Source organism: Suncus etruscus, chromosome 12 (assembly GCF_024139225.1).
Source record: "Suncus etruscus isolate mSunEtr1 chromosome 12, mSunEtr1.pri.cur, whole genome shotgun sequence".
NCBI lineage: Eukaryota > Metazoa > Chordata > Mammalia > Eulipotyphla > Soricidae > Suncus > Suncus etruscus.
Genome location: NC_064859.1, coordinates 54,741,358 through 54,885,536, shown reverse-complemented (window position 1 = coordinate 54,885,536; position 144,179 = coordinate 54,741,358). Strand labels below are relative to the sequence as shown.

Here is a 144,179-nt window from a genome sequence, read left to right as displayed (position 1 = left end):
CATTTTAACCATGAGAGCTGAAGACGAGTATAGAATATTTGAGGAAGAAATCCATACCTCCAAAACAGATCTGGACTGGTGGTTAGAAATAGCACCAGCAGCATGGGCCGAGACTGCTGGACTAGGGCTGGCAAAACTACAGGCACCAGTAGTGGTGGAATTAAAGGCAACCGCAACCCCTGTAAGAATCAGGCAATACCCCATGAGTCAAGAAGCAAAGCAGGGAATAACTCCCCACATCAGAAAGCTCTATAAGCAAGGAATTCTGGTAAAATGCCAGTCCCAATGGAATACTCCACTCCTCCCTGTCAAGAAACCTAGCTCCGGGGACTATAGACCAGTACAGGACTTGAGGGCAGTTAATGCCCGGGTGGAAGACATTCACCCTACGGTGCCCAACCCCTACAATCTGCTTAGTACCCTCAGTCCAGACAGAATTTGGTACACTGTGTTGGATTTGAAAGACGCCTTCTTCTGCTTACCCTTGCACCCAGCTAGCCAGCCGTTGTTTGCTTTCGAGTGGACAGACACGGAGGCCGGCATCTCAGGCCAGCTGACATGGACACGACTCCCGCAAGGATTTAAAAACTCCCCCACCATTTTTGATGAAGCTTTGCATCAGGACCTAAGTGCTTTTCGCGAACAACACCCACAGGTAACTCTGTTAGAGTATGTCGATGACCTGCTGATCGCTGCCGAAACCGAGGGCAGTTGCAGGCAAGCCACTCTAGATTTGCTACAAGAGCTAGCCCAGCTGGGATACCGGGCCTCTGCCAAGAAGGCCCAATTATGCAGACAGGAGGTAACGTTCCTAGGATATACCCTACGTGATGGCAAACGATGGCTGACGGAGGCTCGGAAAAAAGTAGTTGCCCAAATCCCGCCACCAACAACACGGCGACAGCTGCGTGAGTTCCTGGGAACAGCAGGGTTTTGCCGTTTATGGATTCCGGGTTTTGCCAACCTGGCAGCACCTCTATACCATCTCACAAAGGGAGATGCAGCATTTGAATGGACTCCTGATTGCCAACAAGCCTTCGATGCAATCAAGACGGCCCTGCTGTCCGCCCCAGCGCTGGCTCTACCTGATGTGAGTAAGCCATTCACTTTATTTCTGGAAGAAAGAGGCGGGGTGGCCAGAGGCGTCTTAACCCAAACACTCGGGCCGTGGAAAAGACCGGTTGCCTACTTATCAAAGAAATTGGACACAGTAGCCAGTGGCTGGCCCAAGTGCCTTAGGGCAATTGCAGCCGCGGCCCTTTTGGTAAAAGATGCTGACAAGATCTCCCTTGGGCAAAAGCTAACTATAGTAGCCCCACATGCACTGGAAAGCATCATCCGCCAGCCTCCGGACCGGTGGCTCTCAAACGCAAGAATTACACACTATCAAAGTATTCTGCTAGACAAAGACAGAATTCATATCGGAGTACCCGCCACCTTAAACCCGGCCACTCTGCTGCCTGAAGAAGAAGCAGAGCCGGTACTGCACAAATGCCAAGACATACTGGCTGAGGAAAGCAGTACCAGAAAAGATCTCCAGGACCAGCCGTTAAAGCAGTCAGATGTGATATGGTTTACAGACGGGAGCAGTTTTGTAAAAGGAGGAGAAAGAAGAGCCGGAGCAGCAGTAGTAAGCAATCATAAAGTGGTTTGGGCCCAACGGCTGCCAGATGGAACTTCTGCTCAGCGGGCAGAACTAATTGCATTAACAAAAGCTTTAAAATTAGCAAAGGGGAAGAAAGCCACCATCTACACAGATAGTCGGTATGCTTTTGGAACCGCCCACGTCCATGGCATAATTTATCAAAGACGAGGGCTGCTGACTTCAGCGGGAAAGGACATTAAAAATAAAAAGGAAATACTGGAATTATTATCTGCCCTTCAACTCCCCAAAGAACTGGCCATCGTTCACTGCCCCGGACATCAAAAAGGAAATGGAGCAGTAGCAGCAGGGAACCGAAAAGCAGATGCAGAGGCAAAGGCTGCAGCTGAGGGACTACTGCCCTGCCCCGTCGCAGGACCAAGGCCACTTCAGGAGGAGGCATTAGTATGGGTCAGAGAAGACATCCCTATACCTCCACTCAAGCCGGAGTGGAAAACTACAAAAATTGCTGAACTAGATCCGGAAGAAATAGAAGAGCCTGACCCAGAGGCAAGAAGGTTGTTGCCACTCAAGGAAGTACCTAGACAAGAGAAAACTTCAAGAATTCAAGAGTACCTAAAAACACTCCATCGCCTCACCCACCTAGGGCCCAGGAAAATGTTAGAAATTGCAAGAGACTGGCTGGGGGACACGCGCCCCGAGGAAATAAAAAGACTTGCAGAACAAGTTGTTAAGTTGTGCCAGCCATGTCAGCTGGTAAATGCCTACCCTGGAAGAATCCAAATGGGAAAACGATTAAGAGGAACACGACCTGGACAGCACTGGGAGATTGACTTCACCGAGATCAAGCCCACCAAATATGGACTGAAATACCTATTAGTTTTTGTGGACACTTTTTCCGGCTGGGTAGAAGCCTACCCCTGTAAAAATGAAACTGCGCAAATGGTATCTAAGAAAATTCTAGATGATATTTTCCCCAGGTTCGGACTTCCCCAGGTAATCGGGTCCGATAACGGACCTGCTTTCGTGGCCCAGGTAAGTCAGGGATTGGCCAGGGCTCTGGGAATCAATTGGAAGCTACATTGTGCCTATCATCCCCACAGCTCAGGACAGGTAGAGCGTATGAATAGAACTATTAAGGAGACTTTAACTAAATTATCTCTAGAGACTGGCGTAAGTGACTGGATTTCCCTCCTCCCTTCAGCCCTTTTCCGGGCTCGAAACACCCCTCTCCCCTCCCAGTGTAGTTTAACCCCTTTTGAAATCCTATATGGGGCTCCTCCCCCAGTAAAAGTTATAACTGATACTTATGAACCTTCTCTTGCTTCCTCTTCCCCCTTGGCTGCCCGACTGGCTGCTGTCACCACGCTGCAAAAGTGCATCTGGAAAAATCTTCAGCAGGCATACGAGCCCGGGGACCTGACAGTACCACACAACTACAAGCCAGGAGACTCAGTCCTCGTGCGGCGACATCGTGCTCTAACACTAGAACCCAGGTGGAAGGGACCGTATGTTGTCCTCCTCACGACCCCTACTGCAGTTAAGGTAGACGGTATTGCGGCGTGGATACACGCCTCACATTTAAAGCCAGCACCAATAGAATTTAATCAGAATGAGTGGGCAGTGGAGCGAGCAGAAAACCCGCTCAAAATCCGGCTTAAACGCCAGCAAACTGCTCCTCCTGCCTCAACTCCTGTGGTTACTTCTAATGCCCCCAGTCTTAGGGGGGTTTGATCGGCCAGTGGAACACCAAAAGCTGCTAAGGACTCTCTACGGTAACCCCTGTGACTGCCCCGGAGGTCATCAGTTCAAACCTGAGTACCGAGCTACACAGGCAGTCGACTGTGGCACTAAAACGGCCTATCTCCAGCTCAAGCCAACAGCTTCCACAGGTGAAATCAAGGCTCAGTGGGTATGTAAGCAAAAACCCCAACCCCTTCCCCCGGACACGAAAGGAACCTGCCCCCCAGGATGTGTAGAGCTAACTCAGGTACACTCACGGTGCTATAAAACCTATCAGCAGTGCGTTAAAAATGGCCAACTCTACCTGGTGGCGAAACTAACTGATACCTACAAGGGGAGCACTGGAGGTGAATGGGGTCCTGAAACTTTTAAAACTCCATACGGGGCAGCACATTGTCTAGCAAATATTGGAGATGTGGTCTGCTGGCCTCTAAAGGCCCCTTTACATATATCAGATGGGGGAGGGCCCACAGATCAAGAAAAAGAAAAGGAAGCCATAGAATGGGCCGAAAAGGAAGTTTATAACCTAATGCCAAACTGGCCCAAGCACCCCTCCCTTCAAGCTAGGGTGCTAAATGAGGATCTGGATTCAAATATACACGAGATTCTAAAGTACACTCACAAGCTCTTAAATCAAACCAACCCAAGCTTAGCGGCTGACTGCTGGCTATGCATGAAAATGAGTAACGATTGGCCATTAGCAATACCTGTGCCTAAACCAAATATAAGTAGCTTTTCAAACTGCACCTATACCAAGCCCTTTAAGGTAATCCCTCAGGAATTTGACTCCTCCACTTGCTATGTTAGAAATTACTCACTAACCATAGATTTAGGGCAAGTACCAACAACAAGGTGCTCTAACATCTCCGAAGTCTCGTTGGACTTGGGATGCCTCCCCCCAGGACAGGTCTGGGTCTGTGGAGGAAATTTGGCTTATCCAGTGTTACCCAGAAATAGCACAGGCATTTGTGCACCTGCCTTCCTGCTACCCAACATTGATGTTCTCCCAGGAACTGAACCAGTCCCTCTTCCCAGCATAGACCTCCTGGGAGGACACCGAACTCGAACTCGTAGGGCTGTAGTATTACTACCCCTGCTGGCTGCGTTAGGTGTGGTCGGAGGATTAGGAATGGGAGCTGCAGGGTTAGGAGTTTCATTGGACCGGTATAATAAGTTATCTGATCGACTGGCCTCAGACATCCGGCAGGTTTACAAGTCTATCCAGGACCTACAAGACCAGCATGACTCACTCGCCCGGGTGGTCCTGCAAAATCGGAGGGGACTGGACTTAATCCTAGCCGAGAAAGGAGGATTGTGTGTAGCTTTACAAGAAGAATGTTGCTTTTATGTTAATAAATCCGGAATAGTACGAGACAGAATAAAGAAACACCAGGAAGAATTAGCAAAGCGAAGGGAGGAACTCTATGATCAACCGTTATGGTCTCTATGGGGAGGAATCCTCCCCTACCTCCTGCCTCTACTTGGTCCACTGCTAAGTGTACTCTTAATAGTTGCAGTAGGACCCTGTATCGTAAACAGAGTTGTAACTTTTATCCGCACTCAAGTGGGGGAAGTTAAGCTAATGGTGCTAAGACAGCAATATCAGGAAGTACCCACAAAACTCTGAGTAACCACTTGCTGCACCTTGAACTTAACCCCTGAAACCAACTCCGCCCCACCTCAGCAGGAAGTAGTTACAGAAGAGACGTCTGCCCAAAATCCCTTCAATGTTCTTGGCTAGCAGTGGTTACTTCGGTTACTTCTGTGTTAATTCTAAGAATAGAATTATTAACAAGAAGGAGTGGGAAATGAAAGAAGTGAAAAACATATTTTCCCCTACACATTCCTGATGGGAGTTGTCTGTCTCTTTCTCATGCAATGCAATGTTCCCCCCTCAACCTCCCCTCTGTGTTAACTACCTGCTTGTCTTTTATCTACTGAGTTACAGGTGCTGATCCATTTGCTGGCTCCCCATGGTTTTACAGACCCTGCATTAATTGTGCTGAAGACATCTTGGAGACTTAATGTCTGGATCCCGCTCACTTGGAGACTTGAAGTCTGGACCCTACTCACACCTACCCCCAAAACCTCCGGATTCCCCCATATCAAAGCCCATTCCTGTTTCCTCTGTAAAAATAACACAGCCCACCTGAAAACTGTATAAAAACCCCTTGATTTCAGACTTTGGGGTTCGCAACCTCTGCTCTGCTCTGAGCACGTTTCGAACCTCTGATCGATCAGATTAAACTTGGAACTTGCCTGCAATTTGCTGAGCACGTGCCTTTTTCACTATTCTGTGCTGGGCAACTGGGGGGTCGGGTCGTCCGGATTTTTCACCAACAACAACAAAAAAAATACAGTGTTCAGACAAGTACTAGTAACAACAGTTTCAAACTACAAACAATCCAAGGTCCATCTATGGGTGAAAAAATAGAGAACATGTGCCAAATCACACCCTTCAGCAATAAAACAGGAGAGAATCACTAACATACCTCAAAACATAGAGATAAAGCCTCAAAAACACTATTCTAAATCAATGAAAGAAACCAGATGCAAAAGGTTACATATGGTATGATTTCATTTCTATTATATGTGCAGAAAAGACACATTTAGAGACAGAAGAAGCGAAGTGGTTGCTTTGGTTGAGTAGAATTTATCTGCCAATAGGCCCGATGATACTTTTTTGAGTAATAAAAATGTTCTAAAAGTAGATAGCGTGACAATCATATAACTTCACACATCTGTTAAAACATATTGAATAATACACTTGGAATAAGTGACTTTAGAAATGTATCAATTATGCTTCAATAAAGCTATTTAAATACTTAAAATGGGGCCAAAAAATAGCATGGAGGTAGCACATTTGCCTTGCATGCAGAAGGACGGTGGTTTGAATCCCAACATCTCATATGGTTCCCTGAGCCTGTCAGAAGCAAGTCCTGAGCGTAGAGCTAGGAATAACCCCTGAGCACTGCCCAAAAACCAAAAAATAAATAAATAAATACTTAAAATACAAAATATAAGACCTATAATCTAATGCAGCTCAATTGGTTCTAATTTGCTCTGAAATCTAAGTCAGCTGACAAAATCTTAGAATTCAGAATGATTGTGTGAAGTTAATTGATAGCTCCCTCAAGAAAGTTGATCTTTATGTATTAATGATATTTCATGTAACAAGCAACAATACAATGTGTCTATTCATAGCAGTTGACTCTTTGCTTTCTTGAGGACAAGCTGTGGCCCTCTGCAGGGTGTCTGACTGCTTGGTGCAAGTAGTAATTAATTCAAAGCTCAGCTCCTACACCAAAAGGAAGCAGAGGGCAAAGAAAGCCAAACAGATGTTCCCAAAAGAAGTTTGATTTTTTTTCTAAGCAAGTCTCCTAATTTTCACTAATGCATACATGTGACATGGGTTGGAAAATACTTCCTGTGACGAACAGTCATGAAACCATTAACCAAAACTAGAACAAAAATCTTCGATTTGTATGCATGAACCATTGAAATGTACAAACATAAATATCAACTTATGCACTCCATCAAATTGGTCATCATGACTAAGTGGGAAAGGTGGTTGTTGGGGCTGGTGTTTTGGTTTGTTGGAGGGTTCACACCTAGTAGTGCTTGTTCTTTGGGGGACTAGCTGGTGGAAGAGATCAAACTTAGGTTTCCAGCCCATTGAGCTTTCTCCCAGATCTAGGGTAGGGATCATTTTAAAAAAGAAATATGGGTTGGGTGTGAAGAAGAGATGGATTTGCTTTATCCAATGCCAATACTTCTTTTAGAACACTAGTAAATTGACACTGTGATGGAGGAGCACACTCTAGTTAGTTACATCAATCTCTTCATTTGAAATAGTTTGTGAGAAAAATATGTTGGTCTTGTTCCTATGTTATGAAAAATCAACTAGTAATTAAACATTAAGGGTGATTGCAGAGTATACACACCTATATCTCTCAGACTTCTAAAAAGACATTTATTTTTAAACTGTTATGCTTATCATTAAAAAAAAACACTTAATATGTTCTAATCTCTTGACATGGTTCTTCTTATTTGCTTTCTACCACCAGTTCCATTTTTGTTATATATAGCACTTTATCAAGTTCAAAATTTGGGCTCAGGTTTCACAGCTAGAAAATGGGTCCAAAGTTCTTTATACTACCCATCTCATATCTAACCATTCTCTTTCACGTGTGCACGCTTACACGCAACCTTTCTGCTGTCTTTCATAATCTCTCCTCCCTGAACTCCCATTTCACTCTGCTCCCATCCAGGCAGCGGACCTTGAATCTCCTTTTGTTCTCTCTGGAAAACAGACCCACCCCTACTTGGGCAGCTCACTGTCTTGCAACCTCAGCCTGCTGAGAGCACCAGTCAGAGCACCTTCCTGTGCAGAGAAAGACCTGGGTGAGTGCTTGTCAGCCCAATTTCTTCACAGGTGTCTTAGGGGGCTTCTGAAAGCAGCAATGGCATCAAGGCACCAACCAGATCTACTTCAGGCATAAAGCTCCTTGCTTCCAGTTCTCACACTGCTGTGATCTGCTTCCTTCTGGCTAGCGGGGTCACCCTGTTTGGAAGCTTCCCAAACTCTCCACTACAGAAGCACCAAAGACAGTTTTCTCCTGAACTTAAGCATAAACAGCCTAAGCCCAGGCCCCCTCCCCATTTTTCAAGCGCCTTAACACAGTCTCTTTTTGTCATTAAGAAGAGCACAAAAGAACCCCTTCTACTCCACCGATAGCCAAAGACCAGTTGGCATCCTTTAAAAGATACTAACAGCCCCAATTCCAATTTTTCTGTCTTGGATGAAAGTGCTGCCAACTCTGGGGACAGAGGAAGCAGCTGCCACAGGAAGGAGGCCTGCAGGAGGCTCCGAGCCCACTGGATCTGCCTCTCAGCGGGACTTCTGTGTGGCCCAGCCCAGCCGCAGGCAGCCCAGGCTTCACAGTTCAGGCCCAGGCTTGGTCTCATCAGTACACGGGCAAAAAACAGGTTCTTTGTTGGGTAGTTAACACACCCAGATGTGCTCAAGACTCACTCCTGGCTCTGAGTTCAAGGCTCACTTCTGGAGGGCTTCAGGGACCATATGGGGTGCTGGGGATCGAACCTAGTTGGGCACATGTAAGGCAAACGCTCTTCCTCCTTTTCTGTTTTCTAGATATGGAAGTGGTCTAGGGCCACCCAGACAATGCAACTGACTGTGACTGCAGTTTGCATGCTGGAGCCTCTCTTTCTGCCTCTCTGCATCTTAGCGTCTCCTGAGTATAGCCTGCATCTGTGTACATGAGTGTACATGTGCATGCTGCTGTGTGTCCTGGTGCATGCCTTTGAGTGTATACATACCATGCATATCTGCATTTGCATATATATTGTGTATGTATGCAAGCATAAGCCCGTGTCTCCAAACCATGAAACAAACAGAAAGTGGTAGAAACGTTGGCTTTTCTGATCATGTTGATGGGAGAGTTTGTACTCTGATGCTTAAACAAAAACAAAAAGCAGTTATTCCACTACTAGTTATTTCATTTATTTGAAATGAAAACAAAAGGGTGGTTATATAGCCACCAAGTCAGTCTTGGACAGACTCACTCTCTGGCTAGATTCAGCACCCTTTTATCTGTGCTTTGGAAGACAACTAGATAGGCAGGAAGTGACATCATTTCCTGTCATGGTTGTAGGACCTGCTGGTCTATGTAGTTTGCTGATCACATGTGTGTGGATGTCTCCTCTGGTCTCTTCCCTGTGTTCAAATAGGGTTTCAGCAGATTTATCTTCAAGTTATAATTATCTCTACTTCTCAAAACTCCAGATAACAGTGCTAACTTGTGGAGCTAGATACTGTGGACCTGGGCACCTCTGAGTGAACACTTTCCCTGTTTCCAGCTGCTCATGTCTTGTTCCAAGGATGTCTAAGTGGGATAAGCAGCAGCCACACTGGACAGTTCTCAGTGGCCACAAAATCCATTAAGGTCACTTTCCTGGACAATATTGAAAACTGTGTCAGAGTCCAGGAGACTTTTGTGTCGGAGTCCAGATCAGCTTTTGTGTTCTAGAGGTGGGGAGGGGATAGCAGACAGACTGTACTCTTTTTTAAACCAGATTAGGCAGAGGTGCACAATACTACTGTTTCTTCCACTTACACTCAGAAAGGCCCACAGGGCTGTCCACCTCCACAGGGGTGGGTGTCATATCTCGGAGACATGTAATTAGGGGAGTAAATGCTACTGTGAATGAAGATTATATTTAGAGTGCCCCTTTACAAGTGGAGAATTCAGGCAAAAGGATTTGTGGAAGATTATCTGCCTTTGCCCTTGGCCTTTTCCAAGAAACGGCTCAGAAAGTCCTTATAAAGTAGTACCCTCCCACACAGGGCTTACTTTATCCAAGAAGACCAGCCCTAATGAACAGGCCTTACTCAGTTCCTCCATTTTGCTGATTAATTTGATACGTATATAATTCTAAATGCCTGTCCATGTGTCATCCAATCTCACCTAAAAATAGCTCCTGAAACCCATACCTGTTAGTGTGTGGTTAGTTTCCTGGCACCACAGAGGATGGTCCTGCACCCCCAACACTACTGGGACCTAGCAGCTTCCTCTCTAGGCCCAGGCATTGAACTGTCATAACTTGTTGGCTGAGTGTTGCCAAGTGTGGTCCCTGGGTTCCCAAACACTGCTTGGAAGATCTCCTCATAAGGGAAAAATGTTGAACTCTATCTGTTTCAAAGTGATATCATTTCCTTAGGAAGGACTTCAAGTCACATAAAGTTTATGTTAAGTATCTTGAGTGGTTTCTCTTGCTCATATCTGCAGTTTGGTTTTTAGATCTAGCCAGGGTTCCTTCCAGGGCTAAAAAGTGTTTATTCCCCGTCAAGGGCTACATGGCTCTACCTTGCTACTCAAATAATCATACATATCTCCCAAACACCTCTAGGAATGGCCCAAGGGGTCAAGCAAAAGCTATTCATGGATCAGAACTGAAGTCTTACTAGAACTGCTTGATTTCAGGACCAGAGAGATAGAATAGGACATGTAGTTTGCATATGTTTAACCTGGGTTTGATCCCCAGTATCCTATATGGTCCCCCAAGACCACCAGGAGAAATTCCTGACCATAGATCTAGGAGTAACCCCTGAGTATAGTTATGGTTTTCCCCAAACCAAAATATAAATAAATAAAAAGAAACGTTCTGTCTTAGGTCTCACTGCAGCCTATAGAATCATAATGTGCATTTTAGCAAGATATTTAGATATCACAGTATAAGAAAATTGTCCAAGTACAGACATATTTCAGGAGATCCTTCAGATAATGTCACCGAAGAACCAGGTTACTATGGAGCTAGGTGCTCCTTGGAAGGCCTAGATCCTTGGGCCTGACCCTTGGCCAAGAGAAATGGATGCCAAGTGGAAGAAAATGATAGCCTGCACCATCTTAGAGAGCTGCCTAGATGAAGGGTGGCAAGAGCAGAATAAAGGTTCATTGAGTAAGAGATACTGGAATTCCAGCTCTGCCCCAATGAGCTATAAGACAGGGAAAGTTGTTAAATGCTCCAAGTTCTATGCTTCTTTATCGTCAAACTGAAGCAAATGCTGCATACTCACATGCATGTAGGAGCATCATGCACACAGATGCACAAACACACACAGAGTGACTGAAATGCTACCTGGCAGGGGTACATATTAATACTATATTAAATATGTAAGCCAGAGTCTGAGAACACATATAAAAGAGGCCTTATTGCAAATGCAGAAACCTGCTGGCTAATTCATGGGATTCATTACTGGATAGCACATAGTTTGCAAACAACACTAGAAGAAATCTACTGGAGAGGAAGCTTTCAGATCAATCCTCAGGTTTCGAAGCAACCATACTCACCAGGAGCAAAAAGGCTCCCCACGGCACTCACTGATGGGCAGCTTCCAATTGGGCCTCATGGCCATCCATCCTCTACCCTCTTCCACTCAAGTTGGGTCCACAGCCCGAACTATCTTATACTATGCCTCATTGGTGGGGCCTAGGATATACTCAGAGTCTTGCTTACTAAATAGGAAGCCTGGGAGGTGTACAGAGGTGACAGAATAGGAAACCCTCTAGAAGGGACTAGAAATGACCACGAGGGACACCACAGGGCATTGCAATATTTAAGTACACCTCCAATATAATAATCTGATTTTAGGGTCATGGGGGCTGGGCTGAGGAGCCATCAGGAGGGTGGGAACATAAATGGTGAAATGTGTGCAGAAGCTCAAAGCAGCCGAAACTTCAGGGAGAGCTGCTGGCAGGGTCCCCTGTGGTGACATTTCAAAAGCTGGTCTTCTGCTGTGTCCCAGCCTGCTCACTTATGCTTCAGCAACCAGCCTGAAGCCTACATTCTGTCTGGGTACCCCAAACCCCTCCAATGCCTCCTTTGGCCTGGTTTCCTCACACCAAGCTCCCAGGTCAGGATGATTATTTGTGAATTAGGATCTGAAGGGTGTGGCACCAAGGCCTCTGTCTGAACTCCTGCAGAATATTGCAGTAGTGAGACTCTGAGCCAGGTGCATGTGCAGCTGTGAGGCCAGCCAAAGGAATTGGGAGAGAGATTGGCACAGTAAAGCACCAGCCAAATGGCCATTCTGTTCTCACACCAACTTGCAGCACTGCTCTGAGGTATGACCCAACCTCCCCAGAAGACACTGCAAGCAGGAGGAAGCTGAGCTACAATGGCAGATCATGGGAAGACTTAAAGATAAGATTCTTTGCATGCTACAAATTTTCATTTCTGCATCCTCACTCCTTCACAGGCCCTTGACCTCATACCTTCTTACAGTTTTTTCATTTGTCTTAGAGACCACAGAGGCTTTGTTCTGTATGATACGGACTGAGCAGTGCCTGTTCTCCTTAAAGCAGATTGATGTAGGGATTAACAGGATTATTAGAAGGTCCATTAGACCAACCAACAGAAGTTCATATATAAAAAGATCCTTTTTGTAGTTTTGGCAATGCCTACAAACTAGAACTGGTAGAAAAATTAAGAAATAAATATATACAGTACTCGCTTTAGCAGCACATATACTAAAATTGGAGCGATACAGAGATTAGCATGGACTCTGTGCAAGGATGATATGCAAATTTGTGAAGAGTTCCATATTAAAAAAAGAATTAAAGGGGCCGGGCGGTGGCGCTAAAGGTAAGGTGCCTGACTTGCCTGCGCTAGCCTTGGACGGACCGCGGTTCGATCCCCCGGTGTCCCATATGGTCCCCCAAGCCAGGAGCAACTTCTGAGCACATAACCAGGAGTAACCCCCTGAGCATTACCGGGTGTGGCCCAAAAATCAAAAAAAGAATTAAATATTTATAAGTAAATGTAAGTAAATATTTATAAGTAAATAAAACAAAAAAGCAAAATTCTGTGTTGTGGATGGGAGAAGATGAAAAGTTTCTTTGTTCAATTTGGATTTCTGCTACTATATGAAGTTTCTTTGTAGAGCACAGAAAAAGAAAGATTTCTCGATCTATATGGATAGTTTATTAATCACTGTAATATAAAGGCATAAAAAATGGTCCTAAATTTGTCATCTGCTGTTCAGTGACTGGAAGCCATGTCAGGTATGAAGGAGTTGGGCCTGCAAAGTTACAAATCTGAGTTGATCAAGCTTCAGACTCTGATTTGTCATCCATGTAAGTTCTTCATTTTGCTGGGTTCCATGTGGTTGGGGAAGATATGCTCCACCAAAAAAAGAAGGTCATGTGGGCTCTCAACTTAAACTAACTTCATAGATTCATAATAGGCCCTTTGATATCCTCTGCTACTCACTTTTTCCTAAACAGTGGTTTCTGTTGCATTTAACAAAATGCCAACCCTCAGGAAGTCAGTTATCCCTTTGCCAAGATCAGCCATTTATAGCACTTTGCAAATCAGCCAATTACAGCACTTTGCTCATCCTCAAATCCACAAAGTATTCATTTTGAATATTAGTGATTTTTCAAGGATTTGTAGTGTCCAGTAGTGAAAGTAAGCAAACAGTAAAAGCAGACAAGTGAAGAAATTCTTCCTTGTCTAACCTTCTCATTGCCTGTGTAGGTTGTAGGCCATCTAGTGGACCTGAGCGGAAGAAAGCCTGGTGTAGAAGAGGTTTTTTTCCTAGGAGGTCAGGCTGGACTCCTGAAGACATATCCTGCCTGCATCTGGGTTCTTCACAGAAGGAGTTGTGACATGACCCGGCTCCCATCACTCCTATGTACTGTCATCTCATGTTTATTGACCAAAGGATGAGCTGCTCTCTCCCTGTCTAGAATGTGCAGATCAGAAGAGGGAATAAAGCTTGTTTTTGTCATAGTAAACTACACAGATTTCGGGACTCCAAAGATAGGAATTTTAGCAGTCACACATACACAGAATATCGTGATTCTCACCATGGGAGATGTCAGCATTAGAAGCTTTGATTCATTCATTAAATATTACTGGTCTTTCCAGTGCATAAAAAAAAATCCTTCTCAAGCCACAAAGAGCCTCAGCTTAGGTCTGTGTTGTAAAGAAGAGAGAACCTACAGATTTAACAACAAGCTGGTGGTAAGGCTTCAGGACTATGAGGTTATCTATAATAGAGAATCAGAGAAGAAATCTCTGTGGAGGTGTATGATTTTTCTTTGCAGGCTTATTTTGGCTTTCTTTAAATAGAAATGCAAATACTTATAGAAACTAAACACAAACTAGCAAGAAACCAAAACCAGGATCCTTTCACTCCTCTATTCATGTTCATTCTCAAGTAATCCCTGTTCCAAATTTGCTTTGAAGAATTCTAGGAAATAGAATTCAAACAGGCTGGAGGGGGTGAACAGATTTGCTCTGGGTAAGAAGGTAGGACTTTTTGGATCAGAAAATGTTAACTCCAGATGTACGTTTAGCCCCCACCTCATTGTGATATGTTCATTTTCTAACAGTCTCAGTTCCTGTAAGTTCCTCAGAGCATTCATAATTTGGGGTAAAAGAGAAAGAAGAGAAAGGGGGGAAATCACTAAATTCATTCCAGATACCTGGATTTCTTCAAATTCCTCAAATTTCTTTTCTTCTTCTTTAATTTGACCATGAAGTGAACCATAAGCCTTGACCTCAGGAACAATTGAGTCCAAGACCTTTGTCTTTCAGAACTTTCAGGCTTTCTTCCAAGCCCTTGAGCAAGTCCCTCTTCTGCTCCCACTGCCTGAGAAAAAGGCTTCCTTCATGATCTTCATGATGTGCCTGAGGAGGTTGCTTCACAGCACGTACCCTGCTCCCTGACTAGTTCTAGCAGCTTTGCTCTCCGAATACCTGCCTGCACCTGTTTCTGTGCTCATTTTCTAAATGGTGACTCTTACCTCTTTCACAGCCCTTCACAGTCTGTACTGTGATTAATAAAGTAATTAATACAGACTATTAATTATTTAGTTATGTGCCATCCAAATCTCCATTAGATTTGTCCATTCACTGTGACAGTGCCTAGAAACTCAGCTGTTTGTACAATGAGTGGAAGAAAGATGACCAATGTCCCACACGAAAGCTTCCCTCAAGGGACTGGCTGTGGGGTCAGTGTCCATCTCCCCTTTGCCAGGTGATGAAATATAAGTCATCTTCCTCCATACAACAAATATAAGTTAGACTTCAATGGTGCGGATGCCGTCTTCCTCATTCTGGAGGAAAGAAAGAACCTCTGGAAAAAGACAGCTGTATGCATTGCAACATACTACCTGCCCCTTTCCCTACCATCTGTTTCCTGTCACCAGAGAAGGCCAGCCAGCATATGACAGAATTACCACAGTCAGATCTTTCAGATGGTATCACTCTCACTCAGGACTTCTGGATTCTGTAAAGGCCAGTTATGAACAGTTTCAGAATTCATATAGACCTCCAGGCCACTAAGTTTTTTTTTTCCTTGTTTCCTTTCCTGGATTCTTATTTCTTATTTCTCTTTCCTAGATTCCTCAGTCCCTTTAGTCTTACTCAGCTCCTTACATGTGCCTCAGATCCACTGTGTTAAGGTTATTCAGGCAGTGCTAGGTGCTGCTAAGGGTGACAACCACCCAAATATGTTTCTGCCCATGATCTATGTTCACAAATGGTTATTGGGGAATCTGTGCTCCTGTCAGTCTCTCAGGGGACCCAGGTTGGTGCAAGTTCATCTCCACACACAATCTCATGATCACTATGTAGAAGGCAACAGAACAAGTTTCATACAATTCCAAGCTCCTGATCATATTTCATTCCCAAAGGAGCCACATGGCTTTGTGGTATTTCAGCATGTGTGGGAGGACTGTAACTGGCTCTGGAAACTTCCCTCTCCTCTCAGTAGCTGTGCAATGGGACCTATTTGTCAGTGTTACAGCTCAGTCAGGGCCTTGCTCCTTCTCCACCCACAGGTATGGGGCAGAAACTTCCCTAGCTAAGGAAAAGGCCTTCCTGTCATAGGAAGGACCTGATAATTATTAATTGGAGACCCAAGCTGTATTCTTATAAAGTAGAGTTCCCAGAACAACTCCAAACACCTTCTCAGCTTGTAGCTTTTATGTTTCTCAAACATTTGCTGAGCCCAACTTACATGCCAAGGACTCTGGAAGGTGCTGGAGTTGCACCTATCACCAGACACCACCACCGCTGAAAGGAAACTAATCAGACAAGCAGGCCCCAAGACTGCTCTTGCCTTGAAAATCAGTTATGAAATGGTCTGATAATCACCCAAGAGAGCCATGGGAAGCCAGATGCAGGGAATAACCTCACTCCGGGAGAGAGGCCAACCAGAGGGAAGCTCCTAGGTCCCTAAGTACATGGTTATGTCCCTAAGCAAGACAAGCAATAGAAAAGAGCTGCTTTGAATCAACTAAGGCACATGTAAGGTTGCTAATTAAGGATTCAAGATGTAGCCTCTTCACTCACAAGTGTGGGAAATGGGGCCATTCCTACATATCTGCAGTGAAGCTTCTGTGGGGTCAGGAGGTAGCAGGCAGAGTTCTTGCTACTGAGTCCAGAGTGCAGATTCCATAGCAACTGCCTCAGCTGCATGCTCAGAGGTACATCCTGTGGGCGGCAGGTCTGGGCACTGTCCAGGATAGGATGTCCAGAGAGATAAGTGTTAACACCCTCCTTCTGCCTCAAAGCGTTTTTCAGGAATGATCACGGAATATGATGGACAATAAGAATGGCTCCAAATTAGTAAAATTCTCCTCTATCAACTTTTTCATAATTCTAAGAGTAAAACAAAAAATATGTTTGCATACATAAACCTAGCACCAAAAATAAAAGTAGAAAGGAGGGGGCCTGGAGAGATAGCACGGCGGCGTTTGCCTTGCAAGCAGCCGATCCAGGACCAAAGGTGGTTGGTTCGAATCCTGGTGTCCCATATGGTCCCCGGTGCCTGCCAGGAGCTATTTCTGAGCAGACAGCCAGGAGTAACCCCTGAGCACTGCCGGGTGTGGCCCAAAAACCAAAAAAAAAAAAAAAAAAGTAGAAAGGAGGGGCCGGAGAGATAGTGTGGAAGTAAGGCATTTGCCTTTCATGCAGAAGGTCATCAGCCCGAATCTGAATCTGGCTTCCCATATGGTCCCCCGTGCCTGGCAGGAGCAATTTCTGAGCATGGAGCCAGGAGTTTCCCCTGAGCACTGCTGGGTGTGACTCAAAAAACACACACAGAGAGAAAAAAAGCAAAACAAAAAGTAGAAAGAAATTGGTGATTTTGAATGACATACATGGATGCATTTTTTTGAAGGAGGGTTACATTTGATAATGCTCAAGGCTAACTCTCAATTCTCTGATCACTTCTGGTGAGTTCAGGTGACCATATAGGGTGTAAAGGATTGAACTCAGGACTGCCAAATGCAAGGCAAGCTCCTTACTCACTGTACTATCTCTCCAACCCTGAATACATAATTTAGGACCATGAACTTTTGAAATCTGGGCATAGAGTCAGAGATGTAGGAAATAAAGATTTGAAATAGGAGAGACTGGATCTGGCACGTGTCACTCAGAATTTTTTGTATGAAAGACCTACAAGATGTTTCCATATGGAGCACATTGTTTTTTTGAAAGGGGACTTACTATCTGGCACATAATAAGTTAGAGGCAGGGACAGAGCTGAGTTGTGGACTTGGAAAGAGCATGTCATGTGAAGCAAATCTGTTTGCGATTGTGGGAAAGGGTTTCTCTCAGGAGCATGAGATCCTGTTGAGGCAGACCATAGATGGGGGCCCTTGCCAGTGAGATTCTTGAGAAGAAACAGAAACAAAATATGATCTAAAGAAGTTGCTCTGTCATCTGCCCTAAAATTGTCCAAAGGCCTGAAGCTGGACTATAAGTGGAGACAAACTGAAGCCTACTTGAGACTGGTCTGGACTCCTCAGGAGAGGAGAAACTTCAGCAGGAACCCAAGGGCTGGGCAAGAACACAAGAACATTCAAAACCACCAATTTCTTTCTACTTTTTATTTTGCCTTTTTTTGGTGTATGTGGTTTTTGGGTCACACCCAGCAGTGCTCAGGGGAAACTCCTGGCTCCATGCTCAGAAATTGCTCCTGGCAGGCACGGGGGACCATATGGGAAGCCAGATTCGAACTGATGACCCTTCTGCATGAAAGGCAAAAGAAGTTCAAAGCTACTCCCTGTGATAACAATGCAACCCTTATATGTGCAAAGAACTCAAGGACATGGAATTTAAAGGACATTCTTCACAAGAGCCACTACTCAGGGCACTACTTCCAAAGAAGCCATGTTCTTTCTTAATGAACCTCTCCCTCTTCTCTATCTCCCTCTCTCTCTTCCCCTCTCTCACTTTCTCTCTCATTTCTTTTCTTTTTTTTATTGAAACCATTGTGATTTAAGAAGTTCTTCATAGTTGGATTTCAGGCATACAGTGACGTGAATCAGGGTCAGAATGGAAATAACCACTAGTGTTGACCTCCTTTTACCAGTGTTCCCAGCATGCATCCTATACATCAAACTTTGCTCTGTAACCTGCCAGTTTAGCAGGTCCATTTTAAGTTTAGAGTGTTATAGTTTGGGTCTCTTAATTCTTTTGTTGTTGACTTTGGCTTGGATATGTAGTTCTGTCCTTTTTTTTCTTTCTTTCTTTCTTTTTTTTTTTTTTTTTTTTTTGGATTTTGGGTCACACCCAGTGATGCTCAGGGGTTACTCTTAGCTATGCACTCAGAAATTGCTCCTGGCTTGGGGGACCATATGTGATGCTGAGGATTGAACCGAGGCCCATCCTGGGTCAGCAGCATGCAAGGCAAATGAACTACTGTTGCGCCATTGCTCCAGCTCAACTTCTGCCCTTTTTCATTTTCACCAATGCACCAGAGACCACTTAGCTCCTGGTCCTTGTTCTTTTTTTATTTTTTCCTTTTTTAATTTTATAGAAAAATTCAGAAATGGGCCCGGAGAGATAGCACAGTAGCATTTGCCTTGCAAGCAGCCGATCCAGGACCAAAGGTGGTTGGTTCGAATTCCGGTGTCCCATATGGTCCTCCGTGCTTGCCAGGAGCTATTTCTGAGCAGACAGCCAGAGTAACCCCTGAGCACTGCCGGGTGTGGCCCAAAAACAAACAAACAAAAAAAAAGAAAAATTCAGAAATATGAAGTAAAAAAAAAGTGATTCATGTCCCAGGGTTCTATGAAAAAGGTGAGAGCCCCTATCTAAAAGATAAAAAAAAAAGCGGGGGAGGTGGCAGGGTTTTTTTTGTTTTTTTTTGTTTTGTTTTGTTTTGTTTTGTTTTTGTGTGTGCAAACATTGGGGAAAATAGAAAGAAAAAACCATTGGCCTAAAAACAGGGTTTTTCTACCCATGAAACATCATTCCATAGACCAACTACAGGTTCTGGACATACTAAGTTGTCTAACCCCAAAGTCTTTCATCATGGTCCCAGAAAAGTTCTTCTCAATCTTGGTTGTCAAAGTCAGGTTTCTGTAATTAAAGATTTTGGTTTCTGCATAAATTCTATGTGTAAGCCAGGGTGTCATGGCACATTTTCTGGTTTCATCTCAGCATTAGGCAGAGAGGGAGAGAAACGCATTCAGAAATCAAGTTGATGCTGTTTTCAAGTCATCAGGTGTCATATGAACCCACCCTGGAGCAGGTCAGTGCCAGGGCAGCATTAGGGTCTCATATGATAGAAGTTTAATTCCTGATGCTGTTGCAGAAAACTGTGCTGTGATTATATCCCATCATGTTCCAATGATGGGATATAAGGTTTGGGGGTGAATGGTCGTTGTCTGATCAATTGAGGCCTAAGTCTACTCACTATGACAAATGTTACACGGCAGTATAAAATTTAGAAATTCCTATCCCTATTAGATAAGAATTTTTTCTATACATAAGATTTCCCTATTTTAATGTGCCTATGGATAAAGGAGAAATGCCACATGATACTAGTGGTGCATATGTAGTAAAAATAACAAGCTAAACAATCCCTATAAGCTGGTTCTAATCTGAACCCAGGTCCAAAGAGAAGTTTATTTACTAGAATTTCTCACTAAGCAAATCCAAAATAGGGATGGGCAAAACTATATCTACATAAGGAAATACATAATAAGGATTATACTATTAGGGAATTGCATCCAAGACATTTCCAAAGGAAATATATTTATTTATTTATTCCCTTTAAGTCTTTTGAAATAGTGTGGGGGGGGAGAGATAAAATCCGGAGCACAGTTTCAGCCTGCAATGTGATATTGTAGAATTTAAAAAATGGTTTACAGAAGTCTTTGATTAGGTAATGTCCTCGAACTGAGAGTCTCTCAAAAGCCAAATCTGGTAGTGAACAACAGTCCACAATGAAGGGAGGTGGGAGAAAAGGGGCCACAGAGAGCAAATACTTAGCAGAGGTGGTGGCAGCTTTTCCTGAGCTGAGACAAGGTGGGCTAGGAGGCTGTCCTTTCACTTTGAGAGCTGACTGTTAGCTTCTTGGGGTGGGGAAAATATTACGGTTCCAGAGGAGTTAAAAACCGAGGTATTAAGGGTTAAATAGGGAGAAATAACATATCAGGGGTGAGATGGTGAAAGAATAGAAAAGAAAATGTAAATTGGTAAGCAGGAAGGGGTTAATGGAAGGATTATATATCACAGGGGGAAGGACTTTATATAACATAGACAATCATTATGTACAATACAGATGGACATTAGACAAACATAGAGGTGTCCACCATACATCTACTCTCACATACACACATATACAGACATTAAAGATATATTCATAGGTTGCAATTGAAAAACTGACCCAGATGTAATGTGTTAGGGCACTTAAAATATATCAAACCAGTAATTCAGATGGAAAAGTTTTTCAATTCCTAGGCAAATTATCATTAGTGATAAACTTTGCTGAAGAAAGGATTCCTATGTTAAATTGTCATAGAACATTCTTAAAGCAAACATAATTTTCAAGTCTAGAATATAAAGCAATATAATAATGAACACTCTAAAAGGATTCAACAACATAAAGTATCATCTAACAGATTTTGAGCATCCAGGCAAACCGAAAACATGGGAATTATGATATAAGAGTAAACTACCTTGAATTGAAAATAAATTGCAAAAACAGACTCGATGAATGAACACCATACAAGAGTCTATAGCATGTAATTCCATATTCCAAAAATACTATTCCAGTGGTATCTGCAATGGTTATTAGAGACAGACGAACAGGCTGGCCTCATTTATTTTCTAAATAAAACTATTTTACTTCATTCTTTCAGAAATCCCTATCTGCAGGGGTAGATAATGGTAGATAATATTGGGAGTCAGGACAGATCTTTCTGATCTCCACCCTTTGGCTACAGCATCACGAAATGCAATGATGGAGACCAGTGCCTTTGCCTTATCAATCAGTGTATCTCAGGTTCAGCTTGGTGGCTGTGTGTGGGGTTAAGGGATGTTAATGTGTGTCCTATTGATGTTCTTGGTAGATGATGTCAATGGTAACTCCCTGAAAGACACAGACAAGCAGGTGGGTAGGGCACTCTCTCCAGCTACTACCTCTTTCTTTTCCTTCTTCCACCTACTCCACTATTGTGAGGAGAGGCTGCTGACACTTGGTAAGTGACCAGATTCTACTTGTATGTGAGTTTGTGAGGAGAGAGTGTGTGTTGATATGTGACAATGTGACTGAGAGGATGTGTGTGAATGTGTAAGAGCATGTGTGAGTGGGTGTGAGAAAATGGATGTAGGAGAGTATGTGGAAATAAGTGTGGTAGAGTGTGAGTGTGTTCAGGAGTGTGTGTGGATATGTAAGTATGCATATGTATAGACGTGTGTGAAAGAATTAGAGCATGTGTGAAAAGTGTGTGTTTGAGTTGATTATGCATATGCATGAGAGTGCAAGAGAGAGTGTATATGTTTGAGAGAGAGAGGTTTGTGAGTTTGTACAAGTGTATGTGTTGGAGCAGGAATGCAATGGCTGAGTAGACATCAAAAGATGGGAAGCTAAAGAAAAGGATCCTTAGGGTTTAGAATAACTTCTACACAAATTTGCAAATGCAAACTTAGATTAAGATGAAAAGGAATGGGGCCAGAGAGATAGCATGGAGGTAGGCATTTGCCTTTCAAGCTGAAGGTCTGTGGTTCGGCATCCCATGTGGTCCCCTGAGCCTGCCAGGAGCGACTTCTGAGCATAGAGCCAGGAGTAACCCCTGAACACGGGCCAGGTGTGACCCAAAAACAAAAAAAAAAAAAAATGAAAAGGAGCATATCAAAGATACCCTGACAAAGAGGAAGAGGTGGGGTACTTAGGCAGGCTTAGAAAGTGCTAGATGTCCAGACATTTATATCCTCTCAGAAAATCATGAATGATGATATACTGGGCCAGAAGCCAGGACAATTGAGTGGTTTATGGAGTTTAGATGTCTCTATAAGGTGTTGGCTTATCCTGAGATGACTGGTGATAGATACTGATGTAGGATGCTCACAGCTGCACAGCACTGCCACATCCTGCCCCTTCTCACCCCATTCACCTAAGATAATGTTTTGTGGGACTCACAAAACTCACCCTTATCAGGTCTCCTAGTATGCTGTTCTCAGTCCCCACAACCATGTTGGTATTTGAACCCCAGCCCTTCACAGGCTGGTCATACACTGCTATCCCTTCAACAGGGAGAGATGCTTTCCAAGAATCAACCAAAAAAAAATTAGGACAGGCATAATTGTTCAAAAATAAAGAAATAAAAGACTTTTGGGGCAGAAAGAGGATAAAGTTAAGACTCTTGTCTTGCATGTGGCTGATGCCAGTTCAATTCCCAGCACTGTCTGATAGCCCAAGTAGGAAAAACCACTAGGAAAACCCCTTGAGCATGAAATATTTCTTAAGGTCTTGAGAGTGGCCAGTGCTTTGGCTCAATGATGGCACACAAGAGTTTGTGTGAGAGCCTGAGTTTGGTCCCTGATGCTAAATATGAGGTAAGAAAAGAAATTTAAGAATACTGAATTTTGGGGCCGGGAAGGTGGCGCTAGAGGTAAGGTGTCTGCCTTACAAGCGCTAGCCAAGGAACGGACCGCGGTTCGATCCCCCGGTGTCCCATATGGTCCCCCCAACCCAGGGGCGATTTCTGAGCACATAGCCAGGAGTAACCCCTGAGCGTCAAACGGGTGTGGCCAAAAAACCAAAAAAAAAAAAAAAAGAATACTGAATTTTGAGGTGGGAGAGATAGCATGAAGGTTGCCTTGCACGTTGCCTTGCACGCAAAAGGATGGTGGTTCGAATCCTAGCATCCCATATGGTCCCCTGAGTCTGCCAGGAGTGATTACCGAGCATAGAGCCAGGAGTAACCCCTGAGTGCTGCCAGGTGTGACACAAAAACCAAAAAAGAAAAAAAAAAAAAAAGAATACTGAATTTTGACGATGGATAAAAAAAACCTCACCTTTCTGAGGATTAAGAGGTTGGAGCTCCCCGGTACCGTTTGGATTCCAGCAGCACAGGAGATGCAACTCTCACCCTAACAAAATTTATCTTTGTAATAAACTAACAATATGGTTGATACAACTTATGGCTTAGAAGACAAGAATTTTAATTTTTAAAAGTTTGTGGTTTACAGCCAAGAGGAAAAGGAGGGGATCCCTGATCAACTATGCTGGCTCATGGACACCAAGGCTGAGGCTGCCACACAGCTGTGCACCTTATCACCCTGCAGCATTTCCCCATTCCTCATCATGTGCCAGGTGCTATTAAGCAGGGGGAACCATGGTAAGTATGATGCTGTCTGCAGACTCAGTGGTGACCCAGACAGGAAGAGAAGCAGAGCATGGCCATAGAGGAGAAAGCCTCATTATTTGTTATTTGCTTATTCAAGCCTCATGAAATGCTGACAATGGACCACGTATATTGTGGGCAGCCAGGCCTGATTTTTGGCCTTTTCAGTTTCTTTTTCTTTATTTCCAAAAGAAAGAACTGCCCTTTTCCACCCAGTTTCCAGACTTTCGTGCTGCAGAATATGAAGAAAGGGCAGTGTGGCAGGGCAGGGGGATCAAAAAAGGAGAGGTTCCTAGGCTGGGTCCAGGCTCATTCATGTGAGGGCCACTCTGAGTGATGATAGAATCTCTCACAACCCCAGACAGAAGAAGCTAAGGGACCCTAAATTTACTCCAAAAGTTGAGCTGGTAGGGAAGATAGAGAAAGATGAGAAAGGAGTTTCAAAATAGCCTATTGAGGATATTGAGAGGTCTATGGTGAGAAGTTGGCATAGAAGGCTGAAGATGGAAAAGGAAGAAAAGAAGGAAGAAAGGGAGGGAGGGAGGGAGGGAGGAAAGAAGGGAGGAAGGAAGGAAGGAAGGAAGGAAGGAAGGAAGGAAGGAAGGAAGGAGAGAAGCAAGGAAGAAAGGAAGGAAGAGGAGGGAGGGAGGGAGGGAGAGAGAAAGAAAGAAAAGAAAGGAAGATAGAAAGAAAAGGAAGGAAGGAAGGAAGGAAGGAAGGAAGGAAGGAAGGAAGGAAGAAAGGAAGGAAGGAAGGAAGGAAGGAAGGAAGGAAGGAAGGAAGGAAGGAAGGAAGGAAGGAAGGAAGGAAGGAAGAAAGGAAGGAAGGAAGGAAGAAGTCACAGTAGCTTATAAATTTGCAGAGGATGATTCAAGACTGGGGATATTAAGTTGAATTTTGTAGGTAGTTTCTAACAGCTGTCTTTAAATCCCATGAGTTCTGGACTAGAGGAGAGTCATCATAAAACCATTGCAATAGAATCTACAAGGATTAAGAACAGCAGTAAGAAGACAGCAGCTAGACTAATTTCAGCCATAGAAAATGCATAACATGGATGACTGGCCTTCCTGTATTTAACTTCAGTTCAAAAAAATCATTGTGAGCATTCCTTTGTGCTGGAGAAGTGTACAGTTCATGCATACTTAGGAGATGTGATCAGCTCAACCGCAGAAAAGGGATCTTCCTTTCAGAAGCACATGGAGGGAAATTATGAGCTGTCTCATTTTTACCAGGGATGGAAAAGCTCGTTGGAAAAAAAAAATCATCAGTCCCCATTTGAATAGAAAGCACAGAATAAGCAGTATTTCTAACTTGAATATAAGGACAGGTGAAGTCAGACTACCCAGACTAGCAAGAATGAGAGTAAGGTCTTGGCTCCCTGACATTAGCTATATCTCTGAAATTTATTTCTTTTAAAACACATGGTTCTTGAGATAGGAAAACATATGACAATGTATTTTCTATTTTCAGTAGTTGTTAGATTTGCTTTGAGCCTTTCCTTTCTTTTTTTTTATACCACAATTGCATTCCATCTCACACTCTTTTCAACTGCAGATTGTTAATCTCCTGTATCTGAAATTATTCTTGGCTCGGATTTGCATATCTCATGGTCCTCCTTTGTTTTCACATCCCCTGCTGCGAGGGACCCAGATCATTTCTGGTCACAGCTGCTGACCTGTGGCTGTAAGAGATCTCCTGGAAAATCGCCGTGAAGTTGCTGGAATTATCCTTTTAAAATTTTTATTGCATTTCATGACATAGAATACTTGAGCTTTGTTCTTGTAGCGAGATCTCAATTTCTGGCATTTCCCCAACCATGCTGTATTATCAAAGAGCTTCATGCATTTTTAAATAAAACGATCCTCCTTTCCAGAGTCTTTCATTTCTTTTTCCAGGGACTTGCTAAAGATCAATTACTCGTCTACATGCAAGCACACAAATGCAGGATGTAACTGATTATTGCTTCTATTACACACTACACACTTGTAGACTTTAATTTCTCATTAAAGTAATTCTTGGAAATTATTGAATCTTTCTCTGTTACATAAGGTGATTTTTAGCAAGTTATTATGCAACTGTTTTTTCCTTACAACCTCAAATTTGTTAGTGTTTAAGAATTATCCAGTAGGTAAGATTGTAACATTAAACTTTCCTATGGAAAAAAGTGTATTTTTAAATATCAGTAGCAAATATGTATTTATTATCTTGCTTGATATAAGCTAAAATTGCATTTTAAAGGATTATTGTATATAAAACATAAGAAGGACAAGTCAGGAGAAAACATTTGCAAAATATCTAACAGAAAATAGTTCAAAATTATAATCCTAAAAAAATCTTTTGCAGGGGCTGGAGTGGTGGCACAGATTGGTAAGGCGTGTATTCCCGGTGTTCCATATGGTCCCCCAAGCCAGGAGCAATTTCTGAGCACATAGCCAGGAGTAACCCCTGAACATCACTGAGTGTGGTACAACCCCCCCCCTAAAAAGAGAAAGTCTTTTGCTAATCAGTAAGAGAAAACAAAAGCACAGTAATGTGTAGAAAAAACAATCAATTTAAGGAATTCGTGAAACACGAAAAAATTTAACATTACCAACAATCAAAAAATTAAAATAGAAAAAAATTACTAACCTTTGTTTTGGGTGGAGGAAGTTTTGGGCCACACCCAGCAGTGCTCAGGGCTTATTCCTGAATGTGTGCTCAGAGATGACTCTAGGCAGGGTTAAGGGGACCATTTGTAGTTCCAGGGATAAAGTCGGGTCAGTACCTGCTATACTATCCAGTTTGCAACTTTATATTATTTTGGTTTGGAAGCCACACCTAATGGTGCTCAGTATTTACTAGTGGCTCTGTGCTCAAGAATCATTCATGGCAGGGCTTGGGGGCCTTATGTGATGTCAGGAATAAAATAGGTTGGCCACTTGCAAGGCAAGTACCATATTATTTGTATTATTGTCCTAGAGACACCCTTCCCACTTCTTTGTGGATTTTTTTTTTTTTTTGCTTAAAAAACAAAATCACTAGCTGGAGAGAGAGTACAGGGGTAAGGTGTTTGTTTGCTTTTCATCAAGCTAACCTTGCTTTAGTCTCTAACACCATATGAACTAGTACATAACATCATGTTTAAGAAAATACACTAAAAAAATAGAAACATCACTTGCATCAAGACTATAACTTTACTCATTACTCTGTTATTTAGAATGAAGGGAGGAGGGGCATAAAGTTTTATGCTTGTTCAACCACAAACATATATTGTCTTATTATAAAGAAAAGGTGGGGCAGAGCAGTGGTGCAAGCAGTAGGGCATTTGTCTTGCATGCACTAACCTAGGATAGACCATGGCTCGATCCCCCCAGCATTCCATATGGTCCCCCAAGCCAGGGGTAATTTCTGAACTCATAGCCAGGAGTAACCCATGAATGTCACTGGATATGGCTCAAAAACCAAAAAATAAAATACATTAAATTTAAAAAAAAAAAAAAAAGGAAGGCTGTTATGGAAAAAAAAATTGGTGATTGAGATTTTCCCCTAAAGGAATAAAATACTCTTTGCTGATAGACCATAGAGAAAAAGTGATTTGACATGCCTTAGGGATTCTGAGGTGACAGAGCCCAGGGAGCATCTGTCAAAGTGTGAAAAGGGAAAAGTCAACACAGTGTCAACAGCTGAGCAAGTGCTATGCAAGCAGCTTCAGTGGCACCTTGGTCATAGCTGACAGAACCCTTTGCAACAGAGACATGAATTATTCAAGTGAGGATGGCCCTTGTGAAGTAAATTCAAGCATCAGTTGGAAAAATATTAGTTTCTCAAATTTGGTATTTCCCACAGCACCATGTTTAATTTAAATCTATGACTAAGTTAATGAGTGACTACTTAATAATTTATTGTTTTATTGTGATTTGTAAAAATTTATATTTAGCTTTAAAGAAGCAATAAAGTAGTTCCCAGGCAAGGAAAGGGGTTTGTGAACAATCTTAGAGAAATTTCTTGTTTGCAGTTCAAGACCAGCTATTTCTCTAACACATACTATGTCACCACGTGTATTGTTGCTTGCCCATTTCTGCCTTTCTGTTGAGTACAAGCAAAATAAATCCCCCAAAACTATGCAGAAATTGAGATTATGATGTAAGGATGACGGCATTTCCTTATAGTGTTATTCTGGGATTTTGTGCGTGTTCGATTCTCTAGGGACTATGTCATTGTTTGCATTACTAATCATTTTTGATAATGGCTTGGACTCTTATTAGTAGGCTTTTGGGGTTAGAGAGATAGCACAGCGGTAGGGCGTTTGCCTTGCAAGCAGCTGATCTAGGATGGACGGTGGTTCGAATTCCGGCATCCCATATGGTTCCCCGTGCCTGCCAGGAGCGATTTTTGAGGGCAGAGCCAGGAGTAACTCCTGGGCACTGCTTGTGTGACCCCCCCTCCCCCAAAAGTAGGCTTTTGTCCCTTAGACTTGTAAAGTCTGATTTTTGGCAAAAGTGACCATTTTTCTACTCTGTTAACACGGTCACCAATCTTGCCCCTAACTCAGAGTGTTCTGGTTCAACCGTGGACCCCTTCCATAGTGCATACACCCTTCCTATCTCCACCCCTTTCCCAGCCTCAAATAGATGCCTTAACCCTAGAAATACTACTGTGAGAATGAGGCCAGGTGTGTTTTGATGCAGTCTCACTGGAGTGACTCATCTCAACAGGAGACTGAGCCTCAGGAACAGATGGAGGGAAACACAAGGGAAGACCATTGACCAGCCAGTGAACCAGAACTAGGAGACACCACAGAACCAGCACCTTGCACCTTGACCTCTAGTTCTCAGGTGGTGAGAAAATGGTTTTCTGCTGTATGAGTCCCAAATCTGTGGCTCCTAGTTCCAGTAACTCTAATAAATGAACCTATGTATCAAAGCCATTACAACATTCATTTCCCAACAGACTAAACACACTCTTCAATTATTTGAAGCTTTATTCTTCTGTTGAAGGTCTCATTGACGTATTAACTAAACCTGCTCTATTTGTATAAAAGTTTTTTTTATAAATGTTTTTATAAATGTTTTTAAGCCCTGGAGTATATGTATTCACATATAAGGTGAGTCATGAAGTTATGCTTTTTTATTGATGTTTATGTCATCTGAGCACTTATTTCCAATGCCTCTATTGTCAATTTTTTCAAGATTTAAGAACAAACCCATATCAGCCAGTATGTGTAAGCCAGTATTCTCCTTGGCTTGTCTTCTATTGTTGGTCTTTTTTTCTTTTAACATTTGAGAATATACTCATGTTAGTCAGTACGTGGCCCACTATTCTCATTGGCTTCATTGTTTTGGTTTTTGTATTCCATGGGGACTTTCCTCAGAGTGCTTCTTGGATCACCTTCTTCTGATTCTTTCAGATTATTCTCCTTTCTCTTTTCTGTTATTTTAGGTCAAAGGGGGCAGAGAGATTTTTACCATTTAGGGCTCCAACCCCTGAGGCTCTAAGATTAAGGAACAGGGAGGAGTAAGGCATTTCCAAGGCTGAGACAACTGCTCGAGCAATCTCATTTCCTCATTTGAGCCCTTGTCAGGGTTGCTCCCTGGGAGTTGCCTCTGACTATTCTGTACAAGCTCCACTCAGTGATGTTAACAGACTCAAGAGCTAATGGAGCCCTTCTGAGATTCTTCTGGGAGTTTATATTTAATCTCACCAGTCAGAATACGACACTTTACTCATTGTGAGGTGTTCTCTATTTATATTACTTAAAATAACTATCCCACATCACCAGAATGGACTAAATTGCTTCCATTGGCCAAAGATAGCGAACAGATCTGATCAACATAGTCGGGACAGGGATAGTCATTTTACCTTAGAGAAGTAGCAAGTGCTTCAGTCAGAAAAGCTTGTGTTAATTTATTCAAGGCTTGAGGCACCAGCATGAAAATTCAAGGTAGATTCTTTAGTGTAATGAATTTCTGCCTCATTCTTTAATTAAACAATTAACTTAAGACCATCCATATCATAAATGAATAACACCAACTTGCAAACCTTAATTTAAAGGTCAGAGGGCACTAGATTAGAGAGCACACGGAGAAGTGGGGTTCATTCATGGCCCCCCATGAATACTTCAGATGAATTGCCACACTGTTTTACATCTCGAAGAGGAAATAAGCAATCAGTGTTGTAAAGGCCTGTGTTGGAAGGGGTGATGAAAAATGGGGAAAGCACCTCCAGCTCAGCGCCACATAACTCTCCCAGCCTATTTTAGCCCCCAGAAATACCAGCACAGTTAAAAGCAGAACTTCATGTAATGGTCACACCCACTTTTTTGCAAAATAGTTGTCATCAAATCTGAGATGATGGGGCGCATAGCACTCATGAGAACTGCCTTCTGTACCAGTTCATGTCACTTAATCTTCACTATAAAATTAAGTAGTGCCAAGAAAAACTAGTGACATCCCCTTAACAGGGGAGAAAAAGAAACTGAATTAAGAAACTTGCTAGATCACATAGTGGCCAAGCAAAAACACTAACTGAAACAATGACCCAGTCAATCCCCAATACGTGCTGTTAGGTTCTATTGACTTCAACCAGTCCATTGTGAGTACCAAAGGAATATGTGTAACCTAAAATAAGTGTACATTTTTCTTTCTTTTTTAAATTAGTAAAAGTTTATATTTTTATTTAGTGACTGAAATTACCAAATCATTCAGGATTGGGTTTCAGAAAAACATTTCTTGTCTGTCTATCTTTCTTTTTTTTTCTTTCTTTCCTTTCTTTTCTCTCTTTCTTTCTTTCTTTCTTTCTTTCTTTCTTTCTTTCTTTCTTTCTTCTTCTTTCTTTCTTTCTTTCTTTCTTTCTTTCTTCTTTCTTTCTTTCTTTCTTTTTCTTTCTTTCTTTCTTTCTTTCTTTCTTTCTTTCTTTCTTTCTTTCTTTCCTTCTTTCTTTCTTTCTTTCTTTCTTTCTTTCTTTCTTTCTTTCTTTCTTTCTTTCTTTCTTTCTCTCTGTCTTTCTTTCTTTCTTTCTTTTTCTTTCTTTCTCTCACCCTTCCTTCCTTCCTTTCTTTTTTCTTTCTTTCTTTTTTCTTCCTTTCTTTTTTCTTTCTTTCTTTTTTCTTTCTTTCTTTCTTTATTTCTTTCTTTATTTCTTTCTTTCTTTCTTTCTTTCTTTCTTTCTTTCTTTCTTTCTTTCTTTCTTTCTTTCTTTCTTTCTTTCTTTCTTTCTTTCTTTCTTTCTTTCTTTCTTCTTTTCTTTCTTTCTTTCTTTCTTTCTTTCTTTCTTTCTTTCTTTCTTTCTTTCTTTCTTTCTTTCTTTCTTTCTTTCTTTCTTTCTTTCTTTCTTTCTTCTTTCTTTCTTTCTTTCTTCTTTCTTTCTTTCTTTCTTTCTTTCTTTCTTTCTTTCTTTCTTTCTTTCTTTCTTTCTTTCTTTCTTTCTTTCTTTCTTTCTTTCTTTCTTTCTTTCTTTCTTTCTTTCTTTCTTTCTTTCCCACACCAAGTGGCACTCAAGGGTATACATCCTTGCTCTCTGCTCAGAAATTGCTCCTGGCAGGCATGGGGGACCATATGGGATACCGAGTTTCAAACCACAATTAGACCTGGGTTGGCCACTTGCAAGGCAAACACCCTACTGCTGTGCTATCTCTTCGACCCAGGCAAACATTATTTCAACACTCTCCCTTCCTTTACCAGTGTCCACTTTCCTCCACCAACCTGCACTTCCCATTTCTCTCCCACTCACCAGTCTGCCTATAGGAAGGGGACTTTTTATTTATGTTTTAGTGCACATTTTTCTTAACTGTTTTATTTCTGTCATATAGAACTTACAAAAGCAATGTGTAGCATGTTTTATTGGTTGATTGAATTTTTTTTGAACCACACCCACTCAGGGCTTACTTCTGGCTCTGTGCTCAGGGATCACTCCTGAGCTTTGAGGACCAAATGGTGTCCAAGGGATTAAACTTGAGTACTCTCACTCCAGTTTGTTTGTTGTGGATTTACCTGCTTTAGGGTTACTCCTAGCAGCTATATGCAGGAGTCATGTCAGTAATTGTCAGGGGACTATGGGTTGCCCCAGCCTGAGATCAAATATGGACAGCCTGGTATAATATTTTTTAAAAGAAAATAGCATATTTAAAATCCACATTTAAAAAAATAAAACCACCAGAATTTAAAAAGCCATTTTATTTTTTAAATTTAAAGAAAAGCCAGTATTACTCCTACCCTACTGTCTTATAACTTTTTCTATTGGTGGGTCTATTAGCTAACTAGAAGCAAATGGTGTGAAAATCAATGAGTTGGAAGATAAGTCAAAAGAATAAAAAATGCTAGTCAGACTGAACAAAAATCATAAACGAAAAGGACTAATGACAATGGAGTGGAATGATACTACATCTATCATGTCTTTGGCATCCAGAAGATAATGGAAGAAGGCAAAATGCATATCCAAATAGATCATGGCCATAACTGATTATTTTGGGAAATAGTCCTCTCAGTTGTGCTGTGGGCACCAAGCTACTTTATGTGGTGTTCAGGGGACCACAGGGTTCCCAGGAGGAAGCCTGGTCTTGTGCTTGCCAGGGTGCATGTTTTCCTCTTTGATACAATTTCATATCACTATGTGATCTATCTGTTTTCCCCTGTACATTTTCAATGGTTTCTTATTTGTTTAGAGGTATGCTATTAAGTATGGAAAGTTTAAAACTCTTTTATCTTGGTAAATCAATCAAAAATGTCTTACCAAGTAAACAGATAAAAGATAAGCAAGGTGAATTACATTTTATATTTCACCTTGTTGCATGAACAAAAAAGAAAAAAAAACATAAAAATGCAACAAGGTGAAATATAAAATGTAATTCACCTTGCTTTTGCTAGTCTTCTTAGGTCAGATCATGAACCTGGGTAATCCCATAAGATTTATCAGAGTGCCCATTAGATTTGCCAATGTGACATTCTGTCTCTTGGCATAGTTACTTTGAATGTTGAACACTTTTTAGTAAGTTATACCTGGTTATATCATAATATCAGTTTCACATGTGGAAACATAATGACTTCATGTGTATACACTGTACCAGGAGGACCATCTAATAAATCTAGTTGCCAACAATCATCATACAAAGCTACAGTATTTTGTATTGTAATCTTTTAGTTGTGTTTGGAAAGAGTACAAGGTTGATTACTATCTAACAAGATCCAGGAGATGACACCAGTGGAAAAGCATATGATTAGCATGTGCAAAGCCCTGAGTTCCATCCCTAGTACTACCTACCCTGCACCTACTCCAGCAATTCTGGGTGTGACCCTAATAACAAACTATGGTATTTAACATATTAATTGTACTTAATGCATTAATTGTAGCATTTAATGTAATCATAGATAAAGCATATATCTACCCTTTCAAATGGTCGAAAGCCACAGAACCTAAGAACTAGTCTGCAGAACTGCTTTCCAAAGGCAGTTGGAAGGAGTCTAAGACAACAGTAGAGGGAAACATTTCTTTTTTTTTTTTTTTTTTTTTTTGGTTTTTGGGCCACACCCATTTGACACTCAGGGGTTACTCCTGGCTATGCGCTCAGAAATCACCCCTGGCTTGGGGGACCATATGGGACACCGGGGGGATCGAACCGCGGTCCATCCACTTGCAAGGCAGACACCTTAACTTGTAGCGCCACCTTCCCGGCCCCAGGGAAACATTTCTAATAGATGGTTTTGGTATTGGAATATAGTATGCATAAATTTTTATCAAGACAAAGCATTGCAAATCATCATGTTTCAAATAAGAAATATAATAAAGCCCCAAGGGGGTTCTAATACTTTAATATATATATTTAATCTTTTTTTGCTGGGCCTTCTTCCTTTTTTCTTTTGATTTCTACCAATTGCCTCTGTTTGAATAAAATTTACATTTTTTATTCTTTTAGCAGTGGTTACTATAGATATCAGGATGTGTAGCTTTGATTTATCTGAGCCTAATGATGATACTTTTATTCTTCTAAATAATGAAAGGATCTTGAAAATTTAACTCCATTTGCTTGCCTCCAAATTATATGCTTCCTGTCATAAATCATAGTTCCCTCAATATATATTTTATTTAACCTTGATATTTTACAGATGAAATTAATTTAGTTTGGGCAGCATATTTATTATTTCCACTGAGCTTCATTTCTTCCTCTATGGTGATCATCCATCAAACATTATTTTTCTTCTTTTTAATAAAGAATTTTCCAATTTTCTGTAGTGTAATAGACCCTGCTGGTAATGTGCTCTCAGTTTTCATCTGTTTTTATGTCATCAGTTTTTATTTCTTGAGTTCTCATTCTTGAAAATTATATGTAATATATTAGTACATAATATATAATATATAAATATATAATATTGTAATATATAATATTATGCCCAGTTAGAGCCATGCTTTCTTAGTACATTAAAACTTTACTTCTGCTCAATACTTTGCTGCTCTTGAGAAGTTATCTGTCTACTTTTTCTTATTAGAATTTTCCCTTTGTAATTATTAAGTAATTCCCCCTTCCTCATTCCTTTGTTGTTGCTGGGAAGTCTGAGAATCTTGTGTTGGGCTGTGGTATCACCAAGAGTGATTCTTGTTCCCTTGAGCCTTGCTTAGGAACTAAGACTCTACAAAGAAAAAAAAAATAAGATGAAAACTGTTAAACCTATTTTTCAGATAAAAGTTATAAAATACAACTTACAGAATAATAGATAAAATAACTAGGAACAACAAATAATAAATTTAAAATGTATTTAAATAAAAGAACTGAGGCCAGAGCAATAGCATAGCAGTAGGGTGCTTGCCTTTCTCGCGGCTGATACAGATTTGATCCCCTGTATTCCATATGGTCCTCCAAGTCAGGAACTATTTCTGAGCATATAGCCAGGAGTAACCCCTGCGCATCACCAGCTGTGGCCTAAAAGCCAATAAATAAATAAATAAGAACAGTATACTAATAGTAAATTTAAAACATAATTTTATAATGTAAGTTTAGATAATTTTTAAATAATCATTATAAACAACAATTACTTACAATAATCTATAAAATATACTAATTTTAGAACTTAGAAAATGGAACACATCTAATATTCATTAATCAGAGTTCCTGGAGAGCTGAGGAAAACAATTGGGTTAAAGAAATATTTGAAGAGAGAATGACATTAAACATTCTCCCCTCCAAATAATCTGTTCAAGAAACCAAAAAATTCCAAGCAAAATAAAATAAAAAAATACTATTTACAGCAAAACTAAAAAGCAATTAAATAAGAAATAATTCAATATAAGGGCAGAACAGAGTAACAAAAACATTGTCTTTTAAGATAGAACAGGCTTGAACCTGATTATTCAACATCAACAATGGCAACAAAGATAGTGGAGTATTCTTCCTTCTACTACTTCTTCTATACATTGGAGCCACTATAGCTGGCTTCACATCCAAGAATCTGACCAGACTGGGACTGAAACATGTACAGTGAAGTACTGTATATGTACAGAATATGTACTGAATATGTACAGACTGACTTAATCATCCTTTTCTTTTTTTTTTTTTTTTTTTTTTTTGGTTTTTGGGTCACACCCGGCGGTGCTCAGGGGTTACTCCTGGCTGTCTGCTCAGAAATAGCTCCTGGCAGGCACGGGGGACCATATGGGACACCGGGATTCGAACCAACCACCTCTGGTCCTGGATCGGCTGCTTGCAAGGCAAACGCCACTGTGCTATTTCTCCGGGCCCTTAATCATCCTTCTTCTAAGCCAATTTTGAATAGCATCTATTTATAAAGCATTTGTACCATTGTATTTTGTAATACAATATGATGTAAAGGTATAACAGTACATAGGCATTGTTCTGCAGATTTTATTGTGTTGCAAATACTGTAGAACTTTATAGATCAAGATATTGAGTATCTGAGAATTTGATATTGTGGGGATCCTTGGAACCAATGTCTTGGTATCCATGGATACCAAGGTATAGCTATAAATGTAAGCAAGAATTCTCAAGTCAGTGTTTTTTTTTTTAATAAAAGAGAAAAATAGTGACATTTTCTAAGAAATGAGACCTGAAAGACTGTCTCAAGACCAGTTTGTTAACAAAGGTAACTGAAAGATAATCCAAACATACGTATCTATGTTCATTTTTTTGTTTGTTTGTTTTGGGTCACACCAGGTGATGCTCACTGGTTACTTCTGGCTATGGCTCAGAAATCGCTCCTGGCTTGGGGGACCATATGAGATGCAGGGGATAGAACCCAGATCCATCCTGGGTCAGCCGTATGCAAGGCAAATGCCCTACCTCTGTGCTATCACGCCACCCCTCTATGCTCATTTATGCCCTCTTTACAAAGATTTGTTGAGATATGGAAATATCTTAATGTAAAGAAGTGCTTGAGGACATATCAGCAGCTAAAGAAGATGTGAAATGAACATACATTGAAACCTACTCACTCATGAGAAAAGATAACAATTGTTGTGTATGTAAACATTTTTATGGGATTACTATGTTACTGACCCTACCCTGATCGGTGATTGTGCCCTACCCTAGGGTGTGACCTGGCATTCTGCTCCCACCCTTGGGTGGTACCTAATTCTGCTCCCAGCCATTGGGTGGTATCTGCTCCCCTCCATTGGGTGGTATCTGATCCACACCATTGGGTGGTACCTGATTCTGGGGCATAAAAGCAAGGAAGTGGAAGGTGAGGGGCTTTTTTCCCTGGGTCTTTCTTAGTCCCTTTTGGCTTTCGCCTCTTCACCGGAATAAAGAGCTGTTTTTCTTTTGGAAGCTTGACTGCCTGTTGGCCTTCTTCCCGCCGCATTCACCTCAGAACCGCCTGGCTGAACAGGGTAACAGATGCATGGGTCCGAAGCTGGAGGAGAAAGGCCTCATCCTCCATCCCTCCTTCATTCAACCTCATCAGGGGCTGATATGCAACAACAATCTTGCAGCAACCTTGGATGAAGTGATTAGAAGGGTTATTCTAAGGTAAAACCAGTTCAGAGGGGGAATGGGACCAACTTACCTAATATATGTGATATAGAAGGCCAAACAAAGAAGAAAACCAAAAGAAGCACAAACCTCTGAACTTAGACCACAGACTGATATTACAGAGAGAGAAAGAGATAGGGTGGGGGTGGGGTCCAGTGGAATATAATAGAAGAATATTAGTACTTTTGATGATGGGATATGATGTAGATATTTAGAAGTGCTGTCAATTTAAACCTTAAAACATATACAGTCTTGGGCCAGAGAGATGACTTCATGGGCTGAGCACATGCTTTGATGTGGAATACCTAAGCTTGATCTTAACACACTGCATGGTTGTCCAAACACCGATGAGGAGGCAATCCCTGAGCACAGAATCAGAAGTATCCTTCGAGTATGCCAGGTAAGATCAAAAAAACCCAAAATCAAAAACAGAACAAAATCAGTCTAGTAAATCATTATTACTTCAGGTGAAAATCAATTAAACACTGGTGCAGAAGTGCACAGCAGGTAGGGCAACTTGTTTTTGCACACAGTCAGCCTACTTTTTGGCCCCCAACGACCCCATATGGCTCTCCAAATTCCCCCAGGAGTAATTCCTGAGCCTGTAAGCACAGTCAGGAGAAAACTCTCTGAGCACCACCTAGTATGAACCCACAAAAACAAAGCAAAACACATTAATTAATTAAAAGATAAACTTTTAGGTAGAAGGAAATATCTTTTACCTAATGATGGAAGTGCTTTGATGAAAGGAAAAAGTTAGCAAAATAAAACAAAAATTTAACTCTGGGAATCAGAAAATAAATTAATTAAAATAAATGACATAATAGACACAATAGTTTGAAATATAAATGAAGTTTATATTCTTTAGGCTTCTATCCAGGAGCAGGTAAAATGTTCTAATAGATTTATATTTTAAAAAAAGTTAGTATATTTTATTATAATTTCTAGAATAAATCACTTAAAATAAAAATTAGATAATTGCTTTCAAGGAGTTAACATAAATGGAACTGATTGGGGAGAGGGAAGAGATTAATGCAAAGAAAAGAAAAGGCTTTTTAAGCTCATCATCAAATCAAAAGGTACTGAGTAAGTGAGACAGCATGATGAGGAGGTCATTAAAGGAAATAAAGGGTGGCACCAGCTGAGAACATGGAAAGACTGTTTCATCATCGATGTGGACATACTCCCTGGTGTATCCTAAACACCTAGTTGACTCCATGGTGTCTTTTCAGAAATGTGTATTGTGTGAAGGTGCGGTTGCATGATTCATAGCTGCTTACCCTTCCAGCCTTAAAACTGAAAAGACCTACCTAAAAGAGGCCCCAGGAACCCCACCTGTCCCATAAGCCTGGACTAGATGGTTCTTCTCAGTGCTGGCACCACAGCTTTACTTAGGAGAAGAATTGCCTCTGTGGGATTGAAGAAATTTTTGTCCTTGTATAAGAAAAATAGTTTTTTTTCTTAGGCAACATGAGAGCTGAGTTTGGGAACAATTGTTTAAGCTTTCCTGGTTCTGGGCACTGAATAAATGGAGACTTTAATTTTGTTTTGTTTTGTTTTTTTCCTTGCAGAGGAAATCAAATGCTGCAGGCTTCTTGATGTGGGGCTCTATCTGATGTGGCAATGCCAGCAAAGTCAGGAAGTTCAAGTGATTGATCCTAGGATGGTTTCAGAACAACTCAACTACCATATTAGGAAAGATGGTCCCTTAGGGCATGTGGAGTGAAATTCCAGTTTTCTCTTCTCCTCTCCTCTCCTCTCCTCTCCTCTCCTCTCCTCTCCTCTTCCTCTCCTCTCCTCTCCTCTCTCTCCTCTCCTCTCCTCTCCTCTCCTCTCCTCTCCTCTCTACTCCTCTCCACTCCTCTCTTCTCTTTCTCTCTCTTCTCTTCTCTTCTCTTCTCTTCTCTTCTCTTCTCTTCTCTTCTCTTCTCTTCTCTTCTCTTCTCTTCCTTCTTCTCTTCTCTTCTCTTCTTCTTCTCTTCTCTTCTCTTCTCTTCTCTTCTCTTCTCTTCTCTTCTCTTCTCTTCCCTTCCCTTCCCTTCCCTTCCCTTCCCTTCCCTTCCCTTCTCTTCTCTCTTCTTCTCCTCTCCTCTCCTCACTTCTCTTCTCTTCTCTTCTCTTCTCTTCTCTTCTCTTCTCTTCTCTTCCCTTCTCTTCCCTTTTGTCTTTTCTTCTCTTCTCTTCTCTTCTCTTCTCTTCTCTTCTCTTCTTCTCTTCTCTTCTCTTCTCTTCTCTTCACTTCTCTTCTCAATTCTCTTCTGTTCTCTTCTGTTCTGTTCTGTTCTCTTCTCTTCTCTTCTCTTCTCTTCTCTTCTCTTCTCTTCTCTTCTCTTCTCTTCTCTTCTCTTCTTCTCTTCTCTTCTCTTCTCTTCTCTTCTCTTCTCTTCTCTTCTCTTCTCCTCTCCTCTCCTCTCCTCTCCTCTCCTCTCCTCTCCCCTCCCCTCCCCTTCCCTTCCCTTCCCTTCCCCTCCCCTCCCCTCTCCCTCCCCCTCTCCTCTCCTCTCCTCTTTTCTCCCTCCCCCTCCCCACCTCCCCTCCCCCTCCTCCCCTTCTTTCCTTCCCTCTCCTCTCAACCCCTTCTACTCTCTCTTTCTCTCCTCTCCTCTCCTTTTCTCTCTTCTTCTCTACAGAAAGAGCATTTTTGTTATGCTGGTGCTTCTACTCTTTCCTGGATAGTCTGCTTGGGATGACATAGCTCAGTCAAAGCCTCCTTAGGAGCTTATTTCTAGAGAAAGAATGGCTGAACACAGACTGTTCGAGCCTGTGGAACATAGGGGCTTTAGAAAACCCCATTTAATTGGGTTGGAAATTAATGGCTTGTGAAAGCTTTCAGGAGGAGAAATCATGTCAAAGTAGTTCAAACAGAACTTAGGAGAAAGAGCAGTTTGTCCAATGGTACTAATGTGGGCCTGGTAGTTTAGCTAAAAATATTCCATACAAGCATTTTGGCCTCGAAACTGACTCTAAAGAACTTATAGTCCTGGGTCTATGCCTTAGGTTTTTCTTTCATAGCAAAAGGAGAGCTGTTTTTGCTTTGCATTTCCTTGACTCTACAGACAAGAAAGAAAGGCAGTGTAGGTTAGGCCATTCCTTTTAGTGATTGTTCCCCTTTCTCCTTATGACTAAGCTACTTTATGGAAAAACCACAGCGATCCTCTGTGGCATGCAAATGTGAAGTTCCTCAAGGATTCATAATTTTTGTGCCTCCAGAGGCGAGTAAGATGAGACTAGAGAACCCGGAGCTCAAATCTGTGTAGTTCCTGTAGGTTAATTTTGCATATTTACAGATTGAATAATAGTCAATAGTTTCATATATTTGAAACCACAAATCACACCCGTGGAAAGAATTTCTTGAAAATGTGGTCATGTTGCTGCCTTTGCTGGTAAACTGAAGATTGGGACTGTGGTGGTAATGGAAATGACAGAAAACAAAAGCAGCCCTAAATTAGTTGCAATACAAAATTACAACCGTATGATCTTGGGCAAATAGCTTATCTTCTTTAAGGATTGGGTATATTTAGGTATAAAGTAATAATAATAAATTTTTAATGGTCAAATAGTTAGAACATGTGTTAAGGCATCCTTGCATGTAACTAACCCTAATTTGATCCATGGCATCATAACGGTCCCCTAAACTATGAAGGCTCCAGAGAACTGCAGGGCCAGTGGCAGCAGCACATTCCCAAGCCCTCACATTGAGCCATTAACTCATCCAAGAATCAGGTGAAGGAACCCTGGATCTCCCAAGCTTGAGACACACCAAAATAAATCAATAAAATAAATCTATTTCAACAATGGATGGATGTGAGAGTGCTTCGTGAGTTCTGTGGACATTTTAGTGTAATGGCAATAAAAACTCTGTGTCTGGGGTTAACATCAGCATAAGCAAAATTAGATTCATCTTCACCATCATCAGAATGTGAGTCACACGTTTCAATCAATCTATAATGAAAGGATCTAGAACTTGGAGGGGGCAGAGGATCCCAGTCATTGGGGACATTGACAGAGAGAAATTCACCCTAAGGACAGTAGGTGTGTGGTGGATTTTTGGGCAGGCCAGGACGTGGAAGTAGCTAAGTGTAAGGTGGGACCAGAAATAAAAAAGTGATTGTCCACCTGCATTCTATGATACTTTTGCATAGCTGGGATCATGTCTAAGTATTTTTAGTGACACTTTAAGAGCAAGGACATCCTACACTGTGGTGACTTTCAGGTTTCATTGGGTGTTTCAGTGCACAGATGAAATACAAATTTATGTGAAAAGGAGCAAGTAAATTTTTCTGGAACAGAATACAGAATGGCTAACAGGACTGAATATTTGTTTTCATTTTCATGTCACCTCTTTTTTGGATAAATCCAATTCAGGAATGCCTGACTTAAACATGCCTGTCATAAGACCAAATTGCATGCATTCCTGGAAAGAGGGAGGTCACCTGTTCCTTGCATCTAAGGAGAACTGTTCATAGCCTCCTGTGGACATCCAGGCAGAGGAGAGAGGATGTCCACAGATAGGAGATGTAGGACCAATATCACCTTCATGAATGCATGGGACTGTGGTGATACAAGTTCTCAAGAAAGAGAGTTAGGGAGGAAGCAGGATACCCCTTCATTTTCACAGACCGTCGACACACCACTGGATCACTTGTTTGAACTCTCCGGATTGTCCACACAGTCTGACTCTAGGCTGGGATGTGGCTCACCGATGGAATACCTGCAGAGGGGCCCCACATGGTCCCCAGCACTGTTGGGAGTGCCACTAAACATGGAGCCAAGAGTTACCTCAAAATAAACCAAAACAAAATGAAACAGCCAAATTTACTCTGTGCTGCAATTTCTATCAGCACTTCTCAAATTGAGTTCTGTAGATCCAAGGCTTGTCATGATGTTTTCCTGATAAGCAATGTTAGCCATAAAGGAGGTGGAAGGGATGGGATTCTGGAGACGTATAAACTTGAAAACTCTGAATTAGCTACATACTCTGTGGCAGCTGTCTCTGTGTCCCATTTTACAAAGATCATGCCACTTTAAAGACCCAAGTTGAGTGGTTAAGTGTCTGGCCTTGGGCTAGGACTATAATAGAATGGGTAGGGCATTTGTCATACATGACCAATCCTGATTTGACCCAGCATCCCATATTGTCCTCTGAGATTCCAGGAATGATTCTTGAGTGCAGAACCAGAAGTAAGTAACCAGTTGTGGCCCCCAAACAAAACATGTTTATAAACAAAATAAATAAAATGAATGTGCCTCATTTGCTCTTATGGTCTGTGCAGTTTGAGGACAATGTCTCTTTAAGCTTCCTTTTTCTATTGGTAAATAAAAAAGGCAGTCAAATTTAATATTCTCACAGATTCTAAGACATATTAGTTCTGATTTCCAGCCTGTCATGGTCCCTGAGAAAAAGAATGGAGGTTGGTCAGCCCAATTAACCAGTCAGTCTAATTACATTGGAAGGTAGCTCAAAACAAGGGCTCAGACCAGGTTTCTCTGGTAAATACAGTGAATCTCTCAGTTGCATTACAAGGCGAGCAGGGGCTGTCTGTGGAAACATCACAGACCTCAAGAGCTCAGGGTGGAAAAGGGAGGCAGAAACAGGTATATGGAGACTGCAGGTATACAGTACCACGACCCAGGCAAAGGTGCCCACATGGACTATCTTCCAGATTTCCGTCTTCTCTCTCTCACACACATACCTCATACACAGAGTGCCTTTGTCCATGGGGCTGGTCATTTTACAACAGCCACACCAGTGATATGCTTAGGGGAGGAAGGATCCCAGCCTCATCTCAGACTGACTCCTTCTCCTACTAATTTTCACTCTGAGTGCAGATTCAGAGGGTCACTGAGACCTGTTTCTCACCCTGTGGCCTGAGCTCTCTGACCACTCAAGAGGGAACCCAACTTGACATTTAATCACTATCCTGTGTGTCCCATTCTACAGACATTTCAGAGTTAGCGTCTTCTCAATCTTATGCCTATGTTTAGGACAGTCATTGTCACAGGTGCCATGAGAGCACACTACAGTTACTTCCAGGTGAAAGGGGGGCATTTAGAAGCCTTAGGGACAAGAGAAGGAACAGGTATTAAAAATGTGTCAGTGGGCCAGGATGTAGCTCAACAGTAAAGCACTTGCCTTGTGATTTTGTGAGACCCAGGGTTTCGGCCCCAGCACATCAAAATCATCATCATCATCATCTAGAAATGTGTCCATTTGTTTTGAGAAAAAAAGAAGTCATCTTCAATTCGTTCAAGTTCAAAGATGATGTATTAGTAGCCATGGGGACTCCTGAGAAACTCAGCTGAGGAGGAATAGCTGAGCCCTTCCAGAACTAGTAGGTTGCCAGCCAGCTGCCTTCTGCTCTCCCTACTCTGGCTGTCTCCTCCACTTCTTGGTCTATCATCTACTTCCTGTGTGAGTCTTTAAGAAGCAGAGCCAAGCAGAATTTTAGGCCATTAACAGTCAGACTGGAGGGATAAGAAGGATGGTCCATGTTGCCTGTGGAAATGTTGCTAGTCCCTAGAGTTCTTGGCACAGCTAAGACAGATGGAATCAAACCTGAGAAAGATGCTCTTGACAACTATTTACATTTACAAAAGGTCCTTTGTGGTCATACTACTGCAATTAAAAAGACTGGCTTCTTCTCATATAATATGCTGTGTGAGATCATTTTTAGGCATCTACTGGGACAAACCCAGCAGGCAGAAATGCTCCTTAAAAACTGTTCTCTTTGCAGATCTCTGCTGGGGAATTCCAGTGGCTCATTAGCTGAAGGGGTCACACAAGACAGTGAAAGGCACCAGAGAGATGCTCCAACCTTGTATTTCATTTGGGATGCGTTAGTGAAATTCATTTCATGGTGGAAATAATATCAGGACACAATCCCATGCAGAACAGAATAAAATTGGGAACAAGCAGCTGTTTGAGACTTTTTTTTTTTTTAACAATGATGAATAAGAGCTATGAGAAATGCTGAGAACTTGTCACACCAAAATGCCAGCTAATGTAACAATTTTTTTGTTTGTTTGTTTGTTTCTGGGTCACACTCGGCTGCGCTCAGGGGTTACTCCTGGCTCTATGCTCAGAAATCACTCCTGGCAGGCTTGGGGGACGAACCATATGGGATGCCAGGACTTGAACCACCAACTTCTGCATGCAAGGCAAAAGCCTTACCTCCATGCTATCTCTCCGGCCTCTAATGTAACAATCTTAAATGCTAGCTATTATAACCATTTTAAAAGTTTTTTAAATGATCCCTCCTCAAGCTCATGAAAATCTTTAAAATGGTACTTACATAAACCTAAACTAGTTGCTTTCATATACCTTTGACCATTGTCTCAGAAAATACTAAGTAAATCAGACATGGCTTCCATGCAGTCCTGATTTGAACAAATGCTTTTGAGCATCTCATTACAATATGATGATTTATTTAATTCCTTCTACTCAACCGCAAAAAAGAAAACCACCTTTCCTATTTTTTTTTTTTTTTTTTTTTTGGTTTTTGGGCCACACCCTGTGACGCTCAGGGGTTACTCCTGGCTATGCGCTCAGAAGTTGCTCCTGGCTTCTTGGGGGACCATATGGGACGCCGGGGGATCGAACCGCGGTCCGTCCTAGGCTAGCGCAGGCAAGGCAGGCACCTTTACCTCCAGCGCCACCGCCCGGCCCCACCTTTCCTATTTTTTACCTTCTGTTTTTATCAGACTCTTCCCCATGCCATTTTTTTCTTGAAACAAAAGAGTTCAAAATGTGTTACTTTACAAATTACAATTTACAAGCACTCTGTGATGAATGAATGCTGTTTCTTTTCATTCCACACATTCTCTGAGTTCTTTAGATAATACTGTTTGTTATACCACATGCAGCCATGGAACCAGTGCAAAGAAAAAGGAGGGGTAGGGGAAAGAAAAACTGTGGGCAGAGAAAGCAGCATCCACCGACATGATATGAATCCCAGGAGCTCCAAATCAAAGAGTTTGGATCAGGAAATGGCAAAGCTGTGTGTTGTGTGGAGTTGCAGTTTCCATTTTCCCCACACATGCCTATAAATGTATTGCTCTCATCTACTCCAAGTACAGAGTGAGGCAGACATCCAAAAGACGAGTCTAGACCAAGGAACATTTCAACATATGAGAAAGCAGTTTTCCCCTCTTCAATGAGACTATTTCATTCCTGTGTAGTCAGAAGGTCTCTGTGGCTTGCTGGTTTCAAGCCCAGGAGACTGAGTGGGTTTCTTGAAGCAAAAATTAACATACAGTTTATTTTCTTTTCACTGTAATGAACTGTCCATATGGATTTTTAACTCCATCTTCTGATTCTGACCAAATTCATCGTATTCATTAGCCTTAGTTAGAAATACATCTACTGCCTGTGCACACCTGGTACATCGTAGAAAGTGAATAATTGTAAGGATTGAATAAAATTAAGCATCCCAGATCAGAGGTAATTGTGTGCAAGGATAAGGCACAGCTGGTGCCCTTTTAAAGGGTGAAAAGAGACTAATTGGATAACCGAGAAACGAATTATACTGAAGCAGGGGAAAGAAGTCACTTGTGAGCTAGAAGAGAGATATTTTCTGGCACAGGGAGAGAAAGATTTGGTGCCAGGAATGGGAATGTTTTTTGACATTGAGATGACTAGAGAAAACACTGACCCCCATGTTATATGGAGACTGGACTTTTCAGGTCCAAGAGTGCATAAATGGATGAATGCTGAAAATTTTCTATTATCTCAGTGGAATTCACAGTCTTTGAAAATATAATTGATTATATACCTACTTCCACACAGCAGTCTCTCTCTTTCTCTGCAAACCCAAAGGAAAGCTTTGTCACACTGTCACTGTCTTTTTGGGGGGGGTGGGGGATTGGGGCACACCCGGCAACACTCAGGGGTTTCTCCTGGCTCTGTGCTTAGAAATCACTTCTGGCAGGCTTGGGGGACTGACTATGTGGGATGCTGGGGACTGAACCTGGATTGGACACATACAAGGCAAGCATCTTACTTGGACTGATGAGAGTTCCTTCCTGATGGGCTCTGGTTGGAGACTTTCTTTTATGGGAAAGCCAGCACTATATGGAAGTCTTTGGTAATGTGGAACTTTTCAAAAGGGACCTAAATTGGGGTCAGTTTTCTTTGAACTAGGGTGGTTCTTGACCAACTTCCAAAAGTGGGCAGCTCCAAGTGATTCTTTGATGAATGTCCTGCACTTTCTTCTTGAAATTTTCCCAGGAGCCTCTTCCTGGTGCTTCTCTATGGCAGGAACACACAGGCTGATGGATCTCCACTGGATGCCAACTGCCAGAGCCTGGTGATATCCCACATTTTTATCTGACACAACAGCTACTGTAGGTCTGCCCTGCTTCTGAAAAGGCTTCGTGTGTGTGTGTGTCCAATATGATAGCTACTCCAGGGGTTTTAAACATGCATATCTGTGTGTTGAGGTGGTGAGTATCTATAGTTTATTTGTTTTGATTTGGGCTCATCTCATAGCTGGCAGTGCTCAGGGTTTATTCCTTTTTCTGTGACTCAGGGAATCACTCCTGGAAAGCTCAGGAGACCATATGGGTGCTGGGGTTTGGACCTGCAGCTAAAGAGTACAAAGAAAGTGCTTTACTCACTGTAATATCTTTCCAGCACACTATTGCTTTATTTTGAAGATAGACTTATTTTTAGATTGTGATAAAATATGCGAGGCAGATTTACCATGTTAAACATTTATTAAGTGTGCTTGCTGTTCAGTAGCATCAAATACATTCACACTGTGATATCACATTTGCCACTATTAATCTCTGAAGGAGCTTCTCACCCACACAGAAACTCTGTACCCATTCGTTAATACTCTCCTTCTCCCCTTCTTTCCCAACAACTACAATGGTATCTTTTTGTCTCTGTAAGTTTGATTGCATTATCTTTGATCAATCATATATTGGCTTACTCTGTGATTCTTCCATTGCTTAGTCTCTGTGAATACAGAAAGACAAAGACCTATTTGAGTTCTTGTTTCTCATACTTTTTTATTTGTACCCAGAGGTGAAAGCACTAGATCATCTGGTAATTCTATTTCCACGTTCTTAGAAATAGACCTGCTATTGTCAGTAGCAGCTTGAAGAAAGGAGCTCTCCAAAATATTTGAAACAGACCTTCCAAGAAATGTGGTTTTGGCATGTTTGTCTTCTTTTTTTAATTTCCAGCTAAATTTAACAAAGACCCTGCGGGCACATGAAAACTTTCACCATGCCCTATGCTACCTAAAAGAATGAAGACTGGAGCTGCTACCCAGAAATATTTTTTACTGGAAATAGAAAAACAGTATATACACAGGGCAGGTGTGAGCATGTGGGCCATGCTGTTCACCTCCTCAGTACCTCTCGAGTCCTTTCTTCTACCATCCCAAAGCTCTCCTTGTCAGTCCTTTCTATGAGGCATATGCCTCACTATTCTAATGTGTTCCTTTCCCTACTAGCCGTATACTGTTAATTTGATTGTTTGAGCAGCCTAACAAGACTCCTGAGTAGCAAAGTGAAATGTCTTCTTTGTCCTTCCCTAGTAGCTGCCTAGCACTTTTAGTTCCCAACCAGCAAGTAGCAAGGATCCAATTTTTGCCACATCCTCCTCGATGCTTATTATTTGTCCCTTTTCAGTAGCAGAATGGATTCTATTTATAGTTTAGATTTGTACTTCCCTATTGATAATTTGCACCAATACTGGCAATTAATAAATCTTTATAAAGGGTCAGGGAAATAATACAGTTGGTAGGAAGCTTGCCTTGCACATGGCTGACCTGGGTTTGATACTGTTGGCATCCCGTATGGCTCTTCATGCACAATGAGCCAGCAGTAACCCCTAAGCACTGCTGGGTGTGGCCTTCAAAGAAAAAAAATAGATAAAAATAAGAGAGAAATATATAGTGTTTTTAAGAAGAATTTCAGCATTTTTGCCCATCCCCCCCAAAAACATGCTTTTATTCTAGTCTCATCAGGTGCCACAACGAGACCATGGGGTAGGGGTGAGGTCACCTGCAGAAGCCCTTCAGCCTTGGGCCAGAGTGAATAGAGGGGAGGTGGGGTGCAGCCCACTGCCCACCACCCTACATGGATCTAAGCTGCAGAGCTGTGAGGCCCCACCTGCACAGGGATGTGGGTGTTCAGGAAGAAACACACAGGAATCAGCACGCACGGCCCTGTCCTCCCCAAAGTGGGCAAGCCAGACTCAAGGTTCCACTCAGCTGACCAAGATAGGTGCTCCTGGGACGCCACGGGGGACTCCACACCCTCCCTGTGGTGCTGAGCACCTACCAGCCAAAGCTTGTGTGTCCTCATGCCAGAGCAGAAGCCCCTAAAGTAGGAGTGACCTCAAGAGGATGAAGAAACTGAGTATGGCGTGTATGTGTGGAGAGGGTTCCCCTGCCCTGAGTGAGTTCCCCTCCCTCAAGGAACTTGGGGTCTCTCTGGACTTTGCCCATTTCTTAATTAACTGTTTTGTTCTTGCTGATGTTGAGTTATCAGATTCTTTTTTAGTATCAACAAAGAAATTATCCCTCAGAAGAGCTTTGCAAATATCAGCACCATATGACTTATTTTACTCAGCTTAATAGTTTCCATGTCCATACATGTATAGGAAAATTTCATTACTTCATCTCTTCTGATGGCTGCATAATATTCCATTGTGTGTATGCACCACAGTTTCTTTAGCCATTCATTTCTTGAAGGGTAACTTCATTGTTTCCAGATTTTGGCTATTGTAAATAGTGCTGCAATGAAGATAGATGTGCTGAAGGCATTTTCATATTGTGTTTTGTGTTCCTAGGGTATATCCTTAGGAATTGTATTGCTGGATAATATGGGAGCTCGATTTCTAGCTTTTTGAGGAATATCTATATTGTTTTCCAAAAAGGATAGACTAGACAGCATTCCCACCAGCAGTGAATGAAAGTTCCTTTCTCCCCACATCCCTGATTGTTGTTCTTTTATGATCTGTGTCAGTTTCTGTGGTGTGAGATGATACCTCGTTTTGTATCAAGATGATACCTTGCTTTGATTTTCATCTTCCCGATGATTAGTGATGCAGAGCATTTTTTTTCATGTGTCTTTTGACCATCTGTATTTCTTCTTTGAGGAAATGTCTGTTCATTTCTTCTCTCCATTTTTATGGGGTTAGATGTTTTTGTTTTTTTAAGTTCTATGAGTACATGTATATCTTATATATTAGCCCCTTATATGATGGGTATGATGCTGAGTGAAATAAGTCAGAAGGAGAGTCTCACTCATCTATGGTATTTAAGAAAAATACAAGACAATATGGTAATAAGACCCAAAGACAACAGAGATGAGGGCAGGAAAAACCAGCCCATGAGTTGGGCTGGTTCACCACAAAGAGTGGTGAACATAGTTAGAGAAATAACTATCATGACAATGATAGTGAGAGAAATAGAATGCCTGTCTCGAAGACAAGCAGGGGGTTTGGGAGGAGGGAGATGGGGGACACTGATGGCGGAAAGGTTGCACTGATGAAGAGGGATGTACATTTTATGACTGAAATTCAAGTAGGAGCATGTTTGTAACCATTGTACTTAAATAAAGATGTTATTAGAAATTTTAAAAATGCATTGGAAAAAAAGAAAGAAATATCAGCATCACGTTGTCAGGACTGAGGCCAAAAATCCCTTTCACTCATGACTTCATTTATAAATAACCATTCAAGAGCTGGCAAAAGTGGGGTCAGAGGGGTCGGTAAATTAATTTGCTGTCAATCAATGTCATGGCAGTCAGTTCACACAGACCCCAGACATCACTGCCGGGCAGGCCAGCTGCGGACTCTGCACCCCAGTTGCTCATCGACACCCCAAAGTGTTCACCTTGTCCTCTCTTAATGACCCCAATGGGCCAGGGCCCATCAGTGGGCTCTGGAGCAGGTTCTGTTGCAGTCGGGATGGGGCACAGAGCCGGCTGGTACATAGACTGGTCTGGCTGCAGCTCACCCTACTCTGTTGACCCTGCCCACGGTTGTCCATGGCCCTGGGAGGTGACCGAGACCCTTGCCAGACCCTCGCTCCAGGCCCGAGCTCCTGCCCCATGGGTCCTCGAGCTCTGCTCTAAAGTAAACACGGAGGAGCGGGCAGCGCCACCACCGCTTGGCCCGAGTTTCCAGGGCTCCATGATGGAGGGTGTGCTCGCCTCCCCAAGCCGGGGCCTACAGGGAGCCATCATTCAGGGGTGAGTGGGGTGGGTCGGAGCCCCCCACACCCCTACACAAACAAAGTGTCGTGGTCTCCTGTCTGCAAGCTCTCTCTCTCTCTCTCTCTCTCTCTCTCTCTCTCTCTCTCTCTCTCTCTCTCTCTCTCTCTCTCTCTCTCTCTCTCACACACACACACACCTAGGACAGATGCACGTCTCGATGCATCAACCTGCACACACCACACACACCCAAAGACACACACACACTTAGAACAAACATATATCTGAATGCATGGATCTGTACACACACACACACACACACACACACACACACACACACACACACACACACACACACACACTCACCCACTCACCCAGGACAGAAACACACATACACACACGGACACCCAAGACAGGCGCGCATACATTCTGATTAGGGGCTGGCCATAGTCACTGAGGATCATGGGTTTCCATCTGGGGAGCCCTGAGCTGTCCTTCCGGCAGAAGCAATTCACTGCTCCACAGCAAGGAGTTGGCTCGAAGTCTCTGCACATCACAGACCCAGGCAGGACAGGAAGTGTTTGCTTAGTGGGAGACCCAGAATGGGCTGTTCTCTGACTTCAGGGCAACAGTGCCTGTCACATTGTGAAACTCTCTCCAGCTGTTTAAATAGAAGCAAAAGAACACTGGAAATTAAAAGGACCCTTTGCTGTTTTCACTGATGAGCCAGGGGGTTATATTGTTCTTTGTAAATAAGAAAATAATTGAAACCAGTCCTTAAATCTTAGTTTTGTAGGGTGAATGCATAATCAGTAGATGCAGGATTCACCTCTTCCTCTTCCCTTGAAACATAAGTCATTAAAAGAAAGGACTTATTTTTCAAGAAACACTTTCAGATTGTTAAATATATTGTAAAATAGCCAAAACGAAGGGCTTGCCTGTGATTGAAACCAGCCCTACTTTCTCCATTTCACCAACAGTGTCTTAGATAGTATTTTAGTTTCTGAAAAAGACCCGAAGAATAAACTCTCAAGCGTGCAGTAGTTTCTTTGTTCCTCAGCAGTCCTTTTTCTTACAGTCACTAGTTGAGACATCCTGGCTCACTGTGTCTTAGACAAAGGACCCGGGGTGGCTTTGTCAGTGAAGCCAAATCACATGAAGAGTTTCCGGAGTTTGCATTATGTTTCAAAGCCTTGACAGAATTATAGGAGATTCCAAAACAAAAACAAAGAACAGACAAACCAGGACACTCTTTTGGTGTGGTTTGTGACCTGACAGAATGCAGGCTGCAGAGTTCAGCACTCTAAACCACTTCAGACAGTATAGACATGAAGTCCTGTCTATAAGGTCTCTCCCTTTTATTGTGTGTGTGTGTGTGTGTGTGTGTGTGTGGCAGAGACGGGTCTGTTCTGCTTCTCAAGTTTGCAGAGGGGAGGAGAAGGGGCAAGGAAGGTAGTTGTTTAGCATGTGACTGTTCTGTAGGTGTCCAGTCTCTGATCCAGAACTACAAACAGGTCATTGGCACTGAAGGTTCTCACATCGAGGGCAGAAACATTGTCTCCAGTACACAGCCTCATGGGTTGTGGGTGGCTCTATCAAACAAGAACATAGAAATAAAGGATCATTAAGGAGTTGAAGCAATAGAAACCTTTGTGTGCTGCTGAATGGAATGTAAACCGATACAGATACTACAGAAAATAGTATTACAATACATCAAAAACTTGAAAATATTCTTAGCTGAGAGATAGCATGGAGGTAAGGCATTTGCCTTGCATGCAGAAGGAAGGTGGTTCAAATCCTGGCATCCCATATGGTCCCCCGAGCCTGCCAGGAGCGATTTCTGAGCAGAGAGCCAGGAGTGGTCCTTGAGCGCTGCCAGGTGTGACTCAAAAACCAAAAAAAAAAAAAAAAAAAAGAAAGAAAGAAAGAAAGAAAGAAAGAAAGAAAGAAAGAAAGAAAGAAAGACAGACAGAAAGAAAGACACAAAGAAAGAAAGAAAGAAAGAAAGAAAGAAAGAAAGAAAGAAAAAGAAAATATCCTTAGCTTATGATTCAGCAGTCCTGTTTTTATACCCCAAAGAACTGAAAATATTTGCCCCTCTGATTTCACAGCAATCTTACTCACAAAAGCAATAAGCATCTGCCCAGAAGTGAATGAACACATGACGTGGTCTATACAGATGCGAAAATAAATGCAAATCTCATATATCCTGAAACAAGTTCAATGAAACAAATCAGTCACAGGGGACAATATTGTATGATTCCATTTAGATGTATCCAGTGTAGTTGTGATCATAAAGACAGTATAGCATTTGTTCACAGATGCCAAAGGAGAAAGAGTTATTGTTTAACCAAGGAGAGCTTCTGTTCTGCAAATGATGATGGACGTTGTGCAACAAAACAAAAGGAATTCGATTCTGAGCTTTATATACAAAAATGATCATCTTTATGCTGTGTATTTGTTAACAGAAATAAATTTTCAAAACGAAAGTGCAGTTCAGAACCTGCCTGGAAAGGTGTTCTTCGGAAGAGCTGCAGTGACAGTGCAGGCACCAGGATATGGCTTGTTCGGGTCTGTTTGAAAGAGGTGCTCTACTAGGCTTCATTTCTTTATGTATTGTCACAGTCAGTCACTTGTCAGGTACCAAGTGATTTTAGACTTTGGCTCTTTTACATGTAGCACAAAATCAATCTCTCAAAGCAAGAAAAAGGCATAATGAGAAGAGATCCATCTGAGGGAGGAGAAGTTTGATGAACAGGAAAGACTACAGAAACTGATGGGGTCAGAGTGATGATAGGACAATGGTTAGGGAGCTTGTCTTATCTGCAGCTCACCCAGGCTTGAACTCTGGCACCCTATATGGTCCCTTGAGTTCACCAGGAAATTATTCCTGAGCACAGAGCCAGAAGTAAACCTGCCAGGTGTAAGCCCCAAACAATACCAAAACCAAACTCAACAACAACAAAACTAAAAAACAGGAAAGACTGAAAAAGAGTAACTTTCTGGGGAACATCAAAATCAGGGTTGGTTGGGTACAGTTGGCTGTCAGTCCAGAATTCACTGATACCCTGAACATTATCTAATCTCTCTGCAAACTGAGCCTGGCTACAGAGACTGTTATCTTGAATATAAATAGGAATTTTAAATTTCTACTGAAACTAATAAAAAGCAAATTTATTTTGAAAGAAGTAAGAGTCACAATAGCTTTTGATGAGTTTAAATCAAAGGGGATTCTGATTTTCTTCAGAAGCCAGAACCTCCCCCACCATCCCATTGTTGTGTTGGGGTTTGTGTGTGTGTTTGATAAATGGGGATTGCACACTCTTGCATATGAGAACCTGTCCCATAGCCCACTCTTTGTGTTATTGAGATTGCACCTGTCATTTGGGACAGTGCTGGGGACTGAACTCATAGCCTCATGCTGGTAAGGTCTGCCCTCTGCTATTGAGCCATTACTGGTTCCTCAGTACACTTTTCTTTGTGACCCAAGTCCTCACAAAGTGAAAGAAGGGCAGGACTAGAGTGTATATTTTAAATATGGAACGCTTCAGGAATTTGCATGTCATTCTTGCTCAGGGGCCATGCTAATCTTCTCTTCATCGTTCCAAGTTTAGTATATGTGCTGCCAAAGTGAGCACATATAACATATATTTTTAATCACTGTAGTTTGGTAGTGCAGGGATGGGAAAGTGACCCAAGGGTTGTATCTGATCAGGAAAAAAAATGTGAGCAACCTCTAGAGAGATGAGAGTGCCATCTCCAATGTCCACTCACAGGAAGCCAGGACAGGAGTGAAGACCCCTGCAAGTGAATTCTTCTTTTTCTCAGAAATAAATCAGATAAACAATAGTAACTTTTCTTTATGTTTCAAGAAAAGTAAATTTTAGCCTTTGTATGCCTTGCCCTGCATAATAAGCTATAATATATGTTTAAAAGGAAGAAGATATAATATTAGTAAATTCCTTGCTAAATTTTTTCCTTTTTGTTTAAAAGTTGTGTGTGTGTGTGTGTGTGTGTGTGTGTGTTTGTTTCTTGGGGAAGAAAGATGAGAAATCTGATTGTCGATCCTCACTGTGCTTTGTCACCCTGTCCCTTTCTCTGCCTATTCCCATAAGGTCACAGCCTGTGGTTGGAGCAGACACCTGGCAGTTCCTTAAGGTGCTGTGAGCTGCAGGAAAGAATCCTTACCTGCCCCAGGAGCATGTGGACATTTAAAGAGTCCCACTTGAGCCAGGTCCTGGGAGCATTGCAGCATGCCATTAATGCCCTCTAGCTCTCTGCCAATGCTCAAATAGGCAGCATAAGTGTGTCACTTCTTTGTCTCTTAGGAACTTGCATTCAACATCTCATTACAACTTAATCAAAATAAAATGACTCCTCTTAAGCATTTGGGTTTAAAAACTGCAAGTTGGGGCCCGAGGGATAGCACAGCACATGTCTTGCATGTGGCCTTGCATGCAGCCAACCCAGACCTGGTTCGATTTCCAGCATTCCATATGGTCCCCAGCCTGCCAGGGTCGATTTTTGAGTGCGGATCCAGGAGTGACCCTGTGCACTACTGGGTGTGGTCCCAAACCCAATAAATCAATAAATAAAGTTAAAAAAAAAACCTGCAAGCTGACTTTTTGGTAGTTGGGCAGGAATGGAGAAAATACCTCAGCCTGCCCCCTGCTTGTGCTGGCAGATGAGGGTGATGATTTTATGTCTTAATGAGTAAATAATTCTCTGTTCATAATTCCAGAGATCTTGACTGCAACTTTTACAAAATAATTTTACAAATATTTCACCTGCTGGGCTCAATAATTTATACTTATCACTACTCCAACCTACCATATAAATATTTGATATATTGGGGCCTGAGCAGTGGCACAAGCGGTAGGGCGTTTGCCTTGCACACACTAACCTAGGATGAAGCACGGTTCGATTCCCTGGCATCCCATATGGTCCCCCAAGTCAGGAGCTATTTCTGAGCGCATAGCTAGGAGCAACCCCTGAGCATCACTAGGTGTGACCCAAAGCTCCCCCCAACTAATATATTTATTTATGTATTATTTTTCTTGTTTTGGGGCCATAACTGGTGGTGCCCAGGGCTTATTCCTGGCTCTTTGCTCAATAATCACGCCTGTCAGGCTCAGGGAATCATGTGGGCACTTGGGAATTGAACCTGGGACTGCTGTATATAAGGCAAGTACCCTACTCACTGTACTATTACTCCAGCCCCTCAATATATTTTAAATAGCAACAACAAAACTTGAAATGTTGATATTCTCACAGTCTATAATCATTATACTTAATACTAGACAGAGCAAAACTATGTTTTATTTATGCTGGTTTGTGTCTCATTCAATGAATTATTTCTCGAACCTTGCTCTTGTATTGTCCATTGGTCTTCACCAAAGTGAACTACTCTAAAAATCAACTATGTCCTCTTCCTTCTCCTCCTCTTCCTTTCAGGTTGGTTAATAATTTCTGCATTTGCGAAGGATACAGTGTGCCTCATTGCTTTATGTATGACATTTATGTGGAGACCTGTGGGCATAATGTTCAGAACCAAGTCAACCCAGCCACATTTGGGAACTTCATGCAGTGAACTTAAAAATACTTGGTTAAAAAAAAACACAACTATACACAGGTTTGTGAAAGAGGAAGTGTTAGGATTTCTTTGGATTTAATGGGTATAATTGGTGTAACTCTGAAAAACTAAATGGTCAATATACTCCATCTTTACTTAAAAGACATTTTGTTCACCATAGTAAGAATAGAGGGGAAATTTCCCTTTCCTTTTCAGAGATTTTCCTGGGTTGGCAAAACAATCATATTAAAATTATATAGATTAGTAGAAAAAGTGAACACATTTAATTATCATATACGTAGAGATGAAAACTCTAATGGAGAGATTGGGGGCTGGGGCTGGAGTATATATACAGAACTGTGGAATGAGGCATGGGCTTAGGAAAGGGCAACTGCATTGGAGAAAAGCCCAGTGCTGTATGACCATAGCGAAGAGATTCTGCCATGCAGATGGGTTTCTCTGATGAAAAGTTTGTTAAGAACAATCCTCATCCTAAAAAATATTGGTTCTAAATAAAAGTGTGATCAGAGTTCCTTGAGAGTCTTCAGGTTCCTTGTAGACCTCACTTCAAAGTGACCTACATGCCAAAGGGCAAGGATCTTGAAGAGGCCTATCATGAACCTTCCAGGAGGCCTCCCCTTCTTTGATCTCCACTAGGCACATTGTTCAGGAAGCATCCAGGATAGACAAGGAGGGGTGGCACCTCAGAGAATGTGATTGTAGCTGTACAAATTTTCTCCTGGAGCACATATGCTGGGCCATTATTCTGGGCATAGTACCACTGATGGAACCACTTGAACTCTCAGAGTCACCTGATGCCAGAAAGAGGATTCTTCTCACAATCAGGCTATGTGTAGAGAGTCAATCACTCTTCCAGAGTCACCTTGTTCCACCAGGAACACTTAGATAGCACAAGATCCAGCAAACCAGGAAAATCATAAAAGTCCTTCACTTGAGCAGCCAATATATTCTAGGCACTATTTCAAATGTTTTCGTATGATAATGGGCAAAGCACAAAACTTTTTTACCTTATTGAACTTACAGTACAACTAGAGAAGTAGACAAATAAAAATGTTTATTAGATTCATCAGTACTAAAAAGTAAAACAGATCAGAAAGAATATAAGTACACTATGTGGGAGTTTGTTTGTTTGTTTGTTTGTTTTGGTTTTGGTTTTTTGGGCCAAACCCGGTGACGCTCAGAAATCACTCCTGGCTATGCGCTCAAAAATCGCTCCTGGCTTGGGGGACCATATGGAACACCAGTATATCGAAACACTGTCCGCCCTAGGCTAGCGCCGTCAAGGCAGAATCCTTACTGCTCCGCACCACCGCTCAGTCTCCATCTATGTGGGTGTTTTCTTATGTGTGTGTGTGTAGGGGGAGAGGGTGGGTGTTAGTTAACTAGTTGTTTTAAGTTTACAATGAGGGAAGGTATCACAGAGAAGCAACATTTGAATGAGGCAAATGAGAGACTGATTATGTGGAGATACGTGCAAAATATGATGCACAGAAGGTCTATACAGAAAAGAAGGTTAGACTGAAGGGTGATCAATGAGAAAAGATATAAGGTATCATTAGGTCAGCAAGAGGAGAGGACAAAAATATAGAGGTGAACTAATTAAGAAATGTTAAGATTCTGGATATATTTAGAAATAAGATTTGACAGATTTGTTTATGGAAAGAATCAATAGAATTAAGCAAATGAGTTACTAAATTAAATGATAAAAAACTTGGTATTGTTTTCATTTTAGAACATTTAATTATAGTTTTTAAGGAACAGATAGCCTCTCAAAATAAATTGAAAAGATAATTTTCAAATAAAGTGCATAGCTCTTTCAATCCAGTTATAAATAGTTGACTGAGCCTCATGGAATCAAATCCAACCCAATGAAAATAAAATGGGATGTCAGTTTAGATGAAGTCTATGTGCATTTAGATATATAAATTATAAAAGCTTTTATTTTGGTATTCATTTTATGTTTTTCCTCCTTTTTCCCTTTCTTCTCTTAAACTGATATCTATAGCCTCTAGAAGTACTCTTCCCATTTTTTTTGCTTGTTTGATTTTTGCCCCCCTCCTTTTTCTCTTCTTTTCTTTCCTTCTAACAGAACCACATAACTTGAACCATCTTGTTCTGCCTCACTAATTGAAGGAGAAATAATATAAAAGCTTTTAACGGTGAAATCAATTTTAATAATTTTAAGATTTAATCTCAAGGATTGAAAATTTCATTTGAACATGGAATCATTAAAAATGTTAAGTTATTTTTTTTCTTCAGGCAAAACCTCCAACATTTGGTGTATCTTTCCTACTTATAGTTGTCTCATTTGTGATAAGCCACATTTCCAGCACTCAGCCACTTATGACTGGGAGTTCCCATCTCAGACAGCCCATGACTGACTAAGTTCTAAGTCATTGGCTATTTCCTCTCTCCTCCTGTGTTTCCTTCCACCACAATCTCTCAGAGTCCCTCCACAGAGCCAACTTCCTCTGTCCACTTCTTCATTTCCTATGACGGGGCTTGCATGGTACTTCTCATGGTGCTTTACCTGCCTTTGGCCTGAGCACCTGACCTTTTGCCCCTTTTGCCCAACACAGTCTATGGGAAAGAGAGGTCTGCAGGAAGGATGTGTAGGTGGGGAGGGAATAGTCAGCATTTCAAATGCAAGACTTGTGTTGCAGTCAGTAGCAGGAAGACATTAGGAGTCAAGAAAACAAAGCAGAGCAGTGGCAATGCTTGGGTGGCAATGCTTGCATCTAGTCCCCTGGATTGTATTCAGACCTTTTTCTACTTGTACCCTTACTAATGTACTCAGGTTTAATGATCCTTGGATAGCCTCCTGGCCCAGTGGTTATTCGCAATGCAAAATCCCCTTGAGAGCACCCCTGGTAGGGGCACTTGATAACAAAGCACCAGCTGTGGGCAGAAAAGTCAGGTCTGATAATGGATTGGATGTCTCGGGTTTCTGTAGAGGATATTGCTTTTGGGAAAGGGTTCTTCCCAGTCCTAGAACTATAACTTGGCACAGGGTCAGGCTGGTGGAAATTGTCTTGAACTCTTATGAGGATTGCAGGGTCTCTCCAACAAACAATCCTGTCCTGGGCTTACAGGACATGGCTGGCATGGAACTTGTTCACCCAGTCACAAGTTGTCGATTTCTTCTTCCTTTCCTGTTTTCTCTCCCTTCTTCCATTCTTCCTCTTTTTCCAGACTGCAAATCAGAATTGATCATGTCACCCTTTCATCCTTTACCCACATTCAGTCTGAGAGTACCTACCTCTTCAGTTTTAATCAACAATGCTCTTTTCAATTACACAGCTTCAAACCTACCACACTTTGCATGTTTCCCCACAATGCATCTCCTAGCTGTAACTATCAGTGACTATTGAGACTATAAATGTGTGACAAATGTACATTTGATGTGCATTTTTTCATCTTCATCTAGCCCTTAGAATTCAGTCTCCAAGATGGAGCTAGTTTTCACTTCTCTTTGGGAATTAGAAAGCTGATATTGGGAAAGGACGCAGTACTGCTGAATTTGTGACTAAATGGAAGATGGAGAGAGGAAAGGGAAAAGGAAATGATCCCAAAGCATGTTTACAAGAGAAACAACAAAATACCCAATTCTCATTTCCTCTCTCCTCCCCTGGGAATGGAGTTGATTCCAGATTCCACACGAAGTTCCTGTGCAGATGTTAGAATGTTTCTTGCTCTTTTTGGCAGACCTGGGCATAGGATGGGCTATGCTCAATCCTCATGCAAGTGCTCTCTGACATGGATTAGGGAATTTCCAAAATACTGACCTCCTCTTTTAAAATAGACTTAGTGTTTTTTGATGATAACAGTAGTATAGGGCTTTGATAATGTGGAAAATGGAGAAAAGTAAAAAGAAAAAGAAAAAAGGGGACTGGAAATATAGGATAGAGATTAAGGCACTTACTTGTATTGCATATGACAGACCCTGGTCTCATCTCTGGCTCATGAGCTTGATGAGAATGAAGGGGTCCCTGAATACCCAATCCAGAATAGATCCCTTAGAACTGCTGGGTGTGGCCCAACTCCATCTCTAAAAAAAAGACATACCTGCATTCTCCCTGCTATTTTTGATGCTGCTGTTGACAATTCACATATGTGTGACTGCATGACCAAGGATAGTAATCGGGTTGTGCCTCTTGGAATCAGCTCATTGAATGGTTCTTTTATTCACCCTCATTGAATATCTGAGTAGCCAACTTGGCTTCTCTGGAGTTCCTTGGATGAAAATAGGTCCTACTGTCCCAACAATTTGCCAAATAGTATAGATGCGATGCCCCATCTTATATAATCTCCACAGTCTGAGTGGGGTTTAGGGTGGTGCCTCTCATTCCCCTTCCCTTCATTTCCTTGGTTTCTGATTTGACATCTCTGAAAGAGGAGATGTAAGTTCCAGCTGGCCTGAGTCTTGTAGCAATACTTGAATTAGTATCCCTCCTTCTTAGAGCTTGACTGACCAGCTGTTCTGGGAGTCTTGCTAGGCAGAGTCTGCATTCTGGTAGGCATAAGTTCTTTCTTTTGCATGATTAACTTGTAGCCTGAGAAAACCATGGATATGGTGATTGAAGCCAGGGTAGCGGATATACTCCACTGCCTAATCCAACCCCAAACCACTGTCCAGCCCTTTCCCTGCCTGTCAAACACCAATTACAGAGGCCTCAAAAGGATCCATTCAAGCAACACCATGAGTCTGAGGAGCTGGACATTTCTTCATCTTCACACTCCCAATAGGAAAAGGCTGATCTTAGCAAAAGAAATCCTCTCACATGTCCTTTAGCCTCTTCCTCACTGTGGGTGATCTGCATTTAAAACTTTGTAGAGTTTCACTAAATGCCTTGAGGGAGCAAGATCTGTAGGTGTGTGTTTGGCAACTCAGTTTGCTTTGAATTTTCTGTTGTCCTCATGCCTAAACCTGTTGTCTGGATACAAGTTGATGGTTGGATTACAGGTTAGCTGTGTGATGACCACACATAGTGATGGATGGACAGATAGATAAATGGATAGACACAGACAGAGACCAACACCATTGAAGCTGTGCATTTTAAACAAAGCTGATCTTGCAATTATTTATCTGAAGTTATAACTTTGGGCAAATTAATCTTTTTGTACTTTAGCATTACCTGTAAAATTAAAATGTTCATCATAATTATGTTTAAAAGTTTCCTATATAATGGTAATTAATGAAAAAAGTGTCAAGAAATCAGACTTTACTAGTAAAAGCAGAGACCCAGGCTCCAAAACTAGAATTTGGCCAGTAATCCAACACACTAGCATTTTGGAAGTACCCAAGAAACATGTTTATAATGATGTGCTTATTTTTACTTGAAATATCATAAACATTTGGCATGAATACATCTTAAATGCATATTATATATTGGCTGTACATATTTTTGGATGTTTCAGAATCCTTTTAATCATTTCTCTTATTGGAAATTTAGCATATTTAGATTCTTTAGCATTTTTCTCTGGTTCAACTAAAATGTCTCCACTTTATCTGGTAATTTTCTTGAGAGATATTCTAGACAACTGTCACCAATTAGTACCCTTTATTATGATTCCTGCTATTCTTATTAAAATTCACATTTTCTAACCTAGCCAATTTGTTAGGGGAGAAGCCTATTTAAGCTGTTTCAAATTTCACTAACAGACGAGGAAGAAAAGTAAGTATTTTTGCATGAGTTTTAATTCTGAGACTTACATGTGTACTAGATTACTTTCTGCTGGTATTTGGTGCCTTTTCTATTATTTACTATATTGTTTATTATAATCCATGGATTGTTAAAATTTAAACTGGTATACCTGATCATGTGAATGTTGGAATCATTCAACAAATTATTCCCAGGGCTTTGAATCTGAGACTGCTATAGACTAAAACTATACTACTTTTAGGGCCAGAGAGATAATAAGGTCTTTCCTAGCATGTAGCCATGTAGTCGAATTTGTTCCCTTCTTTCCATATAATACCCTGAAACACTTCTGAGCATAGAGCCAGTAGTAAGCCCTGAGAGCAGCTTTGTGTAAACTAAACAAACAAAACAAAAAGATTTCTTTATGTAATATACAAGAAAGGTTTTGAGTAATTCTTATTATTTTTTGAGAGAGGCTGGGGGTTAGACTACACCTGGCATTGTTCATCAGGCCTTACTCCTGGCTCTTTGCTCAGGGATTATGCCAGGCAGTAAAATATGCAATGGATTGAAACTAGGTTGGGTATGTGAAAGACAAGCACCTTAGCTCCTATGCTATCATTTTGTTCTCTGAAGTGATTTCTTTTTCTTTTTTCTTTTGGGGAAGACTATACTTGATGGTGCTCAGGAGTTACTCCTGGCTCTGTGCTCCGAAATTACTTTTGGCAGTCTCAGGGGACCATATGGGTTGCCAGGGATTGAACCAGGAGTCAGCCCTGTGCAAGGTAACTCCTACCTACTCTACTGTGCTATCGTTCCAGCCCCTGAAGTGATTTTCTTAAGAGAAGATAAAATGTCAAAATCTGGTGCTAGACATTGGCATTTCTACTTTCTAACTCTGCATTGAGACTTTTCACTTTGAGGACATACCCTGCCCAGAAATGGAACCAGTGGCTCTTGTTGCCAACTTTGTGCTCCAGTCCTTGGAGCTATCTCATCCTACATACAGACTTAACTGTCATTCTCCTTATCTCCTTTCTTTTAATTTTTATCCTTCTATCTTGGTTGTCCTGCCTGAGGAAACCTCCTAATCTGAACTTCTGATCTTGAGGTTGATTCTATTCCTCCCTTGGCTCTAGGCCCTTCCTGTGGGAACAGGCATGTCCTAGAGTCAAGAGAAATGTTTTACCAAGCTCTGTCCATGCCTGTGACCTGAGCTTAAAGAAAAAGAAAGGGGCTCACTCTTCAAGCCTGTCTTTGACCTTAAACATATATCTTGCTTGCTGGTCTTTGTTTCTTTGTTTGATTATTTCCACTCTGAAGAAGTGTGTGCTTTTTCTAGATAACATTTCCTCTCTTTCTCCTCTCTCACATTTTTCTAAGCAAGTTATATAAAGTACTGTACTTCACGAAAGAGAAAGAAAGATGAAAGAAAGAAAGAAAGAAAGAAAGAAAGAAAGAAAGAAAGAAAGAAAGAAAGACAAGAAAGAAAGAAAGACAAGAAAGAAAGAAAGAAAGACAAGAAAGAAAGAAAGACAGAAGAAAGAAAGAGAAAGAAAGAAAGAAGAAAGAAAGAAAGAAAGAAAGAAAGAAAGAAAGAAAGAAAGAAAGAAAGAAAGAAAGAAAGAAAGAAAGAACAAGAAAGAAAGGAAAAGAAAGAAGGGATGGAGGGATAGAGGGATGGAGGAAAGAGAGAGATATTATAGGAAGGAAGGAATACATTTGGAAGGAAACGAAACAGAATTCAAGGCTGAGTTGTAGAGAAGTCCATTATCTGACTATAGTAATAAATACTGTGTTTTCCACAGGAGGTTTTTCCGTGATATTAATACTTCGCAGACTCCCACTTTCTTTTTTTTTTTTTTTTTTTTTTTGGTTTTTGGGTCACACCCGGCGGTGCTCAGGGGTTACTCCTGGCTGTCTGCTCAGAAATAGCTCCTAGCAGGCACGGGGGACCATATGGGACACCGGTATTCGAACCAACCACCTTTGGTCCTGAATCGGCTGCTTGCCAGGCAAACATCGCTGTGCTATCTCTCCGGGCCCCAGATTTCCCACTTTCAACATTGAGGGTGGAGGGCTCTTCTATTGATTAATTTTCTTTAAAATAATTGTTCACAAATGTAATGGTAGTGTTATTTAACAATACAGACCTTAGAAAGATAATTGGGAGATGAAAGGTTGGGCCAGAAACCTGCTATGTTTCTTTTAATAGTATCAAACCCCTTAAAAATTAGGTAACTATATAGATAATAAAAAGTTGAAGTAGGGGGCCGGGCGGTGGCGCAAGAGGTAAGGTGCCTGCCTTACCTGCGCTAGCCTTGGACAGGACCGCGGTTCGATCCCCCGGCGTCCCATATGGTCCCCCAAGCCAGGAGCGACTTCTGAGCACATAGCCAGGAGTAACCCCTGAGCGTCACCGGGTGTGGCCCAAAAAAAAAAAAAAAAAAAAAAGTTGAAGTAGGTAGATAGATAGAAGGGCCCCACCCCCAATGGCTATGAGTATGTGGGCTGTAATAAAAAAAGGTTTGGGCACATTATAAAACCAAGAGCAGGAACTTGAAGAAGTTATTCTTGTCACTAGCCCTAAAGCTACAAGGACACACCTTGTGGATACAGGAACTAAGGCCTGATAAGAGAAGCTCCAGCAAAAACAGAAGTCCAGAAAGGAAGGAGATCAAAGAATATCAATTGATTCCAATCCTTCTTTTAGCAGCCACCCTAGCAACAGACTTTTGAAATCCCGGTAGAAATCCCGATGTAGGGCAGGTTGGGAAAAACTCTGTATAAGGAGGAGATGGGCACATGTGCTCGATCTCTGGGATGCTGTGTGTTGGTACTGTGTACCAACATGTACCTTGAACCAATATGTTTTCAGACCATGCACATGGTGTCTGAGCACATGTCGCCCACATTTGCCCTCATGAGATGTGCATTTTCATACTTCCCTACTGTCACACTGGATATATATACTGGGGTGCTCTCCACCTTTGGAGAAGCCTATGGAGTTTCTTGAGTGCATTGCTCCACCACCATCTCCCCTCTCCACTTCCTCAAAATTCATAAATGAAATACGATTCTTGTCTTTTCCTGAAATTCTTTTCTGAAAGAAAGGCAACAGACCCAAAAGGCTCTAGTAAGGTTTAGAACTGACTTTGCTTTCCTTCAGAGAGCAAGGCCCATAGTCCTAGAACCCCCCAGCTGGTCTTGGGAAGGCCAGAGGTGGAGAGAAAGAAAGCAGTAGATTTTCTTTTTGGGATTGCTGCTGCTCTCCTTCCCACTATACATAATCACCTGGGGAACCCCTCACTAGTATTAAAGTGAAAAGAAAAATCACAATGGAAAAGGGGGAAACTCATCAAATCAAGTCAAACTCATACGAGAAATTCTTAAGTGGCTCTTAATAACCCATTTTCAGATTTTTTTTTATTAAAACCATTGTAATTTAGAAAGTCCTTCATAGTTGAAGTTTAGGTATACAGTGACAGTGAATCAGGGCCATTCTCACCACCAGTGTCAACCTCCCTCCAATAATGTTCCCAGCATGCAATCTTATACCACCACTCTTTGCCCTCTGGTCTGTCAGTGTAACAGGCCATTTTAAGTTTAGATTATTATAGTTTGAATCTTTTGAGTCTATAGTTGTTGACTTTGGTTTAAATATTTAGTTCTGTCTTTTTTTTTTATCTCCACCAATGCATCTGAGACCAGTTGCCCCTTGGCCCCCATTCCTTCTTTTCTTTTTCTTCTTAATTTTATAGAAAAATGCAAAAATACGAGGTAAAACAAAGTAATTCATGTCCCAAAGTTCTATGAAAAGGGCGAGAGCCTCTATCTAAAAGACAGAAAAAAAAAAAAAAAAGGTGGTGGTGGTAGTTTTTGCATAGGTGCAGCAGCAAACACTGGGGGAAATAGAAAGGAAAAACCATTGGCCTAAAAACAGGTTGACCTTACCCAGGAAGCAGCCTGCCCTAAGTCAACTACAAGTTCCAGGCATACTAAGTTGTCTAACATGAAGGGTTAATGTTTATGGTCCAGAGTGAAAGGAAGAAAGTAGAAAGTAAAAGTGCATATATGCAGATTCTGTGATGCCCAGAGAACACATTCTCATACCACAACTCTGGAGAATAGACTAGAAGGAACCACACTGAGGTTTAAATGGTAGGTTCCTCAAAGTGGTATTTTTCCTTCCTTATGCTTGACTAAGACATTCAAATTTCCTTTGTTTATGTTTTATTTAAAATCAAAGGAGGGAATTGAAACTTGGTAAAACAAAATAACAACAAAAAAGAAAGTTTTTTTCTACAGTTTTGAATTGCAATTTTTAGATCTGGTTTATTCCTTTAGCTCATGCACTTGTTTTTTTTTTTTTTTTTTTTGATCTGGGCACACGAAGACTAGGCACAAGAAGTGCCAGGTAGGTTGTTTTTACTTTATTTTAAAATTTTGTTTTATTTTTTAAAATTAATTTATGTAAATATTTTGAAGAAAATAGCAGAATGGGTGACAATGCAATGACAGCCTAAGAAAAAGGCAAAAACTAGCTCTTAACCGAGGAGTTTCTAAAACTGAAATGAAATTTCAGTGCCTGATATATGTCCAATAGTACGAGTTCCTATTCTCTCAATATGATGTGAGAATATAACCATCACAGTGTACTTTTAGTTTTAATACTGAAGTTTAGAAATGTAAAGGTCTAATCATTGAAATGGTTAAATACAAACACACATATGCTAGAATTGTTTTATTATTGTTTAAACTCAAATTTCTAAGGGCTCTTCACTTAGCATATTTGCAGTCTATTCAGGAGACAGAGGACCTAGGCTATATTTTTAACACAAAAGGAAATTCCAGTGTTATCAGGAGTGTTGTGTCATTATTGTCACTTAGTTATTATTGTTTATTTTAAATTAAGGAACGTCTGGAGAAGCACGTGAGTCAGGAAGTCAGTGTGAAGGGATGGAAGCCAAGTTTGCAAAGGGCTCTGCCGCCACCCATGGAGGGGGCATTTGCCAAACTAAACAAGGGCCAATAATTTATTTGAAATGTTTTGTTATGCTGCTCTGAGCCTAGACCAGTGACTGCAGATTGCTAGGCTCGGCTGAGGGAGTCGTGGGTTTCAGAGCAGGCCTCAGGCCTCAGATTCACTGCTGGCTTTCAGAGAGCTGGAAGCTCAAAAAGGAATGTTCTGAACTTCTCTGTAGTCTTCTCTTTGGTCATAGGCTTTGTCTCACATCATTCTCACAGATGTGTGCCATAAATGTGCCATAAGTGGGAAAAACAGAGTAGGGCATTGACAAGCTCATTTAAAGGCTAATGTGTAGAAAATACTATGAGAATATCAGGCCCTCTTTGGTTAGGGAGTAAATGACACACCCCAAGAACTTCAAGTTTTTATGAACAGTCCGTTTTGTGTCTTTCTGAAAGTGTGTCAGTGGTTTAGCATAATATTTAAGGCAGTTTCTCTTTTACAGATATCATTAGGATGGAATCTGCATCAAGAAGAGTTCGTTATTCTATGCCCAGAATCGCTACCCTCTGGGTGAAAAACAGTATCACAGGTTAGTGTGTTTTACTTTGGTATTGTGGTCACATATCACAGCCTGATTTGTGTTACAGCTATTCATATTTTTAATTGATTCTGACATTTTCTTTTGCTTTTCTGCCATTAATCCACTCAAAGGATGAAAACATTTGACATGTATAGAAACTCAATGCTATGCCTAAAAATGCAATTCAGTTTTATATACTTGGATACGTTTTATTTTGCTCATCATCTCAATTGCCAAAGGTACTTTTTAGAAGTGAGTCTCCATTCTTTTTTTTTTTTTTTTGGTTTTGGGGTCACACCTGGCAGTGATCAGGGACCACTTCTGGCTCTATGCTCAGAAATCGCTCCTAGGATTTGAACCACTGTCCTTCTGCATGCAAGGCAAACACCTTACCTTCATGCTATCTCTCTGGCCCCGAGTCTTCATTCTGAACCTCTGCAAAATTTGACATCACTTCTTTCTTGGTACTTAGGATTAGTATTAGTTTTTTAGGACAATGAACCACCCAAATTCTTCCCCAGAGTCCCCCTCTTCTTTACCCCATCTCTCTCCTCCACACTCAGTGAAGATATTTCTCAAAATCAGACCCCAAGTAATTAATGGTGTTTTTCCCCCTACATTTTTTGATCTCAAGACACCTCTCTCCCACCTTTTGTTTTTCCCAGAGAATAGACTTCATTTATTGAATAGACTTTCATTTATGAGAAAACTTTAGGTGGGAAACAATGTGGGTAATACAGCTTAGGTCTTACAGCAACAAGATGGTATGCAGAGACAACAGTCACAAGGTACATGGCATCATTGATTTGGATGGTATGCAAAGATAGCAGTTACAATGCCCATAGCATCATTAAATCAGGAAGTATGTAAAGATAACAGTTGCAATGCTTATGGCACTATTAGCCTAGATAATTTGTAAGAACAGGTTGTTTGACCTGCATGATTTTCTCCTTAGCTCATCCTGCACTCATAACAGCAGGGACACAAGTCTCTGAACAGAGATTTTCTTTTCTATTCAAGGCCAGCTTGCAGAAATCCCCTTATTTCCCAGCCTCTCTCTCCACAACTCGATCTTTTTACTTTATAAGAACAAAGTGAAATTATGTAGGAGGGACCGGGGCTTATGGGGTTTGTGCCTGGCTTAGGTTGTCCTGGTGACACCTAAAGGATGTCCCAGAATCTTATGAGTCATTGACTACCAAACCAGCCTATAGGTCATCAGTTTCTGCTAACATAACATACGCTGCAGCCTCTCTGTTTCCAGTTTTTACTGTTAACTCATTTACTACTTTAGCAAGCTTTTTATTTTTTGAATGAATAAAGTTTTTAATTTAACCACTGTGAGATACAATTAGAATGCTGTTCATTATTGAGTTTTAGTTCATGTAATGCTTTTAACTCCCATGCTTTCACCAGTGTACATTTCCTACCACCAGTATACTCAGTTTCTCTTCTGCCTCCCCCTTATCTTCACCTATCACTTCCTCCATTGAATAACTCTTTCTCCTAAATCCTTATCTCTTCCCCATCTTTACACCCCTCTCTGACTATCTACTGGACACTTCCTTTTAAATGACCCACTGCTGTCTCATTCTTAGTAAGTAAAATATAAACTCATAATCTCCCTGCTAGTCATCTCTACTTGTTAACTTCCTCATGTCAATCTCTAAAACCAATAGAAAAATCTGCAGAAAGCTACCCTGACTCCCTTGGTCACAGTGTTCTGTCTACTCTCCCTTTCCCACTTCCATGACTCACTCTTTGGGATTCCTGGTATTTCCTTTAAGCTCTTGCCATCTTCAATTCAGATATTCCCATGAATCCCCTTCCTCACCTCTCACTTAACACACAAACCAGACTTGTCTTATTAAAGTTTGCATGTTCATTGTCTCTTTCCTGTTTGAAACTCTCAGATGCTTATTCTTCCCCACCCCAAGACTGGTCAGCAGAATGCTTCCTTCTATCTTTTCAGTCTCATATCCCAGTTCTCTCCAGCAATCCATATCAATCATATTCCTTTTTTTCAGAATTTAGTAAATATGGATTATGGATTTGCATTTGCTCCTATTATCCTACCTTCCTGGGATGCCTTTTACTCTTACTTCTAATTAGACCTTTTTTCATTCTGTGTTTTACCCTTTTACTTATCTCAGAGACCACCTATATAGTGAGACCATCTCAGTAATAACAAATTTTATGATAGATTCTTCCTCCATTCCTTCACATCACTCACAATCTGTCGAGTCTGTCAGGATTTCTACTTAATTCATAAATTTTCTCATTGAGTGATTATCTTTTATAGACAAACATGTATCCTGGTGACGTAGGTCAGTTTAGTTCTACTTATAGCCAGCATAAGTATTAAGAATGCCCCTTATTTTCAAAAGTGTGAACAATAAATCATGACAAATTACAATTTCACCTTTTATAAAAGATATCTTCTGTAAAAAAAAAAAAAAGGCTGTCAATATGGAGCCTGAGAAACTTCAAATGTGAACAAGACATGGACCCTGATTGTTAATGATTTAATATTGAATCTACATGTAAGTAGATACCAATTGTCATAGGTTGGTGTCAAGAGTGTACAAAATGTCCCAGAGGCAGGCAGAGATGATAAACACTATACGTCTTGACTATGATCCATGAAATGTCAATGAAGGAATGCTTTGAGCTGAGTCAAGAAGGACAGATTGGTATTTTGACAGGACAAGAGTGCACGGGAGATGGAGATAGTGGAACAGAGAGGATAAACATGTTTATGGAAAAAATATGAGCAAGAAACCAAGCAAAGAGAAGGCAGAGACTTCTGTTCAGAGTCATCTCATTTATAGATCACCTGAAAGGTGAGTTCAAAGGGCCTTGACTGGGAAGTAGTACTGTTGGTCTTTTGAAGCTTTTCTTTGACTACTTACGGGTAGGTTTATCATGGAAATCTTGGCAAGGAGAAGAACCATGCATAGGCTCTGCTCATGTCTAATCCCAGTGTTCGTCCTAGAACATAGAAGGATCTGACCTTGCTATTAAAGAATGGACAACTTATTTTGCGACTTTAGGAGGTGGATTTGGAAACCCTCACAAAAGCAGGCTCTTTGGTAATGTGAGTCAGTGTCCACAGAAGGGAACAAGATGACTCAGCCAAACTTGTCCCACTGAAACCTCAAACTCAGCCTCAACTCAGATCACTGGGTTCTGCTTCAAATTAGTTCTTTCCCTCAAATCCCATATTCATTCCTGAGTCACTAAGATGAAAAAATGTCATCAACAGCAGAGCAGCTAGGAAAGGGAGGGACACCATAAGAAACCTATTTCAGTTATAGCTAGAATGTGCCCTGTACCTCCTTCCAGGTTTCTGCTGACTGCATCCTTCTAGGCTGGACCCAGAGGGTATGTTTATTTATTTGCTGGGGCTCCCCCCTACAAACAGATCAATAGCTGATACAAGGCTAGCTCTCAGCTAGGGCACCAGACACTGGTATAGTAAAGCTGATATCACAAAAAGAGACTCTGTAACTGGTCTTTGCAAGGGAGAAAAACTCTAGTTTGGAAAAAGAAAGGTTGCCAGGGGACAAAGATAAGAACAGGATGACACTCACTTTTCAGGAAATAAGTTCCAGTCTGGCTTTTTTCTGTGTTCAACGTGGATTTGATCAAAGGGAAACTCTAAGGTCTTAGCCTACTAAATTATTTTTAAGCATGTAAAGGTTAGAAGGAAACTTCTTGACTCATGCTACAGTTCAAAAAGCTATAGATTTTTAGAAAGCAGAAATATAGTAAGTTATTTTATAACTTTATTTTATATTTTTATATTTATTTTATATTTTTTAATATTTATTTTATAACTTTAGTTAATTATCAGTTAACTGGTGACAATAGTTGTTAATCTTTTATATTAGGGAACTCTGTGACAAATTCTTTTTAAAAATTAGTGTTTACATCTTTTTGTACTGGTGGGTTGTTTCACCTTTTTCTCCTTCATCTCTCTGAGGAGGAGACCCTCTAGAAGAATTCCGCTTATTTTCTGCATATTAGACCTTTACCCCAGTTTACTACTATTCCCTTCTTCAAACAAAACCACGTAAATTGAACTAGCTACTCCTGCCCCCCAGTTAGAGGGGGAAATAAGGGAGGCACCAGGACCAAACAGGTGCAAGACTACTAAGTATTAGGCTAGATACAGAGGGAACAACATATTCTGGCAGCCCTAAGGGTTAGGGAAGAGCATATGGGAGACAGGACAAAAACGGAGGTGTAGGGAGGACAAATTGGTGATGGAAATCCCCCCTGATTTTATGTAAATATGTACCTAAAATATTATTGTCAACAATATGTAAACCACTATGATCAAAATAAAAAAAATTAGTGTTTAATCCTAGTACTGCTTGAGCACCACTGAGAATAACCCTGAGCATCTGGCTGGGAATAGGCCCTGTGTTCCATGTTCAATAATCATCAGGGAGATGCAAATAAAACCAACAATGAGATACCATCTCATACCCCAGAGTTTGACACACATTAAGAAGAACACAAATAGCCAGTTTTGGTGCAGATGCTGGGGGAAAAGGAGCTCTCATTCAATGCTGGTGGGAATTTAGATTGGCCCAGCCTTTTTGGAAAGCAATATGGATATTTCTCAGAAGAATAGAGACTGATTTTCCATATGACACAGCAATACCTTTCTTGGGAACATACCCTTGGGGTCTAAAAAAACTATTTAGAAAGGCCTTCTGCATTCCTATGTTCATAAAAATTCAAGTATAGCTAAAATCCCAGTAGCTAAAATTCGGACACAACCAAGTGCCTAAGAATATATAAGTATATAAAGTAACTGTGGCACATCTAAACAATGGGACACTATGTAGCTATTAGGAAAAATGAAATCATAAAATTTGCTTCTACATGGATTGATATAAAGAGTATTATGATCAGAGGGATAAAAATAGATATATAGGGGCCAGAGAGATAGCATGGAGGTAAGGCATTTGCCTTTCATGCAGAAGGTTGGTGGTGCGAATCCCGGCATCCCATATGGTCCCCCGAGCCTGTCAGGAGCGATTTCTGAGCATAGAGCCAGGAGTAACCCCTGAGCGCTGCTGGGTGTGACCCAAAAATAAAAAAAAAAATAGACATATAATGACCACACTTATTTTTGGTATATTTATTTATATATGATATACATATTATAATAACTATATATTATTATTTTTATATATTATACTTATATGTTATTTATATATTAAATATTTACATCTATAAAATGTAGTATGGTAATAGTACCCAAAGAAAATAGAGATGAAAGCCAGGAGGACTGATCCATGGGAGGTTGCCACAAAGAAGGGTGAGTGCAGTTAGGGCAGAAAAGGGACCACTATGGCAATGATAGTTGAAAATAATCACTCAGGACAAGTACTGGGTGCTGAATGGTATGTACTTGATACCTCTTCAGTAACAATATTACAAGCCTTAGTGCCTAAGAGGAAAAAATAAACAGAGAGAGAAAGTCAGAGACAGAGACAGGGGAAAATAATCTATCATAGGGACAGGTAGGGAGGAGGGCTGGAGGGAAACTGGGGATTTTGGTGGTGGGAATGTGCATTGGTGAAGGGATGGACCATTATATGACTGAAACTCACTCATGAACAACTTTGTATCTGTGCATCTCATGGTGATTCAATTTTTTAATAAAAAGAAAATATTTTAATAAAAAAGATAAAATTGAAACTACCATCTCTCATCGATCCAGGTAATGCAAAATTGTCCAACAGCTTCCACTCAGGTATTTGTTCATTCAATAAATATTTTCCTTACTATATAACTCAGACTCTGCCATTGCTACTAGTGATATAACAGCTAACAAGATAAATAAGACCTCTTTTCTTATCTGCTTGATGGATGAGGAAGATAAAAGAAGAAGCAAGTTTGATCTGGAGGCAAGAAAACTGAATCACAGGAAGGCTTCTTTTTCTAGGGCCTTTTTAGCTGAAAAGAGAGCAGATAATCCAGTCCAGTAGGAAGCTCCAGGCCAGCCCTGAAAACATCAGATAAAGAGCAAGTGTGAAGGACTCAATGTAGGGACAAGTGCAAAGAGCAGCAAAACAGTTTTAAAGTGTTGCCTGAAGACTGTTAGAGAGAGGGAATCTAAAGACCCCAGCAGGGCCCTGTCAGTCTTGGGAAGGTGCAACTCCATGTTTCTGAATGGTTCCTGGAGACTGGGGCAGCGTAAGTTCTGATTTGTCTTACTTATCTGGGGCACAGGTTGGGGGAAATGTTCTACACCTGCAGAGCTGGGGGATAACAAAGGCTATAGCAGAGAGGTACAGGGGGTGTCATGGGGCTATGCACATATGAGGTATGCACTCTGCTACTTGAGTCACAGTCAGGCCCCTGACTTGCATTTCTGGTAGAGTTTCTCTAGGCAGTCTTGATTCTAGACTGAAGAGCAGACAGAGACAGCAAGAATGATTTTATTACATCCCTACAGAGAAGGCCCATAGAAGCACCTTAATAGGAGCTCATCTCTTCGCATTCAGCTGCACTGTGCAAGGATCCCAGAAAAATAGATTACCATTTGCTGTCCCACTCTCCAGGCAGTGCCAATAAATTCTGTGCTCGGTCTTCCAGCCTCTCATGTTTGCATTCCCCATCCACTGAACAAGTAGGATGCTATCTGTTTCTTATGTACTTGGGAAGTGCATTACTACAAGACAAACACTTAAAACTATATATGATGTGTAGTAAACACTAGCTAAAGCACATTGTTCTTAGAGTTGATATATTCATTTGATCATTCTTCCCTGGTGTTTTTTTTTTTAATTTTTTTTGTTTTTGTTTTTTTGGGCCACACCTGTTTGATGCTCAGGGGTTACTCCTGGCTGAGCGCTCAGAAATTGCCACTGGCTTGGGGGGACCATATGGGACGCCAGGGGATGGAACCGCGGTCCTTCCATGGCTAGAGCTTGCAAGGCAGACACCTTACCTCTAGTGCCACCTCACCGGCCCCACCCTGTTTTTTGTTGTTTTTTTTTTATGGTACCATATATGCTTTGTATTTCTTTTAAAGGTTTTGGGTTTTTTAGCTCTATAATTTCTACTGGATTCTTATTATAATTATTTATCTTTGTGGGGGATAAGTTCTGATTTGTATTTTATATAAAATGTACATAATATAAAATTAATTATAAAACTTATTAATTGTAAAATATAAACCATATATAACTTATAAAAAGTGCCACTTTTTCCATTTTCCAAGAGAATTCATAACTATTTATTGGGGCATTTTATAATAGCTGCCTAAATCCTTTTTCAGATCACCCACAGTCTGATTCATGTTGACATTAGTAGAAACTGGTTGCCTTTTCCTATTCAAATTTAGGCTCTCCTGACTCTGGTATTGGAGTGAGTTCTACACTATCCTGGGCATTTTGGTTAGGATCAGTCCTGTCTCCCACTGAAGCTTTTGAAATCAAGTCTCTGGTCTTAAGTCTGGTCTCCCACGACACCTTCACTTTCTGAGCATGTGCTAGTCTGACCTACTTTGTTCTCTTGCATGCCACTTTCTATCAAGTCTTCTTGGTTTTTCACGACAGCATAAAGCCCACATCTCTGAGCTGCTGGATGATCTCTAAGACACCTTCTGAGGGCAGGGTGAGAAGACAAGGAGGCTGGATTTGGCCCTTCCATCCCAGGCAGGTCCTCTGCAGGTTCTGCTGGCATTGCTGCCTGGAGCAGAATGCTACCTTCTGTGGCTGCAGAAGCTTTAGCACTATTCATGCAGGTAGGTATCCTTCCTGGGAATGCCTAAGTGTGGAGTGACAGGGCTTAGCTCAGCAGGACCATGAGGCTGTGCCTGTGGGCACTTATGTTAGCCAGCTTTGTCTTCCATGTGCCCTACTGTGAGGGAGGAGCCCAGTTCCTCTCTGAGTCCTATCCTAGTCTGAACCAGAAAGATTTCTTGGTTGTGCCATTGCTTGTGGACGGTTATGGGTTTCAGGATTACTCTAGACTCAGCCTAAAGAGTCACAAGACACTATAGAGTAGGAAAAAGGAGTCCTAGGGAACACCCACATTAGCCTTCTTTAGACTTCTTGGGCCTCCCTCTTTTCAGATTTCAGAGTCTTTAAGAGTCTTCAGAGTTTATGAATTTGAGGGAAAAATTGACTGGATTGCATCTTGTTCTCTATACACCATCTGGGCTTCCTCAGTTCTTACTGAAAGCAAACCATATATCTGGGATGAACCAAGGATTCTAGTATGTCTAGCATGTCGATCTGTTGATATATGGTAGTGCTTAATGAGCTCCAATATGTATAATTAAATTAGGGTAGTTGGGACAATATAGCAAAGACACATTTCTCTCTACTTCTGCTTTAACATCCAGATAAACCTTGGAAAGATGCCAAAAGACAGCTCAGGAACAGTTCAAGGTGATGGGAAGAGATGGAGTTGACCTTGAAAGATGCATCAAACCACAGAAATCACCCTTTATTCCATAACCACTACACCTTACCCACAGGCATCCCCTACACTCCCACCTGCCTGCTTCCCTTGCCCCAGACAGACTCATTCTTTCTTCCTAGGATTTCTCTAAAAATGTCAGACAAAAGAAAGCAATTAAAAGAAATATTAAAAGAAAAAATAAGAATCCAGGGGACACTCTCCAACCCCTTTATATCAATAGACAGTGGATTGTGAGGGAGACCCATTTGCAGCCAGTAGCAGCATCCATGAGGTCTCTTTGTCCACACCCCCACCACCTTTTGCTCTCCTCCCTGAACCAGCCAGAGCACTTGTAAGGGAAATTCCCCCACCCCCCAGCCCCCTAAGGCTGAAAGTCCCCAAGGGCCATCTAAAAGAATACATCTGAAATTTCAGTCTTGACTTCTGGCAGGAATACAGCATCAGAGCAGTGGAGAAAAGGTGAGCCTGAAGGAATCTCCAGGCCAGTTTCCTGATGCATTCAGTGTATCAGTCAGGGCACAAGTTCCCCCTAGTAGAAGAACCATAGTATGAGCAGCTCCTCAGAGACTCAGAAGACAAATTTTGAGGGGCTTCTTGACTGACATCCACACTATAGGTCCCCCCTCAAAAAAAGCAGGCTATAATATTGGCATGAATACTCTACCACAGGGAATCACTCTTATGAATCAACTGTACTCATTTGTTTAATTGTTAACTGGGAACACACTGGAAATGAAGTTCCCCGAGGTTAGTCCAGGTCCAGTCTTGCCAGTAGACTTTCTAAGGGTCACAGTCTCAGGTTAGCTGAGTTATCCCTGCATCCCACAACTGCAAGATGCTAGGACTAGATGCAAGAAACCATGAATTACATCTTAATTTTAAGCCCAACCCCTTTTTCTTCCCCTTGCTATTATGTTACTAAGGTAACACACTTGTTTGCAGTGCTGGCTAAGGGGTCCCAACAGATCATACGCTTTCTGCCATGTTCTAAGATCCCAGAGAGCAATGCTGCTTGACCTCCTCACAAGGCATTTACCCCTACCGTACCTAATTAGAGCTACATTCCCTGAGCCTATACTGTTTTTCTCACCTTTCCAAAGGTTAGTGGTATCAAATGTGAATGACCTTCCACTGAAACTACTAAAAGCAAATTCCCAAAAATAGTTTTTGGGTTTGAAGTTATTTTGGTAGACACAGTCAAGCTTATTCTAAAAGTTATCTGGAAAGGCAAGCCCTTAAAACAGCACAAAGAATCTGGACAAAGTAGAGAAAGTTATGAGAAATTTTGCAGCGGATGTTCAGGCTGACAATGTAAGGACAGTAATGAAGACAGTGTGGCCTGGGTAGAGGCATAGATAATGAGATCACTAAAACATCAGAGAATACTAGTCAAAGATATTCAACTGGTTTCTTTCACAGAGTTACAAACATATTTCATGGAAGTCCCGTTCCTTAGGCTACATTTCAGCTCCTATACAGAGGACAGTACTGCAGAATGCTGTACGAATGGTGGTAGAACAAGCACATATTCACAAGTACAAAATATGGACCTTACAATCTTCAGAAGTTACACAAATTTAACTCATATACAAATGCTGATGTTATGAATCTAAGCACCAGAGACCTACCTAATTTGATAAATTAATGTTATTTTAATGTCATTTTAAAAAATGAATAAGCTGAAAGAGATCTAGAATGAAGTATTGTATTAGAAACAGTTTGTGGCTAAAGGTAATTTTTATCATAAAATGTGATGTGTATATACAAATTAACTCAAAATGAATCATGAATGGAAAAATATTGGGATCTATGACTAGACCAAAAAATCATGACCCATTAAAGGAAAAACAAGTACCTTTGACTTCATGGAAATTAAAAACTATTCTTCTGAAACATGTAGTGAAGAGCATACAAAGATGAACTGCAGAGGTCTAGGCCAAGAATTAACAAACTTCATATCCCAGATCAGTGTCTAGAACATATAAAAAATTCTCAATTGCTTAAAAAAACTTAATTACAAAATTAACAAAATTCACCAACATACATCTCAAGGTATGTCAAGACAATTTGCAAATGGGAAATGAGTATAAAAAAGATATTCATGACTAAAAATTGTGGAAATACAAAATAAAACCATGATGAGAGATAAGTACAAACATTTCATTTGACTAAACTGAAAAAATAGCAAGCAACATTGTGAGATGCTGGTCAGAATGCAGGGAAAATGGGTTAGAGAAACATTGCTGGTGGGAAAGTTAATTGACTAACTGCTCTGAATCATTGATTGCTGGGCCACATCTTATGATCACGAAGCATGTGATTACCAGTGATCACACCCTTAAAACCTGAGGACACAAATGTTCACAGCAATTTTCTTTATCAAAGTCAAACACTGAATCAGTTCTGATGTCTTTCATAGTTAAGTGGACAGCAGATCAAACTGGAAGGTGCCTCAGCAATGAATGGAACAGCTCTCAGTGTTAAATAGCCCATGGAGGGATCACATTGAGTGAAAACTCCATCTTTGTAAGGTTACATAATCCATGATTCCAACTCTCAGTGTAATGGCCCACCTGGGTCTCAAGGAATAATACTCCATTCTCAAAAGGCTTCATTACTGCATGATTCCATCTAAAACCATTTTTGAAATGAAGCCAGTTTTGAACAGAGGTTAGTAGTGGTGACCAGTATTAGAGACCACAGGAGAGGGATTTTAAGACAGATGAGATTGTAGAGGCAAGACAAGGCTTCTTGGTGAGCAGGAGAATGTCCTGTGTGTTGACTGTGTGGATGGAAACAAGCATTTCCATAAGTTTTATAGGACTAATGTATATACAGAAGTGAGTCCAAATAAGAGTGGGGAATTTCACTAAGATTGAGGTATTTCTTTTTTGTTCTTGTTGTTTTGGAGCCATACCTGGTGGTGCTCAGGGTTGACGCCTGGCTCTACATTTAGGAATTACTACTGGCTGGCTTATAGAGCTATCTGGGGTGCCAGGGATTGAATCTGCGTTGACCACATGCCAGACAAACACTCTACATGTTGTACTATCATTCTGGCCTCTGATTTCAGTTTCATCAATGTCTGTATTTTGTCTGTGCTATAGTTTTGCAGTGTGTTAACCCCTGGGGAGTTGCATAAACTATAATAGAATGCTTATTAAATTATTTCTTCCAACTGGCATGAATGTGCAACAACCTTGATACAATAGTCAGTCTTACATGTAAAAAAAAATGACCTAGGCCCCTTGATTCTTAGGAAATAAACTTTGGAGAAACCAGAAATTTTTTCATGAAGAGTGTGTGTGTGTATGTGTGTGTGTGTGTGTGTGTGTGTGTGTGTGTGTGTGTGTGTGTGTGTAACTGTACTTGAGTACATGGGAGGCAGCATAGCACCATGGCTGACACCTCAGATGGAACAGGGTCTCAGGTTGGCTTTGGGATCATTTTTGGCAGTATAGTGCTAGGATGAATAAGGAGGGCTTGCTGTGTTCAAAGCAAGTGCTTTACCACTGCTGTAGCTTTGACTGTGATCAGGATTTAAGCATCATGGAAGGGTTCAAAGGTATCTATGTGATCTGGAAATTCTTTGTCCATAGCCAGGATATCTGACAATGGGCTCAGGAGCTATACACATGATGGGGTCTGCATACCCGGGACAGTGTGTGCCATGGAGATAAAGCACCTGTTTGTTGCCTTGGACCCTGCTGTGGTGTGTGGCTGCACTCAAAAGATTGCTGACTAGTTGGGGTTTGCTCATGGGATTTTGGGGACATCCAGACAAAAGGCTGCTATTAGATGCTGAGGGGCATTCTAGTTCTTCTTCATTTCAGGGGTCCCATGAAGTCCCAAACTGCCTTCTCCAGCTGTTTCTCAGGAGGCAGATGCATGGTAGGTTATGGCCCAGGACCTCTCTGGGCATGTGTGCAGTCCAAGTCTTCCCTGCAGGTGAAGAACACACTGGCTACACACATGCTGCAATAAAGCCACACAGCTGCATACTCCAGAGCATGTGACCTGAGACCTGATTTCCACAGTCTACTTCTGTGTGCCTGAGGGATTAGGTGCCACACTGACTCTGTCGCTATTTGGAAGTACCTGCAACTGCTGGAATCTGTCTGTCTTTGGGTCCCAAGTCACTGTCTAGAGCCCCGAAAGCTGTGCTATCCCCTCTACTCCAACCATCCCTTTCCTGCTTCAAGAGAGAAAAGAATGCCCAGAGAAAGTCAGCTTATAGTCATCTGGTATGGAACTAGGCTTGGTAAGAAAGGGTAGGTAAGGGGAACATTGGGGACTACTGCTTCATCTCTACGCCACACCACTGCATTGTGCACCCTTGTTACAGAAAGTTCTTCCCAGGTCTTTCCAAGAGTACTGAGGTGCTCACTCACCTATGCCCAGACCCCTGCACAGCCCATAGGAGCAGCCGGTTGATTCCTGAGCACAAAGCCTGAGAGAGCCTGGTGGGGGCTGCAGGAGCTGCCAGAGGTGGCCCAGGAGCATCCTGGGGTTCTCAGAAGCAGGCCAGGGCAGAGTCTATAGTGATAGTCAAACTTGGGTGTGCTGGGGATGTGGGAAGATTCTGCCCCCAAGGAGAGAGCAAGGTTTGGCTTCTAAAATAAGGCAACTGTGAATGGGTGTTCTTGTAAAATGAAAATGATCCCCTATGGAAAAGATCCCCACCTAAAGTCTAGAACATTTCCCAATTGCCTCCACTCCAAGAGAACAGGAAACCTGATTTTTCAGAACAAATCGGCCTCTTGGACTACCATCTTCTTCAGCATGAAAGCAGACTGAGACTTGAATATACAGACACAGAAATGCATGTGATCATTGAGCCCAAAGTATAAAATGCCTCATTAGTGCCTGGGTTGAAGAGGGGCCTGTGTGTATGTGTATGTTTGCTGTGTGTGAGTGGGAGTGTGTTGTGAGTAGATATATATGTGAATATATAGTGTGTGTATGTGTGTGCACATATGAAAAGGTGTGTGTGAAAGCCAGTACGATGTCTCTTGTGTATATAAGAGAGCAATTGTCTATATGTGTGCATGCTTGTGCATGTGTGTGGTGGTATGGGTGAGTGTGAGAGTGAGTGTATCTGTTCACACCTAGAGAAATAGATTTTGCTTAGTTCATTTTTATTCTCTGCTTATTAGGGAAGTGCTTCAAGCACAGCTTCTTTGTCATTTTCCTCATAGATGCATCTGAAGTCAGCCATGGTCTCAGGTTTCAGAGTATGTGGAAACTAACCCTTGCCACCACCACCCATCTCCCACACACTCACTTATCCACATCATTAGCCTTTCCAACTCAGCATATTAAAAGCCTTTTAAATGCTTCTCAAACTGCCTTCCATGTTTACCGCCTTTGTTCTCCCATCCCTTTGTTCAGTTGCCAGTTTCTGAGCTGCTCAGTCTGGTGCCAACTAAGTTGGAAGGCACAAGGTTCATCTTCCAGATGAGCTGGGGCTAAAGCAGCCCTGCTAGAATTTACAGAGAGAACACCCCTGGCTTCTAGAAACCCTGCACCTGGAGGCTCCCTTTCCTCCCTGTAGGCACAGAGGACGGGCTGAACATACTGCCCCCTTCCCAAAGTCTCTTGCTAGCGCAGAGGGCCTCTCAGCTACTTAGATGTCCAGGTTGCAACCTGTTTATGCTTTGTTTTTTTGTTTTTGGCCCTGTCCACCTGATGGTTTTTCAAGGCTGGTTAGAACTTGTTCCAGTTAGAAACTCCATATTACCTGGTTGCTTTCTCACAGCTCCAAAAAGAGAATTATCCCCTACTGCTGCTCCCTCCCAGTGGGAAGGTTTTCAAATTTCTAATTGGGTCATCCAAGCCCACCTCCCATGCTATCCTCCACCACACACAGTGTGCTCTTGCCCACCACCTGGCAGCAAGTCTTGGCTGCCAGCTGCTTGCTGGTTTGGTTTTGATGAACATAACAAGTCCAATTTTAACACTTCCAGAGTCATTCCCCTAGGTCATCATTTCATGATGGTGATGGTGTACTCATAAAATCTCCTGGGTTGGAGACAATTAAGTGGTTTCAAAGCAGCTATCCCTAATGAGGGTAGCAGGTGGTTTATATGAAGTGGTCACCTTGAGACTTTCGTCTACCACTTTCCTCTTTCCCCACCTTGGTCATCCAGGGATGTACAGGGAAATCCAGGACTAATGACAGTCTGATGAGCACCGACCCAGTACAGAGCTCGTGTTTCACCAGCCACAAGACCATAATCCAATCATACCTGGGTTCCCCTTGCTCTGCCTAGCATAGGATATGGTCCTTATTCCAAATTTTCTGGGGAGCAGTAGAACCTATGCTGGAAGAAAGAGTTGCTCTTCACAGCAAAAGAAAGTAATTTCTAAATCCTACGCAGTTTCTTTCTATCTCATCACCTTCTCTTACAAAAAAGAGTTTCAGAGATGAACAGTTAAGTGAAGTCATTTTATTTAGAGATGATGAGGAAGGTGATAGTAACATGTTGGCGATAGAAGATGCCTTCAGGGGGAGCTGAGTGAAAGTACACATCTCAGGTGGCTCAAGTGGAGAGGCAGGAGTCACCCATCCCAAGATTTTGTGTGCAGGCCACTTGCTTTTGCGGAGTTGATCTTCCTGGTTTTCTCAATGACTGCTCCCTTTCTGAGCCTTCCTATAGAGATAAGATCCTTTTGCTTTTGATGTCCACCTTCCTGTCTTTATCACAACCCTTTGCTCTTGCTAGAGCTTGTCCTCTACTGAGGGGGTTGGTTCAGCATTCTTTTAGGTCTGTGCTGGTGTAGTTAGAGTCTTATTGAATCTCATTGCCCGCATCCTCAAAGTAGGTCCAACCCTAACGCTTTTTTTTTTTTTTTTTTTTTGCCTTATTTAGGGTTAGAGACAGAGTGACTTCTTTCAGTCCCATCTTGGCTTTATTTACTTCTGGAGAACTCATTGCCAGGAAAACCTCCACTCTTCTGTCAGGAAAACAGTGAATACGCAATGCCCATCAAACATATTTCAAAGATTGCTCTTTTCCATTTTAAGTTCCAGAGGTCTTGGTATTTTTTTTATCACCCCTGGGCATGCATTTTTTTAGTCACACACATGCAGATCCCAAAAGATAGAGAACAGCAGAACCAGCAATGGAACCAGCAATTGTTTTTATTTATTTTTTTTTGGGCACCCATTGACCTTTAGGGCTTATTCCTGCCTTTGTGCTAAGAAATCACTCCTGATAGAGTTGGATAATATATAGGATGCTGGGGGAATCAAACCCAAGTCACCCATATGCAAGGTTAAAGCCCTATCTGTTGTGCTATCACTCCAGCCCCTTGGAGAAGATTTTAACCACTGAATTTTATTTCTCTTTCTCCCTGTGTGGGATCTACACAATGATCATTGTCTACCTGGTTAATGTGCAAATAAAGGTTGAACAACTAAAGCACTTGGCACTGAAAAAGTGCTCCTTATATTTTAGTGATTAGTGTAATCAACACTACATTAAATAAAAACATTTGCAGTCTGGATGGCTCAAGACCCTGGAGCACAAACTTTGTATGTAGGAACCTGTGTTTCTAGATCTAGGATACTTGGTCTCCTCATAATCTAGAGCTGCTAGGTGTGGACCTCAGCAAAAGATTTTGCAATTTGATGATATATGTTTTCACATTAACACATACATTCACTATTTTAGCTCCAAATATAAAACTGTTTGTTGTTAAGAGTATCTCCTAATCAAAACCAAAAATAATTCTTGTGCTTTGAGTAAGAACTTTAATTAGGTTCTTTAATGAAGCACCTTTGCTCAGAAATCTGACACTCAAGGAAAATGGCACATGAATTGGATTTTATTACATTTTTATCATCTTACCTTCGTAATTGCTTCACATCATTCCACTGCTGCTAGAGCAATTTGTGAGGGCAAATTACGTTGCCAAAATGATGTAAATGAAAGTCTGGATTAATGACAAGTGATGTCAAAACCAGAGAATGTGAATGCAAATTGCAGTTAGACTAGAAGGAAGTTAAATGCCAAAAGCATATTAAGCTAATATGCATCTAAAAGGTTTTATGGGGGCGTGGGTGGGGGGGGTGGGGAGATGCATTGTATGCCATATAGTCATATCTCAGTCCTCTTCACATTGGACCCTTTTGTGGCTAAATTGGTTATAAACACTAATTAAAATAAACTGTCCACTTGTAAGGAAAGTGGGCCATTTGTGGGGCTCTAGCAGAAACAGGGCTTCCTCCAGTCTCCCCATGAAAGGTCAGAAAAATATCTTCTGGCCATAACATAAACCCTGAAATGGTTGGATTTAGGGTCAGCAAAAATTTTAGGCTCGAGGAATAGGAAATGGTCTTGGTAGGTTTCTGGCCTCTCCCGTTAGTGGGATAGACAAATTGATGGTCTTGGGGCTGGGGCGTTAGTACAGTAGGTAGGACACTTGCCTTGTATGTGACCAACCCAAATTCAATCCCCAGGATTCCATATAAACCCCCAACCCACCAGAAATAATTCCTGACTGCAGAGCCACTAGGAATAAGTACTGAGTACAGTTGAGTGTGCACCAAAGAAAAACAAACAAACAAAACAAAACAAAACGAAGAAAGAAAAATGAGGACCTCAAAGCTTCAGCCCTGGCTTAAGGCCACATACCACTTTAGTGGCAGAAAGGACAAAATGCTCAGTCTCCAGCATTGTGAGGATTTCAATCTTCAGTATACTATTACCTTATTTCTCCCTGGCCGTACCTGTTCTTCTTGGCCCTTTGACTGTCTCTTTACTGATGAAATTCTGACAATTTGGGCCCTCAGCTACTGAGAGAGCAATTTGCAAGCAACCCCAGACAACTAACCAGGCTGAATCCCTTCAGTCTTCCTCCTACTGCATCAGCATAGACCTTTTTTCTGTAATCTCCCCTGCACTAAGAACCCGTTTCTAGCCTTTGAGAGCAATAAAATAAGATTTCCTGTGGACTGAAAATTCTTCCTTCACAGCATGGCTTGTTCTGGCTGTTTTGATGTGGTGCTTCTGAAGCTTCCACTGTTGTTTTAATCACAACTTGACACATGTCTTGAAGGACTGAATCAGAGCCACACAGGAAGTGACACAGAGCAGAGACCCTCAGAATATGAGGGTCACCCTGAGAACAACCATCTTAAACCTCACATAACTTTGGCTTCCTCTCCCTCCTTTCTCTTCGGTAGTAGGTCTCAGTGTGAGAAAGGGGATCTCTGCCTCCACTGTGGTCAATTCCTGTATAGACATGATGCCCACAGTAGGGCTATCATTCTGTGGTGGCTGAATTCATCTGCCCCAATTCCTCCATCAGTCAGATTCAACTCTAAGCAGACTGCTGCCTTCAGTGATCACTCAGCCAAGCTCCTCAGGGTGTTGTTGAAGACCTTGCCTTGGGCTTTCATGCTCGACTTTATGCCCAAGCCTCTTGCAGAGAGCTGCTCTCCAGCTTTGTAACTTCTTCTCTTATCATCTCCTCTAACTCATGCATATTTTCACATGTCTTTGCTTGCAGGCAAAGTCCAAAACTAGGTAATTTCCTTTTTAATAAATAGGAGCTCACTAAACCTACATGTTGACCCATGCTTTGAGCTATGACTTAAACTTTAAGGCATTCCAAAGGTAGAAAGAGAAAGCTTTTCTTTTTTTGTTTGTTTGTTTGTTTGTTTGTTTGTTTGTTTTTTGTTTTTCGGGCCACACCCGTTTGATGCTCAGGGTTTACTCCTGGCTAAGTGCTCAAAAAATACCCCTGGCTTGGGGGACCATATGGGCATATGGGACGCCAGGGGATCGAACCGCGGTCCTTCCTTGGCTAGCGCTTGTAAGGCAGACACCTTACCTCTAGCGCCACCTCATCGGCCGAAGAGACAGCTTTTCATTCCTTTGAACAAATAAGCTGTCTATCACTGTCTGGACGGGTGGAGCTGGGACTGTTTTTAACAAATGATGGCATCTCTCCATAAGGTTGACAGTGTTTTTTGTTATTGTTGTTTCAGTGAAGCCCCTCCCCACCATTAAAGGTTGCAAACATAACATAGCCACCCCCACACCCCCCAAAAAATTCTACTTTCAAGTTTCCTGTATAAGACAGTCCTTGGTTTGATGGTGATTGAATGACATTCAGCTTAGAGCACATTAACAGAAACTCGGGTGTTTTGTTTCAGTTTTGAAAATAATTTGAGTACATGTCAATTGGTTTCTATCAGAGTCAGGGTTGGAATCAGGAAACGAAGCAACTAGAATGGGGTTTCCCTTGTTCTTCCTTTAAGAAAATCACCAGACCTTCTAACTTCCATATTTAGAGGATTTGAGGAACAAATATTTCCTGAAGATTACTGCTATTGTGGATGGGGTTGACTGGGGCTGTCCGAATGTGGCACTATCATTAGTGTGTGACAAAGCTGGCTAACTAATGACATGATCCTGATTTATTGGATGTAATAAGACACTAGGATGGATCTCCAACATGGGTTACCCTATTACTTTAACAGTCATTATTCCCATTTACCATTATTTATGTAATACCTTTTCTCCTTTATGGGCTATAACTTCCCTGTGAGAAGGTCTGCCTGGATTGCTATGATTCTGTACCGGAGTATATAGCACAATGCCTAATGCACAGTAAATATTGATGAGTGAATGAGAGTGGAGATGGATCAAGTTGGGTAGATGACTTTAAAAATAGAAGAATGGATGGGTGAGTGGAACTATAGATATTCATACCATGATCTTGTATTTATTTTTCCAAAAAATATTAGTTGGATTGTACACTAACATAATGTGAAATTATAAAGAAATTGATTTTTCTGCAATTAAGCTGAAGAAAGTCTTACAATATATTTTTAAATTACACTTAAAAGATTATGACCATATTTTTAATTTAAATTCCTATTAACCAGTGAACTTTCATTCTGATATATTCTCCATTTATTCTAGATCTTAAGCGTTCTTTTATTTGCTTGAATTTTTTTATTTATATCATGTCCAGAATCTGTGTGGCAAAGGTATAAATGTTACTGAAGAATTTCTTTAACCATACCAACCTTAGATGATTGAGACATGACATATAGAACTCTTAAGGAATTTAAATTCTCTAACCATGGCTGCTCTTGCATCACTTATGACGGAGGTATAATTCTATTGTTCGGTTGAATCCACAGAGACACGGAAACAACAGAGATAGTTAATTAATAGAAAGTTTATTAGAGATCAGCACTGAGGACTCCTGGGTCAAAGAGAAACCAAGAGCCCTGAACAGTCTTTTGTTTTTTTTTTAATGTACAAAATGTTTATTTTATTTTTTCTTTCCTTTTTATATATATTTTTTATTTTAGTTATAGTGGCTTACATATCGTTCACAGTAATATTTCAGGTACATATTTACATTGAATTAGGGGAATTCCCACCACCGAATTGTCCTCCGACAACCGCTCCTATCCTGCCTCCCATATCCTCCACTCCCCCCTCTCCCCAGGAGCTGCTAGAATGCGTGGTCCCTTCTGTGTCTAGTTTATTACTTAGTGGGCTTATAGCTGTTTGTTCTTGGTGCCTCCATTACTGCCCCCTCTAATTGGGAGGCAGGACTAGAAAGTTCAAGTTATGTGGTTTTGTTTGAGGAAGAGAAAGGTAATATAATGGGGTAAAAATCGACTACGCCAACTATGAACGGAGTCATTCTAGAGGCTCTCATCCTTGGTTTGAGGGACGAAGGGGAAAAGAAGAAGGTGAAGACCACAACAGTTCAAAAAGAGGACTCAAATAAGATATCCAGTGAGCACTGCAGCAATAAAAATATGCACCACATAGTTGCCATGGTCTTGAGATAGGAAATATGACAAGGCGCAAACAGTCTTTTAGCACACATTTTATAATGTTCTTACACAAACACAGGTGGTGGGGGACAAAGCCACATTCCTACTTCATTGATGTATGGAGGGGTTATGGAAAAAAAAAACAAGGTTAGAGTACCTGAGACATCCTGGAGAGCTTTTTTTATTTTTATTTTATTTTTGGGTCACACTCAGGGGTTTCTCCTGACTCTACTCTTGGAAATTCCTCCTGGCAGGCTTGGGGGGCCGTATGGAATGCCGGGATTCGAACCACTGTCCTTCTGCAATGCAAGGCAAACGCCTTACCTCCATGCTATCTCTCCAGCCCCTAGAGAGCTTTCTGATATTTATCTAATTAAGAGGTTCCCTTCTCTATTCTCATACACTTGAGGCCTATTAGTTTTGTGGAAGAGCCCATTTCCCAGGATAATTGCTTCTGGGGTGTTTTTCTTTATCTTCTTTTACGGCACATCTGGAAAGTGTCTGTTTGAAGTTAATACTCTGTTATATCCTGTTCCCACTCTCAACTTTTTACTGGGATAAGTTATGCTGCTCCTAAACACACACACACACATACACAAAATAAGCAACTCAGGGAAGTTAGGATATCCTGACGGATTTGCAACATACATATGTCACATTCACGCTAACATTAGGCAGCTCTAATTTTGGCTTCCAGTCAGGAGTTCTGACTTTATTTCAAATTTGGGGACTATATTTTCTCACACTATTCCTCCAGATGGATCAGATATCATGTCCCCAAATCCTATTGCCATTGAGCAATACGTACTAAGAGAAAAACATCAGGGGCCAGAGAGAGAGCACAGCAGTAAGGCATTTGCCTTGCATGTGACAGACCTAGGATGGACCTGGTTCAGTTCCTGGCATCTCATATGGTCCCCTGAGCTTGCCAGGAGCAGTTTCTGAGCACAGAGACAGGAGTGACCCCTGAGCATTGCTGGGTGTGGTCCCCAAACCAATAAATAAATAAATAAATAATAAACTGCTTTATAAAAAGAGAAAAAAACATATTTCTCATTGTAATAACATCTCTTATTGACAAATAAGAGAGTGACTGTCTATTATATTGGTACTAGGAACTTAAAATTATTTGACCTATTTTTGTGTGACATTTGAACCCAGGGCCTTCACATCAGCCAGCCTTATGCTGTACTGCTAAGTCACAGTATAGCCCATCTGTCCTATTTTCAAATGAAGTATCAGTTGGAAACATTAATCAGCTGGGTGTACAACAGTTTTCCTGATAAAGCCAGAATAGAGCTCTTGGAACTGCATCCTTGAACATTCCTGCTCTGTAGACCATGGCCTCACCACCAAGCAGAATGCTAGTCTGCTCCCTAACTCTTTGTATTCACAGAGCTGTAATATCCCATTACTGGAGGGAACTGAGCAAGCACATCACATTGAACAAATATCTCCTGCCCCCATCTCTGAGAAAGCATATTTCCTGTGCAAAGGGAAGTCTCTGGGCTCTCAGTTTCTCAAATGCCCCAAATTAGTGGGAAAAGGTGCCACACAGCATGGCTTGTATATTGATCTCAAAAAAGGGGCTTGTCCCTTTAAGAGGAAAGAACCTATTTATTAGAGTCTCCCGTATCTAACTTAGAAGCAGTAGCCCAGGGGAAGAAGAACCTAAACCTGAGGACAGTTGGGGTTTGCTGATGTTGTGACTGATATTGGCTTGTGGTTGTGATGGTAGTTATTGGTTGGAAGCTGGCTGGATTTTTGAAATGGTTTTGCTGTAAGCACCCTGAACTCTTTTCTGCCTGTTTTCTCTATTAAACCTGCTCTGAGAAAAATCAAAAAACAAAACCACTCTCTGGCCAGAATCGTTCCTGTGCAGCAACAGGTGGAAATCAAAATTATTTTACAGCATAAAATATATAAATAAAACATTTTATAGAAGTAAAAATGGCAAGCAACTAAAACAATGACTGAAATTGAGCATATCATTAACAAAATAATCTGCTTTCCATGACATACAGCTGTTGCTACAATTATGTATGGATCAAGACACATGGTGACCTGGTACTTAAGCTCCAGAATGAGTCTCAGTGAGCTAGCTTGGTGAAGGACAAGCTCCTGCAAACATCCATGCAGAAGATATTATCGTTTTCAAAGCTCCATATCTGAAAGTATGAGGCTTCATTTCTTTTTTTTTTTTTTTTGTGGTTTTTGGGTCACACCCGGCAGTGCTCAGGGGTTTTTCCTGGCTCCGTGCTCAGAAATTGCTCCTGGCAGGCACGGGGGACCATATGGGATGCCGGGATTCGAACCGATGACCTTCTGCATGAAAGATAAACGCCTTACCTCCATGCTATCTCTCCGGCCCGAGGCTTCATTTCTAAGATGATTTTTTTTTCCTCTCGCTGGAGCAAGTCCTACTCATGATTGCATCATACACTTGCCTCTGAAGGAAATGAGCCTTTTAAAAGAAAAATGTGGCTGTCCCAGTTACAGTGATCAACTTTTATAAAACTTGAAAGTGATATTTTGAAGTAAAGGAATTTTGAAGTAAAACTTGAACCTCATACAAATAATTATGTAGAAGAAGAAACTGTATTCTTGGGCTCAGAAACAGGTGTCTTACTAAAATTATTTTTCTGTTATCTGTTCTATCGCAGTGAAGATGTCACAGCCTTTGAAAAATCTCCTAATTATAGCAGTCTTCTCCAGCAAGAAAGAACAGTGAGTCTGACCAATAGAACCTGAAATGCTCACAAATGCTCAGTCAATTGCAACTTTCTTTGCATGTCATGTATTCTCATGGACATCCACCCATTGCCCCTGGGTTCTGTCTCCCTGGGAGGTCACTCACAGAGCCTGGACAGATGAGGACCCTCTTATCCATCAAGGCAGCTGTTTAACTGTAGCTTTCCCCACTGTCATTTAGAAAGCTGCAGAAGTTGCTAGCAATAAGTTTGTGTGAAAGTGTTGCTATGTACAGTTATAGCTCTTTGAATTAGGACACCAGAACTATTCATAGCCAATATATGATATCATAAGTTGAATATTACTTTAGTTAGCCAAGGTGATGTGATAATATTTGATACTGTCTTGTTGGTAGGGTGAGTGGGTAATCTTTTGAAGGGGTCTCTCCAAAGAAAGACTCAGGAGGTCTAAACCCATGCCCTGCTTTTCTCAGATAACTGAGTTGATGGTTCAGTGGGAGGATCCAAGGTCAAAGAACTGCTTAGCTCTGGGCTCACTAGTTTCATCCTGAGGTTGTTTGGAGAACTTCAGGACTGTGTCTCTAATGATCAGAAGAACATAAAGTGCTGGGATCACATTGGGTCAGTCACATGAAAGAAATATTCCTTAACCCCTGCAATATCTATGGACCCCAAAAGACAGTCTTTAAAAAAAAACTGTTTTGTGACTAGCTACTTTGAGGAACTGCATGGGTTGAAAAGCAAAAGAAAGCAAATGTGGGGCTGGAGTGATAGTACATCAGGTAGGGCATTTGCCTTGCACATGGCCAGCTGGAGTTCAACCCTAGAACCCCATGTGGTTTCCCAAGCACCATCAGAAGTGATCCTTAAATGCAGAACCAAGAGTAAGCCCTGAACACCACTGGGTGTGGCCAAAAATGAAACCTAACTAATCAAACAAAAAAAAAATAAAAAGAAAGAAAAGGAAATAAATGATACCCAAACTGTGCTTAAATAGAATATAGTATTATAGTTTAGGAGGGAAACATGAAGCAGCTTCTACTAAGTCTCAGTGCAGCAGGGTAGGGGAGGAATAAGAAAGGGAAGGAGGCTCTGAAAGACCAGGGGAATTTTGAAGTCTTCCTGGAAGAGGGGCCTATGGTTTCTCTTGCTGCTGCAGTAGCACATTAGCATGTATTTCAGGACTGAATGGTATCTTCCCGACCTGTGGTAGATGGTGGTTTCTGCTTTTAAGGTTATTTATGATTATAGAAGATGAACTGAACAATCAAGTGTAATATCTCCATCTTAGAATCTTAAACATACCATATCAGAATAGTCTATTTTGCTATGGACATTCAGATGTGAACTTTGGGGGAAATTGTTTGTCTGCTATACTATCTTTGAGCTAATCCTGGAAGGACTTCCAGGATCTGTATTTGAGGGTGTGGTTTGCATTTATTCCAGTAGGTACACAGGCAATGAGGGCCCCAATGGGGGTGTTGGAAGAGCAGAATACTAAGAATGAGCTCCAGATGGTGGGCAGTTTATTACTGCCAGCTGAGGAATTAAGACTGTTTTTGAAGAGATTATAAGAGAAGGAGTTCTCAGATGAGAACACACCTTCAGAAAGGAAATGGCAAGACACCTTTGCTTTGGGAGATCATTTTGGAACTATGATCTATAAGGATGGGATGGTAAGAATTCAGGAAGGACAATGGCTCTGAGGAAAGAAGGTGATGCCCTGAGGGACAGACAATGCCTTGAACCATCCTCCATCCAGTCTCCAGGAGGCAACCAACAGTGATGCTGAAGGTCTATGAAAGGAATAGATGATAATCTTGGTGACATTTTTCAGAACTGTTGGGATGCCAATCCCCTAAACAATATAAAATACCTAGAAAATCTAAGAAAAAGCTTATTTTTTTTTTTGGCCAACTTTCTCAGTTTTCTAGAATGAGCATCCCCCCTATTCTTTCCTGAAGCCTTGTCCTCAAGAAATTTAAATGTTTGTATTTCTATATCATACTTTCACATTCTATTTCTGATTGCTCTTATTGTTCAGAGAAGATTTCAACTCATGCCTTTTAAAGTAATTTTTTTTAGAAAAATAATTTCTTTTCACAGGAAGAAGTCAGAGAGGTTACTTCAGGAAAGCATGGATTTTATTTAATTTTTTTTTGAAATTTTATTAAAGCACTATGATTTACAAAGTCATTCATAGTTGAGTGTTCAGACATACAATGTTCTAGCACCAATGTCAACATTAGTTTTAACTTTCTTCGGTCAATGTTCTCAGTTTTCCTCCTAGTCTCCTCCAACTCCCGGTCTACCATATTGACAAGCACCTTTTTAAGTTTGATTGCTAAGGTCTGGGTTTCATGATTTCATAAATGTAGTGTTGTTGACTCTGTGGTTTAGATATTTAGCCCTATTATTCCTTAACATCACCAATGTAACTTGAATCCAGCTTCCCATTGCTTTTTATCTGTCTTTCTCCCCTTCCCCTTCATTCTATTTCTTGTCTTTTCCGTCCTATACTCTGAGGCCAAAGATGATATAAACAACCCCTTTCGTCTCTCATCCAGTTACTCTAAACATCATATATAACTAATATCATCCTGGCTTTATTCTTCTTCTAGTTTACTTCATTAACATGATATTTTCTAGTTCCATCTATGTTTTAGTAATTTGCATGATTTCATTACTTTTTCTAGCTGAGTAGTATTTCATTATGTGTGTATGCTTGTGTAAATATGAATCATTGGACATCTAATTCCAAATCTTAGCCACTGTGCTGAGTTCTGCAGTGAATCATGGTACAGATTCTTTTGAATAAAAGTTTTTCTGTCCTAAGGATATATACCCCAACGTGGAATTGCTGAGTCATATGGCAGCTCAATTCTAAGCTTACTGAGAACCCTCCATATTGTTTTCCATATGGGTTGGACCAGACAACATCCCCACAGCAGTGGCTGAGAGTTCCTTTTTGATCTCAGCTCCACCAACACAGTATTTTTGATACATGCCATTCTCACTAGTATAAAATAGTATCTCATTGTTGTTTTGATTTGTATTTCCCTAATAATAAGTGATGATGAACAGTTTTTAATGCGCCTATTGGCTATCTATTGGTCTTCCTCAGAGAAGTATCTGTTCATTTATTCTCCCCATTTTTAATGGGAATTTTAGGGTTTTTTTTTTTTGTTTGATCTTTATTAGGTGAGTTCTTTATATATCCTGGATATCAATCCTTTATATCAGAGGTCTCAAACTCGTGGCCCATAGGCCATTTGCGGCCCTCTGTACAACACTTTGTGGCCCGCGGCCGGTCTTAAAATATCGCAGCATTAAAGATTATTCGCTTACTGAATAATCGCAATAAAAATGGCATTAGTAAGAAAAAAATCGCATTAAACATTAAATGTTTAATGCAATTTTTTGCGATTTTTTTCTTACTAATGTGATTTTTTTTATTGCGAATATTCGGTAAGTGAAATCCCTTATGCGGCCCTGCCTCACCCCGACTTTGCCTCCTGCGGCCCCCAGGTAAATTGAGTTTGAGACCCCTGCTTTATATGATGTATTTAGTACAAATATTTTTGCCACTCAGCTGTGTTTTATTTTGTGCTGTGTGTGGTTTTTCTTTTTTGGTCACATAGCAACATTTTTGTTTTATATAGTACTGTTTATATAGTTGGGATTCTATAGCCTTTGACACTGATTTTATGTCATTGAAGACTCATTTGAAGTTTAGTTTTTGGAATATTCTGCCTATATATATTTTATTTTATAGACTCAGGTCTTATCTCAAGGTCTTTTATCCATTTTGAGTTGACTTTTGTGTAAGGTGTGAGATATGAATCCAGTTTTAATTTCTTACATGTGGTAATCTAATTCTCCAAAACCATTTGTTAAAAGCCTATCTTATTCTTTATTAATTCTCTCAACTTCTTTGTCAAAAATTAACTTACTCTATATATGAGATATTCTAGTCTCAATTGTATTCCATTGCTCAGAGAGTCTGTTTTTATTTCAATACCATGCTGTTTTAATCACTATGGTGCTTTGTAAAGAGCTTCAAATTAGGTAATAAAATGGCTTCCTGTTTATTACTTTTCAGTATGGTTTTGACTATTTGGGGTCTTTTATGATTCCACACAAATTTTATAATTGACTGTTCAGGGTTCTTAAAGAATGTTGACTAAATTTAAATAGTTATTGCATTGAATGTATACAGTAGCTTAGATACAATATTTTTGCAATATTGGTTCTTCCAATTGATGAGCATACTCTTTTTCCATTTCCTAAAATCTTCTTAAATTTATTCCTTAAATATTTTGAAGTTTTCATGATATGTGTTTTTTTACCTTTTTTGTTAAGTTGGTTCCTAGGTACTTGATGTTTTTGTACTCTATTTTAAAAGGAATTCTCTTTTATCTCTTTTGATCCATTATTGTAAACAGGAATGCAACCAATTTTTGTGTATTGACTTTGTAGTCAGTCACTTTGAAGTATTGGTTTATTTTTTTCTGGGAGCTTTTATGTAGACTCTTTAGAGTCTTCAATATATATCATCATATCATCTGAAAATAGAGATAATTTGGCTTTCACTTTTCCAATTCAGATCACTTTTATTTTGTCGTGTTGCTTGATTGCTGTTTTTAAAATTTTTAATACAATGTTGAGTAAGAGTGGTGACAGTGGACTCCCTTGGCTTGTGTCTGATCTCAGCTGGAACACTGAGTTTTCACCATTCTGAATAGTATTGGCTGTCGTTTTTATTTATTTTATAGATAATTGTTACTATTTTGAAGGAAGTTCTTTTCATCCTTATTTTATGGAAATTTTTAACGTAATGAATGTGTCTGATATCTTGTCAAAATAGTTCTTTGTATCAGTTGATATAATCAAATGATTTTTATCTTTCATTTTATAGTTTGGTGTATTATGTTAATTGATTTGCATATATCCATCCATTCTTGCATCCCCATGATGAATCCTACTTGATCATGGTATACAATCTTTTTGATGTGATTTAGTCTACTTAGTTATTTTGTTGTTGTTTTGGGGACCACATTCAGTGGTAATCAGAACTTACTCCCAGTTATGTGCTCAGGGATCATTCTTTGAAGGCTTGGGGGACCATTTGTGGTGCTAGGGTTCAAACATGGCTGGCCACATGCAAAGAAAATGCCCTATCTATTATATTATCACTCTGCCCCTTGGTTTGCTAAAGTTTTGTTCAGATTTCTTGCATGGATGACCACCAAGCAGATTGGTCTGAAATTTTCATTTTTGTAGTATCTCTGCCGGCTTTAGGTATCAAAGCTTTGTAGAAAATGTTAAGGATTACTGTTTCTTCCGTTATTTAGAAGAATTTAAGAATAAACTGCAGTAAGGATTCTCTGAAGGTTTAATAAAATTCACCCATAATGCCATCTGGGCAAGAACTTTTATTCTTGAAAAAAATTTTAATTACTGTTTTAATTTTCTTGACTATGATTGACCTTTTAGGCCTTCTACTTCCTCCTTACTCAGTTTTTGGAGATTATGTTTCTAATAGTCTGCTAAGTCAAGGGTGGCAAACAGGATTTTTACCCTCACTCAAAATGGCAAAATGCAATATGTGTTTAATATATTATTTTTAAAATTATATGCTTTTGTGTGAGTGTTTGTCTGTTTTGGCAGGTCACTGCGTGGTGTGGCTCTCTGACTCTTACAATTTAAAATTTTGGCTCTTTGTGTCGAACTTGTTCACCACCCCTGTTAAATTTCTTCTAGGCTCTCCACTTTAACAGGGAAGAGTTGTTCATATTAAGCTCTCATGATGTCTTGGATTTCTGGGGGGTCTGTTATAATTTCTTCCTTTTGTTTCTGATCTGATTTATTTAAGCACTTTCTATTTTTTTCATTTTTAAACATTTTTTTTTTACTAAAACCATCGTGATTTACAAAATTCTGCATTGTTGGATTTCAGACATACAATGAACCAGGGCCATTCCCACTACCACTAATGTTTTCAGAGTGGATCCTATACCACCACTATTTGCCCCCTGGACTGCAAGTATAACAGGCCCATTTTAATTTAGATTGTTATAGTTCAGGTCTTTGATTGTATACTTGGCTTGGATATTTTGTTCTGTCCTTTTTTTTGTCTTAAGCAATGCACTTAAGAACACTTGGCTCCTGGCCCCCATTCTTTTCTTTTTCCCACCTTCTTAATTTTTTAGAAAAAGGCAGAAATACAAGGTAAAACAAAGAAATTTATGTCTCAAAGTTCTATGAAAAAGGCAGGAGACCCTATGCAAAAGATTAAAAAAACATAAAAGATTAAAAACATTTGCATAGATGCAGCAAATATTGAGAACATAGGAAAAAACCTTTGGCCTAAAAACAAGATGTCCCCACTCATGAAGCATCCTGCCATAGACAAAAAAGGCTCTGGGCATAATAAGTTGTCTAGTTGACTAAACCCAAAGTCTTTCTTCATGGTCCCAGGAAAAGTTCTCTTCAATCCTGGTTGTCACAATCAAGCTTCAGTAATTAGAGTTCTTGTTTTTTTGCAAAGATCCTATGTCAAAGTCAGGGTGTCATTGAGTGTCTTCTGGCTTTATCTCACCATTAGGTAGTGAGAGAGGGAAACCCACCATGAAAGCAAATTGTTGCTGTTTCCAAGCCACCAGGGTATCATATGAACCTACTCTGAAGCAAGTCAGTGCCAGGTTTTTTCCTTTTTGAGTCGAGCCAATAGTTTGTCTATCTTGAATCAACAACTCCTGCTTTCATTAATTCTTTGTATTGCTTCCTTGGTTCCTATATCATTGATACCTGTTTTGTTTTTTTAAATTATTTTTCTTCTACTGATCTTTGGTTTGTTGCTGGTTCTCCAGATATTTAAGTGTTGATTTTATCTTTTTCTTTTTTCCATATGTAGACTTGTACTGCTATGAGTTCCCCTTTTAGAACTGCCTTTTTTTATCCTATTGTTTTGGGGGATATAGATTTCAGTAATTTGTTTCTTCTTTATCATTAGTCTTAGGAATCTTCTTGTTTCTTCCTTGATTTTTTTTGATCCAATTGTTTTCTAGCAGCTTGTTGTTCAGTCTCCAGTTAGAGTTTTTTTTCACATCATCTTTACACAGTTAATTTCTATATCTATGGCATTGTGCTCTGACAGGATGTGTGCTATGATTCTTATGTTTATGAATTTATGTAAGTTTAACTTATATTCTAAAATGTGGTCTGTACTGGAGAATGTTCCATGTACACTAGAAAAGAATCTGTATTCAGCTTTTTGAGAATGGTAGGCCCTATATAACACCACTAGTCACAGCTCTTCTAGTTTCTTGTTTTTGGCTCATGTATCTTTGTAGACATTCTATTTGGTGGATCTATCTAGTGGTTACTGTAGCATGTTGAAATTTCCAACTACTATTATGTCTCCATCTATGTCTTTTTCTAGGGTGTGAACAAAAGCCTTACAAACTTTGCTGACCCAATATTTCATGCATGTACGTTGATTAGAATACTCATTATTATTATTATTATTATTTTTGGTTTTTGGACCACACCCAGTGATGTTCAGGGGTTATTCCTCGTTATGTGCTCAGAAATTGCTTTTGGCTTGGGGATCATATGGGATGCTGGGGATCAAACCAGGTTTATCCTGAGTCTCCTGCATGCAAGGCAAACGCTCTACCACTGTACTATCGCTCCAGCCCCTAGAATAGTACTCTTTGATCTATTATTTTCTTGATCATTAAGTAGTGATTGTTTCTGATTACTTTATTTAGATTGAACATAATTTGGTCTGATATAAGAATGTCTTTTCTGGGGCCCAGAGAAATAGCACAGCGGCGTTTGCCTTGCAAGCAGCCAATCCAGGACCTAAGGTGGTTGGTTCGAATCCTGGTGTCCCATATGGTCCCCCGTGCCTGCCAGGAGCTATTTCTGAGCAGACAGCCAGGAGTAACCCCTGAGCAACACCGGGTGTGGCCCAAAAAATAAAAAAAAAAAAAAAAAAGAATGTCTTTTCCAGCTTTTTATTTTGTTTTGTTTTTCATTATCTTGTACATTGTTTTTGATCCTTAAGCTTATGTCTATCCTGTAAATTTAGATATGCTTCTTATAAAAAGAAAATGAATACTGTTCCCTGATTCTTTCCACTACTCTGTGTCTTTTTTTTTAATGTAGTAGTTTGAGGATGTCATATTTTTTTTAATAATTTTTATTTTGACCAAAGTTACCATGTGCCTTTTGATGGAATATCTTAGTCCATTAACACTCAGGGATATTATTGATATAAAGAGCTATGATGCCATTTTACTGCGTAGGGTTGTTGCTTCTATAGTTCTTATTTGGTTTATATAAGTAGCATATTCAGCATTTCAGATTATCACAAATTTTATCAGCTCTAATTTTTGAGTGTTTGTGTATTAATTTTGTTTGTTTTGTTCTGTTTTGTTTTTGGACCACACTCAGTAAAGCTTAAAAATTATTCCTAGAAATGCACTCTGGGATCACTCCTGATGGTGTTCACTGGACCGTATAGGGTACCAGGGATTGAATATGGGTTTATTAGAATTGAACCTGGTTTGGTTGTATGCAAAGCCTACATTCACTGTACTATCTCCCCATACACACACACAAAAATACATCTTTAAAATTCTTATTATATAATCCTTTCTCCTAAAAATACATACTTTATTACATACATACATACATACATACATACATACATACATACATACTAATAATGACCCACACAAACTTTCTTGGTCATCATGCCTGTTTTTCAAAAGTGGTTCCCTGTATCAGAAATCTCAGGTCCTGCTCAAGAGGAAAAATGATAGGAACATATTTTCCTTTGGAAAGTACTACAGAATACTGAAACATTTTTTTTTCTGAGTGGGAAAAAAAATCATAATGTGGCAGAAAGCAAACTCAACTACCTTCCTGTTCCATACATACTTCTGTCCCCATAATCAGACTTGGTCAGAAAAAAATACTTCAATTTTATTAAAATTATGTCTTCAGTTTTTTTTCCATCTTCTTTCAAATAACTTCTGTTTCCTAGCATAATCTGAAGTCATTTTTAGTAGTCAGTAGCTATCTGCTGTAAACAACTTGAGAGATAGTTCTCAAGTTACTGGGAATTTAAACCTCCACCATTAAAACCAACAAAATCAAAGAATAGAGGGGAACAAAGCAAAGCAAAGCAAACACTGCCAGAAAGATAATATAATCATGAGATGAGAAATTAAAAAATTCAAAAATATAACTATAGCTTTCCAAAGAACAAGAGATTCCATACAAATGAAATAAAAAAAAAAAACACAAACTTAAATCACACACTAGCAAGTCATGGTAGCAGAATTTCACACGGGAAGAACTGTAGAGAGGAATTGAAAACAGAATAAAAGTCAGTATTGATAAGAATGTCCAAAAAGAAAATAGAAACAAAAGAACAAGAGAAAATTTAAGATACTTAATGAACAAATCAAGAAGAATAATCTCAAATTATATTAATGCCAAAGGTAAGAATAAAGGGAAATGAAAAGAACAAATGATGGGAAAGATTATAGTTGAGAACATCTCTGCCCTCTGGATGAAGGCAGCTGTGCAATTCAAGAGGCTAAAAGCAGCAAACACTCACTCCAAAATAACACCAAGACACATAGGTATCAAAATGGCAACAAAAAAGAGTGAGAAAGATGAACTTTTTAAATCAGAAAGAGAGAAGAAAAACTTTAAATATAAGGAAAATAATGTAATAATTACAACAGAATTCCCATATAAAACAACAAAGGCTAAAAAATAATGGGATGATATATTCAAATTATGGAATCAAACTTTCTTCTTTTTTTTCCTTTTTTTTTTTTTTTTTTTTTTTTTTTTGGTTTTTGGGTCACACCCAGCAGTATGTATGTAATAAAGTATGTATTTTTAGGAGAAAGGATTATATGATAAGGATTTTTAAAGATGTATTTGTGTGTGTGTGTGTGTGTATGTATGTATGGGGAGACAGTACAGTGAATGTAGGCTTTGCATACAACCAAACAGGTTCAATTCTAATAATCCCATGTGGTTCCTCCAGTCATGTTAAGAGTGATCTCTGAGTGTAGAGACAGGAGTAAACTCTGAGGTCACACTTAGTCAGGTTTGACCAAAGAAAAAACAAATGCATTGTAGCAAGAAACATTTATAGACATTATTTTTATTGTATGTTTGTATGTTGTATATTTTATGTCATATATTTATGAAGTACTTCTATATAACTCTAAGAGTAATAAATTTAGGTGATATATTAAATTTGAACATCTCCTTGGTGAGGATGTTTATAGAATCAGAGATGAAGGATAGATAGTATCTGTTGGGATAAAATCAGGGAGGAGAGTTGCCCACATAATTTTTATGTGACTCAATCAATCATGTGACCAGAGGTGTATATAAAAGGTCATCAAGAACATTAACCTAGAATAGAATATGACTCTTACATGGCAAAGAACTGGCAAAGAAATATTCCTATAAAATGGGCTTTCACACAGACACTAAATTTGCATGTGCTAAACTCTGAGGGAAATAAATGCCTTCTTATTTTTCTTGTGATTATGGTAGTAGCAGAATGAGTAATACTTTATTTTTCTCCAATTTGTGGGCTTGTACAAGGTGGTCAGGGCCTATTCAAGTCTGCTCCTAATATCCTAAAGGCTCCACCTGGAACCATTCTGTAATTTTTTAATGGGAGGACTCTTCCCAGGACAGAAAAAGAACAGAAATATGAATCTTCTAGAAAATGAGAGTAGGTGGTATGTAATGGTAAATATGTGATTAGGAATAAAGGAAGATCAATGTTCTTAGTGATAGATTATACAAACCCTGGAAATAGAGGGGTCATGGCATAAGAGGTGGAGCTTCACAACATTAGCCCCTTAGCACAAGTATGCATGATTCCACAGCACCTAGAGCAGTTTTCACGACATGGCTCAATGGACTGAGCATATACTTTGCATGCAGGAAGCTAAGGTTTGAACCCTGGCACTACATAGTTCCCAGAGCACAGAGTAGGAGTGGCCCCTGAAGTAGCTATGATAAAGTGAACTAATAATGACCCCCCTCAACAAAAACAACTAAAGTTCAGATAACAAAGCCCAGTTTTCTCCCAAAGTCACAATCTCTGAGCCAAACCACAGTATTTCGTCATTGTCATGTTGAAATTGCATCAAAAGGGCCGGAGAGATAGCATGGAGATAAGGCGTTTGCCTTTCATGCAGTGGTTTGAATCCCGGCATCCCATATGGTCCTTCGAGCCTGCCAAGAGCGATTTCTGAGCATAGAGCCAGGAGGAACCCCTGAGCGCTGCTGGGTGTAAGCCTTAAAATCCCCCCAAAAAGAATGCACACTACTCTTCATCAGTGCAATCTGACCATCAATGTTTCCCATTTCCTTCCCCATCCCAAACTCTCTTGTCTCTTAAATAGGCATTCTGCTTCTCTCCCTAACACTTCAGTATTCTATATACTTCAACTTTGGTGATAATATTCAGCATGGCTACATTTAGTTCTAGTCAGAATAAGGAATGTCTTCATATCTTCATGCAGATGTCTTCAAATGTCTGTGTACAACAGTGCATTGGTATGAAGATCTATCCACACTGATTCCTTAATAGATGCTTTCTTCCTGCATTCACTCATCAAATGTTAATTCAACATCAACAATTAACTTATTAGTATAATATAATCATTAGTATAATATAATCATTTAATTAATTAAGGTAATTAGTTCTCTCATTTGTTTTTTTTTTGTGAACAATAAGTAGCCTTGCTTAAAATACATTTTAAGACATTATTAGAGATACATTCTCCATAAGAATTGCCACCTGGGGTCCAAGCAATAGCACAGTGGGGAGGGTATTGCTTTGCATATGGCTGAACTGGGTTTCATCCTCAGCATCCCATATGGTCCCCCAAGCCTGCCAGGACTGATTCCTGAGTGTAGAGCCAGGAGTAACCCACTGAGTGCTGCCAAGTGTGGTCCCAAAACCTAAAGAACAACAAACAAACAAACAAGAAAAGAATTACAGCCTCATGCTATAAGACCACTTTTAGTATTATATCTACAATCTATTTATATTAGGGGACACCTGATATTAAACGTGATATAATACTCAAAATCTCAATAGATGTGGTGGTGTTGCATTCTCTTGAGCTGTGCCAGATGAGGGACGGACATTCATGATGAATGGGACTGATCTCGCTCTGCCAGAGAGCCCCTTGCTTCTCCCTGCATCGTGTGTAAAAAAAAAAAATCTAGAACAGCAACATGTTCTGGGTATCCAGTGATGGCTGGATAATGCTGCATCCCAAGAGGAATCTATGTTGCTACTTCTGTAACAATAAAAAATGTGGACAGTTGGGGCCAAAGCGATGGTGCAAGCCATATGGCGTCTGCCTTGTGTGTGCTAGTCTAGGATGGACTGCGTTTTGATTCCCCCGGCGTCACATATGGTCCCTCAAGCCAGGAGCGATTTCTGACCACATAGCCAGGAGTAACCCCTGAGCTTCACCGGGTGTGGCCCAAAAACCAAATACAAAAAAAAAAAAAGTGGAAGGTAAGGATTTCCAGGCAGCATCAATGATGCAAGTTGAAGGGACAGAATGCTGACTGACATGATCTAACCAAGATGTTAGATTTGTTCTTTCTAACTGAGAGAACAGAGGGGAGGTAGGAAAGTCATTGCCACTGGAAAGAATACTGTGTGCCTTGAAGATATTTTGATTGTTTGACAGGACAGAAGCATTTCAGTGGCATAGAATACCATATTGGTATACAGCGTAGTGAGAAGTCACTGGGCATTGGATGGGGAGCAGTGACAGAGACATTAAGAAAAAAGGGAGTTAAATAAGAGGAAATTTGTTTTGTTTTGTTTTGTTTTGGGGCCATATCTGGTGGTGCTCAAGAGTTAACTTCTGGATTTGTGCTCAGAAATCACTTCTGACAGACTTGGGGGACCATATGGATGCTGGGAATTGAACCTGAACCTGGGTCAGCTGCACACAACGCAAACACCCTACCCTCTGTGCTAACGCTTCAGCCCCAAGAGGAATATTTCTGAGTCAAATGCAGGCGTAGTGACGCTGGACATGAGTGGTGAGGTATTTAGCAGAGATGAACTCAGGGTTTCTGGTTTCTATCTTATTCTGCTTCACCAAGCCCCCAGGACCATGCTCTAGTCATCAACCTAAGGGAGAAGGAAATAATGCACTCTATCCAAGCCACTACTGTGCTTTGTCTCTAGAACTAATATCTCCAATAATGGACCTTCATATCAGGGTCCCACCATCAGGTGGGGAGTTAATCCTAATTCCTCTCAATCAGCACAGGGGAAGAGCACAATGAAAGCCATTGCTGGGTTCTCATGTCAGAGTTGTACTGTCTCAGAATAATTGAGACAGTGGAAATTCCAGAAAGGCAAGTCACAAAGCTGGCAACTCAGCTCAGACACTTGGTTCAGTAATGGATTCTGAAACTTCACTACAGGTGAAAATAAAGAAAAGCAAGGAAGCTGCTGCCATTTTGTTCCTCAATGAAAGCTGTCCACAATATTTCACAAGGGCTCCTAGTTAAATCATACCAGTCCCCTTTTACTTACACAGACCTAAAAATTCTATCTTGATGATGATGAGGCCTTTTATTGTGTTCTGCAATACCTCATTCTGATCTAAAAAAAATAATATAAAGGTTCCATCAGTTATTGAGCCTTTATTCTAAGCAATGGTCCTGTGCCCCTGTAATCTGAACCTCACCCTATTGTAATCAATAAGAGCCCCCTGGTGGTCAGAAATAGGCTTTGTTCTGAAAACTGTTCTGAGAACATATTCCACATTGTCAGGTCCAACTGGCAGGGGCTCTGATAGGCAAACCCCAGGATTCATTGGATAAAAATCCTCCCATTGTCAATAGAGATTATTGAGAAGAGATGGAAGATTAATCCCTCAAGTCCAAAATGAGTTTTCAGAGATGTGTTCTTACATTAGGTGAAAGATTTGCTTACTTCCTTCTGGAAATCTCTGCAGCAGGACACAGTCATGCTGATGTCATTGCCTGATGTATGCCAGCTCTTTAAGCGCTATGATGTGCAGCTGTACAAGGTAGGGAGATGTCTGTAGTAGTCACTGGTGTGCATTCAATACAGAAATTGATAGCAGATGTGGATGTTGGTCCCAGGCACCCTCTGTAGGCTCCCTGCCCTTGCTGAACACTTAAATAAAGGGCCTAAGGAACCTTAATCTCTCCCTACAAGAGCTTTTCCTTTTGAATTTTGCAAGATTCTGAGTGACCTCATGTAAAGAAAAAGCCAATATGCATGGTGAATTATGATTCCAGTGAACCCCAAAACTGACTATTTTTTTCTCTCTCTTAGAGTTTCAACAAAATAAGAAATGAGTAATTGAAATAATTTCTTGGGGAATGCCAAGGTTCTTTTATGGAGGAATCCTGGAATGTAGAGCAAAGTACTGTAAAGAGAATGTGATATTTAGGGAGTGAGATAGTCATATATACTAAAATTTCAACAGTAGAAATATGTTCTCCTTAAGCTAATCATGAACCTTGGCTTTAATTTTAATTTGGGCAGAGAAGGACTGAGGCCACATCCTACAGTGCTTGAGATTTTTCTCCTGACTGTGCTCAAGTATTAGTCTTGGCAGGGTCAGGGAACTGTAGGTGGTACTGGGAGTTAAAAATTGGGCAAGCCAAGCATTTTACCCACTGTGCTAGCTTTTCAGCTTTTTAATTTTAATTATTCAGGAAACAATCTGCTACTTCAGTTTTTTGCTTGTTTGTTTTGGGGGGCCACACCCAGTGATGCTCAGGGGTTACTGATAGTTATGCGCTCAAAAATCCCTCCTGGCTTGGGGGACCATATATGATGCTAGGGGATCAAGTTGCTGTCCCTCCTAGGTTAGTGCGTGCAAGGCAGACACCCTACCACTTGTGCCACTGCTCTGGCCCCTACTTCAAGTTTTTAATTCAAAAGTTGAAAGCCAAAAGCAAGTTCTGCCTCAATATCTTTGGTTGGACTCATTTCAATGTTAGCTCCAAATTGAAATTTTCCAGTAAATCATCAATATCTTAAATGATGGGAACATTTCCAATTCTGGTCACACAAGTTAGTGATTAGGCACTGCTTTCTGAGTTTGTGACAGATGTGATCCTTGTTACAGACATGGCACCTGAGGTTGCCTGTCTGGTCTCTTAACTTTAGTGTCTTCCTCACCTGCTGTAGAAAATTGAAAATATTCTCCTGCAAGACTTTTTGGAAGATGTTTCTATTCAGTACCTGAGATCTGTGCAGTTATTTAGTAAGAAGTTTAAGCTGTGGCTACTTAACAGTTTGTCAGGATTCCCACCTCTCTTACAATTCTCCAAACTCAAAGGTAGGTCACAAATAAATTCTGTGAAAGCAGATTGGCAGATCCAGCTCTCAAATGGGGTTCAAAGTACAAAGTACAGTCCAACCAAAGTACAGTATACTGACCTTAAAGAAGTTCAGATCATCAGGATTGTTCTTGGGCGTCATGTATATTTAAAGATATGGATATAGGACCACTTGTCACAGATGTCTGCAAAACTGGTGGTGGCAGGGCCTCCAGGCCATGTCTAGCTGCATGGGGCAGGTGTGTGTGATAGGGATGGGATTTGGGGTCTTGCATATGTATGTAATGTTCTAACACTGACTACCTTTCCCCACACACATCCTCACCTAGTGGTGGATTTCTGTGCTGATCCATTAGTACCTTTCACATTTTTCCTACATGAATGATGACTGAAGTTAGTTATAACTTCAGCAATGCCCAATGCCATTTTCTTCATCTAGGTCTTCCAAGACCCACCAGTAGGATCTAATAAGTTCCCCCCCACCCCCATGTGTACATCCTTTGGGCTTTATATGGATTCCCAGGAAGATTTCATATGACTTCTGCCTTTGATATTAGCACATCTCTGAATTCCCTCCCTGCTGGGACTAGTGGGTCACTGACACCTTTATGCCCTCTATTCTCTCCCTTGAGTTAGTGGGTCAGTGACACTTTTTTGGCCTCAGTCCCTGTTGACTTGCTAGAACATGGTTTACTTCCATTGACCACCAGACAACAGTGTCTATTCCTGTTCTCACTGTATAAAGCCTTCAAAGTAATTCACTGTTGGCATATGGGAACATACTATGTTTGCTGTCTCTCCCAGCCTCTTCAATTCAGACCTTTTCTGAATCTGACAACCCCACAACCTTGAAGAGTCCACACACATTTATTGAAAAGGGATGGTGCTTTGTGGTGCTGATAGATCTATTTCTCCTGTCTACTTGGGAAAGGTTCTCCATCATTGCTCCATCTTCCCATCTGCATCCCTCTTTTCTATGGCCTTGGAAGAGCCTTTCGCACATTCAGAGCCTCCCTGATATTTCTCAACTCTTCTCTCAGCGTTGCTCTTATTGAAACAATTGTTTGCTGTGCACATTTCCTTTGAGCCTCACAGCATTGGCTGTCTTCAGTGCTCACTGAAGTTTTGGTCCTTGTCTAGTCAGTGGAAATGTTCACATAAGCGGGGGGGGGGGGGGGGGGGGGGTTAAGGACCTTGAAGGCAGCCAGAGGCAGGCACTGCCTGACAGAGGGAGCCTGAGGCTTATTGTGAAAGGAGAGAAACAGCCCTGTTATGTCCTTTCCAAAGACCCCTGTAACATCTGCCTTCACTTGTCCTCAATTTCTCCTTGTCTCTCCTCTTACATGTGTTAGCAGCTCCCAATAGATGAGCTTCTCTCTATGAGTCCCCAATGATCATTCAAAAAGTAGTCAGTCACCTGCCCAATTACCCATGCTTCCTGCTGCGTGTGCCCCATCTCCATGACTCTCTACCAAGTCCTATAAGTCTACTGTGTTTCTTTGGGCCTAGCCCCAGCCCCACCCGCTGAAGCACCCCTAGTGGCCCTAATGCAGCGTCCTCCCAGTTCTGTTTCTCTTTGTGTCCAGTGCCTGTGCCCACCCCATCCCCTGCTCTCCTAGTAAAGTTTATGAGCAGATTCTGAGTGAAGGCTTTTTTGTTTGTTTGTTTGTTTGTTTTTGGGCCACACCCGGCGGTGCTCAGGGGTTACTCCTGGCTGTCTGCTCAGAAATAGCTCCTGGCAGGCACGGGGGACCATATGGGACACCGGGATTCGAACCAATCACCTTAGGTTCTGGATCAGCTGCTTGAAGGCAAACACCGCTGTGCTATCTCTCCGGGCCCGAGTGAAGGCTTTTTGACTCTTCCCAGTAACCTCTGCACTCTCTCTGACCCTATCTTCTCTTCCCAGAACCCTGCAAGCCCCAAAGCCCTGGCTTCTCACCTCACTTCTCTCTCACACCCCACTCCTACCTCACCACCCCCATCATTCCTTCTGTCTCCTATCTCTCTCCCCCTTTCTGAGTTCTCCTTTCCCACCTTACCTCTCTACTCCAACTTCATCCCTCCCACTTCACCCCCTAATGCCTCACCTTCATTTCCCTTCCCACCTCAACTCCTGCTTCTGCTTCATCTCTCTCTTCTCATCTCATGCTTTTCAGCCTCATCCTCCGCTTCCTAAAGCTCTTCTTTCTTACCTCATCCCTTCACTCCCACCTAATGCCCTTCTACTTCTCTCCCCTGAGCCTCTCCCTTCCTGTCTCACTTCTTCCTGCTCTGTGCCCCCTTTTTCTCCTATTTCCCAGGAGCCCCTACTCTGTGGAGGCCTTGTGTAAGTCTGTGGTCCATCTCTGGAAGGAAACATTATCAGCAAACACCCCTCAGACTTTTAGAGAGTAAATAGGGCAGCAGTGTCCCTTGTAAATATTTGTCCAATGAACAGATGTACCTTTTGAGAGCAGAGCGCCTCTCTGTTTTCTCTTTCGTCTGTCCCTTTGATTGCTTTTTGATGTGGGAACTGCAGAGACTGAGAAGTTAGAGGAAACTTAGAGTTTCTGGGGAAAAAATTAGAAATTTGGCCCATGCCTATGGGTGGGTTAGTTTTTTTTTTTCCTCTGGCATATGTGCATCTTTTAGACATATCCCTGCAGAATGTGCTGGCTAGGGGAAGGGTCAGGGCAGCAAGACGGGTGCTGCATGGAGGTCCCAGTGTGAGAACAGCTGAGCACAGGCCATCCCAGCCAGTGGCAACCTACTCCTGCCCTTCCCACTATGGAGCTTCAGAACACACTGTGTTGTATGTTGTCAGTAATGGCTATGTGTCTTGTTCTTCACAGAAGTTACTGTGTTTGTGAAAAGACTCAGAAGAAAGACGTACCTTTCCAACATAGCAAAGGTAAGTGCCTATGTTTGGGTGAAAAGAACAAGCTGCCAGTGTCCCTGATATTGATAGCTTCCCTGGTCACAGGGACAGTATCCAGACACCAGAGAGCAAAGGGCTGAGCAGCCAGTGGGCACTGCTAGAATTTGCCCTTTTCTTCCCTCAAAGAGAGGCTGTGCCACTGAACAGGAGAGAAAGCAGGGGCAGTGGATTAACCATCAAAAGTTGCAGAGGAGAAGCACTCTGGGGAGGAATATCAAGGGTGAGGGTCAGAGCCAAAGGATAACAGACAGGGCATTTTTCCATAGGACAGTGGGCAGGGCATTTGTTTTGCACTTGGCTGACCCAACTTCAATCCCCAGCATGCTACATGGTTTCCCAAGCCATAGATACAGGAGAAAACATTGTCAGTTGTGGGACCCCCCCCAAATAACAACAAAGAAATATAACTCATTTGGGCATAGAAGGGGATTTTGTAGTGAGTTAGAGAGACAGACTAACAGACCCCTTCACTCTGCATGTATTCCCATGGGTCTGGCATAATGACTGATATTCTCTCTCTTGGGTGACTAAGAGGCTTCCCTCTTTGAGGAAACTAGAGGCAATCATATAATGCAAGGATGGTGTTTCAGTGAGTGGGCCTTCTAGGAATATGTTTGGAAATTCTGGGGCCATTGGCTCAAGTTTCTGTGTTTCAAGTCAATGTACACTCAGTGCTGGGCCTTCTCTTCACTGTCTGCAGTATGAAACTCTTTCTTAGGCTTAGGGACTTCCCACCTTATGTGCCCATGTCCTATTCTTAGAGACTTTTATGTCATGCCCCATCCAGGGTCACATGGTAAAGGCCCTTCAGCAAGACACTCATCCCAATCAATCCTAGTGGCAAAGTCCAGTTCTGGAGCGAGTTCCTGCTGGCTGGAGTCTTGCTTGTCACTTATATCTCTTGGCAAGGTTTATGCAACCAAGGGTCCACATATGCCTCCTCTGAAAGGACACAGGGGTACAGAGAAGTATCTAGCCCTAGTGTTGCTCTGAGGATACTCCCCTGCTTATCCAAGACTCCCCACAATACTGGATGTCAGATTGTACTTAGCTGAAGAAATGAGTTCCTGGAGGCTGAACATGTTCAAAGGAAATGGCAGAGATAGGTTTGGGTTTGCACAGACCTCTAGAATAGGTCAATTCTTTTGCCTCTTGAGAGCCACAATTTCCTTGCAGGTCTGCACCCACCTCTGCCTTCTTTCTCCTGAGTAGTTTTTTAGGTGGATTGATTAGGGTTCAGAAGTGGGGGATTAGGAAGAGGAAGAACCCCAAGGCTTTGACTTCTCTAAACTCATCTGTTGAGGAAAAGCATTCAGCATGCTGTTTTTCAGAAAGTTGTCAAAAGACTAGCATTTGTCATTTAGGTTGCCATTCTGTTGGATACTACCCAAATCTTCTTTTCTCTCCTAATCAACAAATAATTGGGGCTGCAGAGATAGTATAGCAAGTAGGGCACTTTCCTTGTAAGAAGGCAAATTGAGTTTGAACCCCAACATCGTATATGGTTCCTTGAGCCTTAGGAGAAGTGATCCCTGAGTGCAGAATCAGGAGTAAACTCTGAGCACTGCTGGATGTGAGCTAGCATCCCAAAAATAAATACATTAAATTAAAAATCTTGATTCTGGAGGTCAGGCCAAGAAATAATGTTTAATCAAGTATTTCGTGCTTCTCCACTATCTATAGACTATGAAAATGGTTTTGGAAAATAAAAGAAGATTCGGCACTCTGAAGTCAGATTTACATGCCATCATCAGTCAAGGCACTTTGGATATTTCGAAGACCTCTCTGGCCAGTACCCAGAGCAGTATGGAAGAGGTGGAGGATGATACAGAGATTAAATGTAATCTCCCTTCTCTGACTTGCTTTTCTGTAGAGTTCTGTAGGTATGGTCACCACTAATGTGTGATCTCTTAGTAGAAATGGAACTTTAATTTCTCAGTTATTTTTCTTGCATGGGGATGTATGTCTCAGGTTTTGCCTGAGCTGTCAGTGCTAATCTGTTGTGCTGATCTGTTGAGTAAATTAAAAAAAAAAACAGGTGAGTTCACTTTCAATAACAATAATAAAGTCATAGCAGTATTTGCTTCCAGAGGTCAAATTGCAGACTTCTCCTCTCTGGGTAAGAAAACTTTGCAGTGTCCATGTTGTTCTTGCACAGATGCAGCAAATTCTCTCACCTACTGTTTGAAATAAAGTGAGTCAGCACCATGCCTCACTGCATCTATTGTTATGGTGGCTCACATGATTTTTAACATACAAATATTTTTTAAAATTTTTATTATAACACCATTTTTACCAAGTTGTTAATAATATAGTAGTTATAGTCATTACATGTTCAAATGTTAAACACCAATTCTACCACCAGTGTGACCATCTCTTCAACAGTGTGCCCAGCTTCCCACTTACAACTCTAGCCTGCTTTTTTGTAGGCACAAAGAAATTCTTCATATTTTTTGTTCCAATACAAAGACAAATGGAATTATCAAAACATAGATCAACAAGGGTGAATTAAAAATGATTGTTCTCTCCCTTCATGGTGTTTCTAAAGTCAAATATAAGAATTCATGGAGCTGTAGTTGGTGCTACTTGAGTGTTCTGTGTTACTGTTTGGTTCACTGAAGTTGATGTATTTATATGCCAATTTCTCATCATATTTTGAAATTTTGAAAAGATGTATGATTATTTGCAATCATGTGGTCCTGAATCTGTAGGTCTGAGACAAATTTGGTGGCTTAGAGTTTCATAAGTTAAGTTACAGAGCTGGGCTGTTTCTGTTGGAAGGTGTTGGGTATGGGGTGGACTGCTGTGGTTTCAGACAAAAAGGGGAATCTGCCTTACCCATTCTGATAAAGTCCCACAGGGATTAGCCTGGTTCAGACTACTTAGGAAGAGTCAGATACCATATTTACTTTAGTAAAGGAGCTGGGCCATTTTTTTCTCATGGGAAGATGGTGCATATGGGCAGAGGCTGCTGGGTTTTTGGGTGGCAGGTATGTATGTGTGGTGGGACTCAGCCCACCCCTGTTCTGAAAATATCCCAGAGTTTTCAGCCCATAGTCTAGCCCAACCCGAGAAGGTTCAGCTGTTCATGTTATTTGAGTTCAAGCTCAAAGCTGGGCCATTTCCTTAGTACAGAGTTTTTTTTTTCTTTTTTATCTTTTGTTTTTTTGTTTTGTTTTTAGTACAGAGTTTTAACCTTGGTGCTTTTACTAGGCTTCACTAATTTACAAACAAGTGAATTGTGCATGGTCATTCATATTCTTGCCCTTTGCTATTTGATCACCTCTTTTTTTTTCCCTTAATTTTTGTTTGGGACCCACTCAACTATGCCTACTCAGCTTATTCCTGGCTCTATACTGAGGGATCAGTCCTGGTGGGGGCAGGGGGACTAAACCAGGGTTAACCATGTACAAGGCCACAAGGCCAACTGTTTTACTTCTCCAGTCCCCTGACCACCAAGTTTTTGTTTATGTTGTTTTTTTTTATACCTGGTATTGCTCAGGACATATTCCTGGCTCTGTGCACAGGATTTAATTCTGATGGCATTCTGAAGACAATGTGGGATGCCAGGAGTAAAACCTCGATGGGATACATACAAGATAAGCACCCTATCTGTTGTATTATCTCTCCAGCCCCTTGACTACCACTGTTTTACACAAACTCTTCCTACTACCAATAGCTGGCTGAGCTGGTGTCTTTGTGGGGAGGTCAAAGAAATGAGGAAAGGAGTTTTTCTCCTTTTGGGTTATGTGGGAGCTGGTGTACAGTTCCAATCCACACTGTGGGCCAATCATCAAATCCTCATGTGCATGGAACCTGGGGCCATGCTGCTAGAACTCATGTCCCTGGAAAGGTCTAGTTGTTTCTTTCTCCATGGAGCTAATTCTGCTCAACTGTGCATTCATTTGTGTGCTCCTCAGGTGAATACTGTACCCTTTAGGTAGGAGAACCCACCGATTCAGTGCTGCCCACCCCCATGATTTCACAGCTAAATGAATCATGTCTGCAGCTATGCTCAACAGCAATGTTAAACTGCCACCTTCCCTTGACTTTAAGTAGGACTGACTGGTAAGACCTGTCCCAATGATTAAATACAAAATAGGTCCATATTTTGGAATAAATAACTTGTTTCTCTTAACCCCATCCCTTGATTATCTCCCCTGTTTCAATTTTCTTGTTACTTTCTTTTTTTTCTTTTGGGTCACACCCATTTGATGCTCAGGGGTTACTCCTGGCTAAGTGCTCAGAAATTGCCCCTGGCTTGGGGGGACCATATGGGACGCCAGGGGATCGACCCACAGTCCTTCCTTGGCTAGCGCTTGCAAGGCAGACACCTTACCTCTAGTGCCACCTCTCCAGCCCCTTTCTTGTTACTTTCAAATCCCAAATCCTCCCCTAAAGCATTCTTCTTCCAAGCAAACAGACCTCTGAATGTGAGTACTGGCCCTACAGACTTTAGGGACTGTGAAGACTAACATTGCTTACTTGGGGTTCTCCTTCTCACACTACCACTGCCCTCAGAATGCCAACCAAAAATCAATCCAGGAAGTCCCAGGGAGGCCTGATATAATCTCTTTTATGCCTGCTCCCCTGCTTAGGACTCTAGGGTTCTGTGTGTGGCTGATCTAGCAAGGAGAAAGCACACTGCTGGGCTCTGCTGACACCTGGCAGACTAGTGCTTGAGGTATGTCTGGAACATTGTCCACATGAGCCCTGACTCAGTGTCTGCTGGGCACACTCATCCTGCTGGATTCTCTAAACTTTGTGGTACCTGGCAGAAATGAAAGGATAAGAAGATTGTTTCTTGCACCTTCGTTGTCTATTCAGGTGGAGAATTGAGGACCCAAGAGCTATGATTGGACCCTTCAGGTCTGGTCCTTGTGAGCTGTATCTCTAAGCTTGTACAAAATGCTCCATGTTTCTTGGTGCTTTTGATAGCCACCACCCCTTAAAGGACATCAATAAACCTCCCTCTTGGTGAAAATGACAAGGATAGGTGAGGTCATGTCTGTACCGTGCAGTGAGCTCATCTGAAACCAGGTTCGGCATAATTACCAGGTGGAGTTAGTATTTCAAAATATTTCTTTGCATTTCAACAAAGGGCAGAGGTGATTCGAAAGAGGTGAGACCATATAACTGCATTAAAGGACCTTAGAAGTGAATCCAAACCCATGATGCTTCCTTTGTGTGTTCAGCCCTAGGGAATTCCTTTCAACTATTATTCAGCTATTGTCCCCTAGGTAACTCTCATATACAAATACTGACAGTAGAGTTCTATAATCTTTTTGTTTGTTTCTGTTTTTATTTTTTATAGGCCTGAGCAATTTAATTTCTTTGCTGGGAACAACAGCAGATCTCAGCATATTCCTAAACTGTCTGTCTACAAGTCTCCAAGCTATTGTCTTTCAGGTACAAAGCCATGTTTTTTCTTTTGGGGTAGGGATATTTGGGGTCCAAACCCAGAAGTGCTCAGGGGTTACTCATGACTCTACACTCAGGAATAATTCCTGGTGGGACTGCGATACCATATGGGAAGCCAAGGATCAAACCTCGGTTGGCAACATGCAAGGCAAGCTCCCTACTTGCTGTATTGTCATTCCAATCTGCCATGATTCTCACTTGAGAGGGAAAAAAGGGGTGTAGTATAGGCCTTAATAGCTTAATTGTGGCATAAGGTGCCCATTATTCTCTGGAATGAATAAGTTTTCTGTGGTCAGAAATGTGTTAAGAATGGTGTGGCAGGGAAGGGGGTTCTGCCATAGTACATCATAAATTGAACACCTCTCATGAATGTGCCATGAGTTTTCAGGGGAGGACAAGTGTGTTTGTATGGGTGGGTATGTGTTCAGATGAGTGGACTTGTAAATTCAGTAGAAAGTATACACGTGTTTGCAGAGGAGGTTAGTGTGTTTTGATGTAGGGTGAAGGTGAATTGTGACTGTAAGTGATCAGTTGCATGCAAGGGTATGTAAGTATGTGACACAGGGTGGGCTGCTGAATTGTGTGAAGGTGTTTAGCTTTGGGAGAGAACAGTGCTTGTTTGGGTGCTTCAAGGACCACAGTGAAGGGTCAGGTTTGAGCTTGCAAAATGCAAGGTGAGTTACTTTCAGATGCGGTAGATTTGGTTTTTCTGAGTTACAAGCCTCTAGCAAATCACTTCATTGGGGTCCTTGGACTTCGTTTTCATCATATGCCTCTGCAGTCATATTTTTAGAGCATAAGATTGTTGACCTCAAACAAAAAACAGTAATTTATTCCACCAACAAGATGGGTCTGTTAGAAGCAACACAGAAACACCACTTGAAGAGTGCAGTCTCCTGGCAGACACCTCACTCTTTCTTCCTTGAAAAGACAATTGTGTAGTTTCTGGAGTGTTTGGATCCTAGACTGAAGGATCAGCTGTATCTCAGGGGTTCCTTTGAAGAGAACAGGGACTTACTTCACCAGAGGTGGGGGCAACAGGGAGGTGGAAGATGGCTTTTTCCTTGTCTTGTGATGCTACCTCATTGGCTGAGCTGTTGCTGGCACTCTCTCATTGGCTGAGCTCTTGCTGTGGAAAAAGAGCTGCCTCCCTCTGCAGGGCCAGGGAAGTTAAGTTCCTTACTAGAGGGAGGTGCCAGCACAGAGGCAGTTAGAGATGATGTTTTACTTATTGGCATGCCCAACAGGGCTCTTCTAAGATTGTACCTTTATTTTAACAGTCTGTGTATTAATTCCCACAGAACACTCTCAGAAAAAGCCACAACATATTTTTCGTATGGGCTCATCCCTTAAGAGAGGACTGGAGATTTGATCAGTCCTTTGACCAGGCTTACAGGCCTTTCTCTTCTTGAGTTTCCTCTGAAGACAAGCAATTAGAAAAGGCCAAATGAAGGAGAAGACATTGAAGCTGGAAACTGTAGAGCAGAGAGGGTCAAAGCAAGTTGACAAAGAGAGATTCTGTGCATTGCCACTTTTACACCTGTATACCTTTACTCTTGTGCACCATTACACCCATGTACCTTGACATCCATGCACCTTGACACTGGTACATCTTGACACCGATGCACATTTGGGCATTGGCTGACACCACCCACTGACAGGAACTTTGTGTCCTGTGCCAGCTGAATAAAGACTACAGGCATGTCTGGAGCAGAGCAAATACTTGGAGAACTGGGTCCCAGGAATATGACTTAGACTTTTCTCCTTCAAGTCTGTCATCTTTCTCTCCTACCCATATTTCTCTCCTACCTTGTCCACATCTATGTACTTCCTATCCAGGAGAAGTACCAACTAAATCCACAAAAATTGTTGGGAGGGGAGATAGGGATCATGAACTTCATAGAAATTTACTAGAAGGGGCCAGAGAGATAGCACAGGGTTAAGGTATTTGCCTTGCATTCAGCCAACCATGGTTCATTCCTCAGAACCTCTAGAAGTAATTCATGAGCCCAAAGCCAATAGTAAACTACTGAGTGTGCCCCACCCCTACTCCTCAAAAAGAAACACAAGAAAGAGCTTGAAATATGCCCCAACCCTTGACAGAGCCTTTTTCTATTTGCTTTTTAAAGCAATCATTCTAGATTCTGTATGGTTATATTCCTCCTTGCTGGTCTTTGGCAAAAGATCCAACAGTGGTGTGACAGTGGTTATAACAGAGGTAGCATGTGTCTTAGACTGCACCACTATGAAAGTTCTCCCTTTGATGTGCTGTGTCTGATAGAAACCTTCAGTGTCTGCTCTTTGTACTGAATTTTCCCTCAGTCACTGCCTATCATCAACACGAGCCCAGGAGGCCATTAATAAGTGCAGCCTAAAGGCAGCCTGACAGATCCCACACCTGAGACCACAAACTGAGTGTTTCCCAAGTCTCTATGGTCATGTCTTCAACCTTCAACACAAATGAGGCTAACTCACAAAGCAGTGCTTTTGTAATTGAGTGTTTTGCGGGTGCTGTTGGCTGATAAAAAGCAGACCTGTTGTCAAAAAACACTCAGACTGTGGAAACCTAACATGTTGGATCTGTCTGGGCTGACTGAGGTCTCCAGTGTCTGGCAGCTGGCAGTGTGCTACCAAGTGGCAGACTCAGCCAAGTCCTATGGGCCCTATCCCTAGTTCTGTGTGCTGCAGATCCCTGGTGGAGGGGGAGAAAGCTTGACTTTTGTCATGGCTCTTATTTGAAGATTGCCCAGAACACTTCTTATGAACATTTTAAAGAAACTTTTAGAGTATGTCTGCGAGTTTGGTGAACTCGGCGCTGGTTCTAGTGGTCAGAAACTGAGGCAAGAGGAGCTGCTAGGGAAAATTCACACCATCCAAGGAACAGAGCAATTCTTTTATTTCCTGGGGACAGAAGGAAAGAGGTGCCAAGATTGGAAAGGGCATCTCCTTGTGGGCAGCTTGTCCCTCATCTCTTTAGACCAGTGGCTGCGGGTGAGACTTAGAAGAGCCTCTGGGCAGCCTTGCCTACATTGGCATAAAAAAAAACCTGTGGTAGCGCTATAGCGGATTCAGCTAGAAAGTCTTCAGGCTGCTCTCAGTGTAGACAAGGCTTCTTTCTCATTGGGTTTTTGCAAGGTGAATGCCTCCTTTCTGCTGAATATTTCTGCCTGCTCTTCTCTCACAAGCCACAGCCCAGCCTGTGCTTCCAGCAGAAGCACCATCACATGTCATTTATCTGGACCCCTTTGCACAATCAGACTTCACAAGTAACTGCCTTTTGTGTTTTTACTTTTTTGTAATATAGAACCACCAAAAGATAAAACATTAGGCCAGTATCTCGCCTCCTTCCCTTTCCCCTACAGCTTCAAATCCTCTCCCACGGGAGATGAAACAAAGAGCAGAAATAGGCCACATTCTTGCCCTATCATTTCATCTTCCTCTGCTTACCGCATTGCTTAACAATGTCTGTGTGGCAAATGCGTACATTTGAAATGGGCTTTTCCTCTTGATTTTATCATAAACCCAACATTTTTTCCCTTCACAAATACATAATAGCCTAGCAGAAGCAAAGAGGAGTTTATCAAGTTGGCTGCCAGCTTCCAGCTCAGATGGAATTTTCTTCTCACGGCTGTGAGCAAAGCCATGACTCTCTGCCACAGGGAGAGTTTTGGTAAGTCCAAAAATGCCAAATAATTTATATCCTACCTCCTTCTGAAGTTACTTTTGTGCAAATATTTCCCAGTTCACCACGAAGAATCTCATTGTCTATTTTACCATTTTAATTTAAAATGTAACAAAAATCCAAACCAAATCATAATAATCTTCTTGGCTTTCAGTTATTTTTACTAAGGTCATGAAGACTACACCTAAGTATTTTGGGATGTGTAATTGGTATCAGGGGTCAAACCCAGGTTTCACTCAGACAAAATAGAGGTTCCATCATTGAGTCATGTCTACGGCCATTGATCATTCATCAAAGAGACAGATATTCTATGCGTCTCTTTTCCATTGTCACTAGTTATATAGAAGCATCCCCAATCCCAACCTATATACTCATACTCATTTGGTTCAAGATAGCTTTTATTTAATAAAATTTGCCTAGTAAAATGTGAGGGGAGAGAAAGAGAAGTATATGTTTAAAAGAGACCATAAGGCCAGTGAGTGAGTGAGAAATGGCTGCATGTGGGGGTTTCCAGGCAGAGTGCTGATTGCTCTACCTGCAGAGTCTCCACCGGGCTGTGCTTCTTCTGAGGAACTGAGCACCGGAAGGGAGCCGTGTCCTACCCTTCTCTGTCTTTCCTGAACTCTGGAAGCTCTCCTCAGAGCCCTGGGAAGCGAACCCCAAAGAAACTACATTCGGAAGCTACCCAGCGAGCCGTGAGTGAGTGAGAAATGGCTGCATGTGGGGGTTTCCAGGCAGAGTGCTGATTGCTCTACCTGCAGAGTCTCCACCCGGCTGTGCTTCTTCTGAGGAAACTGAGCACCGGAAGGGAGCCCTGTCCTACTCTTCTCTGTCTTTCCTGAACTCTGGAAGCTCTCCTCAGAGCCCTGGGAAGCGAACCCCAAAGAAACTACATTCGGGAGCTACCCAGCGAGCCAGTGAGTGAGTGAGAAATGGCTGCATGTGGGGGTTTTCAGGCAGAGTGCTGATTGCTCTACCTGCAGAGTCTCCACCCGGCTGTGCTTCTTCTGAGGAACTGAGCACCGGAAGGGAGCCCTGTCCTACCCTTCTCTGTCTTTCCTGAACTCTGGAAGCTCTCCTCAGAGCCCTGGGAAGCGAACCCCAAAGAAACTACATTCGGGAGCTACCCAGCGAGCCAGTGAGTGAGTAAGAAATGGCTGCATGTGGGGGTTTCCAGGCAGAGTGCTGATTGCTCTACCTGCAGAGTCTCCACCGGGCTGTGCTTCTTCTGAGGAAACTGAGCACCGGAAGGGAGCCCTGTCCTACCCTTCTCTGTCTTTCCTGAACTCTGGAAGCTCTCCTCAGAGCCCTGGGAAGCGAACCCCAAAGAAACTACATTCGGAAGCTACCCAGCGAGCCAGTGACTCTCCTCAGAGTCCTGGGAAGTGAACCCCAAAAATACAGCATTCTGAAGCTGCCCAGCGAGCGAGTGAAAACTACGCCTGACCAGTGGGGCCCGACTGTGAAAAACTGTGAGTGCTGCCTCTGTGTGTCTCTCTGCTATCCTGTTGCGTGAACCTCCTGAGAGTGGGCTGAAAAGAGGCTCCAGAAGGCACTTAGCTCCACTTTGCTACGCAGCCGTGCACTCTTTCTAAAAAAAGAACACCATCACAAGAAGAAAAAAACCACACTAAGAACTGTGCTGGATCACAGAAGCAAGAATTTCTCTCCAGACTGTCTTCTCTGCTGCGTGCTTGGGCCTAAGATTTGATCCTGTGTGAGGCTTCATCCACGGAGGACTCCCCTACCTTGGAGGCAAGTCGGCCCATCCAGAAAGGGCGGAGCCAGAGAAGTGTGTTGCCTGCATCATATAACCAATGAATTCCAACACAACACGTAGAAAAACCCACAATACAAGTGTGACAATGGGGAAACAACGCAGGCCAGCATCAGACATAGAGAATGAAGATGACAATTCTGATGACCAGTTAACGACCAACCAACTAATCAATCTCTCAGATAAGGACTTTAGGGTAGCAATATGGAATATACTCAAAGAACTCAAAGAAACCATGAATAGAATAGAACAGAACACTAATAAGAATCAAGAAAATATGAAGACAGAAATCACAAAACTCCAAACTGAAATAACAGGTCAAATAACAGGCCTGAAAAAATCAGTAAACGAAGTGAATGACAAAATGGATAAGCTCTGGGACAGGGTATCAGAAGCTGAGAATAGACTTGGTGCTGTGGAAGATGAGATACATAACAATTCCATACAACAGGAGAGATTGGGAAAAAAACTTAAAACAAATGAACAGACAATGGAAAAATTAGTCAAAGAATGGGAATAGATGAAAATAGAGGTCTATGATAAGATCAACAGAAACAACTTAAGAATCATTGGAGTCCCAGAGACCCAGGAAGAAAATTTCCAGGAAGAATCAACGGTCAAGAACATCATTAAAGAGAAACTCCCAGAGCTAAAGAATATATGTGATCAAATCCTGCATGCTCGAAGAGTACCAACCAAAAGAGACCCAAGAAAAACCACCCCAAGACACATCCTAGTCACAATGACAAATCCCACAGATAGAGACAGAATTCTGAAAACAGCAAGATCAAAAGGGGAAATTACATTCAAGCAAGCATCCTTGAGATTTACAGCAGACCTGTCACCAGAAACACTCAATGCCAGAAAGCAGTGGTGGGATATTGTGACAAGACTGAATGAAATGAATGCTTCACCTAGAATACTGTACCCAGCAAAACTCACTTTCCGGTTTGACGGAAGAATACATGGTTTCACAGACAAAAAACAGCTCAGAAACTTTACAGACTCAAAACCAGTCTTAAGAGAAAAACTGAAAGACCTAATCTAAGACAAGACTGACCAAAAGACACACCAAATTTTGATATAAAGATGGCATTAAATCCCAGGACAATTCTTTCTCTCAACGTCAATGGACTAAATGCACCAGTTAAGAGACACAGAGTGGCTAAATGGATCAAAAAACTCAATCCAACCTTCTGCTGCCTACAAGAAACGCACCTGAATAGTCAGAACAAACATAGACTCAAAATAAAAGGCTGGAGAAAAGTTATCCAAGCAAACAACACCCATAAAAAAGCTGGAGTGGCCATACTAATATCAGATAATGCAAACTTTATACTCAGGAAGGTTGTAAGGGACAAAGATGGATATTTTATATTAATCAAGGGGTATGTAGAGCAGGAAGAAATAACTCTCCTAAACATATATGCACCAAATGAGGGGCCAGCAAAATATTTAAAACAACTGTTGACAAATCTGAAAAACAATATCAATAACAACACAATAATTGTGGGGGACCTCAACACTACTTTGTCAACACTGGATAGGTCAACCAGACTGAAACCCAACAAGAATATACTAGACCTGAGGAGAGAAATGGAAGAAAGAGGCGTAGTGGATATATATAGGACACTCCATCCCCAGAAACCTGGATACACATTCTTCTCCAATGTACATGGGACATTCTCCAGGATAGACTACATGCTGGCACATAAAACATACCTCCATAAGATCAAGAGGATAGAAATTTTGCAGACTACCTTCGCTGACCACAAGGCTCTGAAATTATTTGTAAATTCCAAAGGGACTCAGAAGAAAAACTTTAACACCTGGAAGTTAAACAGCCTCATACTCAATAACCAGTGGGTCCAAGATGAAATCAAGAAGGAAATCAAAAGGTTCCTGGAAACAAATGACAATAAAGACACAAACTCTCAGAACTTATGGGACACAGCAAAAGCAGTACTGAGAGGAAAATTTATAGCTTTGCAAGCACACATCAGGAAGGAAGAAGGAGCTTACCTGAGTAGCTTAATGACACAGCTAATAGAACTAGAAAGTACTCAACAAAAGGACCCAAAAATAGGAAGACAGAAGGAAATAACAAAGCTGAGAGCAGAAATCAACGAAGTGGAAACTCAAAAAACAATCCGAAAGATCAACGAAAGCAGAAGTTGGTTCTTCGAAAAAATAAACAAGATTGATAGACCACTGGCAAACCTAACAAAGAAAGAGAGAGAGAGAAACTTGATAACTCGTATTAGGAATGAAAAAGGAGAGATCACTACTGATATGACAGAGATTCAAAGGGTAATCAGAAACTACTTTGAAAAACTCTATGCCACTAAAAATGAGAACCTGGAAGAAATGGATAAATTCTTGAACTCTTATAATCTTCCACGGTTGAAAGAAGAGGATGTAGCATATCTAAACACCCCCATCACCATTGATGAAATAAAAATGGTAATCAAAAGTCTGCCCAAAAACAAAAGCCCAGGCCCAGATGGATTCACTAATGAATTCTATCAAACTTTCCAAGAGGAACTACTACCAATCCTGGCAAGACTCTTTCATGAAATTGAACAAGTGGAAACACTCCCAAATAGCTTTTATGAAGCCAACATCACCTTGATACCTAAACCAGACAGAGATGCTACGAAAAAAGAAAATTACAGACCAATGTCGCTGATGAATGCAGATGCAAAGATCCTCAACAAAATCCTGGCAAATAGGATTCAATACCTCATTAAGAAGATCATCCACTACGATCAAGTAGGTTTCATCCCAGGAATGCAAGGATGGTTTAACATCCGTAAGTCTATCAACATAATACACAACATCAACAACAAGAAAAATAAAAACCACATGATTATATCAATAGATGCAGAGAAAGCATTTGACAAGGTCCAACACCCATTCTTGATCAAAACTCTCAGCAAGATGGGAATGGAAGGAACCTTTCTCAATATAGTTAAGGCCATCTACCACAAGCCAGTGGCAAATATTATCCTCAATGGAGAAAAACTAAAAGCCTTCCCTCTAAATTCTGGCACAAGACAAGGCTGTCCTCTCTCACCACTCCTATTCAACATAGCACTGGAAGTACTTGCTATAGCGATTAGGCAAGAAAAAGATATCAAGGGAATCCAGATAGGAAAGGAAGAAGTCAAGCTCTCACTGTTTGCAGATGACATGATGCTCTACTTAGAAAACCCTAAAGACTCTACCAAAAAGCTTCTAGAAACAATAGACTCATATAGCAAGGTGGCAGGCTACAAAATTAACACACAAAAATCAATGGCCTTTCTATACACCAATAGTAATAAGGAAGAAATAGACATTAAGAAAACAACCCCATTCACAATAGTGCCACACAAACTCAAATATCTTGGAATCAACTTGACTAAAAATGTGAAAGACCTATACAAAGAAAACTATAAAACTCTGCTCCAAGAAATAAGAGAGGACATGCGGAAATGGAAACACATACCCTGCTCATGGATTGGCAGGATTAACATCATCAAAATGGCAATACTCCCCAAGGCGTTAAACAGATTCAACGCTATCCCTCTAAAGATACCTATGACATTCTTCAAAGAGGTAGATCAGGCACTTTTGAAATTTGTTTGGAACAATAAACACCCTAGAATAGCTAAAGCAATCATTGGGAAAAAGAATATGGGAGGAATTACTTTCCCCAACTTTAAACTTTACTACAAAGCAATAGTTATCAAAACAGCATGGTATTGGAATAAGGACAGACCCTCAGATCAGTGGAATAGGCTTGAATACTCAGAAAATGTTCCCCAGACATACAATCACCTAATTTTTGATAAAGGAGCAGGAAATCCTAAATGGAGCAAGGAAAGCCTCTTCAACAAGTGGTGTTGGCACAACTGGCTAGCCACTTGCAAAAAATTGAACTTAGACCCCCAGCTAACATCATGTACGAAGGTAAAATCCAAATGGATTAAAGACCTCGATATCCGACCCCAAACCATAAGATATATAGAACAACACATAGGCAAAACTCTCCAGGACAATGAGACTTCAGGCATCTTCAAGGAGGAAACTGCACTCTCCAAGCAAGTGAAAACAGAGATTAACAGATGGGAATATATTAAGTTGAGAAGCTTCTGCACCTCAAAGGAAATAGTGCCCAGGATACAAGAGCCACCCACTGAGTGGGAGAATCTATTCACCCAATACCCATCAGACAAAGGGCTAATCTCCAAAATATACAAGGCACTGACAGAACTTTACAAGAAAAAAACATCTAACCCCATCAAAAAATGGGGAGAAGAAATGAACAGACACTTTGACAAAGAAGAAATACAAATGGCCAAAAGACACATGAAGAAATGCTCCACATCACTAATCATCAGAGAGATGCAAATCAAAACAACAATGAGATACCACCTCACACCACAGAGAATGGCACACATCACAAAGAATGAGAACAAACAGTGCTGGCGGGGATGTGGAGAGAAAGGAACCCTTATCCACTGCTGGTGGGAATGCCGTCTAGTTCAACCTTTATGGAAAGCAATATGGAGATTCCTCCAAAAACTGGAAATCGAGCTCCCATTCGATCCAGCTATACCACTCCTAGGAATATACCCTAAGAACACAAAAATACAATACAAAAATCCCTTCCTTACACCTATATTCATTGCAGCACTATTTACCATAGCAAGACTCTGGAAACAACCAAGATGCCCTTCAACAGACGAATGGCTAAAGAAACTGTGGTACATATACACAATGGAATATTATGCAGCTGTCAGGAGGGATGAAGTCATGAAATTTTCCTATACATGGATGTACACAGAATCTATTATGCTGAGTGAAATAAGTCAGAGAGAGAGAGAAAAACGCAGAATGGTCTCACTCATCTATGGGTTTTAAGAAAAATGAAAGACATTCTTGCAATAATAAATTTCAGACACAAAAGAGAAAAGAGCTGGAAGTTCCAGCTCACCTCAGGAAGCTCACCACAAAGAGTGATGAGTTTAGTTAGAGAAATAACTACATTTTGAACTGTCCTAATATTGAGAATGTATGAGGGAAATGTAGAGCCTGTTTCGGGTACAGGCGGGGGTTGGGTGGGGAGGAGGGAGATTTGGGACTTGGGTGATGGGAATGTTCTACTGGTGATGGGTGGTGTTCCTTTTATGACTGAAACCCAAACACAATCATGTATGTAATCAAGGTGTTTAAATAAAAAAAAATAAAAATAAATAAATAAAAGAGACCATAAGGGGCTGGAGAGATAGCATGGAGGTAAGGCATTTGCCTTTCATGCAGGAGGTCATTGGTTCAAATCCTGGCGTCCCATATGGTCCCCCGTGCCTGCCAGGAGCAATTTCTGAGCCTGGAGCCAGGAATAACTCCTAAGTGCTGCTGGGTGTGACCCAAAAACCACACACACACACACACACACACACACACACACACACAAAAGACCACAAGCTCCTCCAGAATGAAAAAAGCAAAGATATATAAAGACAAACAAGTGAAATACATATTTAAAGGAGAACACAGGCTTAAAGAGCAAGCCTTATATTTTTAATTATGTGCTGTAGGTGAGAAAATATATTTAACTACTCTCTCTGACTAGTTGGCTTGTATATTAATTAAATTGATATCAGACCAATTCATAGTAGAAAAATTAAACTAAATATTATATTAAATGTAGGGGTTCCAGAGATAGGTGTGTTTTTTTAATAGAAAAAAATGCATTTGAGAGTCAAGCAGGTTCCATGCACTATGATTGAGGAAAGGGATAAGGAAGTGGGGATTCAAAGGAAAGGGTAGTTCAAGAAGACTAGATGTCTGATGATTAGATGCCTGTTCTAAAGTGCATATAGTTCATATGTTTAAAAACCTGTCATCAGTAATAGCTCTTTTTCTTGCTAGGAGCCTTATCTATACTCTTGTAGATAGTTAAGGGAGAAGTGAGCATTATTCTTGGACCAGCTGGATTTTTATTGTTTGGTATAAAACAATCTACACGCCCCAAAAACCCTCCTGAGTACTGCCAAGATCTTCAAGTGCCAAGCAGAGAATAGCCCTAAGAACATCTGAAGGTCACTCAAGAATCACACTGCAACAAATTAAATATGTCAAAGAGGCAAACTTAAAGGTCACATTGTCATAAGAAGCCCAACCTTGTGGCTGTTTATAAAGATCTCCTGATAGACATTTGCCCACCGATAAAATCTTGGTTGGAAACGGTGGCTGGAGTGTAGGGCATAGGGATCAGAGATTCTCTCATCATGGGGCCTTTGAAGAGACATCAACTTCCTGAGTTGCCACAGACCCAGTAACTGGATGGTGTCCATAGCTAGGACCCTTCCTGGTAGTACAGATGTACCCCTCTATAGAGGGTTCTTAGAAATGCACCTGGACCTGTTAGAGAACCAGGCCACCTCTGTGAAGGCCTCACTCAGGTCCTTTCTAGCCTTCCCAGTTCCTGCAACAGTCACTAATACTAGGTTTGTGCCATTCACAACAGGATCTCCTGTTATAACTTTTGGAGGAACTAATATGAGTTTACCTTGATTAAGTCTTTTCAGTTTGGGATTCAGTGTAAAGTGGGTGAAATTGGTTACAGACTCACTTTGCATTTATTTTTTATTTTATTTTTTTGGTTTTTGGGTCACACTCGACAGAGTTGGGATTACTCCTGGCTCTGTGCTCAGAAATTACTCCTGGCAGGCACAAGGGACCATATAGGATGCTGAAATTCAAACCACCATCTGTTCTGGATTGGTTGCATGCAAAGTAAATGCCCTACCGCTGTGATATCTCTCTGGCCTCTCATTTTGCATTTATTAATAAGTGAATGGCAGCTACTATCTACCTATGTTTAGTATTTTGAATTCTCTTTTGATTGTGTTGCAATATCATACTGGTTCCCTCATTAATTAATGAAATATATAAAAAGTAAGATGCATAAAATCTTTACCAAGGGGCCATTTTCTAGTCGTGGTTTTACTTTTATTCAAAAATGTTAACTCTGGTGCTGGAGTAAGCAGTGTGGCATGTACCTGAATCCACTTCATTCTCATGTTAAAATGATCTTTAAGCAGTTGTAATAGGCAATTCTCCCTCCCTGCTTTGTCACAAAATGTGCCTAACCCTTTCTAACAAACAGACAAAAAAAAAAAAAAGGCTTTGGGTATTAGTACCAGTGTTGCATGTATGATTGCCTCCTGCACAGTGTCCCTAGTAGGGATCCTTAAACTTGTGTAGGAGGGGGATGATCCCCTTATCTGCTTCCCACACATACATAGTGAAGTTTGCTTTTTCTTCCAGCCTCTAAAGGATTCACAGCACAGTAGATAAATTCTCTTTTTCTATGCCCAGACCTCTTTTTACCTTCTGCCCTGTGTATCAGCCACAGACACTTAAACATTGGCATCCTTCCAACAGGATTTATGCTTCTCTAGTTTCCAGGATTTGGTTCTTTGGCTGCTTTCACACTTATGGTGATATAAAATAGATTAACAGGAAGAAACAAAGATCTGCAGGCTGGAGATGGCTCAACAGGCTGAGTGCATGCTGGGTATGCAGGAGATGCAGGCTTAAACTCTTGTCTCCTGAGTCCTGACAGATATGACTCCCAAACACAAACCTTGGACTAGTCCTCTCTTCCACCAACATTGGGTGTGGCCCATACACAAACACAGAAAAAAATTAAGATTAATTACAAAGAAGTGACCTAGGAAGGAAGCCTTAATACAGTTTTAGACAAAAAAAAAAATAAATAAAATTGCTTGTGACAACTTGACAAGACAAAGAAGTTTGGATGTAGAGTAAAAAGCCAGGAGACAATCTCAGCTCTAGATTCTATTTCTCCTTACTAGGCTGCCTCTCTGCCTTGGGGTGCACAGACCCAACCTTTCACACAGGAAAGTAACTGCTAACTTTTAAGAACATAAGGAAAGGGTGGAATCACCTTCTCCAAGTAACTTTCCAAGTAACTTGAATCTGTACAGAGAAGGGCACTTTCAGGGGTGCCATTTAGCTCTCCCTCAGGGTTGATATCCTCTCCCAGGGCCCAGGCTGACAAAAAAGCCCAGGTGGTTTTCCTGGTTCTTTGTGCATGGATGGAGGCTTCCCAGGACTTAAAGGCCCAGAAAAATTCCCCTTTCTCAATGATTTTGTCATGTCCATTTTGTGTACCTCTCTGTTCATCTTGATATACCTATCCCCTAACCATTTGTATGTTTTTCTTTAAATACAGGCTCCTGGTATCTGTTTCATTTGCTGCTACTGGAATACGCTATTCATATACTACAGTCATATATGGAGGAAGAGGATATAGAAGAGGAAAAAGATGTGGTACATACAACTCAGGGACATAGTCCCAGAGGCCCAACCTCTTGTTCAGCCAGATCAGGCACTTTACCACCTTCCTGACTCATCACCCACTCCGAAGTTTGAAGACTTGAGCCTGGGCCTACGCCAGGTGACTCTGAAGTACATGAGCCAGAGTCGATGCCCAATGGAGGAGAACAGCATGGTGCTGAGGATCCTGGGCTTCCTCACAGATATGGCCACAGGAAATAAGGTACAAACACTGGCCTACTTCCACCTCATGTTCTTTAGGAAAATAATGACCATGTTGTTCAAACAAGTCTCTTGACATCTTGGCTTTCAGTGATTTGGCCGAGGTGGTAATAGTGCACTTGCGAGCCTCTGGTCAGCTGAGGTTTGTGATCCAGGGACACATGTCTGGAATATCTAGAGAGGTAGAATACTTGGTTTTGTCTTCCCAGAGCTTAACTAGCATGGTTAGTCTATATGAGCAATAGTGGTGTCCCACTAACAGTTCATGAGTAGTGTGTGTTGAAATGCTACAGGCATTCAAAGAAAGAAAATGATTGACTAGTGGGAAAAGAAAGAATTTGGAAAAATATGAGGTGGGGTTCTTTCTTGAAAGACATAAAAATATGACTCACTGTTTACTTAACTGTAAGTCATGTGCTTTTGAAGCTACACTCTCTGTAGAGTGTCTGTTGGTTGCTTTCGTGAATGAGGAAACTTAGGCTCAGAAAAGCTAAATGAGGCACACAAGTAAACAGAGGAAGAGAATTGTGCCTGAGCTTCCTGACCTTAAATGCACCTTCTCTCCTTAACTCAGAGGAGGTAAATCCCTGTCCTGAGAGCAAGGCAGAGGTCAGGGAGGGCAAAGGCTGGGCTGTGAACTCAGTGCAGGCAGGGACCAGAAACAACTAAAATACTTTCACTGCAGCAGAGGGAGTGAATGAGCTGGCTAAAAACATCTTGACAACTCTTGGACTTCTTTCTAAAGCTAATGGACACAGTGGGAAATTGAGCTACTTTGCATATTACTTTTTTCTTTTGTAACCACAAGAATCTTTAATTGAGTAGATGGCACAGACCATTAAACATGAGGGTGGGTTCATGAAGGCTTTGATCATGGGACTGTGATCATTCTGAAGCTGTGCATGTTTCATGCCTGGAAATGACTAGACACTTCCAGGAATATTTCCTTTTTAACAAACTCTCATTCCAGTTCTTCAGAGCACAGTGAACCAGTCTAAATGGTAACAGAACATTTCTGAGAAATATTCTTTGCTGGGAAAAATTGCTTAGTTGGAGCAAAGGATATGCACATCGTGGGTTTCCAGGGTTGCTACCCCTATTTGATCTTTCTTTTCTTGTGATGATGAATTTGGATCTTCAGTTGCTGCAGATGTGTCTCCTCCTTTGTACAGAAACAAACTTGACTACTAGGTATGAGAGAGTGAAATACTGGACCCAAATCAGGGGCCCCTATGTCTGGCTGAATGGCCGGGGCTGATATAGTGGAGGAATACAGTGAAGACTACATGGGCAAGAGGAGTCTCAGGGTTGTTGGAGTCACCCTCTTCCACATCTTCACATCATGAGCCATTGCCCTGCCCACCTGGACCATAATCGCCCAAGCCAAGGAGGGTACCCTCATCCCCATTGCTCGTCATTAACTAGGGAGGAGAATTAATGTGTATAAAGAAATAGCATGTGAAGTAGTAGCCTTCACATGCTATCTTCAGAAGCAGTAGTAAGGCTTTTGTGGCTGAGACAGAACAGAAAGAGGACCTGGATATGAAGGAGGAACCAACTGGCTAGACTGAAAGGTTCCTGGTCCCCTCTCTCTCTCTTTCTCTTTCTCTCATTTCTCCCTTAACCCACCCCCTTCTCTCTCTCTCTCTCTCTCACACACACAAATAAGATGTAATAGTGTATAACAGGATATCCAAGGTCTTGTGATGGTAGACTAACCTACTATGTTGATGCTATAGCATCATGTGGAGTGTTGGAAAGATGAGCAGTTGGACCAGAGTTTTAGTAGTTTTTAGAGTTTTAGCAGGTAGTGTTTGCCTTGTATACAGACAACCTGAGTTCAATCCCTGGAATACCATATGGTCCCTAAACTCCACCAGGAGTAATTTCTGAGTGCAGAGGTAGGAGTAATACCTGAGTATCTCTCAAAAGAGAGACCTGTTTGTGATTTGTTTGTGATTCATTTTCCACTTGAACACAGTTGTATATGTCTTTTAGTGGAGAAAATGCTCTCTTCCTTCACAAATAAATTCTCCTGACAGTTTTGGTTAAATTACCAGAAGACAGATTAACATTAGAAAAACAAATTTCCCTTAATAGACACAGAGGCATGGGACCAGAACAATGACCCAACTAATCAGTTCATATGAGCCTTTCCAACAAAGAATCAAATGCATTTGTGAGGAATTGGTCCAGCAAAGAGACTTGTTGGAGTTTGTTTATTCAGTCTAGGGATCCCAAGTTTCCTACTTCCTATCACTTGGACATGACTTAGAAAAGAAGCCTCTTGGTCTTTCTGCACAAGAGGGTTTGAAGGTGGTCTACCTGACCCTTAGCCCTTCTCAGTGACTACAGTAACCAGGGGTACACTTTGACCTCTGGACCCATGGTAGGAAGGGGGTGAAAAGCAGATACTGACAATTCTTTGCAGAAATCCTGTGAGAAGTGGAATCAGCATCCTCATTTTTTAGGTTGATAGTGGAAGCTCCTGGGATTGTGTTATTCCCTCAGTCATATTATCTAGTGATTAGGTAGCAGGGACTAAAACTTCCATGTCTGACCTTCTTAAACCCCTTGATTTCTCCAGAGGTTACTGTCTTGTGTTTTAATTTCCAAAGCACTGAATTAAAAGTAAATTTAAAATCTTCCAGTCAGATTTTGGTGGGGGGATAAGTAGGTAGCTATGATACATAATCTCTTACATTAAAACTCTACATCTTTTACTTGTTAGTGAGATTCCTGGACAAGTTATTACTATCTACAAAACAAAAACACTAGTACATAATTCTGTAGGCCTGCTATGATGATTAAATAAAGTAATCATTATACAGTTCTTAGAACATACACCTATAACACCGTAGTCCTCATTATTACTTCTTCTTCACACCCTCCTCTGCTGAACACCTTTCCATAACACTCTCGTTTCCAATCCCTAACTCTTAGAAAATTCATTGCTATGGGGTTGACCTATATTTAATTTGTGGAAATAATAGGAGATATATTAAATACTTAATTGAACAACATAATAAAGCAATAAAAGCAGATGAATGCCACATACTTCAAGGTAATATGCATTTGAGATTAATTGAACCTTCTTCTGTTCATGCATGCCTGCTGAATTAGCTGTAATAACTTAAACAACCCAACACCAAAAACTTCCACTCCTCTAATTTTCATTGCATTTGTTATTGAGTGCATGCACTCTTCATCAACAGAATACATACCTTGTGTCCATCTGTATTCATCTGTGGCCAGTTAATGCCCCATTCAGCAGCACATCTGTGCAGCCTGGGTCTCTGAACAATTTAGTGCTGCTCTACACTTACCTTAACAACCCAAGTCAGCATTCCTGTTGCCACATCTGACTGTCACTTTTCCACATTCTAGCAGCAATACAAATAGTAAAATGACCAAGATGTGTTTAAAAATAAATGGGAATGCTGTCTAGTCCAGTCCTTATGGAAAACAATATGGAGATTCCTCAAAAAACTGGAAAGTGAGCTCCCATTTGACCCAGCTATACCAATCCTAGGGATATACCCTAGAAACACAAAATCCAAGACAAAAATCCCTTTCTCACACTTATATTCATCACAGCACTTTTTACAATAGCCAGATGGAAACAACCAAGATGTCCTTCAACAGATGAATGGCTAAAGAGACTGGTACATCTACACAATGGAATATTATGCAGCTGACAGGAGAGATGAAGTCATGAAATTTTTCTATACATGGAAGGACATAGAATCTGTTATGCTGAGTGACATTAGTCAGAAGGAGAGAGAGACACACAGAATAGTCTCATCCATCTATGTGTTTTAAGAAAAATTAAAGACATTGAAATAATTCCCAAAGATGAGGGCCAGAAGGACCTGCTCAAGATATGAAGCTCACCACAAAGAGTAGTAAGTGCAGTTAGAGAAATAACTAGGCTGAGAACAATGTCAGTGAGTGAGGGATGCAGAAATCCTGTCTTGAATACAGGAGGGGGTGGGGTGGAGAGGGAAGAGATGGTGATGGGAAGGTTTCACAGTGAAGTGGGGTGTTCTTGTTATGACTGAAACCCAACTACAATTATGTTTGTAATCATGGCGTATAAATAAATTATAAAAAAATAAGTGCTATAGCTATTCGAGGGTGTTTATTGTTCCAAATGAATTTCAAAAGTGTCCGATCCACTTCTTTGAAGAATGTCATGGGTATCTTTAGAGGGATGGCATCAAATCTGTATAATGCCTTGGGGAGTATTGCCATTTTGATGATGTTAATCCTGCCAATCCATGAGCAGGGTATGCATTTCCATTTCCGTGTGTCCTCTCTTATTTCTTGGAGCAGAGTTTTATAGTTTTCTTTGTATAGGTCCTTCACATATTTAGTCAAGTTGATTCCAAGATATTTGAGTTTGTGTGGCACTATTGTGAATGGGGTTGTTTTCTTAATGTCCATTTCATCCTTATTACTATTGGTGTATAGAAAGGCCATTGATTTTTGTGTGTTAATTTTGTAGCCTGCCACCTTGCTATATGAGTCTATTGTTTCTAGAAGCTTTTAGATAGAGTCTTTAGGGTTTTCTAAGTAGAGTATCATGTCATCTGCAAACAGTGAGAGCTTGACTTCTTCCTTTCCTATCTGGATTCCCTTGATATCCTTTTCTTGCCTAATTGCTATAGCAAGTACTTCCAGTGCTATGTTGAATAGGAGTGGTGAGAGAGGACAGCCTTGTCTTGTGCCAGAATTTAGAGGGAAGGCTTTCAGTTTTTCTCCATTGAGGATAATATTTGCCACTGGCTTGTGGTAGATGGCCTTCACTATATTCAATCATTGGGAAAAAGAATATGGGAGGAATTACTTTCCCCAACTTTAAACTGTACTACAAAGCAACAGTTATCAAAACAGCATGGTATTGGAATAAGGATAGGTCCTCAGATCAGTGGAATAGGCTTGAATACTCAGAAAATGTTCCCCAGACATACAACCACCTAATTTTTGATAAAGGAGCAGGAAATCCTAAATGGAGCAGGGAAAGCCTCTTCAACAAGTGGTGTTGGCACAATTGGATAGCCACTTGCAAAAAATTGAACTTAGACCCCCAGCTAACATCATGTACGAAGGTAAAATCCAAATGGATTAAAGACCTCGATATCAGCCCCAAAACCATAAGATATATAGAACAGCACATAGGCAAAACACTCCAGGACATTACAGGCATCTTCAAGGAGGAAACTGCACTCTCCAAGCAAGTGAAAGCAGAGATTAACAGATGGGAATATATTAAGCTGAGAAGCTTCTGCACCTCAAAGGAAATAGTGCCCAGGATACAAGAGCCACCCACTGAGTGGGAGAAATTATTCACCCAATACCCATCAGATAAGGGGCTAATCTCCAAAATATACAAGGCACTGACAGAACTTTACAAGAAAAAAACATCTAACCCCATCAAAAAATGGGGAGAAGAAATGAACAGACACTTTGACAAAGAAGAAATACACATGGCCAAAAGACACATGAAAAAATGTTCCACATCACTAATCATCAGGGAGATGCAAATCAAAACAACGATGAGATACCACCTCACACCCCAGAGAATGGCACACATCACAAAGAATGAGAATAAACAGTGTTGGCGGGGATGTGGAGAGAAAGGAACTCTTATCCACTGCTGGTGGGAATGCCGTCTAGTTCAACCTTTATGGAAAGCGATATGGAGATTCCTCCAAAAACTGGAAATCGAGCTCCCATACGATCCAACTATACCACTCCTAGGAATATACCCTAGGAACACAAAAATACAATACAAAAACCCCTTCCTTACACCTATATTCATTGCAGCACAATTTACCATAGCAAGACTCTGGAAACAACCAAGATGCCTTTCAACAGACGAATGGCTAAAGAAACTGTGGTACATATACACAATGGAATATTATGCAGCTGTCAGGAGAGATGAAGTCATGAAATTTTCCTATACATGGATGTACACGGAATCTATTATGCTTAGTGAAATAAGTCAGAGAGAGAGAAAAACGCAGAATGGTCTCACTCATCTATGGGTTTTAAGAAAAATGAAAGACACCCTTGTAATAATAATTTTCAGACACAAAAGAGAAAAGAGCTGGAAGTTCCAGCTCACCTCAGGAAGCTCACCACAAAGAGTGATGAGTTTAGTTAGGGAAATAACTACATTTTGAACTGTCCTAATAATGAGAATGTATGAGGAAAATGGAGAGCCTGTCTAGAGTACAGGCGGGGGTCGGGTGGGGCGAAGGGAGACTTGGGACATTGGTGATGGGAATGTTGCACTGGTGATGGGTGGTGTTCTTTACATGACTGAAACCCAAACACAATCATGTATGTAATTAAGGTGTTTAAATAAATTAAAAAAAATAAGTGCTATAAATAATCACATTATTTAATAATAACCATATTAAATACAGCATAGATGTTTCATCTTAGGGAGTAGCTACACTCAAAGTTTCAATTGTAGCAAAATAATTTTAATAAACAACACAAACCATAGAGTGAAGGGAATAAAACTTCTTTTTAGAAAGAAGAAAATCATTTTTATGGGAGGGTATGGTGGTCAAATTTAGAAAGGAAGAGTGAGAAATATACTACCTGAAGTGCACTCAAGGTTATCTAATGTACATATTTATCAAAATATTGGAAGGAAGAGAGTAGAGAGGGGAGGGCAGGAAAGGGTCATGGTGAGTGTGTATATGTAGGGGGAGGGATTATTGATGAATTCTGACCAAGAAAAAAAGAATTTTCCTGAAAAGAACTTTATTTTAAGGGTTTTCCAGCTTCCCAGGGCCACGGAGATCAGAAAATATCAGAATCCTTGCTTCTCTAATAGAGACTTGCTCAGATACACTGGATAACTAGCATATAAGCTGCTATCAAAATTTGGCAATCTTTCAGATCTTTTATTGTCCAAGCATATGTCAATGCGATCTAGCTCTGGATCCAGTACTTGGCATAAATAAAAAGTATAAAACACATTCTCTTTATGTGTACAACTTGAGTGTTTCTCAGCAATTCCTTCCTGATTAACTATTAAAATTGAGCTTAGTTGCCAATAATGCAATGAATGGTCCTTCAGTTTAAAGGAAAACATGATACTCCAAATTTATCAAAGTATTAATTTGATTATAATAATATTAACCTCATTGTTCTAATAAACAAGGTTTTCTTTTATTAAATTTTACCCAGGTTTCCTCTCCTCTAAATTTTGAAGAAAAAATTGACAGAGCATAAGAAATGAAAATGCTTATCAAAGTACAAATTTGGCCAACAGTTTTCTGATAATAGAAGCTCTCTTGATTGCTGCTGAGTAAACCTAGATTATCTGGGACTGGAGCAATTGTAGGGGCTGACTGACATTCAATTCTCAGCATCCATTTTTGATCCCCTGATCACAGCCAGGAGAAATTCCTGATAATAGAGTTAGGAGGAAGCCCTGAGTATCACTGGATGTGGCCCCAAAACAACAACAAAGAACCCAAGATCATCCATAACCATTTCTGTTCATGTTTTGAGAACAACTTAAAGCACATTTCATGAATCTTGACTTGTACAGATTCCTGCACCCTCCCCCAATTTATCTCCTGATAGAGTAGACTTGGCCTTAACTGAAGGACAGGGCTTGTGTGTAGGGGTGAGTGCCATGTGCAGCTGCTTTAAAGTCAGTTGAGATATGGGGATTAGCATCCTTGAAGATAGCAGTCAAAATTATGAGCATAGCTTTATAGAGATGGGACATCTTGGTCTTCCCTGTTGATGGGCCTTTCCTGTGCCCTCGATGGAGGGAAACTGACTTTCCATCTATGTCACACAAGCACCTGTCATGATTGTCCCTTCAGAAAGCCAGCCAAGCTGCCTGATTCTCCGGATCTCTCTCTCTCTCTCTCTCTCTCTCTCTCTCTCTCTCTCTCTCTCTCCCCCCCCCACTTCTCTCATACACTAGCTCTGGCATGAGTTTTTTTTTTTCATATTTTTTTTATTTTAATTATGACAACAAAGATGTAAAGAAGAGGACAGGGTAAAGTTACAGTGGAAGCCCAATCACCCATAAACAGCATTCTCGGTAGTCCCATCGATGATGTCCCAGCCTTGAACTTTCAGCCAAAGAGCATTTAGAAAAACAAAACTGAACCCATGTACAGTACAATTACTTGTCCCTCAGATCCCCAGTTGTAGTACATACTATTTCTTAGCAGCACACAATATAATCTATAGACATTATACTTATGTAGCTCCTTAAACATTGAGGGCAAAGTACATTTCTCTAGTTCCATGTACATACTACCTAGTTTAAGTTAACCTCAAAAGTTTTAGTGGCTTGTTTTTCTTAAGGGTTGGAGTCAAGGGAACATAGTAGAAAATGGTATTCAAGTGGCATTTGTTTGCATAGGCCCACCAAAACATAAGGGACATGGAAAGACAAATTATGGTCTAAATACAAGGAGACCCTAACTCTGAAGTTTCCTGGCACAGGATTGACTCTAGGCTCCAGGCAAATTAGTTTGTTCAATTCAAGTCATCCTCTGTAGTGGCAATACACCTCCATTCCTCACATAGTCTCTGTTGTTGGTATCATGCTTCTGTATTAAAGATCCTGGAGTCTGCATGTCCCATATTGCAGTCAGGATGGTGCATAGCATCCTCTCGTTTCACCTCCCACTTAAGGGGCACTAGAGAGAACCATGTCCTGTAGAGCAGGTCATTGTTGCTATCAAGTCTTCTTGGTGGAAACGGAAGTCTCTTTATAAGAGGTCGATGTCAGACCCTTGGTAGTGTCTTTCCTGGTAGAGGACTGCTTCCCGCTATTGTTCTAAAAGACCTTGGATGTTTCGTAGATAGCTTGCCTGGTTCCGGCGTGTATGGAGGATGCCCATTCTTCTGAAGCCTGTGCCAGTTCATTATATCAATGTTCAGGGTGTAAGGTACATTGTACTGAGATTTATTAGATAAGAACTTATCTGTATGTATTTTTTTCCCATTTTAATGTGTCTATGCAAACAAGGATCAATGCCATGGGGCATTATTGGTGCATCTAAAGGCAATAGGGACAAGACCAGAAATTTCCATGACATAGTTCAATCATAGGCATCAAACTGAGGGACAGTTCCACCAACAATCCTTACTTAACAGCTTACAAAGAAAAGATAAGATGAAAAGTGAATAGAAACATCATGGTAGAAGAATATATACAGAGTTACATCAGTTAAAGAAAATACCCATAAAATATTCAAAAGATATGTGTTCAATTTGTGTCCTTCTAAATAGTTCTGGGATTTGTTAGATATGCTGTATGTCTTAGATTAGAGATAAGAACTATGTGTTACTGAAGTTAAAGAAGGGTAAATCGGGGGTACTGAAGGTTGGAAGGAGCTTACGCCCCCGCGCGGTTTGCAAAATGTAGACTGGTATGAGATTACCAGTGACATACTGATATAGCTGAGCCCCTCTCTGCCACCCACCAGATCCAGCTCCACCCCCTAAGCCCAACCCTAGGCCAGTGTCCCGGTCCGGCCTGGGGGTGGGGAAAAACCCAGAGTGCCCCGTCAGCTCCTCCCAGAAACCCACCTGGAGATCCGGAGGAATGGGGGAGAGGGAGGTCGTGTGACCCAATTGCGGACCCCCCTGACCCTGGGCTGGACTTAAAGGCCGCTGGCCCATGAGGGGTCTGCCAGCTGGCCGTTGGCATGAGTTTTTTTAATGTAAAATATGCACCAGTTCCTGAGTTTTGACCCTGAGAAGTTAGGATCTCCTGGAGTAAGAATAAGTGCATCAACTTTCCACTTAGATTCTCCAAGGTAAGGTCTAGGATATGGGAGAAGAAATCGAACTATGTGGTGCCAAAGAGATAATATAGGGGTTGAGGCATTTTCCTTTCAGAAGACCAAGCTTAATTCCATCTACATATGTATTCTGAGCTCCTCTAGAAATGATCTCTGAGGACAGATGTGTGGCTCAAATTTCCTTCCCCCAAAGAGAGTTAATAAAACATTTTTTAGGCAATGGATTTTGCAATGAGAAATAATAAAACTTTCTCTTTTCATCTCTTTCTTTTAAACTTTTTCCCCTCACAGCTCATCCAAGTTTTGTTAGAAGACAAGACCACTTCAAACAACATCAAACTCAGCCTTCCCGTGGGACAAGAAACTCTTGTAACACTCAGAGATAGACAAAGATTTGTGATATACATATCAGATGTACCCCAAAGCTCTGAGAACCTCGATTTCAGGGGAAACAATGCTAGTATGTAAGGTTTATTGTTTTGAGAGAACAAGAAAAACAGATTGTTTTTCATTCTGAAAAATATATTAAATGCTAACACTTTTAAGGATAAGGAAGAGTTTATGTACATAATAGATAAAGAATTTTTTCTTTATATGTATTTGAAGGAGTTGGTTTTGGTGAAATGCATACATTTATGTGGAGAATAGTTTTTTGACTTTGTTGCTTTTCTTTAAGAACTTTTCAAGTATTTCTTTATAAAGACATCTCAGAAAAGAAATTTGATAAATCTTGTTGGGGATAATAAGAAAATGATAGGTCTCCAGAGAAAGATAAAGTTTGATTTGTCCAAACAGGTACACTCAGTGAAAGGCCAGTGGTGATATTTTTCTTCCCTTTGATAATAACACAGTGAAAATAGAATAAATAGAACTCCTCAAACAGTGTGGAATGAAAACCTGTCATTTGATCTCCACTGTTAAAAGCATTAAATCAGCCCAAAACTTTGGTTCATCGTAAACATCTTAAGTGAGACACAGATTTGAATGTCATCAGGACTGTAATGAATGAGGGCCTCCTGCTTTTTATTTTTTCTCTCTGTTGCACAATTGTTCTAAGTTTTTAAAATGAAAACTACATCATTGTTAAATGAGATTAGCTTTAACAAATCTAATATATTTTTGTGACATTTTTGTCTGGGAGACACTCCTAATGGTACCCAACTACTAGCCTCTGTGCTTTAAAATTGCTCTCAGGGATTCTCAGGGGATCATCCACTCAGCTTGTTGATTATTCCTCCAGCTCAATTCAAATAATAATTAAGCAATCCATGCTTAACATGTTTTCTGATCCTGGGATATGACTCTACCCTGAGTGTCATATTTGATTCCCCAGTACCCCCACATTGCTGAGTATGATTCCAGCATCATACTTTTCAAGGTCCCTTGTGCCACAGCCTGGACATAGCAACCAAGTGGAGGACTCCTCAAAATAGCAACAATGACAACAACAAAAAGAGAGGATTCGGGGACAAATGAAAATAATAGAAAACATTTACTGATCTCATATTATATATGAAATTGGAAATCAGGTAGGTGACTTAAAAGACCAGAGCATAATGCTTAGGATGGAGGAGGCTCAGGTTCAATCTCCAGCGTCCTCTCCTACTCGTAAAGCATGTGTTTTAGACCCTTGAGCCATCTGCAACTCCTAATATATTATCACACTTCTTAAGCTATCTAGGAGTATTTATTTAAGAAAGAATAGCCCTGGCATTTCTTGGCACTCTGTTCAGTGACTGCATATTTCTGGTTTGCTGGCATGCAAGTAGACACATGGCAGACACATGGCAAAGAATACAGACAGCAATGAGATTTATTAGTCTAGAAATGGTGTGCTGGGTTTGTATATTTAGATATAAACTGGCTAGCTGACAGCCAGCAGAGGACATACTATCTTTGGAGGGTGGAGAGATAAAACATGGGGTAAAGCCTTGCATATGACCCACCCTAATTCAGTTCCCAGAATTGCATGCTCCCACCCCAGCATCTCCAGTAGAGACCCTTTGAGTACAACAGAATGTGGCTGCAAATGCTCAAAGGCAAGGCAAACAAAAAAAAAAAACAGCTACTCTGGGTTAAGAGAGTCATTGTCATGGTTTCTTTGTGGGGCAAAAATAGGGACCTGGGTAGGTAGGAACAGACAGAAGAGAAAGGGAAAAGGAAAGGGAAAGGAAAATTCTGGGCAGTGGTCACACAGCATGCTTACCTGTAGAAATGTGTTGCAAAGCTTACATTTAGTTTGAATGCTTTTCTGAACATGTTATGCATGAAAATATATTGTCAATATACAATTGTCATGTCAGATTTAGAGCTAGAGAAACATCGCATACTTCCTGATGGTAATGACAGCTACACCCACATCTTGGAACATAAATTTTCACTTGTGATGAGGATAAGTTGGAAGTCTACCAACACTCTGGAGCAGACAGATTTATACCAAAACAGATATTTTATCTAAAATGTATAGCAACGTGCTGTAAATTATGTTTTTATCATAAATTTATTATTTTATTTTGGGGGAGTTGCTGGTTTGGACCCCACCTAACAATGCTTTAGGCTCTTTCCTGCTCTGTACTTGGGAGGACATAGAATGTCAGGAATCAAATTGTGATTTTTTTTTTTTTTTGCTAGCAAGGTAAGCACTTGCATATTTGTGTCTGTATATGTGTGTGTTTTGGGTGACACACCTACTTGTGGTCAGGGTTGACTCCTGGTGTTTCAGTGAACCCTGAAGTTTTCAACCTACTGAGTTCACTATCCTCTCAAAAGAAAAATTCAGGGACCAGAGAGTACAATGGGTGGAGTGTTTGCCTTACATATGGCTAAATTGTGTTCAATCACCAACAACCCATATGGTCCTCTAAGCCCCACCAGGAGTGATTCCTCAACATAGAGCCAGGATTAAGCCCTGAGCACTGCCAGTTGTGGCCAAAAAACAAACAACATTATACAATAAACAAAAGGCAAATCTCCAAACTATCTCCCTGGCCTATGAATTATTAATATTATTTTTTTTTACCAGTTTCTCTTCAAGAATTAGAAGTCATCTTAAAATTCCCAAGAGAAGACCACATTGAACTAAACAATATGTCTTTGGTGCTGATGGCACAATGGTATATATAATACACCCCAAGGAGGATGGGGGACAGGGTGTTACTTTTCATAGAAATTTCAAGTGAGGTCTATTATTACAAGATTTTCAAAAAGACTAAAGAAAGGAAGAATATGGAAAGGATAGAGTCTTCCAGGAGAACAGGAGAAGTGCAGTTGCATTGTGAGGTTATCCCAGAATCCCTACCTTAAATTTAATGACTATGAACTTAATAAAAATTATGGGATTTAAAAATCATGATTTGTCTCCATATATACAGTGCACTAATTTATTCAAATTAACACAGGTGACAACTGTATGTGCTGCGGACGTGTTTGCATCCCTAAGCAAAACCTTAGTGGGTCAGATAAACCTCACTGGGAATAAGTGGTTACACAAGGCAGACGAATATGAAATATGAAAATGAAATAAATGAGACCACACCAAATGAATCATATGAGGACCCCCATCCAAGGGACGAGAGACAAATTTACTTTTCAGCCGATGACATTTTTAAGCAGAAACTTTGGTATGCAAGGAATTTCAGGGAAAACAAAGAGCAGAGGATCTTCCCAATGAGACCAGGTCCTAGACTTTACATATCAAATAACTATTTGATGTAGGTGAGAAAGAGCCCTGCTAGAGGGCTGTGAAACAAGAGCTAGAGCAGGTTTTTCAAGAAACCAGGAGATAGAAATATTTATGATGTTTATGTAGTTGTCGGAAAATAGATTTGTGGGGGAAGGAAAATAATTGTTTACCATCAAAGAGCTAGACTCAGAAAAAACAAGCTGCTGGCACCAGGTTATACTAGAAGTCAAAGTCACAAATAAACTAGCCAGCAGGGAACTTTTGGTGGGTTTTTTGGTACCGACATTTTTTTGTCTGCAGGATAGCTAAGGCCAAATTTCTGTAATGGCAAAAGAGACAAAATTCAAATACAGGGAAAATGTAATGTCACAGCCATGTCAGAATTGTAGCCAATAATCCAAAGGGTCAATGATTGACTTCTCTGAACGGGCCTTTTGGCATTTAATTCTTGTGAGGAAAATTAGGCACTGCACCAGGAAGGCAAAAGCCACGTCTATTCTTTTTGCGAGTGGTAACATGTATGTGCTGAGAATAAATATTTAAAAAATTCTTAAAAGTTCATGTGGTACAAAAGACCTTCTGGCCAAAATCTTAAAGGAAGTGGGGTGTAGCAATATAAACTAAGTACCAAAGCTACTTGCTTGCTCCCAGCTACACAACATTGCATTTGAGTTTAATGAGTTTTAGGGTAGTGGGGACAGGAGACAAATGGCAGAACCTATTTTGGTGGGAAGTCTTCTAGTTGACTTCAGAGTAAGAACTGTCATAGACCTATAACTTCAGGCAAGAGGCAGACATACTGGAGCCCACCCTTCCTTCCTCCTGGCCTCCATCCTCATCCAAGAGATTATTGGAGAAATGTTTCTTTTACCCTTTAAGTTTATTTCAATTGATCTAGCAATTTATTAGGACTTAAGACAGGCTAACAGGAGAAACATAATTTTAATTTGATACAGATTGAGAGTCTAGATTGGCTTGAAAAAACTGGAAGCCCCATCTTGGACAGAACATGAGAGAAAGAGGAAGGACTGAGGCCCCAAAGTAGTGGCGGATGATTTCCAGCATTGTGAAAACATGTTCACCAATTCCTGATTATTAATCTCACCCTGAGATAGAGGTTAACTCTAAAGGTTGGATAAATTTAGGAAGGTTTTTGGTGTCTCAGTATAAAACACTTAATAGAATTGAGTAATTCCTATCACATGAAGAAAATATTGAGAGTCTCTGTAACAGCAGAGCTAAATACTTGTGTCAACTCCCCAATTCACTTCTGAAGCCCTGGGATCCAGTGATGCTCAATTTGGAGATGGGAACTTTGGAAAATAATTAGACCAGGTCATGAGGATGGGAACCTCAAAACAGGATGATGTGGGACCCTTGTAAGAAGAGAAGAGGGAAAAACATGTAAGACAGGGGGAGTGTTTAAAAGGCACAAAGAGTATCCTCCCTCTCAGCAGGCACCAACCTGCAGCCTGGAATTTTCACTTCCTGGCCTTCAGGATTATGAGAGATAAAGGTTTGTATTAAAATCATATCTTGTTCCACTGAGTGGACTAAAACTTCCTTTAGTTCCACTGTTGTATTAAAAAGTCCTGGATGGTGATGGATGGTGATGGGATGGAGGTGAGGCCTTTTTCATCCAGCCCAAGTCACGTGCCTCCAACTCTCTCCAGCAGGCAGATCTTAGCGTGGCAGTGAGGAAATGATCCACAGCAATCATGTTTCAGGAGACATCAGCTTTATTAAAGGCCCTAGCAACACATGTGGCTCCTAAGCTTAAACCCTTTATACTGGATTCATAATCAGTTTTGCATTCAACATGTTTCTTCTCCCTCCATCCTGCCAGCTCTCTCTTGCTGAATCTCTCTCAATCTATCCTCCAAATCCTCTTCCTGCCCCTGAGGTAATCCTTTTGATACCTCCCCAGACCCCTCCCAGAAATGGGCAGGTCTTACCTTAGGTAAGGCTATGTAAAAGATGGGGGTGGGGTGACATTCCACTTGTGTTGAAATTCAGAATTAAGATTGATCAGAAACTCAGGACCTTCTAGGCTCATTCATGCATTGAGAGTGCACATTGTACTTTACCTAATAACTTTATATGTTAATTATTGCTTCCTAAATTACTTGTTTATTCAGGGATTGCCAAGTTAAGATGTTTTTCAATTGTATACATCCTCAAGCCATATTAGTAGAATTGCCCTAGAAAATAAGATTTTTTTCTCAACAAAAAATTGAACACCCTTAAATATAATGTATAGAAGACAAGCTAAATAAATGCTTGAATTAATTTGCCTTTAAAAATAGTAAATCTTAGGGGCTGGAACAATAACAACAGGCAGGGCACTTGCCTTGCTCATGGTTGATCAGGATTTGATCAACCTAGCATCCCATTTGGCTCTCTGGGTACTATCAGGAGGAACTTCTGAGTGTAAAGACAGGAGAATCTTCTGAGCATCAGTGGGAGTGGCCCCAAAAATCAAAAAGAAAAAGAAAAAGAAAAGAAAAGAAGGCTTAAACATACCCTCAGACATAGAAATGGCCCAGTTTCACAGTTTCATGACTTCTCAGAAGAAATGATCAAATAAAACTCCCAAGTATACCAGTTTTAGGATGAAAACTTTGGAGCCTCCTCTGAAGGGGGAGACCATTGTCTTCCCACTTTTGCAGCACACATGTGTGATACTTCCAAATTCCACACTATTGACAGATCAGGAGGAGCAGAGAAAATTTGACAGAAAATTTTGACAGAAGCCTTCTAAGCTCAATCATGGAACATAATGCAGAAGGTTAACTAGTAACAAGCAGCTCAGTAAATCTCCACAATAACACTATTGTGAGACATAACAATTTTCACAAATTTTCTTTTACTGAGCTAATTTTGATAATCCACTTAGCATTTTGTTGTAACAAACAATTTAAAATAAATCATTTTGTGCCTGCTACAGAGATAAGCGTGGAGGTTGAGTGGGAAGCTGAGGACAGTGGGGAAGAGAAGGCCACACCGGTGGTGGGATTGGTGCTGGAACATTGACTGCCCAAAATAAATTGTATTATGAACAACTTTGTAAAGCACACTGTTTAAATAAAATTAGGGGGGAAATGCTGAATTTTAGAGGCCATAGAGAACATAATAAACCCAGTCTTTCCATAGAACCTGCTCAGCATGTCTGGACCTGGTTCAGCAATGTGATATGAGTTCCCAGATTCTCGGGTGACCAGCAGCACAAGAGGTTTCTGCTTTGGTCAGTTCACTCCCCCAGCACTCAGGGTTCCTCCTCTGCACCACATAAAATGAAATGTCATCCTCAGGCAGCGTTATCCACAAAGGAGAAATAGGTGTCATTATTTGAATATCTTAAAATTTTATTCCTGGGACCAGAAAGATAGTGCAGCAGGTACGATACTGTTTCACTCTATTGCTGTTGACCTTGGTTGGATCCTCAGCTCTCCATATGGTCTCCTGTGCCCGCCAGGAGTGATCTCTGAGCA

At 41.0% G+C, this 144,179-nt stretch overlaps 1 protein-coding gene and 2 non-coding genes across 3 annotated transcripts; 2 read left to right on the top strand and 1 right to left on the bottom strand.

The window, feature by feature from the left end:
• The first annotated feature begins 12,372 nt into the window (after positions 1-12,372).
• LOC126025283 (U6 spliceosomal RNA) lies at positions 12,373-12,476 on the top strand. Its single transcript, XR_007501314.1, has one exon. It is a non-coding gene; the product is annotated as a U6 spliceosomal RNA (small nuclear RNA).
• Positions 12,477-49,625: 37,149 nt separating this feature from the next.
• On the top strand, positions 49,626-137,474 carry RFX8 (regulatory factor X8). The gene is given in 14 exon segments (XM_049784624.1): positions 49,626-49,684; positions 55,100-55,232; positions 65,248-65,297; positions 66,355-66,441; positions 89,362-89,425; positions 103,428-103,541; positions 104,678-104,828; positions 107,664-107,722; positions 109,433-109,589; positions 113,064-113,158; positions 116,726-116,840; positions 126,881-126,990; positions 126,992-127,207; positions 137,298-137,474. Coding segments are annotated over 14 exon segments (1,587 nt in total).
• Positions 53,177-53,283, bottom strand: LOC126025197 (U6 spliceosomal RNA). Its single transcript, XR_007501240.1, has one exon. It is a non-coding gene; the product is annotated as a U6 spliceosomal RNA (small nuclear RNA).
• Positions 137,475-144,179: the final 6,705 nt, after the last annotated feature.